Below are 144179 nucleotides of genomic sequence, written 5' to 3'. Positions count from 1 at the left end.
AAACTTCAATGCCTGGAATAGTAAGTCAATAATAGTTCAAGTTAAAAAATTCTGAATATAGTTTATGGATCATATAAATATTTGAATGTTAAATAAAATATTTTTATATAAAAATTCTAATTTTAAAACAAATTCAGATTTTTTTGCTAATTTTTATTTATATTCATTTGTTTTATTTATACAGTACAGAACCCGTTATCCGGAAATCAGAAAACCGGAAAACCAAATAACCGGAACGAAATTCGATAAATTTTCCCGCCATTTTTGGAAAAACAAATGTTTTTCTCCTCATAAGATTTCAAGATTTTTCTTTCTTTTTTGAAAGATGCTAACCTTACCATCATTTTGGAAACAATCATTAGTGTATTACTTCATCGTTTTTTCCTCTTTTCAAGATTATTTCCAAATATATTTTTTTAGTTGAATTTGACAATTAAAAAAAACGAAGTTTTGTAGCGATTCAGAAAACCGGAAAAATCAGTTATCCGGAATAGCGATGGTCCCGATCGTTCCAGATAATCGGTTCCATACTGTATATTTATTTTTAATCATGATTTTTTTTTTCATTTGTCCACACTAATTTGTACACGTGGACTAAATTTTCAATTTTGAGAATTGGTAACAATTTCTACCAACATTATATAGTACAGATAGACCCAAGAGAAAAACATAAGCAACAATCTTTCATTACAACACCACTTTTTTTAAATACAAAATAGATTAAATAAACGTAAAACAGCAGAAATCAAAAAATCAAAAAATGTATTAGCATTTCAAAAGTAATTAAAGAGTTTAAATTTAAATAATAAAAAAATCTTTTAAAACTCACAAATAAGCTGTAAAAATAATCAATTCAATGGCATAAACAAAAAAGAATCATGATAAAGGTTAAAAAAAAAAACGACAATAATTACCTGAATAAATAAGCATGATGTTATAAATGCTAAGGAGCTATATTGCCCATTAAATCTGTCATGATAAGCATAAAAGGCATAATGATACAAATAGAAGAACCTGTAAAAGTAAATAAAAACAATTAAATGTAAAATACAAATTAAGATTTTTGTTAATTAGTACTAACTAAATAAGTTTAAAAAATACAAACCTTTACAATGGTAACTTTAATGGTTTGTCTTTTTTAAACAATAATTTTTGAACATCATAAAGTTAAGTTTGGCCATGAAAGTTCAAGCAACGAAAAAAAAACTGAGTTGTTTTGAGGAGATATCAATGAATAAGATACAAAAAGTCCACCTGACCGCAATAGAGGTAAGTGTTTTCGGTGGTGAACTAATTTCAAAAATTTCTTGTGGGATTAATAGATTAGAAAATAAAGAGCAATGCAAAAAGAAAGAGAGATACCATAATGAAATATTAGAATAAAAATCTCTCTTTCTAGAGTTATCGTTACAAAAAGGATATTCCATAAAAACCACTCCAAATAGACATTTTCAGACACACTGTCAAACATGAAGTTAAAAAAAGCAAACAAAACAGGGGTCACAAATTAATACATTTTTTAAAAAAAAAGGAACAAAACAGAAACGTTATTGAAATTTAACAAAACTCGGCTAAAGAAAACGTAATTAAAAACATTAAAACCTATTTTAGTACAAGAAGAAACAGAAAATAGTTGGAAGGCTAATATTAGAAATGCCAACAAGTTTAACCAGGCAATCAAACTGGGTTTAATACACCCTCATCACAAGAAATTCGAAATATTACGATAGCGTTTTTGCTTTTTTCCCGCTTAGATATTTATTTGTGATCTCTTATGTGTATACTTTTTATATTTTCTTTGTGACAATGATTCTAAAAATATATATTTAGAGTTGTGATTACAGAACACCCTGTATATGAAAAACTAAAAGCTGTAATAAAAAAACTTATTAATATATAAAATTAAATACAACTTCCAACAAAAATAATAATAAAAAAAAAAAAGTTCTAAGAAATAACTTAAGAAATAGATGGGGTGGGAAATGAGAACACTTTTTATAATCTAGGTAGATATAAATTTGTAAATAAATAAATTAAAAAGACACAATTTTGAAATATTGCAGATTTTTTAGGGTTATTTCATGCATTAAAGGACATGCTGAAAAATCCCATTGATAAGGGATAACGAATTTTATGGAGGAATACATTTTTTAGACATTACATTTTTAATTAAAACAACAAATATTATAAGTTCAAATAAAAAAAATAAGTATAAAAATTAAGTATATAATAAACTACATAAAATCTGAAGTAAATTACTTAGAAATGTAAAATTAAAATATTCAAAACTATGGGACTTAGCAAAATATCTGAAATAAGTACTAATCACTATAAAACTGCGAATATTATCTTCTTTTTTTTATTGCAGCGTAAATAGTTAAGGATATAACAGAGCTGAAGAAGTCACATTCCCCTCTCACTCTGAAAAGTAAGCAATTTTAAAAAAATACGATAAAATTTTAAGTGAGATAATGAAATTGAAGATAATCAATCTTAAATTATCACGTTGAAAATAAATTAACTAGACAAGTAAAGAAAATCTAAAGATCACTTCCTACAATAGACAGTAATAAAAAAGAAAGGTCGACTGACATCAATTTATAAACCATTTTTCAAAAAAAATTCTCTAACACTTTTAAATTTTAAAAATTAAAAATGAGAAGAAAAACCTTATTTTTATTACCAACAAACATATTGACAGTTGATTAAATTAAAATGAATAGTAAAAAATAAATACATCCCTAAAGCAACAGTTTTATACTATCGAATAATAACAAGGCTTAGCAAAAATCGTCAATACGCATTTAAACGGCAACAACAAAAAAAAAACGTATCAAAAATTAAATTTAAATCGATACAGTGAGCGAAGTTTCATTGACAATGAATGCGACTTTAGAAAACTTCAACATCGCGAAACTCCAGACAATTGCCATATTTACATACGTCAGTACGCACTCAAATTAATCCGTACACAAAAAGAAAAAAAAAGACCACGAAAAATAACATGTCCCTGATTCAATAAACGAAATATACACTAAAAACATCTCTTTCGAAAAACATTTGAAAAGAGCTACTTAAAATTCACAAATTGTTGCCAGTTTAACAAGATTCTTAACCTTTAAAATACGCGTGCAATGCTATAGTTGTAGAAAAAAGAAAGAAACGCTATGCTTTGTAAATTCCTCAAAAGTAAAGGAATGAAAAAGAGGAAATAAAAACTTCTTCCAGCAGGACTTATTTTTCTTTGTAAGGCTATGTTTTTAGAGAGAGAAAGAGCTCCGCTTCCATCACCGCTCAGCATTTAAGAGGATTATTGGCCACTCTCAGAAAACTCTAATCGATCCAAAGACTGTAAAAGAAATAAAGAACAGGGGATTAAGGGGACCCAGAGATGGTACGCTGCAAACACACCTAAAAAGACAAGATCTACAACAGGAACAATGCCGCAAGGATTGCGAAAAGGAGGAATTAGACAATGTTTTCTAAAGAATATGAAGGGTTTTTTTCCCCGCTTCATCCTCTCTTTCAAATAGATTAAAATAGTTTTTTACCTCTAAAAAAATCTATGAAGAGATACGAAACGTACAGTTTTATTATGTGGATGATACATTTAAAATCATTAAATAGAATTATTCTTATTGGAAGCAATTAACAGAAATTTCAAAAATCGCAAGTATTTTTAAAATAAATTATTCCTAATTTATTAGATTTAGACACTTATTTATAAAATAAAATTTTCGATTTATTCAAAGCTTTTACATAGGCGTATATCCAGCTGTTTAAATTTTAAACGTAGAGTGTAAATGTTCTAAATAATGCAAATTTAAGAAACTACAACATTTTGGACCATTGTAAATTTTATATAAATATAAAAATTAGACTTCAATAAGGAATCCAATCTGATTAAAAATGATTCAAAAGGTCATAAATAGCCACTTTCAAAAACCATATGGTCGAGATCAAAGAAGAATAAAAGAATAAAAATGAAACAGAAATAGAACATAACATTAATCAATGGTTAAACAAATAAAGCTTAGCACAGGTGGCGTTAGAGGTTAAAATTCATAATAAGACTTCCGGGTGACTACTTCCGATTTATTTTTAAGACTAAGCTTAAAAAACATGCCAGCCTGTACTGATACTGTACAAAGACAGAACCGTTTCGGTATCTATAGGTTTTTTCCACTTTTAAGTACAAAACAAACATTTTCATAAATTCCAATTTAAATTTTTTGGGTAAAAAAAAAAAGTTTTGTGTAGGTAGAATAGTGTTAAACATCAAACTATCCTTATAATTTATTCGAATTTACACTCAAAATAACACTCACTGCTTGTGGTGTCATAATAAACATTACATATCTCCCAGCTTCTAAATTTCTTTTATTTCATAAATTTAATAATTCCCAACTCCTCTCTAAATAAATAATCAATTAATTTAATTCAATTTTATAAAAAGTGAATGCAAACATTTCTATTCTCCATGAGTGTAACTTTTTATTTCAACGCGAGTGTATAACTAATTATTATTCAAAATCTATTTTTAACCTTTCTTTCTTCAGCCACATTAAATAACAACATACATGATTTACTTCAATTTCCAACGAATTTTTTGGTCTTAAATCTTCAGCCAAATTATTTAAATAATAAACATGAGATATCAGGAGCCTTTACTCTTAAAACAGTGTCCTTTTTCGATAACAAGCCTGTAACAGATGTCTCCTGTACTCCAAAAGCGACCTGCCCTTATTTATATTATGCAGAATTTATGATTTTACTTGAAATGCCCCTTGGGTAACAATATTCTTTTTATTTTGCACTTCGAGGTCTACAACGATATAGATTTTTGCCATGTTTTTTATAACAAATTCTTTTCATTATTATAGTATATTCTTTTTATATTGCACTTTGAGGGCTACAACGATATAGATTTTTGCTACGTTTATTATAACAAATTCTTTTTATTATTATAGTATATTCTTTTTATTTTGCACTTTGAGGTCTACAACGATATAGATTTTTGCTATGTTTATTATAACAAATTATTTTTATTATTATAGTATATTCTTTTTATTTTGCACTTCGAGGTCTACAACGATATAGATTTTTGTTATGTTTATTATAACAAATTCTTTTTATTATTATAGTATATTCATTTTATTTTTCACTTCGAGGTCTACAACAATATAGATTTTTGCTATGTTTATTATAACAAATTCTTTTTATTATTATAGTATATTCTTTTTATTTTGCACTTCGAGGTCTACAACGATGTAGATTTTGTTATGTTTATTACAACAAATTCTTTTTATTAGTATAGTATATTCTTTTTATTTTGCACTTCGAGATCTACAACGATATAGATTTTTGTTATGTTTACTATCCTGTTTTCACTATCTACTTCAGTTAGTCAATCCACGCCAACTGCCATATTTTCCATTATACTGCCGTTGGCAATGATATGCCTCTATCATAAATATTAAAAAAAAGGTTTTAAAAAAACTTCACAACAGAAACACCCATTGAAACAAAATTGGCAATTTTCTAAAAACGGACTAAAAATCCCCAGTTTATATTCTCAGTCATTTAAATGAAAAACGATGAAATTAACTTTTGGAATCTCCGCTGAGAACGGCATAAAGTTGAATTTCAAGCATTTGAGTTTCCACGACTCCTTCAAATAGTTCGTCCATTTCGGAACCCAGAGAGTTGGGAAAGAAGAAGAAAAAATGGCAAAGTTACTGCTCACATTTATCTTTCTCAGGGAATGGGGAAAACAAACAAATGACACGGAAAGAGCCCGCCGATTAATTGCGGCCAGATGAGAAGAGGTGGAGCAAGAGGGGCGCCCAGATCGGTCATCCGAAAGAAGCAGGACATCCACTCAACTTGATTGGGGTCGGCCATTGATTTTGCTACTAGGTCTTAAGAAGGTCACAACGTCAGTCAAAGGGAGAAAGGCATCTTTTCTAAAGAACTCTTTCATTTGTTTTTGTCGGGGAATCTAGTGAAAGTAATAAATATGTAAATATGCGCAGAACGCAGCAGATAATATCGAGACTAACAAACTTTCGTAGTTCTAAGATCCACTCCCATTTGTTACAAGAAATACATGAGCCATCAATAACAGCTTATACTTCGACAGCAAAACGAACAAAAATATGGTAAAAGAAGAAAAGAAAAAAATTTTTAATTTTTACGAATCCTTCTCAAAATTTCGATTCACGAAAAGTATCTCTTTCACATTACAAAAAATTCTGAAGTTTTGAAAAAAAGCACCTAAATAATCAGATATGAAAGCCAGCTTTGCTAGAAATCAGGTACATTTGGTTAAGATACTTAAAAATGAACTTCACATAAAATCTAGTACTCAGTCAGACGTTCCCCAAATTCGCATCTTCAAAAATTCACAGAATACTGATAAGAAAACTTGGAAAGATCCTGCTTTCCCATTACAACCTTGACAATTGATATATTCGAAACCACTATCAAAAAATTATAGTAATGGGGCATTCCAAATTTCCAAATTTTGAGCTTCTAGAAATATCTTGACATTTTCTCAGGAAAAGTTCATGAATCAGACAAACATTGACGATCCAGAGAGGAACTGAATTTTTCTAAATTTCTAGGTGAAAAATGGCAGATATTCCAACAGAATGTCATAATTGTTCTGAAGCAATTAACTAGTTTTTCTTGTTAGATAGAACTAAAGTAATGTAAAAGTGGGCCTAATTGAAATTTTACGAAAATTGCACTTAAACTTTGTTATGGTTTTAGAGGCGAAGTTTCTGAAAACAGGTCAAAAACGAATAAATCTAATATTAACGTTAATTCATATTGTAAAACGAATCTAAAGTAATATTTATGAAGTAATTATATATAATAAAAATAGCACATAATATTGAAAAAAAAATTTTCGCCCGAAATAATCTTCATTTTAAAGTAATTACAAAATTGGGTCATAATTTTCATCTGATATAATAAAAAAAATAACATCACGTAACTTGAATTCAGTTTATTTTACGTCTAAACTAGAAAAATATAATTCACTTACTCACCTACCAACCTAGAAGAGTTTTTAAAGGGAAACAACTGCATTTTTCAATAGTTAATCTTTCTAAGAATATTATTTAAACATGGAATAGATTTTTGTAAAAATGTGACAGTTGCAGAATAATGTGTCTCTAGAGCGGAGCAGGACGCGCTGTGACATATGATCATATGAACTTGTGCGCTCACTCGGTTGATTAATGGATTTGCTCAATCCGATCAAAACTACATAAGTAAAATACTATTTAGTAAAATTATTTTAACTATTTTATTAAAATAATTTGTTCAATAGTTGAAATTGCAATTTATTTAGCTGTAATATTCTTTAATAAAAGTTGTGAAGGTTTAGTGACAGTTATGGAACAATTAGAAATAAATGTAGGCCCAGCAGCCAAAGATATGCTCAAAATGAAGATGACTGCAGAATTTCGGCTGATAGTCTAAAAACAAACGAGGCGTCGTATGAAGATAGATCGGCAAGAAAAAGGGCTAGACTAGCACTTAAGATGACTGAAAATTATGGAGACCTGGTATTAATGCAATATAGTTAGTAGCAAAATTTTATATATTTATATGGATTATTGATAACAAAACTTTAAGCGCAATTTACTCGAAACTAAGTTTCTCTAACTTGCTGTATCTCTAACTAGTACAATTTTCAACTGATTTAATTGAGTTGACTGATTTTGATTAATCTTTGAAAATGTAATATAATTTGTCTTGATTTTTTATGTTTTCTTTATATGTTTTTTTTTTCCAAAAATCCGCCCTTTTTATGATGAAAAGAAAATTTTGAAGATGTGTCTGAAAACTACATTCATGTAATTTAAAAAAATTAAAACAGAACCAAATTTAGATGATTTTTTTTTTCAAATTATGAGAACAGCAAGTTATGGATAATTCAAAAATTAGTTACAAATATTGTACTATAAAAACGTTAATTTTTTTAATTTTTGCATTTGTAACATGATAAATGAAGATTAAAATATAAAGAAAAAAAAAAGCGTTAAGTTAATCCCAATTATTACGAAATTCGTTAAAAAAAAAAAAATCCTTCTTTTTTTGAAGGCTTCAACTGTGTTGTCCTTTTTTAACAATTTTCACGAAGCCAACCTCTCCAATTAGGCAATTTATTTAGACACAGTCTAATAATTTTTATGACATATTTTTTATGATAAAAATATAAATATTTGTTGTTTCTGGATGGAAAAAAAAACATTTTAATCATTATTACAACGTTTTACTTAATTTGCTTTCATTACTATAAGGGTGGAATTAAGTAATCGATATTTTTACCGTTTTCCAACAAGAAAGCCAAAATTTCCACTGAAGTTCTGTGCTGGACAACAATACAAGTTTCAATTTTTTCCTGTCCACATCAATCAGAAGTTATTGCCACTTCATTACTAATTTAATTAAGACCACTTTCTGACAACTTTAGTTCACAAACATTAATTTAATCTTTGCACTGGATGATAGTTTTCTGACTACTATAAACAGAATTTATCACCCTTTTTCTGGCCTATCAAAAAGTTGTCAGTACAAGTTTCAATCGTTTTCCGGTCGCTACAAGCAACGAATTTACATCAAAATGTTGACCATTTTCAAACCTAAACAAACTAACAAACACAACAAAGACAACACATAAGGGAAGAGGTCCCTTTCGTAAGGAACTTCAATATTTTTCAAAACAGATGCACCTTACAGTTTTAGGTGGACAGATATATTAATTTGTATATTTATATTACATTAAGTATTATCTTAGTCCATTCAAAAAATATAAGTTTTAAAAAAATATTTCAACTTTCTTCTTTTTTTGTGTGTGTATTATTTTTGCATTACCGTTTGATTTAGCTATTATGTGTGTATTATAATAAGTTTTCTTTTCTTTTTTCACTCATTTGCCATTAAACTGAATATTCAGTAAGGAAAGATTTGGTACTTACCAATTTGTAGACAAAGTTACTGTTTTTAATATTTTATTGATTAAAAGAATCGACTAAGTTGCAAACTTTATTTTATACTTCGAACTGAAAAAATATATATATAGGTAACATAGCTTTTAATCTTTTTTTGTCAGTTAACTTTGAAAATGTTGGATTTCTTTAATAATTGTGATATATAGTATTTAAATTTAATTATAATATGTTTACACAATTTAGAGAAATTTAATAAATGTCTAAAACAATTTAGTGACTAGATACCCAACATATAAAAGAAGTAACAGTTAAAGAAAATAAATAATAATTTAAACAATTTGAACCTTTATTTGAGCAAAGTTACTTTGAAATTACAAGCAATGAGAAGGCTATGATTCTATAGTTATGCACATAAAAATCATACTAGCTCATGAATATTATTGATAAAAATGGATTTTTTGGAGTAGATAATTTGTATATTATCATAGACAAAACATAATATCAGGTTACCTAATTTCACAGGAGGAGGAGAGATGTTTCAAAATTAAAAGTTGACCTTATGTGTCCAACTGAATCCATTTTCAATAAAGAGCAATTTTATATATATATATTTCAAATGGCGAGGAATGCAGAGAAATACAACAAAGAAAGGACAAAAAATCCCAATGCAAGAAGAAGAAGAAACACTGTAGTTATTATCCCAGACTTGCAAGCCAATATGTTGCAATTTCAGAATCAAGTCTATGGAGTGTCTTACAGCGATGAAGCTATTTTTGATTCGTATGATCTTTTAGAGTCACTTAGATGACAATCAGGTTGTTCATAAATACCTAAATGATACAAGTGTTCTCCCAGACAGTCATGGCCTGTTAAGGAGTTGGAAAACTGCATTTTGGCAAGGTTTACATGGCATTTCTTCAACCTCTGCCTCACTCCGATTCTTACTCTTTATATCTTCATGCAGCCTAGAGAAGATCCTTATTTTCATTATGTATTTTATACAGAGTATTATTTAATGGGAGGGAAGCCCAGAGCAATTTGGATGAAGTAGTTGAGTACTCTTCCGAGCAAGGAAATCAGCTTGCTTGTTACTGTACCCAGTGGATAGGTATCCACTGGATGCTTTTTGTTCTTCTGATATAAAAGTCTGATGAGCTCTGGAGTCTTTTAGTCAAGAAAGGGTTTTTCATAGCCAATAGCTTGGATTGAAGTCTGTAAATCTGAAACTTTTGTTACTTTAATCTCAGATTGCTTTGTTGATTGTTGTTACTTATTGATCAGTTGCTTCACTGCAATATGCATGAATCTTGCCATCAAAGACTGTTTTGTGGTTCCTTACAAATGAAAAGAACAAAAAAAAATCTGCCTGAACCTTCTATCATAAGTGATTCAGAATAGAAGCCATCTGTATAAATGTGTGGCCAATGGTGTTCTGAATACTCAGTACAGATGGTTCCTAATGCAAGAGATTTCAAAATTTCTGGACATGTTTGACTCAGTATATTATCATTCTTAACAGGGTGTGTGGCCAAATATTTTTAAGCAATTTTTTTTAAAATAAAATTATAATTAGGATCTGTGGACTAATAAAAAAAAATTTCTATCATAGAAAGTTCTTCATATTTATACATATTATATAAACGAAATTCAAAAACATTATCAAAAACTTTACATGGTCAAGATAAAATAACTAGTTTCTGACAAAGAACTTGATCATAAATCGCCTAAAAACCAATTATTGTAGAAATTTAAATATATTCAATATTGCGTTGTACATTATATTTTTTAAATTAATAGTTAGTCCTGCAGTGGACTGATCGTTAAGACACGGTTCACAGTGGAACACTGTAAGTCAAGCATCAGTGAGAGGTCAGTTGCAGTCAGTGAGCGGGTAGGTGACCACTTGGATCAGTCTACGAAGGCACCAAGGGTGTGTGGTATTGGTTCTCGTTAAACTGTTCTACCGTAAAGCGCTCAACTTTGTGCGCAGGTCGTAGGGCCACCAAAGCGGGTGGGGGCAAATGGATAGTGGTTGAATGAATTGTAAAAACGGACAGTAAAAACAACGCTTTTTGTATAATTCGGGGCAAAAATCTACATGGTAATGAAAACATATCTTATTTTGGAAAAGGGAAACTTAAGCATTTTTAAAAAACACCTAAATAAAAAAGCACCTTTAAGGGCTTTTAAAAAACGAAAATCAAAAATAAGCACCGTTAAGAGCTTTTTAAAAATGCCATGCACCCTGTTTAATTCACATTATAACTCCAAATTTTCATAACAATTAGCTATTGTCCTAAAAATCTTTGCTCATAACAGTTTTTTATTCAATAATTTCATCTATACTACTATACGTCATACTTACACAAATAACTCATGCAATTTTCTAAAAATGATTTATTTGAATAGCGCAGAGTAAAAATTATCGAAATCTGTTTTAACAAGCTTCTTTACTTAGAGTAAATTTAAGAACCTTAGAGAATGGGAGCCTTTTACTGAAAATTTTGGCCATTCATCTAAGATTACTTGTACTGAAGAATAGTAAATTAAAAGTTAATGATAGTAATAAAAATAAACAGCTGAAAAAATTAGTGGTTAAAAAATAATAAAGTCAACTGTTGTTAAGCAAATAATGATGATGAGATTGTGAGAGATATCTTCATTACAAGTTTTAAAATTTTGAAGTATCTAAAAGTTACATACTATACTACTATTTACTTCAGTCAAAGTTTATTTTTAACTGCCAGTTATAAAAAAAAATTAAAACTCAGAAGTAAAGTGAATGATACCATTTTGTAAATGGACATGAGTAGAAAATATATATTTTAAAAATATCTAAGTTCGACAATACTATTTTTGAAAATAAATTTTAAATGGATCCATTATATCTTTACATATTAGCCAATATTATTCTAGTTAGTAAACATTTATTTTTAAATATCATTTTTTATATAAAGGTCTAATTCAAAGACAGAGTAAAATTACATTTCAAACATGGTGACCAGCAGAAAATATTTATCATGAGAGTCAAAACATTAAGACATTCCATGGTGCTAATTCTTTAAATATTTTTTTTAAGAATATAGTTACATACTAGGTCATTTTTTACTAAATTCAAGGCTTATTTTTGACAGCCAGTTTTAAGGAAATTTAAAACTCAGAACAAAGTGAAGGACACTATTTTAAAAATCAGTGTGAGTAGAAAATATACATTTCAAACAATTTTAGGTTTCCTAATGTAATTTTTTTTAAATAAATTAGTAAAAGATCCATTGTATCTCAACACATTAGCTAACTTTTTTTACCAAAAATAACATTCATTTTTGAGTGTCAATATTTGGAGAAATTTAGAAAGCAAAATTAAAGATGTGATTTTAACAATGCACATAAGTAGAAAATATATTTGTTGTAAAAAGTTATAAGATTTATTGCGCATTTAAAAAATAATTAAAAAATTAAGCGTCCATCATATTGCATAATAGTTCACTTTTTTACCAAAGTCTATGCTTATTTTTAACTGGCATTTTTAGAAAAATTTGCAACACAGAAGCCAAGTATCAAGTACCATTTTAAAGCTACCATTACCATTTAAGTACCATTTTAATGAATAAAAAATATCTATATCAAATAATTAAAAGTCCTGCAGCATAATTTTTAAAAATATTTTTTTTAAATAAATTTTTTTATATATCCACACATATAGAAAATTTTCATCTTAAAAAATTAAAATTTCAGCACTGCAAGTTGTTTTTAATAAATTCTTTAAGTGTTCATACATAGTATCATCAGATGAGGTTCCTGCTTACCTAATGTAACTTTACTACATATTTTTGACTGACTAAATTAAAAACAAACTTCAATTCTAAAAATAAGAAAGCAGACTAAAATTATATAATTTTAAATTTAAATCATTTGCAATTTTAATGAAATAAAGAGAGGATAAGTTGAACCTAGAAGTGTGTAAGACCAGGCTCAATTATTTTAATGCTATTAAAAATTTATCTTTCTTTTTTTTTCCATTTAATGTTACATTACTAGAACAACAAATCTAATCAAAGAATCATATGGACAGTTTAAGTTTGCCATTTTTATTTCAATAAGATGTATTTTAGTACTGCTAAATAATTTGTAGAATTCTACAACTTTACCTTTTAAAATTTGTTTTAGTTTTAATAAGAACAAAGCCATAAATTGCAATTATTTTTCAAGGTCAGATTTTTAGTTTAACAATTGCCAGCACCTATAAAAGTTTAAATGACAAGAAAAGAAAACATTGTGATCTTTTGTGAAACACCAAACATAAGGTACCTTAGTCCACTAAAAAACACTATTGGTGATCATAAAAATAATTCAGAAAAACTTATTTTCTAAGCATTATTTTAGCTATATTATACAGTTATAAACTTTTAATAATTAGCTCAATTTGTTTATATTTTTTTGGAAAAAGAAGAATCTTTTAACTATTCTTTTTAAAAAAATCAAGGTACAAAAATCTAAAATGAAGAATAACAAAATTTCAAGAAATGAAAGTTAACAAACATCTCATAAAAGTATTTAAAGAAAATTTAAATCATCCTGTCCACAAATTTATTAATTTTATTTATAAAAATTACACTTAACTAGTTCTACTCAAGTTAAATAAAAAAATTTGTCGGAAATATTGCTTTTTATCCCTAGTTAGACTGGGACAAAATTAAGAATACAGTTCTCAAGATAGATAGGCAATATTCCATGAAATGAAAGACATTTCATAGAATATCTAGCACCAACTCCAAAATTCATTTTTAAAAAAAATTTGTGTCATTAAATTTAAAAAAACAAAACAATATATTTCACGAAACATTACACTCTATTTAAGAAATTATGACATATTCAAAGATAATATAAGAACAAAATTCTTACAGACATAAGATTTTGAGATAGTATCGAAAGTTTTAATATTTATAGTGAATTAATGCAACAGTGATAAAAACATTTTTTTTAAATTCAATAAGTATTTAAAAAGCATGTATTATAATGCATGAATATTATGTATTTATAATGCATGAATATAATTCTCATTTTTTTCAGAACCCTTTTCAGGAAATATCAGGCTTTTCATTGCACGGCTAATGTTTGATATGTTCTCTGATTACTTTAATTTGATATAAATTACTTTAAACCATTACATCATTTTCATTATACAAAACTTATTAGTATAAGTATCAAAAAATTTGTTTTCAATAAAATTTAATATATAATTGTGGGCAGTAACAATGATTATCTTTCATTTACTTACAATTAAAGACTTATTACAATAAACTATTATTTTTTAAAAATGGATCACTGCTTTTAAAAACAAAAGAAATTAATGTCTCACAAAATCAGATCACATTTATACTTCAATATTATTTCTAAACATATTTTTGCTACATGATCCATCCAGCCCCATGTGAGGTACTCCAGCCTCAAGGTTTTTCTTTGTTCAAGGTTATTTTTAAAAAAATCAATGTAAAAAATTTTTTCAATTTATACTTTTTTTTAAAAAAAAAGTACAAAATTGTGATTAGTATACAATTTGTATTGCAGAGAAAAATCAAACTATATGGATAACTTTTTAATGAGATAAATAAAAACTGAAAAGTGTACCAAGTAATCCCAATTTTCCCTTATCAGTCAATAATTCATAAAAAAAAATATTTAAAAAAAACTTCCAAAACTTTACAACACTGATTTCATGAATATCTGGAATATGAGTATTTAATATTATTTTTTAGCAAATACACATTTTTGTTAGCTTTTTGCTTATGACTGTAGAGTTAATTGGGACTTTTTCAAATTCCTCTTTGAATTTAAATTAACAATAGTCTACTGTATGCGGAAGATTTGCATTTGATGCCATTTTCATACAACAAAACAAACAAGTTAAAACAAAAACTGTTAAAAGGAAAAAAATCAACATACATTGCATCAAAGACAGAAGCATGAGAATTAGCATACTCAATGGCATAGCCATGAAACAGCATTTTACAACCACAAAGGATATTTGAATTTTCATTTAATTTATTTAAAAATTTTACAGCATGCATATTGTCAATGTAGTTAATGGTCAGTAAGAATTTTTATAATTTTATTTCTGTTATTAATCAATTAATAAAACCTGACTTTTAATGTAATGGGTTTTTAATATGTAGCCATTAAAATAGAAACATAATTTTTCTCTGATTTAGTAAATATTATTCTAATTAAAACAACATGGAAACTTTATTTAAACTACAAATCCACTAATTAAGTTTTAATGATGTCCATACAAATACATTTTTAAACGAATCTCCAAATCAAATTATTATTGCAGAGATTATACAGCACACTACCATCCTAATTTTTAAAAAGGCTTTATATCGTCAACCATAGATGAATTCAGTTAAACAGAATCTATTTTATGAGATATTTTAAATATTTAATTTGAATTGTGCAAAAATATACACATGCTCTCATTTAATATGGTATTATGAATAAGCTTAGAAAATAATTCAGTTTTCTGTTTTTCAGCAATCACGCTGCTTTTCACTTTTGATTATGGAGAGATTACACTAAACCAGGGGTGGCGAACCTTTATACACCAGCGTGCCATTTTCTCTAAAAAAATTGCTTAATGAGGTCATAGACGTGCCGTCAAATAATTTTGACTTCGTGATTATTGGAAAAATAAATATACTAAATACTATCAACTCAAAACTCTTTATTTACATTGAAAAAAAATACATTTTGCAATAACTCAGTTATACCCGTAATTCAACTTTCAAGTAATATCAGTGCGACTTCTGTTGTTGCAGATTAGATGACAAATAAATTAAGTTGTAAGATGCTTGTTTAAGCAGGACTGTTAATTTTTTTTTTGCTAGTTATTTATTGTTAGCTTGTTTTTTATGGTTATTAATTGTTTTTTTTAGCATTAATTTTTAACTTTTTTATTAATAATTGTTAATTATTTTGTTTATTTTTTGTGAATTTTAATTTATTGATACATATGCTTCATAGTGTAACAACAGCTGTGATCGGTGGAGTGCCCAAAATATTGTGTCGTAAATATTGTAATTTTTTCCTGGTTTTCCTAAAATGTGGCTAACCCAGCAGAAAAAGATTTAACAAAAAAATTATCCCCCACATTACTCTAAATTAAGGACAAGAGGAATAATGCTTGAAAGGGAAATTTTTCTTTTACTTATTTATAAATTATATTTTAATTTTGTGAAACAGTTAAAGTATTAATAAGAGAGGTACAAAAAGAAAAATAACTCACCTTAACCAGTGCCTTTTAGAAACTGAAGTGCGACAACAAATAGTATCATACTGATCAGCAATCCATATAAGAATTATAATGTAAAATGCAGAATTTGCATCATTAAAATACTCGGACATTATAGCCTCCATGCCTAAAGATAAAATAATTTTCAAAGTTACATTCTATTGTCAGATTATATTCTTCAGTAGCAATATTAGCAATCAAAAATGTTTATGAATGTTTTGTCACAAAACTAATAATCTATAATAATAACATAATAATACTAAAACTAAGCAAAAAATTTAAGAAAAAAAAATTGTGAAAAATTTAGTAACAGAAAAAAAGTTAATAGAAGATTAAAGTTTCAAATAGTGATGTTATTTTTTAAAAACAGGAAATTAATATAATGATTTCATAAACAACTATTTTTAATAAGTTACTTCAAAATATTTTTAAGTTAATATTGAAGGACAATGCGATTTGGCCTTTTATGTAAACATTACTACACTCATAAATATACGATTAAAGACTCCCTTGAATTTTGTACTTAATAAACTTATAAATCAGCTGTCACAACATAGCTGCTCATTTACTAAATTAAATATAAAACAAATATAAAAAGCAACCTTTAAATAATAAATTTTAAATTGAGAATAAAAACATTGCCTAATTTTGTTGTAAGTGCATAAAAGTTCAATCAAAGACACTTGCTCTTTTTATTTTTTTTTTGGGGGGGGGAATATTGTTATTTAATAATGTGAACTTTCTAAATCATTCTTAACGATTTTGTTACAGTCTAAGAAGGTCATGAAGGTAATTTTTCGACAAATTTGGCCAGACTTCAGGATTTTTTCAAATCCTTGACAGGACACGATAGAAGTCATAAATATTGTGAGATATACACCCCAAATATTTTTGATTAGGATAACTCAGTGCTTATTATTGGACAGTCTATAATTTTGATGTCTTTAAAAGAAAAAATTCTTTTGTGGCCTTAGAATTGTGGATTCTCGCATTATCTTGTAGAAAGAAGAAACTAGTCTAAATTTTACACAAAATTAAAAAAACTCTTTAACTAGGAATTCAGAGTACGTGACAAAATTTATTTTGGTTATTAACCAACAAATAGGAGTCACATAACAATAATTTTCATAATTTCTTGTACATGTTACATAATTTGTGCATTATTTGCCATTTTTATTGTTCAATCAATTAATTGTTAACACTTAGAGGCTTTTTTAATTCCATACATTTTACACAACAGTCAGAGAGGGACCAACGTTCTTAACAAAACCTATTAGTACAGCACTTCAGGGGCAACAAGCAATACCTTTGCTCTAATTAAGATGTAATAAAAAGTAGCAGATCATTAAAAATTTTATTTTAAAACAGCATGTATCTCTAATTGGTTTAGACCTTATAGCTCTTAACTTTACAAATGAATGATACTAATACTTATTAATAACAATTTTTTAGTGCATCTCTCCCCTAAATAAGTGAAAACTAAAGATGTGATTTAAATATGGTCAATATCAATAAATAACTAAGTATTTTATAGAAAAAATAAATGAAACATCTAATTTTGTACAATACTCGTAATAGGATGAGGAAACAAAACAAATTAATTAGAACCTTCTTAGTTAAGCAAAACTGCATAGTAGGTTGATATAAACAAGCAGTTAGATGGTTTCTCTAAGGTTGATTCATGTGTCATTCTAGAAATCAATGGAGAGAGAGAGAAAAAGTTTTTTGGATAATATATTATATGGATCCAGTTTAGTACCCCATGCATACATCATGTTTTAATAATAGTGACATTGTTAATCAGAAGAATAGCAAGGGTTGGGTTGCAGGTGGTCCTGAAATTATATTAGATATGTATGTCTATTCAATTACAAATCTAGCTTTAAAATAAATAATCTTGGCCTTCTTTCATTTTTGAACATGATATAATATGCATGTAATCAAATTACTCATCATATTTTATTTTTTTTTTACTTTCAGCCTCCAACACCTTTTTATAGTGAGAAGTAAAAGATTCAAATGTTTTTTTTTTTGTTTTAAAATATACAGTTTTCAAGTACTGAGTGGCCCACTGAAAAAGTGCTGCAAGCGATTGAGTGGTTTGATTGAGCGATTGATATAAACAAACTTGTTCTTCATAACTTTTATTAAAACAATTAAAATTCTTTTTGAAGAATTTGGCTTTCATATTTTTTTTACAGTTTTTTATTGTAAGTGTAACATGAAATACAAAATGTCAACTATTTATTAACATGTTTCATGAAAATAAAAATTTCTGAAAAGGGAAGGAAAAAAAAACTCCTTTAAAAAAATTATTGTTGAATATATCTTTTAAACACTCTTCATATTTGATTACATATTCAAATTTTGATTACATTACATCAGTTTTTCTTTCAGAAGTTTAATTACTGAACAATAATGAGAAAGCAATTTCTACATTGTTTTTGCTTGTTATTTTTAAAACAAAAATAGGATTGTCAATAAAAACATTATTTCTAATTTTTTTTTTCTTTTTACTCTTAAAAACAAAAGATTATAAGGGATATAACCATTGAAATAAGTAGGTCTGTAAACTTAGTTAAACAATTGTCACTAGCATAAAACTAAACTCGTGTCGCATATTTCGTTTTTAAATATTATTATTCACTTAAGCAATAACAATACAACCAAATTATTCTTTAAATAATGTAAACAAAAAACTAAATCAGCCAGGCAAAATATTGAAAATGATCTTAATTTTTAAAACTATGACAGGCTTACTGTTTATTAAATATAAGTAATTTAATAATGAAAAGAGAAAAAATTAACCTAATTTAATCCAGATTTACTCCTTCAGATAATAAAATACATTAATTTTATTTTAAAAATAAAAGAAGCAAAATATACTAGGGCTGTAATAAATTTAGTCAAACCACATACATATACATTCAAACAAAAACTTAAAAAGGGATTGATACAAAGGAGGAGGGGGACAAATATAGCAAAGTTTAAAATATATTATAAATAATATATAATTAAAAGGCATATTTCTGATTGTATTTTCATATCTATGATATTTAATTTAAAATTTGGGTTTATATTTTTAGTGTTATGAAATGAAAAAGTAACTAAATTATGGTTACATTAAATGCAATAAATAAATTAAAATTAAGACACAAAATGTAACTTTCAGCAAAAAAAGGAAATTATTTGGCAAAGGAAAAATTATTCAAACTTCAAACAGAGCTGCTTATTAGTATTACTAGGTAACATTCTTTTCCTTTTAATTTTAGACTGTTAAATAAAAAAGGATATAAATACACGTTAATAATAATAAAAGCAGCCAATAAATCAGTAAAGTGATACTTTTAACTGGAATAATTTTAAGTACACAAAAGAACTTACCAACTAAAGCTAACACCACTGTAAATATTTGTGTGATAGGAAAATTCAGACTAGCATTTAACTCCAATGTATGAAATAGTTCAACTATAGGGAAGAAAACATTAAATTAGTGTGACGCTTTTAGTACACATTACAATAAGTAAACTTTTTTTTACTAAAGTACTGTACAATTGTAGTAATAATAAATACCAAAAAATACAGTGGAAATGTGCAAATCCAAAATGACATAGAAAACTGTCTGTTCTGATTAACAAAAATTAAGATTGCTTTAAATTAAAATAAAAAAAGGACAGGATACAGATAATAAAATATACTTAAGCATTCTTAAAAATTCCATTCGCTATGAACGAAAATCTCAACAGATGCAACTAGAGTAATCATCATGTGAATCATGTCATCTATAATCTTTTCTTGCAATGTTTTTTGAAATATGTAAGCAATTTTGAATACTTAACTTTCAAATTATACATTTAGTTAGTTTAGATACTAAAAACTAAACTCAGCAGCGCGACAGCCCATAGAGGGCCAAGGCCTACTGTGCCCATCTCAGTTTTCTTGACCTTTGGGATCTGGGATGCAGAAGCAGATGTTCCAGTTAGGTGGTCAGTCGAACGCGAAACCCCCAGTGTTTAGTTCCCAAGCATGCTTGGTACTCATTTATCGACCCACTGAAGTGATGAAAGGCTGAGTCAATATTGCCCGGCCCGAGGATCGAACCAGGGACCTGTGGCACGACAGCGTGAAGCGCTACCGCACAGCCACCGGGCGTCAGTTTAGATACTACATTATACAAAATCAAAACTATATATTATGTTTTATAGTATTTTAAAAATCTCATTTGTGTAATATACACAAATTACGAATCTTATGTACTTTTAACTCGTTTGACAAAGTATCCTTTATCAAAATCATGTTTTCACATATTTTACATTACATGATTCTTTTTTAATTCTCCAGACTTTCTGACTAATTACATGTGAATAAGTTGGTTTCTACTAATACTTTAAAGGTGTTATCATATTGAAAAGATCTGACTTCTCATTTTTTTATCCTTAAAACTATAGATTCATTCTCTAACTGTAAACTGTAGATCATTCTTTTATCAATATATATATTATCAAATTTTAAATGTAATGTACTAAGAAAGTACAAATTTTAAACTCATAGAAGTTTTGTTTTCAACATAAGTTAATATCATTTAATGTAATTATTATTATTTTTTTAGATCAGTGCTATTTTAATCGCTCCAGAAACTTTTAATTATTTATTTATTTGATAATACTAAAAAAAGCCCTTTAACTGTTGAGACTATGAGTAAAATTGTACAGAAATTTTCCCATAATGCAATATTTTCCCATCTAACAAAATGGAGAAACCAGTTTTTTGATACAGAAATTCAGAAAAATATAGAATTAATGCTCAGAAGGCTAAGTTTAGAAAGCAAAAAATTATTTTTCTCTTTTTATGAGAAATACTACTCGCTTGATCATGCTAGCAAGTACTTAATATAATTTTTTGATTCTGTACATTAACAAAAGAGCGTAAGTGATTATGTTAATTGTTTATACAAAAAATGTAAAAAAATTTAAAAAGTAAATATTTCCTACAATCATGAAATTTATGTTTTGGCACTTAAATCCATTAACAAATCAAGAAATGTTGATAAAAATTCAGAGATATAGTACCCATTTTTCGAAGCAAATAAAAATATAATAAGAAATAGAACATCTGCAATGTATCTTACCAACAAATAAAAATATTTGATGATGTGAATATCTTAACAGCATAGAAACAGCTAAAGTCTGAAAAATAAAATGTTACCTTTAAAATGGGCCTTATATTTTACACAAAATACTAAGTTAATATACCTACTAATAAGAGATAATGTTATATGTTTTAACAATATTTCTTATATTTTCACCCACAACTGATTAAAAATAAATGCAGATTATTTAAAAATAAATAAATAAATGGATAGATGGAAAAAAAATTAAGGAAATTACACAGAGTATAATAAAAATATTTTTAATTAAAAACAAATTATGTCGTAATTTTTATTAAATAGTAAACTTTTGGGGAAGCTACTTATTATACATTAATAATTGGAGAATACACATTCTTTGTAATTTATAAGAATAGACATTTCAATAAAAAACATAATAATTTCCTTTCACTTGCTTTCAATTAAATTTATGTATTGTTTATCAGCAACATGTCGCTTAAAATTTGAGTATTTTAAAATGATTGACTTTTTGTTTATGGCTCGTACTACAATTAAAAAGTATAACGTTTATTACACTTTTAAAGCATGCACTTTTTCCCTCATTTAAGATACACTAACAGAAACATCACTAGACATAGACCAGAATTATGACTTGTAACTTAATCAACAACAAGAAAAGGACGGAAGGTTTTAGGCTTAAATTTGTGATTATTATATAAAATAGAAGGACATTAATTATTCAGATATGATATATTAAGTACAGAAGTTTTTTAATTCTTCTACAATCATTGTCAAAATTTAATAACAGCAAAAATGGTAAGTAAAACAGTTATAAAAAGCAATTTAAGTCTTTAGAATTAAAATTAGAACATTTCGAAGCTGTTGAAAGCAAATTATGGCCTTTTTAGAACTATATGATGCAGTGGAGCCCTGCACTATACATCCATTTTAAAGTGTTACTAAATCATAAATATAAGACAATATTATTACAAAATTAAGAGCATTTTATGTGTTAAGAGCATATATAGATATGAGATAATAATATTACAAAATTAAAACCAACCGTTTAATTGTAGCATAAGAGCAAACAATTATATACTCAAACATACATTTAAAGATAATACAAGCAAATTCAATGTCTTTACTTGCGACAAAATTTGTATGCATTCTATATCCCAAAAAAAAGAAAGGCAGTATCTTTTTTCATAGCAAGTAACTATACTCAACAAAAACGAAACAAATAAATGCAAGAATACTACATTGGAATACTAATTGGATTACATAAAACTTGGGTCATTTTTTTTAAATTTAAAAATAGAACGAAAGAGAAATTAACTATGCAATTTCAAAATTAACACTATAAAATATTTTAATTGGTGCACTGGCATTAAACAGCAAACATCTTTTAAAAATAGTAAATGCTCACATAAAAATTATTAAAAAAAGATAATAATTTTCCAGTAACATTAAATTCATTCAATTAATTTAAATTTAAAACACAAACACACAAAATACTTACACAAACTATCATAACAACTAATGAATTTAAATATGAAGCCCAAGAAACATTATAGTCTATAAAACGATAATGGGCACCAGTAACAACATTCCTCACGTAACCTAAAAATATCAAAATAATCAATGAAAAACTTAAAACACTTCAAAATACTTTGAAAAATAGAAAACATATTTAATGTTCTGTTACTTTTCTACATAACAATTTTTTTCCCACCAAGTTATTAAGTTATACAGAAGAGTGATCATTTCTCAAGAGACCATTGTAAATGATAGATATGAGAAAACAACAGGCCAATATAACAATAACAAATGCGGTCAATATAACAAATATAAACTATCAAATAATGACTTGAAAAAAAGTATTAAAAGTAATAAAGAAGTAAACTTCAAAATTAATAAATTCAGAAAAAGTATGAAAAAGCTTCAATGAAAAAATTCTGTATTTCCTGCTAAAATATTTATGCAAAAGAAAGATGAATAAGCACCTTTATTTACGTGAAATATATAAAAATTTCAGTTTGTACACACTCTTTTTGTTAAAACCCAAAACAATAATCTTTTAATATTTGTAACAGATAGCTGTTCTTGTACTGTAAATGAGAGAGAATACAAAAAATTTCTCATTGTTCCGAAGGCTTTAAAGCCTTCTTCAAATTTTGGCACTGGCTGTGGCTCTGTTTCATCGTCTTTATTTTCATCACTTGGCACTTATTTTATTACCACCATTATCACTTATTTAGTTTTCGCAACCACTTATTTAGTTCTACAACACCATGCCATTTGTTTCAACATTTTCATAAACATATAAAGTTATGTTTTAGGTCGTTTCACCAAACTGTAAAAAAATCCTCATTTTTCTTCATCCTTAGCATCAGGAGTCACCATTTGTTTCTCACAACAAAATAACTTAATTTTTCAAATGTCGGTAAAATTTCTGTATGATTTACGCGGGAATCTTTTAGTTTCAGAAACAATCTAAACAGGTATTATTAACATTAGAATATGATTTGTAAAGGGACTGATAAAACAAGACAATGCTTTTAATATTAACTGCCTAAAATGCCAGAGCTATTCATAAATTCTTTTTGTCACAATGGTACATAGTTATTATAGCTATAATGGTTACATAGTAAAACACATTTATGATAATCATAAATGTAAACAAGTCTAATAAAATTTTCTTGGCAAATTACCAATATTTTTGACCAAATAATATTTCAAAAACTTAACTGAATGAAAATACACAATAACAATATATTTAAATATATATGCATTTTAACAATATACACATTTACATTTTAACAATACTTTAGAAAATGAGATAAATAAAATATGACATGCTTTATAGTTAGGGCCCTATAAATTATGCGAAGATGTGGAAACCCGCATAATTCACAATTATCCGCATAATTTACAATTTTCCTCGTAATCGCAGCATATCTGTATAATTTTTATTTTTCAGCAAAATGTATTCATTTACCAGATAAATTTCTCCTTAAGGGTTTTTTTTAATTGAAATATAACTTCTTTTTCAATTCCAAGAGTCTTTTTGGTCAGGTGGACGTTTGCAAGGACTTTCAGTTCATTGCAGAACATGCTCAGATATTAATGGATACTCTTCTCTTTTTCGAAACATGTGGTGTATCTATTCAAAAAGCTTACAATAAGATTTTTGATCTGCGGTCTAAACTTCAATGTAATTCTCAGGCATCATACTCACGAAAAGATTCATGCAACGTAATTCTTCAAGAAGTGTTTCACAAAACAATTGCAAAGTTGAATACTTACTACTCTCCAGAACTAGACGTATTCAAAAAACGCGGGCCCAAGTTTAGTCAACCTGCATTAAACTTCATGAAAGCTGCTCGAGTTTTTGATCCAGAACAAATAGTCAACCTCAATATTGAAGACGACGATGTATCCAAGAATATTCCAAGAATGAGTGGTCAAGATATAAAACTCGAGTATGCTGCTTACAAAGAATATGAAAAAGAATGTTCAAACCAGGACTTAATTAGATTCTGGAATTCAGAGGTAGTCTCAGAGAGATTTCCAGAACTTACAAAAAAAGCATGACAAGTGCTCTCAGTGCTTCCTAATTCAGTAGATTGTGAAAGAGCTGTATCCTGCTACAGCCAAATTTTTACAAAACAAAGACAGAGTTTGAAAGAAAACGCAGCTTCTGAGAGTTTGAAAGAAAACCAGGACTTAATTAGATTCTGGAATTCAGAGGTAGTCTCAGAGAGATTTCCAGAACTTACAAAAAAAGCACGACAAGTGCTCTCAGTGCTTCCTAATTCAGTAGATTGTGAAAGAGCTGTATCCTGCTACGGCCAAATGTTTACAAAACAAAGACAGAGTTTGAAAGAAAACGCAGCTTCTGGACTAACTTCTCTCCATTTTAATAAGCTTTAATAATTGTTCTGATGTAGAAAATGGATGTACAATACATAAGAAGGTAATTTAGTTGAAATCTCTACTGTATTCATTGAAAAAAAATTTTTTTATTAAAACAGGAAAGAAAGTTTAACTTTTTAAGAGATTTTTTTTCAGTTTCAATTGTTTTGTGGGTCATTTGCAACCTGCATGCATAATTTTTAAAAGACACCGCATCCTTGCCGCATAATTTTTAAAACTCGCCGCATCCTAGCCGCATAATTTTTAAAAAATTTTCGCATAATTTATAGGGCCCTATTTATAGTACATATAATATGATAAAATGGTAAAGAAAAATACTGATGACATAAATAATAGGATAAATTTTTGAAAACCATTACTACAACCATTAAAATTACGCTTATTCGAAGAAAAAATAAAAATTGGCATAAGTTCAACAGCAAAATAAGGTTTCAAAAATGAACACTAACTATTCCAGAAAAATAATATAAGTAAGAAACTGAAAAGTAATTTTAAAAACAGGTAAATAAATAAAGGAAAAAGAAAAGTTATAAAAATGTTTATACAAACCTTTTGCAGAATCTTTTTCAACTAAATGTCTTAGAGATCCTAATAAAAAATCGTGATAGTCTAGATACTGTAACATAAATCGGCTAAATTCATTTCCAAAACATTTGTCTTTTAAAGGATCTGAAACAAAAAGAAATTCAGTAATAAAACATTTAATTTTTTATTTCAATAAGTTTTATAAACATAACTTACTGTACATAAAAAATTTAATAACAAACTAATTTATCATTATATAATACAAAATAGTATATATTTATAATTATTAAAATTATATTATAAATATATATATATTATAAATACAAATATATATTATAAATATAAATATATATTATATTATAAACATATATTTCATCGTAAATATAAATACATATTATTTTATTATTTATTTTATAAGATGTTTAAACATAAGAATCTATAAAGTGCACAGCAATGGCTTACAAACGTGTTAGGATACCAGGAAAAACAACTTGATTAGATGCCCTTGAAATGAGGAATGTAATAAATGAAATATTCTATTCACTAAAAGAAATTGAAAAAAAAAGCTATAATTTATTTTAAAAAATTAAGCGCATATTTTATGTAGCAAAAGAAGAAATTAAGAAATTGTAAAAAGCAGAAATTAAACACAAAGATTAGTTAAAATGTATTAATGATATTATTTCTTTTATTTACCATCCAAAAATTTCATAAATTTGTTTAAAAATCATATTATATTTCCCGTAAAATATTTTCTTTCCACCAATTATTTACTTGCTAAAAAAATTTATTAAAAAAGTTTAGGCGTTCTTAGCAATAAAATATAAGGCCCAATTTTGACTAGAAGCCTGGGCACATGACTTCTTGTCCCTCCTCTCTGTACAACACCAGGGTGCATAGCCAAATCAATTCAACAAAAAATAAGTACCTTTTAAGCACTTTTCAAGCACTCAAATAATATTTTTAAGCACTTTAAAAAAATATTATTAGGTAGGGCTGGAAAGTTTTTGATAATTGATGGTTTATTCTGGTTTTAACCGTCATGTCAAAAAAAAAAACCTTTTGGCGTTTTCGTACCCTACGGACTGACGATGTGCCGAAATAGATTGGGGTTAAATTAATTGTGAAAACGTTGAATAGAACACTGTGAACAATGCCTTTCTCAATAATTTGTAGCGAAAATCAACATGGTAAACGAAAAATCTCAATTTGGAGAAGGGAAAATGAAGAACTTTTTAAAAATATCCAATGAAAAAAGCACCTTTAAAGGCTTTTAAAAAACGAAAATCGAAAATAAGCACCTTTAAGCACTTTTTAAAAACGCTACGCACCCTGAACATTGATGCACATGCTTAGTAATTTTTAAAATATCACCCTTAAGGTTAAAGTATTAAAAACTATATAGCACATAAATATTAATAAGTATACTTATTTTTCATATGAATTAAAATACATTGTACTAAAAAAATAATAAAATAACGACATTGAATAGTAGTTAAAGAAATAGCAGAAAATATGGTACAAATAAAATGTAATTTTCAAAACATAATAAAATGCTAAAGTAATAATTATGTTTGTTTACCAAAATATAATAATACAACAAACAAAAACAATGAGAAATGAACCAACTTTTGAAAATCTACAAAAACAGTGTACAAAATTAGAATAACAAATAAAAAAAAATTATAATCAGATTTTTTGAAGATCAGATCAGATTTGACAGATCTAATTTCCAATAGGATTCTATTTCGCTTTTCTATTTTTTTATAATATTTATTTAAATCACAAAACTGAAGCACCGAAAAATTGTGTATGCAAATGGCCAAAAGCAGTGTAGATGAAAAGATTGTATACAAATTGAGTTTATAATTTTTCTCTTGCATGAAACAAGATATATTGAAAAGACTGCATGCTTTATAAGTCTTAAACATCTTTCACAGATTGTATTTATTATTCATTCTAGTTAAGCAAAGGTATGTTTACACAAAAATACATCGAAAGTAAAAACAAAATTTCCATCATCTAATTTGCCGGGTAGGTCCTGCTGCATAAAAAGTTTGAAATTGTAACAATTACAAAATTGAATGAACAACACAAGTGACACGAAACCAAATGTGTGGAAAATTTTCAGTTTTGGATAGTCACTCATAAAAGAAACACATAGAAAAAAAGAAAGAGTTTTTATTTGATAAAACAATGTGTATATTTAAAAATACATAAACTCATTTTGTCAAAATGTTCATACTGTTTTTACAAATTGAGTAGAATCAGCCAAAACAATGTGGTATTGTTTTGGAAACATACATCATAGAATGAAACACAAAGAAAGTATGTGTTCAAACAATATGGACCACTTCTATTTTAGTTCGATTTGGCTTAAGCAAAAATCTTTGTAAAACAGTATGGAAATTAACAGAAAATCTATTAAAATTTATAAAACTATATTATATAATTACAACATATTTAATAAAGTTTTATAGCTAAAATGTTCAAACTGTTATTACCAATCAACAATGTGCATGTGACCAAACAATGTGCATGTTTAAAAATGCATAAATTTCTTCTAATGGATACAGTTATAAAAAATTTTAGCAATTATAACAAACATAATACTAAATGAACAACAAGGCTTCCATAAAGATCGCAATATGGAAAATGTCACTCAAAAGAATAGCATAGAATAGAAGCATGAAGTTTAGATAGAAACTAGAAGATAGAATACTTTAAATAATAGAGATCAAATTTATTTTAGGTTTGAATAGATTTAAGTGAAAGTCTGTTTAAACAAAGACTGGTTCAAAGAAACTGTGTTGTATTTAAAATTAAGTTTAATAGTAAAATTTACAACTAAAATATAATGCCTAAAAATCAGTTGAAATCAGACAAAATATGGATATTAAGAAATCCATAATCCCTTTTATTATACAAATCATTTAAATATATAATAAAGTGAATGCTGCATTTCATTATTACTCACCAAGTACAACAGTGTGAACTTCAACACCCATTTTAGTTCTCGTAGCAGGAGACAATTTCAAGAACCCGAACTCTAAGGAATACTCAAGAAGATATTTTTCTTCCACGTGATCTATGAAATGAATATCATAATAATTTTCAAATAAGTACTCAATATATTTAAAAAAAATTATATAAAAAAAACCAGACAGCATAAATGCTACACTATTATTTAGCATTATGCAATGAATTGTCTTTAGAACCCTTTATCATTGTGTAATATCGAAGTTTTCACTGCAAATACAAAAAAAATAATAATAAGATTTTGTGTATGATTCACAGAAATCTGAATAATTCTCTTTTTTTTTAAATTCTGCCTAGAAATTACAAAACATTTTTTGTAAATAATTATTAAAAAAAAGTTATATGATGTCTCACATTCCAAATTAAAAAATATTAAAGAAGAATAAGCTTTTTCAAAGAAGCAACATGAAACACGAGCAAAAATATTTCATAATCAATAAAGGCTAAATAATGACAGTAATGCAGTAACTTTTTTTCATAACTATACTATATCAGGAGATTCCAAGTTTGCACCTTCGATACATTTCAGATTTCAAAACAAAAAGTAATTACATTAGACCAATATCAAATACAATAAAATATTGAAAATAAAAAATAAAAAGAAATTATATATTTCCTTTAACTTAAAAATTTGCATGTATTGCATTGGTAATTATTAAGAGTTGCAGAGGCTTAGCAACACTAAACAATTATTTTGAGAAAATTTTTATGATCTGATGAACCCTTAACAAAACTGAAGAGGATATTTGATACTGAGCAATAAAAACTTATGCACGTTTCCAACCATGTCAGGGAACCATTTTTTCAGGGCTCTACCTAATAACACTCAAGGAAGGAATGTCATTCATTTTTAACCTCAGCATAAATAGGCAGTGTCTGACCTGGTACCATTCTCACAAAATTTCCACACCAATATAAGGATTTTCAGCCACAGCAGATTCAATATAAAAATTACTGTGCGTTTGTTTAGTCCGCTACCAGGATCAAATTTTCATGACCCCCGCTCTCTGCCAGAAGAATTAACCAACTTATAAGCATACATATTAACAGATTAACCTAATTTTAAGAAAAATAAAGTGAATAATATATTAATTTCCGTATCAAATAAGAAAATAATATTAATTTCACATAGGTTAATCATTACAGCATTACTCTTATACTGCATTACAATCATTTCTGCACCAAAAATAATGAGAAAAACAATAATATTATTTTTAATTACGTTATAAAAATCTTTTCATTTCCCTCAAAAGTGTAATAAAGAGCTTTTGATACATTGCAGTAGAAGAGAAAAAAAGTATTACACAATACACCAATACTGATTAACTGTGATAAACACTAAATATAAGTCAAATGGGATTTTTTATGAAATTGACAGATAAACAAACTACATGTAATTTTTCATTGACAAACTGCATAAACATCATTCGTAAATAATTAAGATGTATTGAAATTGAAGCAAAAACTGCCCTAAAATGTTCAAAAAGAGGATAAATAACACATATGCATACAAAAGTGCCAAGAGTGTGCTTATCACTTATTTCAATTAATCTCATTCGAGGAGAAAATAAAAATTTCCACTAACCTCTTTCTGAATAAATTTGAGACATGATTTTGTATTTCATACAGCTGTTCAAATCTTAGAATATATGTTTCCTTTTAATTTTAAAAATATTATTTTCATTACAGAACTATTAACACTTAACATACCAACACTTAATATATAGTACCTATTTCTACCATAGCAGGTCAAATGACCAGACTTTATGTTTCTTAATGAAATATGGATGTTAGGAAGGAAATAAAACAAAAAAAAAATTTATAATTAAACTAAATTGTGTATTGCCAATTTTTATGTATTACAAACACAAAGAATAAGAATTTTTAATTCATTGCTCAACGCATTTTTTTTTACATATACAGGGTGTTTCCATTGCACATTTTCCGCAAACATATTTCTGCTAATTATTATTAATTATATAATTCTTATAATTATTCTTATAATTATAAGAATATATAATAAATATAATTCTTATAATTAATATTACTTATTCTAAGAACTTGTGCTGTCTTGATTGCTTTGACATTTTTCTGGAAAAAAACTAACAATTAATTAGAAATTACGTAAAACTCATCATCATCATAGTTGGCCAGACAGCCTAATGTGAGCCAATGCCTTCCTCTGAAGATCTCTCCATGACGACTTCTGATTCACCTTTGATCTCCAATTCTTTTCATTAATTGCGAGAAAATCAGACTTCACTGAGTCAGCCCATCTCAACCGCGGCCCTCCCCGCTTTCTTGTTCCAGTGGGTCTAAAAAGCAGTATCTTTTTTATTGTATTGTCATCACTCATTTGAATCACGTGGGCCGTCCAATTCCTTATATTTATTTTAAACTATCAAAATAAATTATAAGCTACTTACCAAAACATTTAGTTTTCGTCACTTTTTCTTACACAAAAATGCGAATCTAAAATTAAGGTACTTTCTTGAAATTTGAATTCACAGTTTTTGGATTGAACTAACTACGCGACAGTCTTTGCAGAAATATGCTACTAATCGAATGCAATACGTAGAACACACATTACATCATGATTTCTGATCCGATAACCTTATAAAGCAATAAATTGTTCTCACGGTCAAATGACTAGTTGTGGTAGAAATACATATACAACAAGTATTATTCGAAACAAACAAATATGTAAAAAAAAATAGATTATTAACTGTATATAATTTTTAGAAAAAGTCATGAAGTCAAATGTGCAAAAACAATAAGATGATAAGCGCATTTTCAATGTCAAAGTTCTTAAACGGTCATTTGACCAGTTAAGGCATGTTTAGTGTTAAATACAATGCTGAGGACGAATACAAAAAATAATTTCACTACCAAAAACCTCACATTCTAAGATTTTAGTCAACTGTAAAATGTAATAAAAAAATTCACACGCCTTTCACACAATATTTATGGGAGGTAATTTGCATCTTCCCCATAGAGTTAATATTAGTAAAAAAAATAGTCAGGAGACATTCACTCCACATAGGCAATTAAATATACCTACCAATACTAGTGTAAATTTCAGATTCTGTTAAAGTTGTAGTAATAGGTGAAAGACAGTCAGGATCAAAAACACTATCTTTAAAAGGTCCTGTCCTATTAATGAATTCTGGGCTTTTCTCAGCATCCAAAATATTATCATCTGCGTCATTTTCATTGTTATTGGCAGCTTTACTTGCATATTCTGCTTGTCTTTTACTTTGTGCTAATAAAATTGCATGGCTTTGTTCTTGAATAGCTTTCCTTGCACTACTTTTAACTGGTGTCTTATTGCAATATTTAGAAACATCCACAGGAACAGATACTGGCTCCTCTAAAGAAATTTTGAGTCGTAGAACACCTTCTCTTGACCAGGTCATTGTTTCATTATCTAAGCATGTGATTGGGAGTTTCACAAAAGCAAAATGTACATAGAAGAGGATAAGCAGGGAGATAAGAGCCTAGAAAAATAAAAAGTTACATTAATCACATTTTTTTTTCAGAGATAGTTTAGCTGAATGTTAATATTTTAAAATTTTAAAATAGGTTGAATTTGTAAAAAAAAAAATTATTATTATTTTAATTATAATTAAATTGAATAATTAAAACTCAGTGAAATTTTGAGAAAGGTAAATAAAATTAAAATCATACAATTAGTTTTTAAAAAAATGAAAGCTCTGCTTAAAAATTTTTATTTTTTCTGTAATCCCTGTTTATTTAAACTGATAATGCAAAGTGATACCAAGAAAACAGAGTAATCAATAAACAGCCTATTATAAGAAAAAAATTAAGCCAATGACTCTATTTACCAATAAATCAGAGTCACCAAATTGTTTTTAAAAACTTTAGTTAAACTACCTTTCAAAAGAATTCAATTTTGTTAGATTTTTGTTTTAATTAATTAATTGAAAATCCTATTAAATAAACTTTTAAAAAATAGTAATAACAAAATAAAAAACACACACTTTCCTCTTTTTTCTCTTTCACAGATTAAAAATCTGAATTAACTCATTATGAAAGAAATTAAAACTATTATTAATACGCATAAATTTTATAAAATAATTTTATTATGAGTGAAATGACAGTCTTGTAGGTTTTTTATTCCAATCAAAGCCATTCATTCTATGAAGAAAAAAATTCAACCTTGAATTTCTGATATTACTATAAATGAAACAGAAAGTGAAAATTAAGAATATATAATCTATATAAAAAGCTATATAATCTAAATGATAAAGCGGCAATCTAATGTATGTAAAAGGCTAAATACAATCCCAGAAAAAGAATAGAATTTTTATCATTCCAGAGGCAATGGTAATAATATATACAGATGAGAGTTTCCCAAAAAAGATCCAAATTTGTTTCGTTCAAGTGGCAATCGTAATGAAATAACTGCATCAAAAAATTAAAATTTAGCTAACTCATAAAATGAGAAAAAAAACAATAGTAAAACAAATGAAGTTCAAAGAACTGATCATATAATCCTGTTTTCGGTGCTGTTTCTTCCAAGTGACAGCTTAAATGTGAGTAAAATTGTTAATTTGTTATTTCATTTAAGCAAAGAAAGAATCAAATTATGCTTTATTGAAATGTTAATTCATCCCCTGCAATATTTATTTTAAAATTATTACATTTGTTAACTGAATTTTAACAAAATAAACAAACCTAAATAAAAATTATTGACAATACCTATTTGAAATAATAAAATTTCAACAAATTCAGTATAAATTTTTAAAAAGGGAAAAAAATAATACATTCGTAAGCATAAAGCACTAATGATTGACAATTAATACCAATCATCAGTGCAAAATTGTTTATTTCCAGTTATTTATTGACAAACATAAAGGCATTTGAAAAATATTGTATTGAATTTTAAATTTTTATACTTACCTTGTTTCAATTGTAAGGGAAAATATAGGCAGTGAAACTTATATAACAAGTTAACTAAAATGTAGTTGTATAAGTACAAAATCTTTTATAAATATATTACAAATAACATCAGTGTGATGTTACTTGTAAGTGCAATGAATTTTCTTGTTTTAAATTCAATTTTTTGAAAGGAAAAATAAATAAAAATATGGTATATTTTTACATAAAATAAAAATATTGATAATACTTATTTTAACTTTTGTTTGTATTACTTCTTTTAATAACTTAGTACATATAAGTTATCAATCAGACAATGTACTATGTATTGCTTAAACAAGAATATTAGACTACTATGTTTCAGAATCTAAAAAGAGATCAACAGCAAGCAGTAGGAACTGCACTTCTAGTATACAATGAACTGCAACATTATCAAGTATTCAAACATCATTAGAGCTGTAACTTTTTTACTTAAACTTAGAAATATTGCCACTTATTTTAACTTTTGCTTGTATTACTTTTTTCAATAACTTAAGATTATATAATTTATCTCTGTGGCAGGATTTTTTCTGGCTTTCTGGGACAAACCTCCTTAGCACTTATATCTTTCTGCAAGATATTTTAATAATAATAAATTAATATTACTAATTTGTAATGACAGAAGAGCTTTGTGTTTATAAAAACACCCTCCCTGCATAGAAAAAATGGAATATAATATTTCTTTTTTAATTGTGAATGTAATAATAATAAAAGAATTAATTCTAATATTATGGGCAATACTCTCGCATTTTGAAGGTAAAAAAAAAGCACTAATTATTTCCTTATTTGCAATTCAAGTGATCATTGCAGAAATTTAAAAAAAAAATAATAATAATAATAAAAATAAATAAACAAATAAAATCCTGAAATCTGTGGCTATAACTGCCAAAAGAAAGATGAACGACAAAAGCACATGGACTTTCAAAGAAATCCAGAGAATCAGACTCTTCAAAAAGAAATTATTCATGCATCCCTAGCAGTAAAATAGGCCCTCATTTAGCCAATATTCATGAATCTCGTCTTAATAATTGCTCAAAGAACCGTTATTTTTCCGATATTGCCCCTATATACAATTTTCCAATTCACCCAATATTTCCCAGCCACTTTACAACCAATATCGATTCTATATACAATTATCAGACTCACCCAATATTTTATATCCATTATTAAGCCAATATCGGTCCTATATTGGCCAATGTTGGCCCTATATAAGCCATTCTGGGACCAATATTAAAAAATCTAGACATCCCAATATAGGTCCCTAGGCGCATGTTCTTATAGGACTCATACTGAACCAATTTTGAGCCCAACTGGGGCAAAGTAAAAATGTTGCAAGGTATGTTTCGTGAATAAATAATATCATATTAAAAATATTGGATTTTAAAAACTATGTAAAAACTAATAGCAATAACTGAAAAAAAAATGATCAAAAGAATCATTCATCAAAAAGTAAATGCTCTCATGTCCGTTTCGAATTTGAATAAGATTACCAGACTACTATGTTTCAGAAGCTAAAGAGAGAACAACAGCAGAAAAATGACTTCCAGTATACATAGAACTGAAACACTATTGAGTTTTCAAACCTCATTGAAGCTTAAACTTTTTTATTCACTGAAATTGATTTTACTAGTAACTTTTTCACATTATTATTTTTTTTCTTCTATATTCACAAAGCATTTCAACCTCAAATTTTGGAGGAAAAATTCAGAACTTATAAAACAGTAGAAAATCATCAAGAATTTAAAAGTTGCTTTAAAAGTTATGCATAGTATTAGAACATTTGGGACATTTTCAAAAAACTTACACTTTTGATGTGTCATGACTAGGACTGGGCTATAAATCGATGTATCGAGACATATCAATTTAACGCATATATCGGCAAGACGATACAGCGACTTTCATTCAAGGCGATGCATCAGAAATCTGATTTAAGCCGTCGAGTAAAGACAACGAGTGCAAAACGATATAGCAATATAAGACTCTTCTCTTACGTTCCGATGTCGACTCGCGCTGTGGAAGAAGATGGTCGTTTCGCTATTTTGAAATGGCCTTGATTGGTGAGCTGTAGAAACAGAATCAGAGTTTTGAGAACACATATCGTTATATCGCATGTTCCTTTTCGCACCTCTCAGTTTTTTTCTTCTTTCTCGCGACTTTTCTTGTAGATTATTTTCAGTAGGACTAACTTCGTGATCGCCGATTTTTTTTAATAAAACTTCATTTTATTTTTAAATGTGAAAATTATCGGCAATCTAATTTAGGCGCCCATAAAGAATTGAATTTGTTAGGTTGTTTTTTTACTTTCTTTTAATTTATTAAAAACTTTTTGTATGAAACTTCTAATAATTTAATGAATTTTTATTGCTGATTTTAAATTTATAAATCTTGTTGTTTTTATTTTTAGAAATAAAGTTAAAACAAAATTTATTTTTGTCATTTGGATTTGGGCATAAGTCAATCAATTTTGTTTATACAAAAAAATTTGAAAGGTTTGCGTATTTTATTCATTTTTTTAAATCATTTAGCACTTCGTTTTATTAGAGAGTATAATAATTTTTTTTTTAAATATTTTTTTCATATTATTTGTTAATTAGCTAAATATATAATCGAATATCACAATTTTTTTATTTTTAAGAAATTAAATCTTACTTTGTTTTTCGGTCATTATTTAATTTAATTTAATTATTTATCTGAAATGATAAGGTCCCGCAGTGAACTGATCGTTAAGACACGGTTCCCTGCAGATCACCGAAGTCAAGCATCACTGGCTGCGGGCAGTGTGCGGGTGAGGGACCATTTGGATCAGTCTGCGTAGGGACCGAGGGTGTGCGGTATTGGTCCTCGTTAAACTGTTCTACCGTAAAGTGCTCGACTTCGCATGCAGGTCGTCGAGCTACCGAAGCGGGGGTGCCATCCCATCTGCAGAGGATCAAAATTGTGATGGCATGCCTTCGGATCATCCTCAGGGATGTTTCCCAGACCGTCGCCAATAGCCCATTGTTCAGCTCTAGAGTGACGTAAATGAACTATAATAACTGAAATGATAATAATAAAAAATAGTGTTTAAAAAGCGTTTTTTTTTCTAAAATTTATTTAGCACTTTGTTTTAAACATACAAATAATTTGTAACGTTTCATTTAGAAATTGAACATTACGATCGAACTTAATAATTATTTATGCATAATAGTACAAGAAAATATTAATTTGTAAAAAATGCTTTAAAAAAAGTTTTTAACACTTTGTTTTACGCGTATTATGAATTTCTAAACAAACATTTCAATAAATATTTTAAGTAAGATTTGTACATTGTAGTCAATTTATTTAATATATTTCTTAAGCAAAACATATATATCTTCAAATTTATAAATTGATTTAAATCAATCTGAGTATGAAGTTTTGATAGAAATCTGACTTTCTGTGCTTTACAAGTAAATGAAATTCAAAAATACTATATCGCGATACATCGCGATGCAAAACTGACGATGCATCACGATATATAATTTCTAATATCGCCCAGTCCTAGTCATGACTTTAAGTAATTTTAATTTCTGAAATAGAATTCCAAATAACATTTTTAATCATTCAAATTAATTTACTATATGTCTTTAGTAATTTTAAATACATAGAATTTAATATCTTAAAATAATGCCTATGTAATACTACGTTAAAGTGCCAGATACTACTGAAAATTTGCTATGTCCCAGCCTTTTTAGCCTCTTATACAGCTGCAAATAACACATTTTCAGTCAAAGATGAGTAAACACACTATTTCAATAAATCTTTTTTTAAATAACACTGTGACGTATGTTTTTCACTAATTTTATTTTTCTGCTATTGACAAGGAATCTTTAGATATAAATAAAATATTGGTAATTCAATTGGAGCAAACACTTTCTATTGAGAAATTTTAAAACTGTTTTAGTTTTTTAACTTGAAACGACTATTGACAAATTTGACATTTTGAAAATGTATAATTATTCCATTTGAGAAAAATCCTATGTTTTTATGATGGATTAAAATTCTCTTTTATTATGTTAATGGTAACTTTATTTATTGACTTAATTTAATATTTTATTACATATTAAGTTTATTAAAAAAATATATGCAGATATCAATATTTGTATGACTAAAATTCAGTAATTTTCAACACAAGAATATTTAAAAATTTAGCTCTACTAATAGCCTACCCCTTTGTTTACTTTTTTCTATTTATTTCCAACCATTTATTAAACTTTATTTTTCTATATAATTTAACAAAAAACAATTTTAATGATTTACAATGTAAATTTGACTAACATTGACACTTGATAACATATAGTATAAGTTAATGTTTCATATTTTAATTTCATGTTCAAAATAAAAAAAAAAGTGCATTGCGGTTTTATGGACAAGAAACATTCAAAGGGTAGTTGAAATTTTTATAGGAAGTAATTCAAATATTTTTTTAAGAGAAATTTTTTAAGATGCATCTCCATTTTGAAAATGACCCATTTGCAAAAATAAATATTTTTAAAAAAATTTAAAAAGTGTTTTTTAACATAAAAACAATCAACTTTGAGCTAATTTGTATCTAAAACTTGTGAATGTTAAAAGAAAATAAACATAGTATAACATATCAAATGCATAATACTATACAGATAAATTCATACAATTGAGATATTCTAAAAATTCTAAAACAAAAACTTACAAGAGCTAAAGAAATAATTTCAATTAACTTTCTCAGAGTTTCTCCAAATGTTGATGCATATGCCACGGTCATTTTTTCAAAAAGGACTTGAAATAGTCTATCTCTTACTATCCATAAAGTATTTTGATTATTATTGTTATTATGAAATTGATCTCTGTTCAGTGGTAATGAATCCATGTCCATCAGCAATCTCTCCGCTGGATGAAGTTGGTTTGGCATATTTTAAAATATATTATCATCACATGCCTGAAATATGAAATTTAACTAATAAAGATACAAATAAAGAGATGCTTCGTGATGAATATTAAATGATAAATTTATTAATCTAAGAAATAAGATGAAATTTTTCATAAATTTGCTAACAAAAAAATAATAAGAATTTAGAGAAATGCATGAAATTTTACAAATACACAGAAATTCAACGATTTTTCTAAAATAAAATAACTAGCTACTGAAAATTTACACAAGCATTGGAGCATATTTTTTAAAATGATTAGAGGTTTAATTTTATAGTTGCTAACCATCCTTAAATTAAAAAAGAAAGGATTAAAAAAAAGATCAGAATATATGCATAGATACATAATCAACTTGATTTCAAAATAAAATATAAGTTATAAGTACCTCTGCTTGTTATCTTTAAATTCAAAAATGAATTACATTTATTATATTTCAAGATGAATATGTGGATTAGTAGAAGCAATTTTAAATCAGAAGTCAATTCACATCATTAGAGGTAGAAAGTGGAAAGTGAGTGAAGCATGATAAATAGCTCAAGGATCAAGTTCAAGGAGATTTAATAATAGCTCAAGCAATGATGAAAAAAAAAGCAGTCAACCACATCTGTGTTTATATGGAGACAAGAAAATATTTTACAGTTTGAAAAAAAAAAAAAAAAACGAAACTTCGAAGTAATGCCATAAAAAGGTTTGGAAGAATTTAATGTTCCTCTGCCTACTGCAATGGAAGCATACATTACAACAAAAATTATAAAAAACTTTAAAGCAATTGATTTTACAATCTAATATGTTATTTTGCTTATGAAACTAAGATATTTTTAATGCAGTTGATTTCTAAAATAAAACGCTGTCGAAAATACTTGTCATGATTAAATTAATTAATTTCTAATACGGTTTGTAATAACTGTAGTAAAAATTAGATACCTATCATAAACTCATAATCTCTAAAAGTGTTATTACCACAGAATTCAAAATTTTTAATTATATATTTATTTTGATGAAATGTGTAACTTCATATTTATATTGTAATATTGAATTTAATGTTTAGTAAATTTAAATAGATGCTGTATTTCAAATCATCTTAGTTAGAACTGCAATATAAAAAATAAAAAGATGGATATGGTTAAAAATCAAAATAATCGATTTTTAACCAAGGAACAATAAGGAGTCAAGATCCAAAAGAAAAGAGTTTACACTTATATCTTGACACTAAACATGAATACTTTTAACATACAACAATGAATATCTATTTGATGGCGCAAAACCTCAAAATAGGACACCAAAATTTAGAAACTTTTCTTTAAAGTAAAAAATTATTTATTATGAATCATGTCAAATATGATATTGAGGTAACAAATAAAATTTTAACATAACTTTAAAAAAATCAAAATTCTAAGCACATTGTAACAAGGTCATTTCTATTTATTGCAAAGTCTTTATTGTCATAGTAATTTTAGATGAATTGTTTGAAATAATGTGTATCAGAATAAAGATTTTTGCAAAATAACAAAAAATTAGAAATGATTATTCACATTGTAACACACATTATTAAACAATACTAAATTATATGAATTTATTCAACATAAGTGTACCTTCATTTTATTTTAAGATTTATAAATATAAAGTTTAAGCAGTGTTTTCACTACAGCGCGAGAACGCGAGAATCTCGCATATTTTTTTCTTTTCTCGCATTAAAAAATTATTACCGCGAGAAATTCGCGCATTCTATAAACCAATTTCAAAATTCGCAAATTTCTCGCATTTTGAAAAAAATTTCTCATTGCGCCATTTAGAATAAAATGCGTTTCACTTTTCTTCCTGGATCTTTCATTATTTTCAACATCTGCCCCATTATCTAGCTTCCCTATTTACCAGTATTGTTCAGAACCTTTAAGAACAACAGAATATCATCCCTCCGAACCACGGAACCTCTTTCAGAACGCATTTCTCTGCAACCACATGTTTATCGTAGGTAAGGTTTCTCCATGTAAGAAATTCAAATTTTTTGCGCATTAATGTAAGATGGACAAATACCTTGAAAAGGCAAGATCTTCTCCGAAACGGACAAATGAAAATGAAACAAATGTGGGTAGAAACGATCAGAACGAAACAAACACGCATTTGATCAACCTAATGAGAACAGCTGTTGAAAAAGTAGATGTAGAACATTTTCCATATGATGATGCAACAAAAATATTAAATGCTTTAAAAATTAGAAGATGTTAAAAACATATTATAATTAAAGAAATGATTTTTTTTCAAGTCTCTGTGTTTTTTTTTTTTGTTGTTTTTTTTAAATTTTTAGAAATCTCACTTAACTTTTTGAAATCTCACCCTGTTTTTGAGAAAGGGTGAGAAATTCTCACCCATTTTTTTCTGCGATGAAAACACTGGTTTAAGTATCATTAGATACTTCCCAAATATAACTCTTATTTATTTCATAAAATATATGTAACATACACTTTTATTAACCATAAATAACTAAGAGTAAATTATATAAAAAACTTTATGCATTTTCATTTTTTTAGAGTTCTGACTCACAAAACCATGGAATGACCACCAAGCTGATAATCGCTCTCAAGTTCATTTAGGTACACTTATTTCTATGTAATGTATTAATTTCAATTCTAAAAGTACAATAATGTTTTAAGATTTAACATCTACATATCAGTACCTGCATTTATCTGTATTAGTTAAGTGGATTCCATCCCTAATTGACATCTATGACCATGAGCAAGCGGATCGCTTAGCCAAGGAGGGTTGTAATCACAGAAGTCAACACCTTCCTCTTCGGCCCTTACCTGCTGAGAACATCAATCTAAGATCAAATCTGCAATTTCAAAGGAGTGGAAGCTCTCCCTGTCACCACTGATATGCGGGCAAGGAGCTAGGCTCTTCATTTGTTCATCTCAGTTTTCGTTTGTTTCTTGTTTCTCTCTCTCATTTTCAAGATTGGCAAATGAACACACAAAGAGCCTCATGTATTTTGAGGGCTGGAGGATTTCAGCAGTCTGGCTCTAAATGTCATGTTCAGCAGGCCTTAGCAGAACACATCATGGATTGCTTAGATCTTTCCAGGGGAGAATTATGTGCTTCTCTTCTTGTGATTCTTGATTTTCTGAAGGTCAACGGTCTAATGCAGTGTTTCCCAAAGTGTGGTACACGTACCCCCAGGAAGTTTAACGGGGGTACGTGTTCTTATACGAAATATCTTTCAACAAACAAAAATTTTATTTAAAAACAGAGCTAGCCAAGAAAATTTAGGATTACATATTTTTTTATTGGCTAAATTTTGCAGAGCTAACAGTTAATAATTAGGAGTGTCAACAGCCAGTTGTGATTTTTAACTTTCGTGCAATTTCTTTATAGTAAAAAAATACATTCATTTTTTATTAGTCGTACCAGGGTTGGCAAGTTTTTGACACGTGACAGTTTTTACCGGTAAATACCATGGTTTTTACCGTCATGTCAATTCTCTGTCAAAAACCCATAATTTTGGTAAAACTGTATTTTTTAGTTTAACTGCTTATAATTTAAAATTAATTCATTCTTGGGCAATAAAATTAGAAAAAAAGTTGTTAAAAGATATTTAAGAACAGATTCTTGCATTTTCTCAACATGATTATATCAAAACATACTATTTGAAGTAAAATATTAGGATACTAAACAAAATTTTCAACATTTCCAAGCATCATTTTGTTTGGCATATTACATAACTGAAGAATGTCAAGTCATTCTTGACTTAGAGTTTGTTAATAGTTACAAGCCTTGAAAGTTTTGTTTAGCTTATTTCTAATATTTAAGAAATGCCAAATTTTAAATTCTTCTTTTTAGTTCCTGAATTTATTAATAGTTCCAAGCTTTTTTGTTTGTTTGTTTATTTCTAACAATTAAGAAGTGCAAAATTTTGAATCCTTTGCAAATCAAGCTATAATGATAAAAGTAAGTATCACTATTTTCATTACAATATTTCTATATGAATGTATATCCTTCTATGAGAATACATGTATATAGTTGCAAAATCAATAGCAATCATTTACAACATTCATTTATAAAGGCAATTATGTGAAAATAATATATTACCTGCTATGCTATATTCCATAAATTAAAGAAAATGGTAGGTTTTTGACTGTTTTTACCACTGTCGTGTCAAAAACCAGTTTTTGACAGCAAAAACCCAACCCTGAGTGGTACACAGCGCTACGAAAAATTTAGAAAGGGTACACAAAAGTCATAAGTCTGGGAAACACTGGTCTAATGGAACTTGTCTGACTGCGTCAGATAGTTGGAGGATAAGCCACAATCACAACAGTATCTGTGATAAAATAACTACCAAATTTTTGGTCACTTTCGAGCTGAGGGGATCAAGGAATTAAAATTTAAAAAAACATCACAATAAGGAATCAACTCAAAGAGTACAACAGTACAAGTTAATTCTTTTGGTACCTTAGCATTTGTAGGTGGTGTAAACAGATACCGATACAGATACCCCTTGTGAAGTTTCTTGATGAGTTTGTATTTCAGTAAATCCATAAAACATTAGAATATTTTTAAGAAACTAAAACTTACTAAATATTCATATTTAATGAACTAATAAGGCATCAAAATTCAACAAAATTAAGACTCATTAAAGACAAAATTCAAAACATACTTTACCAAGAATACATATTATTATTGACTAAAGCATGAAAGCAAAAGATGACTTACAAAACGTTAAACCAAACGCATATAAATAGATTATGAGTTATATTAAATATATAATCTTAAATTATAAATTAATATCAATAGGTCAAAAAAATTTATACTAATAGGTCAATTGGATTAAAAATTCCAGAATATCAAAACTAACTGACCTTAAATTGATTAATCAATTAAATTAAAATTTTTACTTATAACACTAAACATTCTCTTACATAAAGATCATTTTAGAAATAAATTTTAGATGACATGAAATGTTTTGATCTTACTCTTTACATCATATTACATCCTAGGTTAGATCATCAGGTCATCAGTTGAGTAAAGTTGCCCCAAGGAATAGAAGTCACAGAAAAACACAACAAATAAACAAATGTGCAGTTCACTTCCTGATTTCAGAACTTATGCCCTCGAGAATTAACGGACTCTTCTGCTGGTCTGTTGTCAAACTTCTTTTTTAATAATTATTATTATTAAAGGACGCCTAAGGGAAATTTTGTCTTTTATTAAAGAAAACAATAGCCTTTTTTCTCTGATAAGATCTCAATAAACACTTTTCATTGAACCAAGGATTAAAAATGAGGAAAATTATTTTTTAAAAAAAATCAAGGATGGTAAAAATCAGACAAAACAAAGCTTTTATAATTCTTTGAACCATTAAGCTACTAAAATCATGTTTCAAATAAGAAATTTAATCAGAATATTTTTATTTCTTTTTTCTTTAAAGACGATTTTATTTCACGAATTTTTTATTGAAAAATAAACTGAAACGAAGTGAGTTGAAAGCTGGATTGTTGATTGTTTCTATTTTTCTGCATTCTGAGATGCACTTTTCTGAAGGAATGATTTAGTAAACTTTAATATTAAAAGGGAAATCTAATATACTATTATAATTGGTTAAAAATATGATGATTATTAAATTTTACTATATTATCGAATCTGTCATACTTTAAATTGGTGTTTATCCATAAAAAAAATTAACTAAAATGTCGTCTGCAAAAGAGGATGGCATGATAAATTTAAATAGCTTTGGAGATGTTGAGACAGCAGTTAAAACTAACATCAAAGAAGAGGAGTTAGAAATAAGTCCTGAATTATTTGCTTTAAAATGTTCTGTCTCTGTTCCCGACGATAAAAATGGGAAAGTTGAAAGTGATAAAATTGAGCTTAATAAACCGAGTGCAAAATCCGCAGAGAGTAAGAGTACATGTAATAATAGTCCTGTAAACACTGTACAACCTGAACTGAAAAACACTGCATCTGATTCACAGTCAGGGTCTTCGTCTAAACAAAATGTTAATTCTAGTTCAAAGTATGCGCATCTACCTGTGCCAAAAATCAACTGTGCTGAGAAAATTGTAAGTTAGAGTGATAACTTTACATTCATCCTTGCATTTTATTATTCTGAATTGTTATTATAAATCATGATGTTAATGTGAAACATATAAGAAAAGTAACCTAACTCTTTCCACATATTTATGCTTCAAGAATTTAATTAATATTTCAAGGGTTTAAACTCTTTTCTTCAGATAAATTCCTTGTTCTCATTTATTGCAATATTATCATATTGCTATCTGGTCATGCCAAAAACCGAACTTCTAACTTACTCAAATTTTTTTTTTAAAAAAGTGTAGAGATATACTGGGGGAGTAGCTACCAGGTATACCCTTCAAATTGGTTTTATTCCATGATTTTTTTTTTTCGCTGTTGCCAAAACTCGGCGATTATTTTAGTGCACATACTGATACGAAATTCTTCTCCATTTAAGTATTTATACATCTAACTGTAATATAAAAATTTAATAAGATTATAACATTTAGCAGTATTTTAATTGGATCAATAACTCCCATGATGTGAGTGTGATATTAAAGGAGAACTAAAATAGTTAGCTCTCATTATCATTTGAGTAATAAAAATCTTGAAAATATTCTCCTGTAAATAGTTATGGAATATTTCCATATCAGTACTTGTTTTTGCTAACTGAAATCTTCAAATGTAACAGCTCAGTTTTAGTACTTGGAATAAATTTAAAAATATGCATTTAATGACTTTTCAGGAATTCACCATATGTCTTACCCTTTAAACTTTTTTTTTTTGTTTAAGTTTCTTGCATATTAATGTCCATTTGAAATTTGTTAGTAATGCATTTTAACATAGATACTACCAATATAGAAATCTAGATAGCTTTATTGCTTTTGTCTACTGTATTATTTTTCTCTTAGAACATTTTTGTAGGGACATTTGAACTAGATCCTGATAGTACCAGTGCCATATCATGATGCTGTGAGGGTGGTTTTTCCTAAATTTTTACTTTTTCAGTTTTTAAATGCATTTATGATTATGCATTAATTTCTTCTGCACAGATATTATTGAAACTAAAATAAATTTAAGACAATTTGATTCTAATAGTTCAGAATATTAAAAAGTCTGAATATCATAAAAGAATATTTTAAATGACGCTGAAGGGAAAAGTTTTTGTTGTTAAGATGATTTTAAAGCACAGGCTTTACCAATCATGTATAAATATGCTGTTGTGTAAATAAGTTATGCCAGGCATTATCTTAAAAATAAATTGAACCCTAAATCATATTAAACTTTTATCACTCTGGATAGATTAAAAGTTATGATCTGAAATTGTACTTCAGCTTATTTTGGTAGATAAAAATTTTTCTCTCCATGACAAAACAAAAAATTTATAAATATGGCTTGTGTAAAGTTAAAAATGTGAGTAAATTAAAATTAAATAAAAGAAAAATTAATGTTTGCCATAATTGATAGTGTACTTATCTCATCTTTGAAATTATATTTAGAAATGAAAGGTTGCATAAGTCTTACATGAGCCAGTCAAATCATCAAAGAGAGTATCAAAATACATCTAAAAACTTACATACACACCTTGCAAAAATTCTTAAAAACTGTATTTCTAGAAGCCATAAGCTTCTTAAATTAAAATTAATTTTATTTTCTAATCAGCGAGTTTATTTAATACTTTTTATTTAATATCATTATTTGATAACAATTAGAATAATTTTTATTTATTATAATTTTGCATTAAAATAATGGTGAGTTTTTTCCAATGTTGTAAATTTATGTATTACAATTATTTATATATTACAATTGGGATAAAGTGGGTATATGTTTAAAAAACAAACATCTATTTTCTCCTTATAAACTGAGATAATTTGTTTAATATTTTTGGAGACTGGTATTGTGACAAACATTTTTATTTAAGTGATAAAAACTGATAAAAAATTTAGTGTTTATAGACTATTTGTTTATGATTAACTTATACAGTATGTTGGTTTAGCTGTTGAACTTTCTTTAAAAACTGGCAAAAAATATTAATTTCAATACAGCCTGTTAGAGGGACATCTAAAGTACAGAAATTTAAGAATAAATTTAAAAATTCAATTTATTATGAGTTATTTTCTAAGGTGTGTTAAAGTGGGTATACGGTTAGGCTTAATAAGTGTTTATGCTAGTTTAAAAAAATGTCTAATGCTTGATATTTTATAATGTAATAAATAAAAAATAATTTACTTCTTTGATTAATTTAACTTTTTAAAAAGAAGAATGAGGGAGGAAATAACGTATATACTATACAATTAAAAAAATTACCAAATAGCGTGATAGTACAACTTAGTGAGCATATTTAAAAATGTAGATGAGTTTTCACACAAATTTCTTTCTTCATATGATAGTTTTTTCATGGAAAACAAAACAGTTCCTTTAAAATAACTAAATTGAATGAAAATAAATAGCTTTCTAACTTTTAATGAAATTGTATAGAATTTAGCAAAATATACTGCATGTGATGTGAAACCAAACTTTAATAACCATGGATATTAGGGTGACCCGGGGTAATTCACGATCACTCTGTTTCTGGGGTAAATAATGATCACCAAAGTTTTATTCAAAAAGACAATTTATTTTTTTTAAATTTCAGACATGGACAAGAATGCTTGTACACTTTACTAAAGTATAACTACATTTACTTAATAATAGTTTTTTGTTTAATCTAACAAAATAAGTATCTTTTAAATTGCTTTCCGTATTTTCTACTTCAAAGATGGGTTTCAAAATGTGCACATTTCTGCAAAGATCCTCCTCCTTCTCTTAATAATAAATATTTTGAGTTACTTTCTTTTTCTTTGATATAAAAATAGCGTAAGCTTTTGTTTAATTGTTTCACATCTACTGTAAACCTTATAATTGATTATAGGAAACTATATCAAATGTTGCCCCCTACTGATGGGGTAATTATTAATCACTGGGATAATTCCTGATCATTGTCATTTCTTCTTATAAATAGTATAAAAAATAACTAATAAGTAGGTAATTGTTTTGTCTTAAATAACAGTTCATATTTATTAAGTGGAACAACTATAAAATTTTCAACTGTAATCACAAAATTTGTTTCTAACTGTATAGACAACTGTGTTCTGATTTGCACCATTTCTGGTTTGTCTTACCTTTCTTCTATCTTAATTTTATGTGTGTACATTGTTAGAATAATTTTTAAGTTTATAAATTAGCCTAATATAAATATGGTGAGAAATTATAAGCCTAAAAAGGATGCTAAGCTTCAAGAAAGCAAAATTAGTGAATTTCTTTTAATAAATGAAAATGAAAATTTCAGAGTGAGAGCTACTGCCAGAGCTGTTGACATACCTTACTTAACTTTACACTCTCACTTAATGAAATTAAAAAATCCAGCAAAAGTAACCCATGTGGGAACTCTTTCTTATATTCCAGCAGAACATGAGAATGAGTTGGTTGCTTGCCTAAAATGTATGGCACGATGCAAAGATTTTTAGAAAATTTAAAGTGTTAATCTTTATTCTTGCTTTTGAATAAATTGTTTTATTAGCTGCTTAAACATATCTTTTTGGTTTATTTGTTTGATCTTGATGTCTTATTTGTTAATTTCCATTGTATAATTATTTTTAAACAGCCCCTTTACTATAAAAACTGGTGATTAGTAATTACCCCAGAAGTGATCAGGAATTACCCCAGAAATGATGAAGAGAAGGGGTAATTCCTGATCACTAAAAATTTAAAACCTTTTAAATTCTAATTAGATTTTCAAACAAAAGAAGGTAAAATGGGACTCATCTCATATAGCCTCAAACTTCCAGTAAATATTAAAATTCTATCTTGAATAGTTTTTTCACAAAATAGATGTTTGCATTTTTTGATCAGGAATTATCCCAGGTCACCCTAACTCTTTAATAATCAAAAAAAAAAAAATCTGCTTTTATTTTTTAAATATAATCATGATACATTTATTTAAGAGCATTTTTATTTCTAAAACAATATTTAAATATGTTTTTTTTTTTTTTTAAATATATATTAATTTTAGAACTGACATACTTTGGCATACTGACATACATGTTCCTTTGAATGCATTACCATAGAAAAACAATGCATCAAAATTTTCAGTAAAGTTAATTTAATGATTTCATTTTAGAGCTTTCTTTTTAAAAAACAAGCTAGATTTTATTCTTACTTACTTTATCCCACCTGACACTATATTATGTAATACAATGGTTTATCAATCTATTTTTCAGTGAAACATTTTTAAATAATAATGTTAAAAACATCTTTTTATTTAAATATTTTGTAAGCTTTTTTGTTGAATTTGTATAATTATGCCTATTTGTTTATTTGAATTTTGTTTATGATTTATTTACCCCGAAAAATTTTTTAATTATTTATTCATGTTTGTTTAAAATAGGCAAATTGTTTAAGAAGATTTAATGTGTAAAGGAATTTTTATTTTACCTGAAAACTTATTATGTTTTAAGATTTTTCTTTTTTTCATTTTGTCACAAATTTTTTGGTCTGTAAAAAACTTTTTCTTTGTAGTAACACTAAATTTCTTTCAGAATGAAATCTCAAGCAAAAACTATTCTTGCAACCTTTTAAAATGATTTTTGTCAAGCGAAATGCATGAATTTATATGGCATAGTTTTCTCTTTTTGCCACTTTCACTGATGGTGAGATGAAACAAGATTTTTGAAGAAGGTCTGCAGATTCAACACTCTAGTTCTAGCCTAGTGTAGTAGACATCTTGATCTGTTATTTATGTAGTTGGTGTTATTTACCTGGGTATTATCTAACAAAATATTATCTAAACAAAAGAAACAATGAAAATTATGAAAAAATACGACAACTGAAGCTGACGTCTTCAGGGGGTACCAGCTCCGGAAGCCATAAATGCAAAACCTTTTCTATTGAGAAAGCACAGCAAATGTCTAAATTGCTCTCTCTGTACCTCAAAGGTTTTGCCAAAGTCGAGGAAGAGAATACAATACAAAACATAAAATACATAAAGCAAATACAAAAGTATAAAATCAAGACTAATACATCAGAATAAAACGCACAAAAACTTACTTGAAACATAAATCCCATAACCAAATTACACTACTGACTGCCATACAACAACTAAATTGAAATAAGTGAAAAAACAATGCCCCCAAATTTGATGCGCAGGCAGAAGAAAAAAAGAGCGAGAAAGTGGTGACATCATTAATAGAAATGCTTAACCGGGGCAACTCACTCAAAACTTGATCTTGCCCTATTAAAGGAAAATACGAAACTAATAATTCTCAATCATTTTCTTAATTTTAAAATCAATATTACAAAAATTAAAAAGAAAACAATTGTTTTCTAAACTTTCCAGAAAATTACTTGTTGCCTCTTCAAAATCGTTGAATATGACAGTTTTAAGATATATCTATCTACCTTTAGTAATTTATTAATTTTAAATTAAAAATAAAATTCTGCCTTTATTAAAGCAAAAAGCTGTTTTGGTATTTTCTCGTTTATAATGTTCGGCTGCAAATAAGAATTACAATTTAACAAAAGAAGGCCTGTTTTCTAACTGAGAATAGCTTGTTCTATCTTTTGTTTACTTGAACTATTATGCATGTGTATTGTTTGAGTGTGTGCATTGGGGTTCTCCAGTTTGTTTGCTGACTTTAGATAGCCATTTTGCTTTTTAAAAAGGTAGTCCTTCCTAATTTTTTGGGATTTCAAGGCTCAAATGGTACCAGCAGCGCATATGGTTCAATTCAATTCCAGGTACTGTCGAATAAGTACTTATATTTGTTTCATAAATTCTCACTTTTGTTATTTTCTACATTTCAGATATTTTGCCTGGATATGTCGTCTGATATGGAACAAACACCATTTAGACTTGGTGACGGGTAAGTATTAATTTACTGGTTCATTCTTTATATGAGGTCTAATGTTTATATCTTTTGTTTTATTTTAAAATCTCTCATATGTTTTAAAATAACTTTACTTTTTCAGATTCAGCATTGTCAGTCCACTAATTTCTTTCTTTTGTCCCCATATACCTGATAAGTTTTTTTTTTTTCTTCCTGCAATAAACTTTATAAATGCCATTGGGGTACCTTCTAATGAAACTAACTGGTTTTAGATAACGCTAGTTTAATTTTACGAATTTTAAGAAAGGAAATCACATTAATTTGTAGGCACACAAGCAAAACAAAAATTAATATTTGATATGCTGATATTGATTTTTACTTTTGCATCAGAATGTTTTAGCATCTAAAATATTATGATGAATTAACATTATTTTTGATTGTAAGCAATTAAATAATCATTTTATAAAGAGCAAATTGTGGTTATGAATTTACTTTATTATAAACTTTAAGTTTTGTTATCTTTTTTTATGACAGACATTTACCATGGTGGAGCATGTCATTCTACTCCACTTGTTGTAGAAGCCATAAGCAAAAGATTAATAGTATTACATTTATAATCTCGGTAATTTTAGACCCTAATGTATAGTTTTAATGTTCTTTTCATTAAAATAATGTACAAAATGGTCATTTATAAGTTTATAAGAATAAATACAAATTTTAATATTAAAATAATAATAATAAACTGCACACATTTCCTTTCTAGAGTTTTATTAATAAAGTAAATAAAGTAAAATAATACTAATAAGTATACCTAAGATTGTGTAATTTTTTTAGGTCGCAACACTCTCCTTTGAGCATGGTGAAGAGAACTATAGAATTGTTTATAGAAAATAAGCATTTTATTAGTAGAAAGCATGAATATTCATTAATGGTTTTGTATGAAAATGCAACATGGGTATGTATGTTTGACATCATTTTTATTCATTATCTTTTATATATAAATTTCACTATTATTTAATTTCTTATGTTGAGTGATAGTTCATTTTATTGGCTATACACTTAAACCAGTTTCATTTTTAATTAATTGTGTCAAATTATGAGTTATTAATATTATCTCAGCTTATGATGTGTGTTAAAAGTTGTGATTTTATATTTCTTCCTTTAATACTAAGGAAATATGCTCAAGAAATTCTATAGATCCTGTTAGTGGGGGGGGGGGTTGGCATAAGAAAACAAAATCGATAATCTTATTGGGTGGGGGGAGAATATATTGAGAAACTTTAGCTTCTGATGTGTGTTTAAAGTTGCGATTTTCTATTTCTTATATTAATACGAAGGAAATATGCTACGGGATATGAAAATGATTTTGTATTAATACTAAGGAAATATGCTTAAGAAATTCTATAGATCCTGTTAGGAGGGGAAATTGGCATAAGAAAACTAAATCTTTAATCTTGTTGGGGGGGGGCAATGAGGAAGAAAATTTTATTCACGGACAATTTTTACCCTGCTTAGGTTCCATAAAATTTACTTATTCATTATACACGTTTTTCTGCTTGTTGCTTTTCATGCTGAAAAGCTAGTCAGTAAACAAATGGGTAAAGTGATAGTTTATTAAAAGAACCATCTGCTTAATAATATGTGTGGCTTATTATTATAGGATTTATAACATAAATCTACATATCTCCATCTTATTTTACATTAAACATAAGAAGTATTTTCAAGATTTAAAATAAAGGGATTGTTAATTTATTTTCTGGAACGATCCAATGTCTTCTCTTAATTAACACCTTGGCTTTAGTTAAATTCTCAACCCCTGTTATATACTTATATTTATTTATTTTCTAATAAGATTTAAAATATAAATGCAATGTGTGTATTTTTCCCCAATTAGGTGAGAGAATTTACAAATGACCCAAAGGAGGTTATTGAGTCGTTAGAAGATTTGAGTGAAACTCAACCATGCTCAAGCTGCGGTATCCTTTTAAATAATCTTATTTTATTTTATCCAGTAGTTTTTGTGTCATTTTATAAACATTATGCTTGTAATTTCTTTAACTTGAGATTAGATTTAGCCTCTATTGTTACATTAATGTAAGTAATATTTTTCTCTTTTAATAAAATAGCTATTATGTTTATTAAGAATTACACTGTTACTAAAATTAAATATCTCTTTCATTCTAATTTAAAATATATATATACTATTAGTTATTTTGAATCCCTATTTTGTAGGGAATGGTGTGAGATTTAACAATCAAATAAGATTTTTGCACTATTTGAATTTATTAAAAATTGTCATTAACATTTGCAATTTTTTGTTTCATTTGTTGTGCATAAAATAAAAAGAAGATTGAAACCATGTAAATTTATTTTGAATTTAAGTCTTTGTTAAAAGATAGTATAGTATATTATTTAGATTATTGTTCTTCTTTTATTTTGATTACTTTATCATCACAAATTCTACTAAATTTAATATAAATTGAAAGTATAGTTGATAATTACTTTTTGCATTAGCAAAAAATTATACACTTCTTAAAGTTTTTCTTTTTTTAAGAAGTAATATCTATCTACAGGACATTTTACCTTAGCTAACTTAGTTTTACCTATACTGCAAGTTCGTTATTTTGATAATGAAATAAATAGAGCAAAAGTTGATTCAAATCTTATTGTATTAACCTAATAGACTTTTCTTTACTTGCAACAGCCTATAAATTAACTTTGTCCTTTGTAATATCAAATAAAACATATATTTAACATCAAAATTATTCTAATCAAAATAAAAATGCGAAAGATATAATACATAAGAAACTTAAATACTATACTATGCATGTTATACTTAAAGAGCTTATTATTTTCTTACGAAAAAATTTAAGTGTATCTTGATATTTTTTCTATTATATCGAAATTACTAACTGCACTTTTATATTATTACAGAACAGGGAAATATGAAATGACATTACCAAAAAAAATATCTCTACTGCCTTGTATATTTAGAGTGATTCTTATATATGGACGATCTAGTTGTATGATACATTTTTCTGATGAAGAAGTAAGCATAACTCTTGAATTTTGTGTTAAGATATTAAAAATGTTTACTCATAGCAAACCTAAGCTTAAAAATTGCTTATAGTATATGTAATGTTCCGCAACTATAGTATAGTTTACATTATTATTGTTTATAAGCATGCTAAGCAAAATTGGCTACATTATTAGCATTAATAAAATTAACTTGTTAAGCAAACATATACAAATTCTATTGATAAAAATAGTAACTATGAGGAATTTCATGAAAAGAACTTGAAAATCCTTTAAATTTGTATTATAAAATTAATTATGTGTGTTAGTGAAGGTAAGAATTAAAACCAGCTTAGCATTCTTGTTGGCCTGCGTTTCTCCAAACTTTTTTGTTGCAACCTTTGTGCACATTTTTTTCTTCTTTTTATAACTTAGTTCATATTTTTGTCTTTTTATTCATTATAGAAACAAAGTATTTAAAATTTATAGGAAATTTAAATTGCAGTTTGATACTTCATTCATAAATTCTCAATTATTATTTTTACAACTATTAATAATTCAACTTTTTTATCTTCCACTAATGCCTAGTAGCAGGTGGTAAAAAAAAATATATATATTTTTTATTCTTATTGTTTTATGTGTTGATATATATTGAAGTGGTACTTAAGTGTTTGAGTATTGGCTCTCGAATGAAACTTTTCATTCTTATAGCTTAAAACTTCTTGTTAAGATATTTTTTGTCAATTTCCATCTCAATACTAAGAACTATTGAACCATACTGTTACATTTTTATTCTTTTTATAATAATATTACTATAGAAAGTAATTTGTAATAGCTTTGGTTCTCATGCTATAGAAAGTACAGTTTGTTGTGAATCGTAATAAGTGTAAGTAGTGGATATTGGTTTAAATATTTTCGATTCTTTTGTAAAAGTGCTTACTTTAATTAAGTATATTAACCATGAATTATTAATTTTAAAAATTTGCCAATATATGCACTAGAAAACATTATTCAATAAAACCATTAAAAAGTGTAAGCAAGCTAACCGTGGTCTTGGTAATGCTTAAAGGTTAGCTTTGTTTCTCGAAATAAATAAATGTATTCTTCTTTTCTAATTACCAATGTAATTGAACAGTTTATTGTTTTTATGGAAGCCTGAGAAGTATAAAATTTTCTTTATTTATATTTGAATAGATTTGTGAATTAATTATAATAAAACTATCAGTATATTTATTTCCTAAATGCATCATGTTATTTTTTTATACAGGCTAAGGAGTTTTTGGTCAATTATCCCTTTATATATCTTGATATTATTTATATCCATGAACCTCCCACTGATGACAATAAATGTCAGGTATGTTATTGAATTCTTATATTAAAAAATTTTTATGCCTGCATTGTGTAATGAAACATTGTAACTTTTATTATTGGTTTTTAAAAAAGATTGTTGTTAAAATAGATTTTTCATCAAAAAATGTCTTCATTGCATAACTTCCCCGGGGCAGAATCACAGCGACATTGTTGCAGAATATTACAGAGTTCTTGCAGAAACAATTTTCTTTTAAGAAGTAAATAATTTTGGTTTTCTGCAGAAATGTTTTATTTTTAAAATTATAATTAAAAGATGCCTTTTTTCACACATCAGAGGGGAAAGTCACTACTACAGATTGCACGATTTTATTTATTTATTTTATAATGTGATGATTTACAAAATGCAAAAAAGGAAATATTTAGTGTGTTGTCTTGTCCAGTAAAATGTGAAAATCTTGCCCATGATATTAGAATTTAAAAAAATATTACATATTCATTTAAAACTTAAATACAATTTTATTTTATTAGAATTTTTTTTTTGTAAGCACAAAATTTTTGTTACTTTAAATTTAGTTAGTAACATGTATATTTGTTATTATCAAAAGTATCTTGCGGAAAGATATTAGTGCTAGAGAGGTTCTGCCACAGGGCATGACTTAATCTTTTTTTCTTTTTTTTTTTTTAACTTTATGTTTGTAATTTTATTATTTCATATTGTTAAGTTTATAGTAGAAGATCTATGTAATACAGTTCTATTAACCATTATACTCCATTACTTTTCTGATCTAAACAATTAAAATTGCATTGAAGAAATTTTTGAGACCAAGCAAGAACTATTAACTATTCACAGGGTGCAAAAAGAACTATGTACTAAGAAATTAAGCTAACCAAAATTGATATATTTTTTTATGATGATTCTAACATTCTAGATAATTTCATTGTTTTTATAATCTTTGAAAAAAAGATAGACTTATGTGCATGTTTTGTGTTTTAAAGTAGTTTGCATTTAAAAATTAAATAATTAAATGTTTAAGAGGAAAGCATAATGTTATGTCAAATGATCTATGTAACCAAAAATTTTATATAGTGCCAATCGTCAAGTTTCAAGATTTGTTTTATAAAGATCTTCTAATTAACTAACTTTCATTTGAAACTGTTATAGTTATAAATGGTATCAGAGTATAGCCCCAATTATTCAGACCAAGGCTGATCTAGATAATTGAACAACTTCAAAAAACAGCTATAACTATATTTTTGGGGGTATCTTTTTCCCCTGTATTTCTTTATGCTAAATTGAATAAGACAAAACCTAAATTGATCGAACAAATGGGGTTTTGTTCATACAAAGTACAAATTAAAAATAGTACTTTTTATGCAAAAAAAAAAATTTGAAACTTTAAAAATGTTAGTCATGTTGATTCATTTTTGATCACTTTAGATTAAACATAAATTTATTAGAAACTCTGCTTCTAAACTGATTTTCACTTGCCTTGATATTTAAATCAAATGTATATAAAAGTTCAAACATAAAATTGTATTTTTGTGCTCAAAGCACTTATAACTTCTTATCATTTTGCAGTTGGTTACATTTCATTTTTAAAAAACTACATTTAAAACAAATTTGTCTAAATGTCAATATTTAATTTTGTCCCCTCGTTTACACCCTTTCCTCTATGCTAAAGCCTGTCACAAGATTTTATGGGATTTTTCATGTGTATAAAATGTGTGCAATCATGTGTAAGACCTCTATAAACAAATTTCAATGGATCTTGTTTTATTTTCAGTGTCCAACTTCAAGCCCTAACTTGGCTGTACAAAATATTCATTATGTGAATTTTTTTGCTAAGCCTATATATATAAGTAATTTCTAAATTAGAGAAACAACTAATAAGGTATAACTAACTGTAATGTAATTGTAACTGTAAATGTAAATTGGAAGTATCTACTTATTTTACATTATTGAATGACGTAATTATTTGTTTTCAAGACTAAAATATGCAACTTCGGAATTGAATATATTTAATTATGCTTACTCAAGTCATTTCTATTTTATTTTAAAACTGTTGCACTTCTATTTTTTCCTATTCATCAGAAGGCACCAAAAATCAGACAAAATAAGGAGAATTATACTATCATTCTGTATGGCGACAGAATCAAACAAAATTCAGAGAATTTTATCACACTCAAACTATCATTTCTTTTTTCCAGTATGAACTGCCCCCAAAATAATGATCAACAACAACCTACCTAAAAATGAATTTGAAAAGAAAAAAGAATCCAGAATATAAGCTTAAAGAATTTGAAGCTAAAAACTTAAACTTTTTGAAACTGCTGAAAAGAATAATTTAGAAATTGGAAAAGAGATTGCAAGCCACAAACTTTGGAAAACGCTTTAAAGCACTTTGGCTAAGCAGTATTAAAAAAAAAATATTAAAAGAACAGCAAAAGGACGACTAATTGAAACAACTATTAATTCAAATGTTATCCAAAGCAGTGGCAAGAGATCTGGGTTCACCAAAACACAGGTTTTTTAAAGAAAACCTAGAAGAAATAAAAGACAGTTTTTTCAGCTTTTGCCACGTAAGTTTTTCTGGTTTTGTTGGGCAAAAATCCAATTTTGCACGAGGATAAGTGGATTTTCCAAGATAGTATGAAAAGACCTTCTATCCGAAGATAAGTGGATTTTTTCAAATGTGTACTTTTTATATACTGAAACAATATTGCTTGATTATTACCAAAGGGATTATGAAGAAGAAGAAAAAGCCAAGGGTGCCATTTTATGGTGAAGGTTATTATTTCCAGTGTGGATGGAGGTGGAGTTTTAAGGTGTGGTTGGAGTTTGCATTTGGTATAGTGGATTAGTTGAAGATATTGACAAATTGAAGATTGTGAAAACAGAAGGGTGATGAAAATAATACTTGAGCTGGATCAGAAATAATAAAAAGCTTTTATTTATTATATATTTGCAGAGCTCGAGTTACAAAATATCATTCATAAGAATTTCAGTTTAATAAGTTTTGCATAGTAATATTAAAATAGGTCAGGCCATGGGAGACAAATCCCCCACAACCTGCCTAATCAAAAGCCAAATTAAAAGTACGTGTAATTTGTTCCCGACGGACACAGAAGCATGGGTAGGAGATCCAAAATTGGCAATTTATTAAAATATAGCATAGCCAAAACAAGGCCAACCAGCATATCAATATTGGGTTTAAAATAATACCTTGGCGATCACGAGTCGCCAACAAATTTATGTGAATTATTACAACCATGCAACCGAAACATTTAGCCGTTGGAAAATTAGAATAAAAAGTTATAAATAGATTTTTGTTTTCGATTAAAGGCGACAGTGAATTAATATGTCTGCATAATAATGAAATAAAAAAGTATCCGTTACATTGATCTGGAAGAGAAGAAATAAATATTTTATGTTTGTTTTAAAAAGATTAAGTTTGTGATTTATTTTAAATGTAATTCTATTAATAAAAAATCAGCTTAAGTAATGAAAGATATTTTAAAAGATAGAAAATAAATATGTGTATGCCAATTCTGGCATCACAGGGATTAATAAATGAAATGGTTATGAGATTAACTATTTCAGTCTTTATTCTGCCTTCTAAATGTAAAATGAATTGCATAATGATGAAGTTGCTGAAATGGTTCTTTGTAATGATATTAAGTGTTACGTTATTAGTTTTAAGTTACAAATAAGGGCGTAATTTGCTTTAAATTTAAAATGGAATTCTAGAGACATTGCATACATTCATAAAATGAAATGCACAAATCTTTGTGTGGCACATGGTATGTTCATATGTATTTTTCGATTTCTGAATTCTTTATATGGCTTACAATGTACAAAAATAATTTTTTCTTTTATATTTTTTGCTTTAGAAATGTATGAAAATAGAGAAGTTTTAAATATTTGTTTTCTAAGCATTTCAAGTATAAAATTTAAGATTTTAATTAACGTATGAAATGTTCATTAAATTGAATTAATAATTATGTACGAATGAACATATCATAAACAACCAATACCTACAGTATGCATTCACATTCCATTAATAAATAATTTCATTATATGATCACTATATAATCTAATCTTTTTTTTTGTAATTAGCAAATTTTTTTTCCAAATGAAGTATTAGCAAACAAAAATAAGATTCACAAATATTGAATAAAATACTTTTTTAATTCTCACCAAAATATGACATATAAGCTTAATCTCAAATTTCATGAAGCTAAAAATTTAAAATATCGGAAAGTCTCACTGTTTAAAAATGAAATTTACATCTGAAATTATAAAATTTACATCTGAATCATGAAATTTACATCTGAAATTGAGTGGGAATTCTGTAAACTATATGCATTTGTTAAAGGGTTGGCTTTTTGCCGGCAGAAACTGGTTTTTGCCATGTCAGTGGAAGAAACTGGTTATAACCGGCAAAAATTAGCAGAAACTAAAAAAAACCTCTATATTAGTTCTAGTAATTGCTTAATGACATTTTGTTTAAGTAAACTGAAAAATGAATTAAGTAAAGAGAATCTTATGGCTGTTTATAAAAAAGAAGTGACATACAGATTTAAACAGGCAGTTACTGATTATCATTTGCTAGCTTATATGCTGCATCCAAAGTATTTGGGATTGAAATTATCATGTTCTCAAGAAGAAAGTGCTGGAAATTTACTCGCCAATATTAACCCAGATTTTGTACCTAATGTCATAGCTTTGCAAAACAAATCGGCCCCATTTCCTGAAATTTATTTTTCCAGTGAAGTTTTGACAACTACCCCAGCTACTACATGGTGGTCCAGTTTTAAAAAATATGCAATGGATGAGAGTTTCACAAATCTTGCTTGTTCCTTGATGGCAATGCCTGCTAGTTCTGCTGGACTTGAGAAAATCTTCTCAAATTTCTCGTTCATGCATAGCAAACTGAGAAATTGTTTCGGTTTAGAAACTGCATCAAAATGTGTCTTTTGTTACAGATTTCTGCAGAGTGCAAACAATGTAATATTTGAATTTGAATGGTGATAATTTTGTAAATAAATTGTACTTTGTTTAACATTTAATTGTTTTTTCCATGAATTATCCATTGTATGTCAATCTCAATACTTACTTTTATGTCATTTTCTGAATTTCTGCCACAAATGTGGCAGAAAAGGGTTTCTGCCATGCCAGTTTTAACTGGTTTCTACCAGTGGTTTTAACCACCTCGGCAGAAACTTGCCAACCTTGATTTGTTCTGGTGTTAAAAAATTTATAATACCTTCAAAGTTTCTTAACTAATATTATAACTGCCCTTACATTAATTTGAAAGGGGGGAAAAGAAGACAGACTTTCTTTAAATGTTTTTCTGTTATATATAAATTCGTCTTTATTTTATTTATTATAATTTTTTTTTAGGAAATCTTTGAAGCCTTGTGTGACTTAGATGCACAAAATAAATCTTATATTTTTGAAGTAACTCGCAATACAACTAAACTACATAACTGTATGGCAAAGTTATTAGCTCATCCTATGCAACGCTGTACCCAAAAAGATGCCTCCTATAGAATACGTTGTCCTGCTTCTAGTAGCAGAATAAATCATTTGTATAAAAATTCATTTTAAATATATTTTTCAATTTTTATGTGATAAATAAAACATTTCTTTATCTTATGTGTTTCTGTATTGTCCATCCTGTTTACCATTAAGTATGGTTTTTGAAATGTTCCCAAAGCATTACAAATAATGAAATTATCTCAATGAATAATATAACTTTACATTTATTTAATTTTGATATGTATTTTAAACTTCATATTTATTGTTTTATGAGCATATATTTCAAACATTTTTTCTTTCTTTTTTTTGACAATAGAAATTATTGGCATATACTTAAGTAACAACTGTTTGAAAATCAAAATAACTAATGAATTGGTGTGATAAATTAAAAGTGGCATGGCATTCAATCATCGTCTTTCACAAATCATTATATTTTCATAACAAGGAGAAAAAAAAACACTGTAAAATATCTCGGTGGATAGAAGTATGATTAATCAAATTTACCTAAAATACAAATTTATATATATATATATATATATATATATATATATATATATATATATATATATATATATATATATATATATATATATATATATATCCAAGATGTCTTTATTTTTATGCGTTATTAAAATTATCAAGAGTAAGTTAACAGTTTTTGTCACATAGGGTAAGCCAACCAGTGAAAGAACACTACCCTGAGAAGGAACATTTCATTTATATTGATTAAAAATAAGAATTTGAAAGTTTTTCTTTAGATTGATTGGTAACAATAGCTTACTGCCAAACAATAGGAAGTCATCTAGCAATGTTTTGGATTACCTGGTCAAACAGACTTCTCTGGAAAAATTTTTGAATTTGTTATTATCTCTGCAACACCTTGTTTCTTTGAAAAAATTATAAGGTGAGTGTTTGTATTGATATGTGTGAAGTAGAATTAATTGCATGTAATAGTTTTATTTTTCTCACTGTGAAAAAGAGAATTCAAAATATAGTTATTGAAGTTACGTTTTTTTTTCTAGGCATCATAGCATAATAAAGTACTGAGATAAGAGGGTGTTTATTCACTGGATCACCAAACGATGAAAAACCTGTGAAGGAACAAGTGTTCCTTTACTGTTTTTTTTTTTTTTTTTTTTTCTAAGTTAATGAAAATAAAAGATAAACTTTAGTTTTCTTGTACCTTTAGGGATGTTCCGCTTCAAAAGTATGTTAAAAATACGAAAAACAACTTCTAACCAGTGAGGTAACAGACATGTTCCTTTACTGGGTATAGATTTCCCAGTGAATAAACAGTATGTGTTAATATGTTGACACTTTAATTTTCAATTGATTATTACAAAAAACAGTTAACATTTTCCAAGTATTTATATGTTATAATTTCAAGAATAGGCTTGTTTTTAAATATTTGTATGGCTTATAAATTCATAAAGAGCATTAAAAAATAACCAAAATTAAGTGTTCCATTACTGGGTGTTCATTCACTGGTAAGAGCTGTTCCTTCTCTTGGTCTTCTTACTACTTATTATTTGAACCTTCAAAACTTTAAAACAGTATTATGTAAGTTCTCTACAATTTTTTTTACATAATTTGCAATTAGTAACAAATATGTTGACACTGTCATTTAACTAAAACTACGAATTTTGAAATTAATATGATTTTTTGAAAGGCAAACGAAGCTTAAGTGTTCCTTCACTGGTTAGTTTACCCTACAACAGTTTAAATTATATTTTACGTAGACTAAATCAAGTTGCACTTTAAAATAAATCATAGTTTTAAGAAAAAATTATCATTGTTACTGAAAAGGAAAAAGCTCAATTTACAAATGAGCATTCAGTGATGATGAAACAGTTATTTTCTTTTCGGGACTGCAGGGCTATTTGGAATCATTTAAATGCGTATAAGAATAATTTAAAGTGCATTTAATCTCCTTCTTAGTACTGACATATTTTTTGTGAGCTACCACAATATTCAAAAGGTTAGCTCGGAAATAGAACTCTTTATTTCAATACTTGGATTGTTTAAGTTACAATTAATTTTTTGAAAATGCCTAAAAAACTTTATCACACGCTAAAAAGAATCAAACAATCTAATAACTTTTGATTTAATAAAAAAATTTCACGTTCTAATACCCAATCCTGAGCCGCCCTGGTTCAGTGGTTACGGCATTAAACTGTCATCGTGAAGAACTAGGTTTCGATCCCTAGTGGCTGCTTGAAGCTCACTCAAAAAGCTTGTATGGGAAGTGAAAGCGACCTGTGCGCAATACTGACCACATTGTCACAATCAAGCCGTTGGTCAAGAAATTGTGGAGCCTTATCCTACATGATTCCCCGGTTCACAACAGACTGTTGCGAGAATGGTTTACTTTCAAGACTCAATCTTAATGGTAAAGTTCCTAAGCTTAAACAAATTAGAGCAGAGGATATTTTAATGGGTTTTCTGGCATAGAGATTTTTAAAAAAAATTTGGAGGTATATATGGTCGAAACACTTTTACCCAGAAACTATTTGTTAAAGTGGAAAAGCATGATCATCGAACCAGCCATTCTACGTAGTTTAAGGTTAACGGACGGCGCAAGAGGAAATCAATCCTGTATACGAAGAAATGTGAAATGACAATTTTTTGGAAAGATGTATTGGCGCAATCAAAACAATCCCGAATTTCTAAATTCGCTTATTTTGGCGTTTTCTCCAAAACGCACCTACATATTACGATGAAGAAATAACAAAATTGCCGCTTATTTAGCTACGGTGATCGTCAACTAATCGTCAAGGTCTCCCCACCATTATGGGGATACCTTGAATGATGTATGTCATGAATATTTGAATTGGCGACACGCCGTTCGAGTTTCGCAAAAAACGCAACTCAGATAAGCTTGAACGCTCGGAGCACCGCGTGTCTACCTTCAGCAAGAAAGCCAGGTGTGCTGTCCGTACAAAAATTTAACCTTTTCTAAAATTTCATTCACTGTTTTTTTTTCATTTAAATGCCAAAAAAAAGTCAATTTTCGTTATTTCTTTTTTAATGGCTGCCATTTTTTTTATCATGCTTCTTTCAGTATTTCAAGCTACTTAACCCATCAATGCGTTATCTCCACCATCATTTTTATATGCTAATCGGGATAAAAAAAATTTAAAATGTACCTGAAAAGTGACGAATTAAAATAAAGAAATCATTATATAACTTTTTCTTTCATTCCAATGAAAGAAAAATGTTAAAAACGAGGCTTAAATCGGACCTCTCGTTATAATATAGCCTAATAATATCTATATTTTATCGGGCCTCAAACAAAAATTATCTTCCTCTGACTTAAATATACCTTTTTTCACCTATTTACTTTTTGACCTTCATAATATGGTGCCGCTGTGAGGTCAACGGTATGAATGTATCCTCGGGTATCCATACAACCCCCAAAGTAGCGCACTCCAAAAATTGCTCTGCAGAACCGAGGACAATGACTGATAAACAGCCTTGTCAATGCGCACGTTCAATTTTTCCGAATCCATGTGTTGTGACCATTTGGAAAAGCTCCAGCTGCGTGAGATTTGTGATGCTTCTAAATCCATTGCGTTGCTCTGAAACCGATTGGGATGCTCACAGATTTGGGGCTCTGGAGCTTTTAAACGTGTATTTTTTTCTTTCATAGTTCGATCATCTTTTAACAACACAATTTTACCTGTTTTATATGTGTATTTATAAAAATTGATGTGAAGGTGAAATGTGTAGAAGTTTCGTGAAAGGCAACTAGTTCCTGTCTGATCTTTTTTCTTGGCACTATGCCATATTTATTTTTCTTCTCAATCAAGATTTGGGAATGGCCGGTGATCCCATTTCAGTGTGGCCACCAAAGTGCTACCACGATATCTCTTGGCACAGTGCCAACTTTATTTTCACGCGATGTAATTCTTGGAACTGTGACAAATTTATTTTCCTCTTCACTAGGACTGGGCTATAAATCGATATATCGCGACATATCGATTTAACGCCTATATCGGCAAACCGATACAGCAACTTTCATTCCAAGCGATACATCAGAAATGTGATTTAAGCCGTCGAGTGAAGAAGACGATATAACGATATAGCGATACACGCAAGGACTTTCTCTTACGTTCCGATGCCAACTCGCGCTGTGGAAGACGATATTGTTTCGTTATGTTGAGACGGCCTTGACTGATGAGCGGTAGAATCAGAATCACTTTTGAGACCTTATATCGTTATATCACATGTTCGTTTTCGCACCTTCGCGATTTGAAATCGTTTCTTGTAGATTATTTTCAATGGGATTAACTTCGTGATCGCCGTCGTAACCTTGTTCTGAACGCAATCTATTATTGAAAAGAATTTATAAAGAAAAGTTTCTTCATTAATTAGGTAAGTTTTTTATTTATTTTCTGACAAAACTTTTTTTATATTTTTAAATGTGAAAATTATCGGAAATCTAATTTAAGGCACCCATAAGGAATTAAATTACAAAGTAAATAAATTTGTTAGGTTATTTTTTTACTTTTTTTAAATTTATTAAAAACTTTTCGGATAAAACTTCTAATTATTTAATGGGCTTCTATTACTGATTTTAAATTTATAAATCTTGCGTTGTTTTTATTTTTAGAAATAAAGTTAAAACAAAACTTATTTTTTGGACATAAGTCAATAAACTTTATTTGTTCAAAAGAATTTGAAAAGTTTGCGAATTTTATTCATTTCTTTTTTTTTTTTTTTTTATCAATTACTACTTCGTTTTATTAGAGAGTAAAATCATTATTTTTTTTTAATTTTCGTTTTATATTATTAGTTAATTAGCTAAATATATTACCGAATATCACAATTCTTTTGTTTTTATTTTTAAGAATTTAATTAAGAAACTTTGCCTTACTTTGTTTTTCGTTTATAATTCGGTCATTATTTTATTTAATTTAATTATTTATATGAAATAATAATAAAAATAGTGTTTAAGAAGCATTTTTTTTCTAAAATTTATTTAGCTCTTTGTTTTAAGCATACAAATAATTTTTTAACGAACTTATTTTTTAAATTTTGTTCCTATGCTGTTAGGTAAATATATTGATAAATTTCACTTTTATTTATTTCTTTATTTTTAAACTAAGAAATCTTTTGTTATTTGCGTGATCATCTTTAGAAAATATAACAAAACTTGTGTTTACTTCTTCATTAAGAATTTGAACATTACGATCGAACTTAATAATTCTGTAATTATTTACGCATAATAGTACAAGCAAATATTGATTTGTTAAAAAAAGTTTCTTTTTTTTAAAAAAAAAAAAATATTTTTAACACTTTGTTTTAAGTGTATAATGAATTTCTTAACAAACTTTTTTTTTAATTTTTTAAATTTTCTTTCAATAATTTCAGCTAGATATCTTTATAAAATTCCCTTTTTACTTTTAAACTGAGAAATCTTTCAGAGAACGAAAATTTTAAGAAATTATTACAAATCTTATGTCTACTTTTTAGTTTAAAATTCGAACATTTTTAATTTTAAACTTCGGCTTTTAGTCAATCTAACTTTTATTTTAATTAAAATATATTTTGAAATTTTGAAATCAGCTTTTGTTTAATAACAATTTTTTTTTTCATTAAGGGTGTTTTAGGGGTGAACTTAAATTAAGACTGCTTATACCTTATAAACGATAAAGAAGTGCAAATATTTCATTCTGTATCTACACACATTTTTTCAATAAATATTTTAAGTAAGATTTGTACATCTTAGTCAATTTATTTAATATCTTTCTTTAGCAAAACATATATATTTTCAAATTTATAAATTGATTTAAATCAATATGCGTATGAAGTCTTGATAGAAATCTGACTTTCTGTGCCTTAAAGTAAATGAAATTCAAAAATACTATATCGCGATACATCGCTATATCGCGATGCAAAACTGACGATATATCACGATATATAATTTCTAATATCGCCCAGTCCTACTCTTCACCCAAGATTTGGAAATGGCCGGTCGTACCATTTCTGTGTGGTCACGCTATTTCTTGGCACAGTGCCAACTTTATTCTCAAGGGACGTCGCAGTTATTCTTAGCACTGTGTTAAATTTATCTTACTCTTCACCCAAGATAAACCATATTTTGTTACCAGGGATGGATAGCAAACATTTTATCTATCTTAACGTTGACGGCTATGTTGTAAACAGCATCTTTGAGTTCCGTGAACTTTCGTTTGCTCTTCCGGGACGATACTCGAAGCTTCGGTCAGACTTTTTCAAACTGTCAAACTTTTCCGAAAACTTTACATGATGATAAAATGGTACAGCATGTGTTTGCCGGCGTTAGGAGGATCGATGCATCAGATGATGGTGCTCTTCATCATATCAGCTCTGTATCAGCAACATAAATCCAAAAAGAGGCAATTCAAAGGATTAATAAATTCAAAGGAAATCCTCATCTGGCAAAAATATTGGAAGGATTAAAGATTCGCTGCGTGGATTTGGAAAGAATCGGCTGTCCTCGTTTTGAACTTTTGAAAGGGGACGAGACTTTGACTTGCGGAAGACAGTACAAAAACATGCTATGCTCAGAATCTATTGTGGTCAGTGGCGTAGCGAGCTTAACTCGCGCCCGGGGCACAATACCTTTTTAGCGCCCCCCCCCATTCGAATTATTAAATAAATAATGTAAAATAAATAATGTAAAATAAATAATGTAAAATAAATAAAGTCATGTAGGCTCAAGTTAGACTTTAAATTTGAGACAAAAAATGCAGTTGAGAAAACAAGACTAGATTCTGAACTGTATATGATCATCTAGAATTAGTTCAAAGGATACCTATTATTTATTTTACATATTTGAGCCGCTCAGAAGCCAATGCGGTTAAGTCCATTTTTTGATATTTTCTGATTTTTGGAAATTTTGATGAAATAAATAATAATCTTCTAAGTTATTAAAGGATTAACTCGTTGGTTAATTTTTTCTAGGTTAGACAGCCCTTTTTTTAATAGCTTCTGAATATATTGTACAATAATTTCAGAAGCCATTGTGAATAAGTCCACTTTTTATATGTATTTTTTTACATAAATTTCTTATCTTTTTCAGCTGCCAAAAGGTATAAGTCCTAAAATTTTCAAGATGCTATCATTATTTCAATAAATACTTACGTTTTTATTTAGACACCCTGTACATATCTTGTTTTTTTGCAGAGTTTACACCTCGAAAAAAGACTTTATACACTTTTCTAATTAAATTATTAAACCAAGAATTTTAAAAACTAATGTATCAGAAAACATTAATTTTCTCAATTTCTGTGTTTTGGACTTAACCGCATTGGCTTCTGAGCGACTCATTTATAAAGAAATATTTTAAAAACACGCAGTAATAAAACAATAAAAAAGTAAATATTTATTATCTCTAAAGGGATACATATATTTGATAATAATATAATTATAATACATTAATAAAACTAATTACTATTGGCGATCGAAATGGGCTGCAGGTGGCGTAGAGCAGAACTCTTTTCCTATGGCAACACTTCACATGCTTTCCCCATTAGCGTGTGGAAAGTCATAGAGGAAGGAGGTACGTTAGTTTCTCTCTTGATTTTCATATAGATTAAAATCTTTTAACTTAAAAAACTATATGGAACTGAAAACTACATTAAACATAGTTCTAAAGAAAAGTATCATGGAAATTTTAAAAAATATTTTTATTAAATAAAAAGGAAAAATATTAAGAAAAGGGAAAATATCGTAGTACATTCCTATACAACTGAAAAGAGCAGGAGAGGGAAGGGAGAAGGGCTAAAGGCATGAAACCGGTCTCTCCCCAGATGGCGTATTCGAGTGTTGCGATCGCCAATGCATAAATTTTCCTTGCTTTTGATGAAGCAAATTTATCAATAATATCATCAAAGTTGATAATTACAAATTTGTTTCTTTCCACACTTAATGTTAGGTCACTTAAACGATCTTGTTCCTTCGTAGATCGTAGATATGTCAAAATTAATTTTAATTTGTTGAATGAACGTTCGCAGCTAGCAGTTGATACTGAGATAGTCAGAAGTATTTGAAGTGCCACTCTCAGATTTGGAAAAACATCTTCTCCATACGAGATTATGAAAGTACGGAGTTTTAGGTTCAATTTCTTTTCTACTGCGGAGTAACATTTTACAGTCACATATTTCGATAAAAAAAGTTCTATTCCATTGAAATCTGTATTATAAAATTCGCCCAAATTTTTGCAATTTTTTTTCAAGGTCGTTATCAACATTATCCTCGTTTAATAAATTTTCAATGTCTAGTAGAAATACAAATTTGAAATTAAGGTCACTTAATCGTGTAGGTACATATTTCTTGTTGCAGGCGATCAAGAACGCTTTTCGTAAAGCGAGAAATTTCCCTTTCTGTGGAAAAAACAACATCTTTAGCCAATTCTCCGAGCATTTTGCGGCGTCTTCTTACACATATTGTTGCATCAATATCCCATTTTTCACAAAGAGACTTCGCTTTTTTTATTGCCTCTTCACAGAGCTTGTCTCGAATTTCGGGTATTTCAGTCGCTAATGATTCAAGATCATTGAACCCTTCTCTAAAATTCATTCTAGGATCTTGTAATCACGATCAGTCCTCCTTAAGATTTCATATTAGAAATGAACTAAAGTTATGAAACTAAAAGTTAGTATATTTTGAAACAGAATTGTAGCTTCACTTCTGGTGTCACTTGTAGTGGTAGTGTCCTCTGCTAATTTTTCAAATAGTACTATTATATTCTCTAGCCCATTGATAACGCTAACAGCTTGTATTTTGCAGTTTTTGTTAAAGCATTTTTTAATAATTCCCATTGTAACGTTGAACGTGAGAAAAACAGATGTTTGTTTTCTGTGGTCTGCAGTTTGTTAAAGAATTTTCATCGGAATTAATTATTCTATAATTGTATTTTTGATCGAGGCTGCATCTTTAGCATGTATTTCAATAACCCCCCCATCCAAAAAAAAAAGATTTTTTGAAGGAAAGTTTTTTATTGATAAAATCAACATCTACATACCTAACGACTTGGGACATTTGCTCTCGATGAGAGATATCAGGAGTTGAATAAAACTAAAGTCCATAATATTTATTTCTTTTGATATCGTTTATTAGTTGATTTCGAACTGTAGATGCCAGAAGATGAATGAATTCATTTTGGATCTGTGTTGACAAATATGAGACAGTTTTTGGAGTTTCTGTGGCATGTTAAAGATGATTTGCTAGTAGCGGATCAAACTGAGCTACAAGTTTAAGTAAAGATAATAGGTTTCCAACTTGAAGTGCTAGTTTTTTAACATGACTTCATTATTTGTTTCATTACTTACCAAGAATGCCTTGAATGCGCGAAATAACTTAACCCAAGTAGCACATAACATTAGATAATATCAGAAAAGCGGCAAAATCTAACGTTATATTACACAACTTGTAATATTAGAAAGATATAAAAGGTCGCTGTTTGCTCAGCCTTTTATAATGTTAGATTCAATGCAAACTAATATTATCTAGCGTTCGCCATAATATTCTTTTGCGTTAGTTTTGATGCTATATAATATTAGATTTTGTATTTTCTGATATTATTCTGCTTTTTATTTTTTTGGAGTAAGCAAGAGAAAATATGGATGGTAGTAGAATAATTCGACGATACAATTTTACTTAATTTTCTGTATTGTTGTGAAGCAGTAAAACATAGAACAGTAGTTTTATGTCATTCCATGCATTATTTACTTAGCAATACAGAAATACTAAATAAAATTATATTAGCGAATTCTGCTACCTTACATTTTTCTCCTCCTTACTCCAAAGTATATCTTATGTTCAGCTGATTTTTTCGAATATTTAAATTAGGAAATATTTTATTGCAACTTTTATTGATATTTTTTTCTTTTATTCATACAATGAGTTTTCTGACAAATTTTATATCATTAATAATTTTCAAGTCTTTAATTTTAAAATGTACTCTTAATTTTCTTTTTAAGAAAACTGGGTTTATTTTATTAAAATCTTAGTTTAATTAGTAAGTTTGTAATATATATATTTTTTAAATGGTTTCACAATTATCATTCATTATTTATATTCTGAAATTGTATAATAAAAACCACACTATATAATTATAAAGTTATATATTTACATTTGAACTGAGTGGAAATTTAAACTTAAAATTTTTTCCCCTTACAATTGTTCAATTTTTAAGTGGACATTTCTTGTAATAATTGGCACAATAAAGAAAAAAATTTAAAAATATTCAAATTACTTACTTCAACAAATTTACACATATTTTTTCCCCTTCTTTTTTCACTGGAATTGCTAAATGGAGAAATACTTACGTAACTTTATTCTTTTAGTATTTGAAATTTTAATTAGCAAAACACCTAAAAACAAAACTCAAACGCAAGGTAGAAATTTTTCCAGGGAATGAAACCAGGAAAGCAACTAATATCACGAAAATTGCTAATATTTTTTTTTAATAATGTTAGAATAACTTCAGGAATTTTCATCAATTCGATAATTATTTAATGGTGTTATGTTCTATTAAACTAACAATCTTTGCAAAAAATTAACATAACATTTTAATTTCAAAACTGTCAGTAAATAATCATGTTATCTAAATTAAATTTGCACAAACATATAATTGCATACAAGAATGAGACGAAAAAATAATAAATTTTTTTACATTATCTTTTAAAAGTTGCCTTTAGTATTAGTGATCAAAATCGTTTTTCTCTGATTATATAGTATGCGTTATGAAGAATTAGCCTTAAAAAAACATATATTATGCATTTAAAAAAGTTGCTTTTGCAAAGAATTTTATGTATAAAAATTTAAACAAGATTCTTTTTTAAGTTGATTTAAATTTTTTGTTTTTACAATAATGTAAATAAATGTTCTGCTAAATTTTAAATATTAAGCCTAAGAAATTTTTACTATTATCATTATTTTACAATTACATTAATTTAAATCTTTGCAAAAATCTATAAAATCATAAAAATCTATATACACTTCTTATCTCAAATTTGAACTGCAAAATTGAAGTTAATAAATACAATGCTAGTAGTATAATTGCTCATAAGTTAGAGTTAATGTTTAACAATGATGTTAAAATAAAATTGCTTCTGATATCTTCAAAATTTCTCGAATTTTCATAATACTTAAACATAACTATAATGACTAGAATAAATTACACAATGCTGTAGTTAAGAATAAAAAAATAAATCAAATCAAATCATGACAAACATTTCACTACTTAATTATTTTATTTTAAAACAAAACACAATATAAATATAACTTCACTAAACTATGAAAGCAATACATTCTTACCATCATTGTTTAATATAAGCTTATCAATATTCTTTTGTTAAAATATAAGTTAAGAACACGTATTTGTAATTAAATAAAATAAATTTTTTTTCTAAAAGCAACAGTAGGACCATGTGTTATCATTTTAATTATTATTATTTTTAAATTAAAAAAAATTTCAAAACTTTAGAGTCATTTCATACAGTTTAAAGTTTGTCTTCAATCCAATTTTTTGTTTTTGTGCTACTGAACTATATTTCAGAGCAATAAACTGAAAATCTTTGCATATCCTACAAACGAATCGCACAGGGATGCACCTTTCTTCAAACTTTCAGCTCCAGCAGATTTAAAGAGAGCCTCTAGTCGTTTTGTTTTCTGTCAGGGTCGAACCTAGTTTTCTACCAGAAATTAATTTCCATTTGCATTGTACAGCACCCAAGCTCAAAAATGAATGGCTCCTTCCTGGTAGATAAGCTTGTTTATCCAGCAGACGAAGCTAAAATTATAAGAGAAAAAAGTTAACTTTACATTGAAAACACTAAACTTAACCTCTATATTACTTTATATTGAAAACATTAAATTAGTTAAAGTAAATTTAAAACTATTAAGCATTGAATATTTCTTTAAAACTTATATCATTTTATTTGAAAATGTTTACAATTTAATGGGTAGATTTCCGTAACAATACCTGCACCAAAAAATCTCAGTATCACCAAGCAAGAATAGAAAATTATTTCACTTATAACGGCCTTCAAATAATAATTTTATTTTTTCTTAATTATTATTTTTTTTAAAAAGAAGAAATTATAGGTCAAAACGCTTAAGCTCTTTTCAATTGAAGTGAATATTCAAGTATACATACAGATACAAAAATATATCAAATTCAATACTTTTTAATTTTTTTTAAAGATTAAGTACAATGACACTTAACTGTTAAAATATTTTTGTACATTATATAAGCTCATAGAGCCAATAGGAAATGTTCACATTTTTTTTAAGAACTTCATAAATAAAAATTTTAACACCTTTTAAGCACTGTTCTTCATTTAACGTTAACATACTTTGAATAGACCATATTGTTGCTTATTTTTTAACTATTTGCTATCATTTATAAATTAATATAATTAATCATATATCAAAAACATCTGTCTAATTCATGAAATGAAAATAAAGATATTTAACTCACCATTTTATAATATATTAAACAGGAAATTCAAAAAATGTAACAACAGTGTTCAACTTGTGAATAAAATTTCAAACATTCTAAAATGCAATGGTTTTAACTAAAAAGTAATTGATTAATTAATAATTATTTAAACATGGCAAACTTGTCTACAAAAAATTTATTTTTATCTTTATCGTTGCAATGAAAAAAAATTCAAACTGCAAAACTCTTTTGTGACAAGCCAACAAAAGAAGTGGCGAAAAGTGTTAAATAAACAATTGCTAATTTTTTCCATTGCTTATTTTAAAATTTGATTAATGTAAAAGAACATCAATGTAAAAAGATACTATGAGAATATAAAATCATCAATTCATGGATGAAAAAATCATATAGAAGGAGAATTCTCCAACAATTCACATATTTCAAAGTTGTAAATATATATTAAATATAGTTCGCCCCTTCCCCCAAATATTTTGACATAGCATTCTTTAAAAGTCAGTATGCATACCTAACATTTGTCAAATATCTTTTTTCTTATAAATAGTTTAACAAATTTTTACAGCATTAGATTATTTCTAATAGGAATTTATTTAAAAAATACAATTTAATCAAAGCTCTACATTCACCATAATCACCATTTTGAATAGACCATATTATTGTTTATTTTTTAATCATTTACAAATTAATATAAATAATGATGCATCAAAAACATTCAAATAAAAATCAGTCTATATTTAAATAAAAATGTTTAATTCATTGTTGTACAATATTTCAAACATGAAATTTTAATTAAAATTTCTTGAAGATGAAGAGCTATATCTGAAATTGTAAAGGAAAATTAAATTTACAATGGAAAAACCAAATTTAAAATTCTTAAACAATGAATATTTATTTTAAACTTAAATTATGCAATTTGAAAATGTTTTTAAAAATTTTTAATATCTTTTACAATGAAATTCAATGAGTAAATTGCAGTATCAATACTTGCATCAAAAAATCTTGGTAGAGCCACACGAAAAGCAGAAAGTAACATAGTGGGAAGGAGATTAACAAAAGAGTTTAGCTCATAAACACTCTCAAGCAAACTATCATATGTTTTTTTAAAAAAAAAAAAAATTTAAACTACAAAACTCTTTAACCCCTTTTATTAGACCTGAAAATAAATACTCACTATGTGGCAAGCTATCAACAAAAAAAGTGTGAAATAAACAATTGCTTACTTTCGTCCATTGCTTATTTTAAAAATACTAGATTTTCTTGAAGATGAAAAGCTATATATACTGAAATTTAAAAAGAAAAGAAATTAGATTTTGAAATGAAAAAAAAAAAAAAAAAAAAACACATTTAAAACTATTTAACATTGAATATTTATTTGAAACTTTAATTATTTAATTTGAAAATGATTTTAAGAAATTGAAATATCCTTTACAATGAAATTAAATGATAAATTTCGGTATCGATACCAGCGTAAAAAAAATTTCGTTAGTGTCACACAAAAAATAACACAGAGGGAAGAAGATCAACTAAAAGAATTTAGCTCATAAGCACTCCCAAGTAAACTCTCAGATATTTAAAAATAAAATCAAATTGCAAAACCTTTTAACTTCTTTTATTATACCAGAAAATAACTACTCGCTATGTGGCAAATCAACAAAAAGAGTGCCGAAAAATATTAAATAAACAAATGCTTATTTTAAAATTCGTATAAGTACATCAATATAAAAAGATACAATAAGAATTCAAATTCATCAATTTATGGTTGAATAAACCATTTCGGAGAATTCTTTAACAATTCACATATTTCAAAGTTGTAATATATATATTGTCCCTCCCCCCAAATATATTTACATTACATTTAAAAGTCAGTATGCATAACACTTATTTTTTTATTGCTTAATTAAATTTTTAGTCTCAGATTATATGTAATAGAAATTTATTTAAAAACTTTATTAAACAATAATTATTTATTAGACTAATTATCATAATAATTATTTAATAAATATTTATTAAACTAAAAGAAACATTACAGAATAGGACAAACTCGAAAGGTACAACCCCAGGCATACATACTTTTGTTTAAAAAAGTTACAAGTTTAAAATCTATTTGGTGATTGCACTTGGCGGGACAGATCACGATACTGAAATATCCCCAAGAAATTTAAATAAAAATGTTTAATTCTTTGTTTTACAATATTTTAGACATGAAATTTTAATACAGTAACAATATTGTTTGTATTGAACGTTAAACATTCTAGAATGTAATGGTTTAAACTGAGCTAAAAGTAGCAGATCATTAATTTTCTAATTGTTTTAACTTGGCTAATTTGTTTACAGACAATTATTTTTATCTTTTCCACTGTTGCAGAAAAACTTTGTTACAGTCGAATTACTTAGCAAACGTTCTTTTACAAGCATATTTTGAACTAATTACATTACTTATTATTTATAGCTAAACAATAACTTAACACAGAAGTCAACTACTATGTGCGAACAATAATGATCACAATTCATAATATAAACTGACTTTATTTGATACATGATATTTAACTAAAGCAAAAACATTACTTACAATACTTCTTTAACGTTTCATGTAACTATCATTGAAATGTATAAAGTTTTCAAATAATTACTAAATTATAAATACCTTATGTAATTGAAAAGAAAGCAGCTAAGTTCTAACAATGGCGCCGTAAACAAACGAACAGAAGAAGCCAACGAGGAAGAAGGGGGACAAGATTCAACAGTTGAAAAAGTTTTTTGAGTTCAATCGTTCGCAAACTACTACTAATATTATTTTTCGCTTTCTTTGCATTGGCTAAAAATGACATTTTAAGTAATATTTAATTTATTGTTTTCTTTCATAAATAAATGTTTATTTATTAATAATATGGGATAACCTTTCGCAAAAATGTGACGCTGCACCAAAAGTAATGAAATAGATGATTATTTTGAAAGTTCGAATGTTAGATCGAATACTATTTAATAGGAATAGGATTCAAGAGCGTTGCGTTTTCTAGCAGGGCAGTATTATATTGCATCTTTCTAATATTAGATCATATCTTTTTGCTACCTGGGAAACGTTAATATTTCGAGTATTTCCCTAATTTGTTGCAGACTTCCACAACCTGTCGTAAGTATCAAAGATACGTACAGTCATGGAAAAAAGTATCCGGAAGGTAACAAATAAGGAATCATTTATTTTTTTAATATAGCTATTTCTCAGGCACACAACAAATACGGCGTTTGCGTCCTTTCCTAGAAACGGCAAAACGCTGTATTTGTAGTGTGTCTCCTTTCGATCCTTTAGTTGTTATTTTCCGGCTACTTTTTTCCGTGTACATATAAGTACATTAGAGTGTTATTGTTATAGTTTTAACAAGACAAGCGTAAGCTACATTACGTTTATGGAAATAAAAATAAATATTGTTCTGAAAGAAAGAATGTTTGTACTTTGTAAACTTCAAATATTTTTTATAACATATTGTTTCATCAGACAAATCAAGAAAGGAGATAATTTCTGTAACCACACAGCGTTGATGCCATAAGCAAGTGCTTGTCGGACACAGATCGAGTCAGCCCTGCCAATAGACAAGACGTGCCATTTCTATTATGAATATATTATTACACTTTGAATTAGACTATTAGTGTTCCTTTTTATTTATGAATTAACATTTATTATATTACACTGGCACTAAAATTAAAATATATTTTCCAGAAACCAATTATAATAAAAATTATCCAGCAATTTTTTGTTTTGCGGACCATTTGGCGCCCCTTTGTGAGTAGCGCCCGGGGCATGATGACCCCCCTTGCCCACCCCTCACTACGCCACTGATTGTGGTCGCATACAAGACTTGGCTGGAGGTACGTACTTTTGAACTAATTGTTCAATTGTCGTTAATTATTTTAAAGAAGAAAAACAATGAAGCTAATGACAATTAATATTTTAATAAATACATGATTAGTCGTATGCCACTTTTAATTAGATTAAATCTTGACACTGAATCCTACATTAGCTAAAAGTAACTCTGAGATATACAGTCAAAAAAGTCTGCGTACATTGACAAAAGTAATATCAAACTCGAATTTAAAGGGCAAAAAAAACGGTTTTTTAAAATTTTATTATTTTAAATCCTTAACGTCAGTTAGTAACTTTAAAATTATTTGACACAAATATTTTCATGCCCAATAATTTATGCACACTAATTTTTAAAAGATAATTGGACAAAAATCAAGGCCAATAAAGTTTGCGTACAAGCCAGAAGGGGCGGGGAATTTCTTATCTTAATTTTAAACTTCAAACTTGAGAATGCAAATCAAATTACACTTTCAAGATCATTGAGCTTCAAATCTATTTTCGAGTTAATGGGAAGTTGCTAGTGCTCTTTTCTTTGACGAAAATGTCACTTAATAAGGGAATTCCTTTAGCTACAATACAGTTAATTATAAAATTGAGAGATGAAGGTAAAACTCTTCGCTATACTGGTAAAATAGTTGGGAGGCCTCATTCTAGTGTGCAAAGAGTTATTCAGAACTACCTTGTGAATTAAACAAAATCCTAAACTTTCTGCTGTAAATATAACAAAAGATATTTTTTTAACAAGCAATAAAGAAATTTCCCCTGAAACTGTAAGAAAAGTACTGCGAAAGGCAAATTATCACGACGCAAATCTAGGTCTTAGCTATACATTTCTAAGACGAATCGAATGAAAAGAATTGCTTTTGCAAAAACTTAATTTGTACTCCTCGACAGATTATTGGAACAGTATAATTTGGTCAGATGAAAGTAAATTTACAATATTTAAAATCAATGGCCACCCTATTGTATGGAGAAAACCGGGAACAGAACTGAATCTGAGAAATTTAAATCCAACTGTTAAACATGAAGCTGGTGGAGTGATGGTATGGGGGTGTATGTCTTCGAATGGAGTTGGAAATTTGCATATTATTGATAAAGTCATGGACAGGTATGTTTATTTGGATATTTTGAAGAAAACTACCAGAAAGTGCTCGAAATTTAAACCTATTCTAATACCTTTATTTTCCAACAAGACAACGACCCTAAACATACTGCTAAAATCGTGAAGGAATATCTTCTCTATCACACTCCGCGACAATTACCAACTCCTCCACAGTCACCAGACCTTAACCCGATTGAACATTTGTGGGCAAAATTGGACAAACGAATTCGACAACACAATATTACTTCCCGAAATGAGTTAATATGCAAATTAAAGGAAGAATGGGCGAAATTTACGTCAGATGATACACAGAAACTAGTCCAGTCAATAATGCTTAGACGTCTGCAAGCTGTTTTAAAAAATAAAGGGTACGCAACAAAATATTAAAATAACGCTAAAAACTTTTATTTTTCATTTTTTTCTTAAGTGTACGTAAACTTTATTGGAGTGTATTGCTGTGTTTTTTTCGTAAAAATTTTTTTTTGAAAAAGTTTTTAAAATATTGCATTTTTATTTTTGCTCTTTATTGTAGCTTACGATTGTAGCTTTTACAGGAAAAAAATCAAACTGATTAAAATGCTTCTTTGATGTTTAAGTGCTTTTTTAATTTAATAATCAGTCCGTACGCAGAATTTATTGACTAACTGTATGTTAGTTGAGTGTGAAATTGTTTAATTAACAAATTCTTACTCTTAATGACATTCATGAGTATAAGCTTATCAGCATATTTTAATTTATCTTGTGCATATTATATATCTATTTTTATCACATTAAGTTAGCCTGTCCGTCATTCAGCATAAATAAACTTCAAGAGAAATAATTTTTGGGAAAAAAAACTTTAAATAATCCTTTAATATGATTCAAAGCACTTTATTTTCAAATGAATACTATTATAAATTGAACAAAAAAGCTCGAACTTAATTTAGTAAAAATATACTTCCACATTATAGTTGATTCCTCAAAGTTGCTATCAGTGCTTCAAGCTTCTTTTTAAATAAAAAAACAAACTTTAGACCACTTTAATTTTTTAGATAATAAATTAAAAATAATTGAAAATAACTATGAAAATTTTTTAAAGAAAAATGAATAAATAAGAATAAAAAATTGGAAAAACAAAATGCAGTTTTGTTACGCTTCCCTAACATAATATACTGGCTTTTGAAATTTCTAACTTTTCTATACTCCTATACTACATATAAGGTGCGCTCAGTGTATCAGCCATAATGCTTATTTTTAAAAAATGGTCATCATCAAGGGCGCCGGCAGCGGGGTGCAAGGGGGTGCACTCGCACCCCCCTGGCTTTTTTTTTTAAACAATTAAAGAGATACAGAAAATTTTTTTTAATTTTTTTTTTATTAAACATCTTTTTATGGAAAAACAAATAATTAAGTAATTATTGATACATAACAATTAAAAAATTGTTTAATCAAACAAGAATTGTAATCGTCTTGTTTGCTGTCCAAATCTGTTTATAACTTTTTCATTGAATTCTGAGTCATCTTTGATTCTTTTCTTATGCACACTGAGCATTCATAAACTTGGCAGATATCTAAGCTATATTTTTAAAGTAGGTTGAACTCCGACCCACCCCAGGGAGATAAAAGTAAAATTATTACAATAAAATTTCTCTAAAAACTAAAGTTACAGTAAAATTTCGCCAAATGACAGTGGTGGTGATCAGTTAAAAGTGGATTAACAATAACGCTTGACAATTAAAAACATGTGTTAAAGGCAATGAAACCCAATAGCGCCGGTGTAAATGTCGTAAGCTATATTTTTAAATTTCATTTAATAAAATGTAAATAATATTATATTTTCTATTAGTTATTCAGTTTAACAAAGGTGTATAACACAAACTGACTTCTCGCAACTGTAAAACTGCATCGGCACAATAAATACCAATGTTAAGCGTGCACAAACACGTTAGTATACGAAACTACTGTTTGTAGTTATTTGTGTTTCAAAGTCAGTAGCTATGCCAGCGCGATCACCTCTGGGCAAAATTTGCATGTACAAGAAATTCGTACTTTTTTTTAAATATCTTGCTAACAATGAAGAAATGTATCTTGAAAAAATGAACAGATGAAAGTATATGTAATAACAAAACAAAATGTAATAGCAGAATATAAAATTTTTTTTCGGGGGGAGGGGAGGGTAGTTTGTTAGAGGGTTGCGCCCCCTTTTATATTATTCTGCCGGCGCCCTTGGTCATCATGAAATGGCACTTCGAAGACACCCACTAGATAAAACTTTTCGTTTGTGTATGAATTCAGATTTCCTTAATCCATGCTAAATGAGTGAACGTTCATTCTCTATAAGTTGCATAGGCATAATTATTACTATCACGCTCTGTTACAGAAACTATTTAATAACTAGAAAATATGATGTTAATGTTTTCAAACTCTCAGTTCATTCCAAATTCAACACTTCAAAATATAAATCAAAGTTATATATTTCAAACTATTTCTTTAATGTAAATTCACAATGCTACGCTATAACATTTAAACTCTATGAATAACTCTTAATTATGTAAAGACTATAATTCAATACTACTAATCATTATTCAGAAAAGTAAAATTTTTAACTTATTAACTCTTTGACTAAATTTATGTTATTTTTGAAACTGGATTTTCGGTTTAGAATAAAATTGCATTTAACAGATATTTTGAAGTTAGTCAAATTTAGATGTAATCATATTATGAGAGACTTTGAATCAGTAGGTCAGTACTCAATAGATTTTAAAATTTGTTAAATATTATTGATCTTTTTTGTGAGAAATATGTATCCCGATAGCCTAAGTGTTATATGCAAGTTATTTTATGTATCTAAACAAATTGACTTAAAAACCATATTTAACACCTTCCTTCTCGCTCCCGCTAAAATGACGGGGTGAGGTTTCGCCCTCTATTTCTCGCTCCCGTGATATTTCCGGGCTGCAGTGTTCAGTAGTAACGCTCCAATAAGAATAAAACTAATTCATTTCTTTTGCCCGGAAAACATTCTATTTCTCTTTTTACACACCAGATAGTAGTATCAGGATATTTTTATGGTAATTGTAGATTGTTAGTTTACTTTAAACTAGATGCCAGCACTAATCAAATGCGTGCATTTGTGATTGGATAAGAAAAATAGGCACTTTTATGACCGTTTTCTTGAAAATTACCCGATCGTTAAGGGGTTAATAACTACTTTATGCTAATCTGCAAGAATTGAAAATTTAAAAAAATTATAAATTTCAATTTATTTCAACATTTATCTAACAATAAAAGACAGACTGCTTCTGAATCCTATTTACCTAATATAACTTTAAATTTTTTCTCAATTAGTGAAATTTTCATTACAAATATTAATACCAATGGTAATTTTAGAAATTAATTTGGTTTTCACCACTTGTCTTTTTTTAAAACAAGAAAAAAAAACATTTAGTAATAGAATTACAAGAGCTAATTTCTTAACCCAAATTTATTTAAGTAAATCCAAAGAGGAATAGCTATCAAAATATGAAAATAATTCTGTTAAAAATTTTCAAGTTTCATTTTTTAAAAATGCGCTTGAAAATGCTCATTTAATTTTTCCATGATTTTGAGTTCAGAATGTTAAAAAAAAACTTCCGAGTTGCTTTTCTTTTTAAAAAATTTTATGTTATTATTCAACATTAAGAGTTAAAATTCACCATTATAAATTCTTAAGATTATTTTTATTTTATAAATTTATAATTGGTAACTATATTATCCAAGATTTGTTTTAAGTACTCATGCTTAACAGCACTTATTTATGGAAATTAGTAGTATGCTCTTTGTAAGTGTGAATACAATACATAAATTTTGCATACATGTTATAAGGTAATTTAAAATTTGATCACAGTATTTGAAAGTTTTTGATACACATATGAAACAAGCCATCAACTAAATACAATTCATTTAATATAACCCAATAAATAGACCTATAAATCCTAATTAATAAAAACTAATTGCATATCTGCAATTATTTTTTATTAATTAGGATTTAAAAATGTAAGTAATTATTTGAATCAATTATAAGCACTCTTACCTAACAATAAAAGACAGTCTATTCAACTTCAGAAACAGGCAATAATTGTATCCTGGTCTTCAATCACTCCTGGATGTTTTAAAACAAGCCAACAAATTTCTGCTAGTGTATGGCAATTTTTAATTACACCATCACAAAAGCATAAATTACCAAGCTTGTATGCAATTTAACTTCCTAAATTCTTTGAAGTTTACATCCAAAACAGCAGTTATGTCTGCAAAAAAATAAGTTCACAAAAACAATTCACTGGCAAAAAATTTTAATAGTTAATCCAATTTCTTTTTTTTAAAAAAAGAAAAAAGCACAGAAAGTTGCTTTTAAAAATATTTCTTTATCAGTACTTGATCCTGCCAACAACGATCGCCAAAAAGCCTAAGGGTATAACTACATCTTCCAATCTAATTGTTTTGTAATATATATCAACGAAATTATCATTACATAACTGAAATTCTTTTTACTTATCAGATACTTTAACTACTTTTTTGTAACATATGCATAGATTTAGATAATTCACATAAAATATATGTTTTTTTTTTCATTAGGTGAATTCAATTAACTCAATAGGAAAAAAAAGCTCAATGCCTACATAAATATTTGATAGACAAATATACTTATAAGATCTGTTTATTTAGACATAAAACAGAGAAATTTGTCATATTTTTTAAAGTTCTTGCACATAATTTTTAAATTAATTTTATAAAACCTGATGTCAAAATAATTCATGTATTCAAGTTCAACTAAATTATTACTATAGTTATAAAAAATTTTAACACTAACTCTGCAGTCAAAATTATTTTTAAAAAAAATTTACAATCGAAAATTTTTTAACACAAAGCAAATATTTTTTGGGAGATTTCCATATCGTGATCTGTGGCAGAATGATTGCCAATTCTTGGCGACTTCTGGGCAGCGACCCACGAGAAAAAAAAACATCTTACGACAGTCAATGTTGCAGTTGAATTGCACCCCATAGTGAGTATAGGCAAAGCCTCTCTAGGAGGCTTTGTAAGTATGTACATAAGTATTATTGCTTGATCTTCAATATTACATGCAAGATTAGTAAAAACAGCATGACATATAACCTCATGTTTACATTATGTTTCAAAACAGAACTATTTGTTGTTAACATAACAGCTATTTGTCATGGAAATGTAGATAAATAAGATATTCAACAGAAATGCACTGTAAATTTTGTTTGTACTTAATATATTACAAACAATAAAATATACAATATGAAAAAAATTGTACAAATATGAATTACGGATCAAAAAAGAGAAAAATGCAATATAACGTCGAATAATCCAATATTTACGTGATGAAAAGCTAAAAAATAGATTTAATGTAATCTCAAATTATTTAACTAATCTGAATTACTATGTAATCTATTAAATATCTATCTAATAAATCATATTAGCAACTTTTATACAAAATAAACAGATGGAGTTAGCATTTTAATAACTTGAAAAAGGAATGAGCAATTTATTTAGAATAAAATCTAGTACATAACTAAGAATAATTTTTTTCGATAAGTTACTCATTGTTACAGGGAGTGATTATAATCGATACGCTGTTAATTTAAACGTTAAATTTGCTTAAAACAACTCAAAATATCTAATTAATATATTAGAAGAAACATTTATATGTATTAAATTAAGATAAAGTGAACTTACTTCTCAAAATTTTGAGAAGTAAGGCAAACCTTAAAGTTTGCTTTTCAAAGATTAATCCATTCCAAAGATTAATCGGTTAAAATGGCTACCTCTCATACTCATACTCACGTGTGGTGGTTATCTTAGTATCAGCCCCGCCGGGGGCTCTAACTAATTCATCTGATTAAATGGCTACCTTTGTTCGCTGTCTTCCTTATCGACCTTAGCCCATTGTGCAGCTCTAGTGCGACGTAAATTAACAACAACAACAATCCTTTTCGACCCTGTCCTTTGCCCAGAGAATGACGTCACAACTATTACTAGAGATAGTAGAAACAATATATCGGAGGCTTCGGTACTGCGTGCTCATATCCAGGGGTTTCTAGAATGTTCCAGAATGTTTCAATCTGCCCTATATAAACGGGAGCTCTACATCATTCTGCCTATGCGTTTGGTGGTGTTCAGACGTGGCTTTGGCTCTACTTGTGGGTTCCTTTACGGGCTCATAGTAAAAGGGTGTGAGTCTATTGCTGCTTCAAAGTGCTATTAAATGTTTTTTTTTCCTTTTAAGCTGAGAGTATAATTTCAGAATATGCAGAACTGGGATAGTTATGGAATAGTATATATTTCTGAATTTATGTAACGCGGAAACAACAATAAAGAATCATCCGAATTACTTGAAATCTTGGTAAGTATTTTGTAATTTTAAATGATAAATTTTAACTAGAATTCAGCTGTTAGATTTTTTAAGTTACATATTAAAATTCACATGGAGATCTTGCAATTTTTAGAATCTTTTTTTTTTCGTAAGCATTCTTTATTTGCGTTTTTTAGTTTATAAATAATTATTTTTATTAAACTTAACATTTTATTATGAAAATAGTTGCTAAAAAACTTTTAGCCAAATTAAATGATATAAAATTTTGTGCTTATGTATACTTTTTGCATACCTTAATGTTTGAAGTAATATGATTCATAAAACTGTGGAATGTAAAGTTTAAATAGGGCATTCCATTCATGTAATATAATTAAACGATTATTTATATTTACTAAAACGATTTCGCATGCATTAGGTTTTAACTCTAATAGGAAGCAGGGCCTGATTATCGCCTAGGCCCAATAGGCATGGGCCTCAAAAATTAGTAAAAAGTCTAATGAAAGGTGGGCTAGCTTTGTGTTGGTTTAAGTATTAAGTAAAAATCGGTGTTACAGCAGACAGTATTAAATAAAAATCAGTGACTTTTAGCAAAAATCACTGATTTCAATTGTTTGTGGCCACCAAACTATTTTTATTTTGATATAGCATTATTTTTTTGCTTTAATTTATAGATACGTAAAATTTATCTTAGAAAAATAATCTTTAATTGTCTGCTTTCAAAATTTCTTAGAATGTTTCTCTTGAATCGTGCAGTTCAATAGATTATTTTTCATTGTTAGGACTGACGGGAATGTTCATCTATCAAAAGGTACCTCAAGATGGAATTGAGTTAACATGTCTTATATACTAGTGATTTGGTATTTAATATTTGTAGTGGTAGTTACGTCACATTACTCCCCTTCCAGAATATAATCTCTGATAGAATTCGATGAACTGCTACCACTAGTTGATTCATGCTGTTTATTTATTTGTATCAATTTTGCTCATTTTATATATATATATATATATATATATATATATATATATATATATATATATATATATATATATATATATATATATATATATATATATATATATATATATATATATATTTGTTTATAGCATTTTGCTCATTTTTTTCTTCTTCAATATTGTTTATTGATCGGGAGTCTTTATTTACTTCACCGGATGTTTTTTTTTTTTTTTTTTGAGCAGTGCATTTTTTAAGCAAATTAACTGTTTAATATGGATCATCCATCAATGTTGGCATGTTTATATCACGTACGCAGGTCACCAATGAGGGGAATGTTTAACTATCGACTATGTCAACCTTCATCTATCAAAAGGTAGAATCGAGTTAACATGGCTTATATACTAATGATTTGGTATTTAATATTTGTAGTGGTAGTTACGCCACATTACTCCCCTTCCAGAATATAATCTCTGATAGAATTCGATGAACTGTTATCACTAGTTGATTCATGCTGTTTATTTATTTGTATCAATTTTGCTCATTATATATATATATATTTGTTTATAGCATTTTGCTCATTTTTTTCTTCTTCAATATTGTTTATTGATCGGGAGTCTTTATTTACTTCACCGGATGTTTTTTTTTTTTTTTGAGCAGTGCATTTTTTAAGCAAATTAACTGTTTAATATGGATCATCCATCAATGTTGGCATGTTTATATCACGTACGCAGGTCACCAATGAGGGGAATGTTTAACTATCGACTATGTCAACCTTCATCTATCAAAAGGTAGAATCGAGTTAACATGGCTTATATACTAATGATTTGGTATTTAATATTTGTAGTGGTAGTTACGCCACATTACTCCCCTTCCAGAATATAATCTCTGATAGAATTCGATGAACTGTTATCACTAGTTGATTCATGCTGTTTATTTATTTGTATCAATTTTGCTCATTATATATATATACTAGGAGGCTCCGCCCCCTGCTCGCTAACGCTCGCCAACCCCCAGGAATCACTACGCAATCCTATGTGGTTCACGCCATGAACCATAGCTCGCTGCGCTCGCTCGCCAATGAACACAATGTTCTAGCACATAGACATAGTATATTATCATCAAAAACATAGTGTTGTACTTACGTAGATGAATTCTATCAATGTTCTTATTGGCTTTTTAAAAAGTATATTAGCTACTCAGATTGCGCATGGTGAAAAAATCAAAACATTAGCTAAATGAGAAACATATTAGCAAAATAAATTATCAAATATTGCAGTTACTCACCTAAATTCAACAAAATGTGTATAATAAATTAGTTAATGCTATAAATTCTGAAAGTTTTAGAAAAAAAATTTATTATTCAAAAATATAAACTTTAAACCCTAACTTTTCCTTGTGAGATAATAACCCTCAAAAAGTCTTTCATTTTCAAGAACACAAAAATTTGTTTTATCGCCAAATGAAATATTTCTTGGTGATCAGCATTATTGAAGCATTATCTATATTAATTAACTTTTGTGATAAAGTACATAACATTTTAGAACAAAATAAGGATGTTTTACATACAATAAATTAGAATGCATTGCTGTTAGCATTACCCGAGAAATATCACGTGGAGGTCGCCATGCTGCATTTCTAATCGGGGAGTTTTGATTTTGGCAGTTCCCCTTGCCTACTGCCAATAGAAGTTTCAATTAAATTTTTTCCAAAAAACATTTTTTTCTGCAAAGCTCTAAGAAATTAACACTAAGCATTTAGAATTTCTTTGAAAACACAATTATAAATTTGGCATCTTGGAGCAATTACTGAAAGGCTTGACAGGCTAACTCTTGACAGGCCAACATAAAGTTGTCCATGACTAAAAACTTGTTTAGTCAATACTAAACTGATTTTCTCAAAAGTCTGACCTTGTGACTTATTTATAGTCATAGAGAAGGCCAGCTTAATTAATTCCTAATGGAGTTTAAATTAAATATAATCATGTTTTTAGGGCATGAATCTGAATTGAACAACCTGATAATGCTCACTTTGGTTATTGTTTCCGATTTTAAAAGCGCTATATGTTGAGCCACCTCATGTGACATTTGCCATGTGACTTTTTTGGAGCAATCATTGGTTGATTTTCTAACGTTGCCATTCGGGGAGTTGTAATGAGGCTTTTTTTTGGTGCCGTGTAAGAGAAATATATATATAGATATTTGTTTATAGCATTTTGCTCATTTTTTTCTTCAATATTGTTTATTGATCGGGAGTCTTTATTTACTTCACCGGATTTTTTTTTTTTTGAGCAGTGCATTTTTTAAGCAAATTAACTGTTTAATGTGGATCATCCATCAATGTTGGCATGTTTATATCACGTATGCAGGTCACCAATGAGGGGAATGTTTAACTATCGACTATGTCAACCTTCATCTATCAAAAGGTAGAATCGAGTTAACATGGCTTATATACTAATGATTTGGTATTTAATATTTGTAGTGGTAGTTACGCAGGGCCGTAACTACGCCGGGGCAGCCGGGGCACCGCCCCGGGGCCCCGGCGGTCAAGGGGGCCCCATATTAAGAGACAATATCATGTTTTTTCAAAATACAGTACTCTAATTATATATATGTAGGAAAGAAATCGTGTTAAGATAGAGTTGCTGAAAATTTTCTTTTTTGTAATTACGTACCTACTATAACATAAAGGAAAGGGTAAAAAACAGTAATACACCTTTTCGCGAATTATTTCCCTTTCTCAAAAGAACAAACACGCTTTTCAGAGAAGGGGAAAGGCCACAGCTGCATGTAGTTGATTGTTAACACTTTCAGTATATTGCACTTCTGGTTTAATTAGTTGTTTCCTCTACTATCTAGCGTCAGACCCAGTGGCGTGCCAACCATGGGAGGCAGAGGGCCTCTCTAAAATTTAGGTGATGAGGCAAACGATGCGTTTTGCCCCTCCTGAAATTTAGACACTCACGAAAATAAAGTAAAATCGGTAATTTAAATTTTTTTTTCAATTTTGAAGCTATTTTTGAAATAAGAAAACTTTATATTCCACTAACATTTATGTGCTTTGCCTCTTCTGATATTTAGTTATTCGCCAAGACGAAGTCCATTAAAATAGGTAATTTTAGAGAAGAAAAAAAAGATATTCTTTCTCAGCTTTGAAGTTATACATCAAGTAGGAAACTTTATTTTGTTATGGGCGATTCGCGTGTTTTTTGACTTTTGGAAAAGTAAAGTGAAAGTGGAAAAAATATTTTATTTCCAATTTTCACTCTATTTTCTTCCGAAATAGTAATGAGGGGGCAAACATAGCGTTTCGCCTCTTCTGAAATTTCAAAGTGCTAAAAAATAATAGAAATTGGTAAAAAAAATTTCATCTTTGTAACTATTTCAGAATAGAAAACTTTATTTTCTTCTGAAATAAAAGTGAGGGGGGGGGGTTTCTTCTCATCTTCTGAAATTTAGACATCAATAGAATAAAATCAAGTAAAGTAGGAAATTTTAGAAGAAAAAAATTGTTTTGTTTCATAACTTCGACGATATTTTCCAAATAGAAAACTTCATTTTCCTCTTAAATTATAGTAAGGGGATGGAAAACTTTATTCTCTTCTGATAGTAAGGGGGGCTAAAATGCGTTTTGTATCATCTGAAATTTAGACATTTAAAATAATAAAGTCTAGTAAAATTGTTTTGTTTTTTTTTAAAAAAAAAAAAAAAAACTTTGAATCTATTCTCCAAAAAGAAAATTTTATTTTACTCTTAAATTAAAGTGAGGGGGCGAAGAATATACTTCACCCCTTCTGAAATTCAGACATTCGCTGGAACAAAGTCAAGTAAAATTCATATTTAGCTCTTATTTTCGACTTTAAAGCTATTTTCCAAATCGAAAACTTTATTTTCCTCTGAAATTTAATTGAGATGGAAGATTATGTGCTCCATCTCTTCTAAAAATTTGATATTCGCTACAATAAAGTAAAATAGAATCGAGAATTTTAGAAAAAGAAACTACTTTTTTTTTCAATTTACTAGCTATTTTCCAAATTGAAGGTGAAATCCCCCCCCCCCACAAGAAAAATATTCGGTTTTGTTTCAATTTTTTTCTACATGTTACGACTTTTAATTTATTAAAAAAATTTAAAACTAAAACACGAAAAGAGAAGAAGAGCACATCATAAAAAAACATAACAAGTGTTTAGAAAACTAAAATAAGTACCACTGTTTTGCATCCTGAAAAATGCATCCTACACTGAGACTAATAGATATATTTTAAAGCATCTTTTGACTGTGGGTGGTATGAAGGTGTTAAAACCCTCATACCACCCACAGAGTTGACCCACAGTTATCTGACTCCTCAAAAAATAGCCATCTCCTTTTACACCATAGGAAAATGACCTTCTGCTTCTTTAAATTGCCTTAAACATTTTTATGACCCTGGGCTCTTTTGTGCTTTTATAAAATGTCATATATTTACAGTAGCATCTATATGTCCCTTAAGTTGTCTTAAACTAGCAATCATCTAGATGTTCCAGGAAAACAGATGTAAGCTTTTAAGGGATCCAAGGGGATGACTCTTGTTGACATTAACTTAGGTCATTTTGTCAAGAGATTTTTTCTGAGACAAGCGTAAAACGTTCCAGTTAAATTCCAGTTTTTAGCTCATTTAATTGCTTCATTTAAATTAACAATTTTTAATTCAGATATATATTTTCTGTTAGCTTTTATTTTATTCAATTTTTGAAATTAAAATTTAGCTTTAATTAAGAGTTATCGAAATTACTTGCAACTTCCTTTTTTTTTAAACATAAATCGTGATATCAACAATTCCCATTCTTAAGAAAATTTTTCTTTGGAAAACAAGAAAACCAGATGTAAATTTATTTATAAAGAGGTAAGTAAATGTTTGCATTAACTCATTTAATACATTTAAATTTTAGATTTATATACTGTTCGAATTCTTTTATAAGAATGGTAACATAAAAATTGCTTTTTTTTATGTTCGTATATAAAATTTAATTTGTATAGTAAATACTTTAATTGATAATTTTACTGTTTATTGTGAACATGGATTTTGTTCTTATTTTATATTTTTCAAATTATTAAGGACTTTAAATTTTTTAAATTGGAACTTCGAATTTTTAGGGTTTTTAACAACTTTGTTTTCATTAAAAAGTGAAATGCAATCTTTATTTTATATAAAAAAAATCATATTTAATTTAATAAAAGAACGCATTTAATTTAATAAAAAAGGTATGAACATCAACTTAGAAATCCGTAGCAATTAAAATTCATTTCCATGACAAACCATTAAAAAGAATTTTTTTTTTTAATTAGCAAACATGCTTTGACTTTTTTTCATTTTCCTTTCATTAAAAAAAACTATTACTCTTTGTCATAATTTTGTCACATATGATTACATGGCGTCATGAATACATTGGCCAAATATTCAAGAACGATTTTCTAGGTACCTGCCCATATTGGAGTAAGGTAACTTTGTTTTTGTTAATCGATGCATATAGAGAAACAATTTCTGAATATTTTTTCAATTAGTACTTTTTAAAATGTGGGTACATGTGCCGATAGAGAAAAAAAAGTCTATAATTTCCTTCAGTTTTCATAACGCGATCAAAAACCTTTAAATTTGAAATTAAAAAATAATTTTCATTTTTATAATGGTTTTGTCTTGAAAAGACCTTCCTAACGATATAGTAACCGGATTCAACAGGTTTATAAAATTCGTATTTTATGATTAGCATTATATTTAGAGGAAAAGGAGGCTACTGTGGACATGGAGGACAGGAGTAGACAACATGAATTCTCGCCCTAGTCATATTTCCTCGGTGAGATGTCGTAAATTGGTAACATTTACGTACAGTGAACCAAAAAAGTACCACCCTGAATAACTTTTGATTTAATGATCGGATCTTCACGTTCTAGGACTCCATCTTAATAATTCAAGGGTGTGACATCAAATATGCAAATTAATTAGTGCACGATATTTTATTTTAAGTTACGCAAGTTAAGTATGTTACAAAAACATACTTTCTCTGAATAAACATAACTTTTGTTCAACAGATTCGATTTTCTAACCCCCGTAATATAGGAGGAGGCTGTAATTTGGGGAATATGGTCCCAATTGTTGAGTCGGGTGAGCTATCCAAAGTTTGGACCCCCAAATGTTAATTTTATTTTTTTGTATTTCACTACAGATCGAGAGCTCTTTAAGGGAAATGAAAAAATTTTGCACACGATTATAAAATTCTGTTATCTAAAGAGAATTCCATGCAAAAAATAACTTTTAGTAAATATTTATTATTTTTTATTTAATAATAGTCTGATGTTGATCATTTATGTCGCACTAGTGCTGCACAATAGACTATAGGCGACGGTCTGGGAAAGATCCCTTGAGGTTTGATCCTTTGTAGAGGGGATGGCACCCCCGCTTCGGTAGCCCGGTGACCTGCACCCGAAGTCGAGCACTTAATCGTAGAACAGTTTAACGAGGACCAATACCGCACACCCTCGGTCCCAACGCAGACGGACCCAAGTGGTCACCCACCCGCACACTGACCGCAGCCAGTGATGCTTGACTTCAGTGATCTGCTAGGAACCGTGTCTTAACGATCAGTCCCCTTTGGGACAATAATAGTCTGAAAACTTTTGAATCGTAGAGATAGTTTTTATTTTATGTTTTTATTTATTTTTATAGATCATTTTAAAGTATCTAATTCCACATGGAAAATACGAATTTGAGCGTTTTTGGTTGAATAGTGCATTAGTTCCTGAGAAATCGAGTTTTATAAGTACGACTTTTTTTTAATTTAATTTCTCAGGATTAATCGATTTCGCTGAAATTTTGCATTTTGTCATGTTTAAAATTTACAATGTTTTGTAATCCAATTTATATGCGAACAAATAACTTGTTTTCATAAATATATTCGCTAACATAATACATAAATAGCTAAAATGACGGTTAGAGATGGAGTATTGAAAGTTTTTGAAAGGGCCCCCGCCCAAAATGTTTGCCCCACGGCCCCGATGGGTGAAGTTACGGCACTGTAGTTACGCCACATTACTCCCCTTCCAGAATATAATCTCTGATAGAATTCGATGAACTGTTATCACTAGTTGATTCATGCTGTTTATTTATTTGTATCAATTTTGCTCATTTTATATATATATATATATTTGTTTATAGCATTTTGCTCATTTTTTTTTGTTCAATATTGTTTATTGATCGGGGAGTCTTTATTTACCTCACCGGATTTTTCTTTTTTTTTGAGCAGTACATTTTTTAAGCAAATTAGCTGTTTAATGTGGATCATCCATCAATGTTGGCATGTTTATATCACGTACGCAGGTCACCAATGAGGGGAATGTTTAACTATCGACTATGTCAACCTTCATCTATCAAAAGGTACTTCAAAATAGAATCGAGTTAACATGTCTTATATACTAGTGATTTGATATTTAATGTTTATAGTGGTAGTTACGCCACAGGACTACTCTTCAGTAATTTAATTTGAAAAGATCTTGTAAGGAGCCCGGAAAATTTGGTGGGCCTGAATTTGTCTTGATCGGTCCCTGATAGGAAGATACATATTTTTTGTCCTGTTTATTTACAAAAATTTTGGATGATCCTTCTCTAAAATGAAAGTTCGAATAAAAGTAGTCATTGCAATCGCGAATTGCTATTAAACTCTAATGTGTGTAAGATCATCATCCAGAAGTTAATCCCTGAGAGACGCAGAGCCGATTGACTTGATATGTCGACATACATATCTACCGGGGACTTGGCATGGCTCCACACAGTACCGGACGAGGCTTATGTAAACTCGCTAAGGGAGATACGGATCCCTGCACTGGGTGGCTGGATATGTTACGCAACATTAGAGTTGCAATACTAATTTTGGGCAGCGAGCACCAACGTTGCTTTGCTTTCCCTTTATGTGTCTTGGAAGGGAAGTATAACTTTTGCTTCCCATTTCGGTTGCCTGCCACTCGAGGTATGACAACAGCTTTTTTTTCTTTGTGGTCGTCCTCTGTCCTGTCGCTTTCTGTTTGCTCTTTTGTTTTGAAATCAGAGTCTTGGACACTGTAAGTATACACATTTTGTGAGTCTTTTTAAAACTGTGTCGTGAAATATGATATGTTTACAATTTTTAGCCGAACAAAGTCAAAGTGTTGACACGAAATGAAAAGAGGTAACAATGTTTATTAATCATGGTAAATGAAACAAGATGTATGGTTTAAGGTATATGGTATATAAAACAGGGTGCATGGTTTAAAGAAGGTATACAAAACAAGGTGAATGGGTTTAGAATGTTGATGGTGTACGTACCCCAAAGTGAGTGCGAGCAGTGTTCAACTTAATATGAAATGTGTTTTATTTAAAAATGAAAGTTTGAAAAAAAATAAAATACAACACAAACTCTAATCTTTAGCATGACAAACTTGACAAGCAATTACAAACACTATTTAACACAAGCCTTAACAAACAGTATTCAAGAAACAAATCCCAAGTTTCAAAACATACAGCCCTCAAACATGATACAGCACAATTAGACAAAAACTAAACTTGTTTAAAAATAATAATTTTTTTAATCTTTTTTTTTAGTGCTCAAGATATTTGTCCAGAAAGTTCCAGACATCTCTAGGGCACCCACTGCGCACAACACTTTGTTATAATAAGGCTCGCTTGCAAACGACAGTGTTCTTTCCAGCGAGACTTTATGATGCTGATGGACGACGACATTCTCGACTTTGAATTGGATGAATTGCCTCAGACACCTGTAGGACCAGAGATGGAAAATCCCGACAGTCTTATTAGGCGGCCAGAAGTACCAAAAAGAACTTGGCGTCGCGTGCCGATGGTGTCGGCAAAAGATGCACGGAATCGATTAAATTTGATAAAGACTTCTCGTGTCGTGGATTCCTCTCAGACGGTGAAAAAGGATATCCCTATTAAATGTGCACCTGAAAGACAGACTGTTTCAAGTGTGTCACGAACCACCGCCAGTGTGTCACAAGCTGTTTCATCAACAAGTGTTTCAAGAGTGTCACCACCCAGTAGGGATCCAGAAACCAGACCGTTTCATTTAAAACGTGATGTACCTTATGAACGAAAGGTGCACATGCATGAGAAATGTTTGGGTGTATTGTGCATACAAGAAAATGGATACAGTTTGACTAATGGCGTCGAAACAATATCTTGGGATGGTGAAGTGAAACCCCAGCAACTGTTGAAAGATGTAATTTTTTCCAAAGTGGGATGCATGTTGACGGCCGATGAGGACACCCACAGTACTTGGAAGTCTATCGTCGCAAAGCTGGACAGGATGCACCCTATAAAACATTTAAATGTCAGGAAACTTGTTGGAAAAAATCTTTTAGGTAATTGCTTATTTTGTACAAAACAGTGCCACCGATTTAAAGTTGTGACGGGTGGCTTTTGTCAAATTTCACGTTTGCCTTTAGATATAGTTCCGCATTAATTTGTATTGTATATATGTATTGTAAATTTTAAATGAAGCGAAAATGGGGAGACCTCTTGTGAGGTTAAGTATAATTGCCCCAAGATTGGTTTGTGTTTATTCAACACTCATTGTCAAATTCCACATTACTTTGTATTGCATAAATGTATTGTAAATTTTAAATAAAGCAAAAATGGGGAGACCTCTTGTGAGGTTAAGTATAATTGCACCAAGATTGGTTTGAGTTCATTCAACACTCATTGTCAAATTTCACATGTATCTTAAGAGATAGTTCCACATTAATTTGTATTGTAAATATGTACAGTGAGGTGAGAACTGAACTGAATAAATCAATAATCAATCGACACCAACGTTGTGAGAACACGTTGTGGGTTTGAACATGTATAACTTGTCTTTCTTCTATCTAAATAAATAATTTGATAATGCACTCTTTATTTCATTTTCCATTCATTAAATAATATTGTCTGCTCTGCTGTCTTCCTGATTATGACAATGGCGACGAGGAAATTGGAATTAAGTTAATTTGCTGTAGCAGTGAATAATCAGCCAAATCCAAAATGCCGAACGTTAGTGCTGTGTTGAAAATCTCTGATCAAAAGTACAAGAAGCATCCTTCTCAAAAGAAAGGTGGAAGTTATTCTATGAAGAGAAACACTCCTCAAGTCCGAGGTTCAAAAGGAGCAAAACCCTGCAAAGCGCTGTGCAAAATCTCACCAAGGGAATTGCAATTTTGAGAATGCAAGGTTATACAAGTGTTAAGGGTCATATCAGGCCTTCGTGTAAAGTTTCCTCCACAAATTTTGTTGTAGCTAGTGAAAGTGTTGGGGACTTCAGAATTTTATCTGAACAATGTGCTTAATATTGATAATCCTTCAAAACCATACACTATTAATGTACAAATTGACTCAGGAAGTGCTTTTTCAATTATGTCTGTTACAAAATTTCAACACCTTAATTTGAATAATTTGTTAACTTTACAAATTCCAACTTTGAAATCATATACTGGAGAAATATTTAAAGATTTTGGGTAATTATGAGGTTCCTGTTACTAAATGTTATACTCTTCCACTTATAGATAACCTAGTTAATTATGAATAAAAATATGAAAAATAAAAGTTAAATTAACTAGACTACATATTTATTAATTAGAAATAAAAATAATAGAGAGAAATTACATAATTAAAACATTAGTATTGAGACCACACTAACTTCGGTAATAGGGCAAAGAAATGTACGCCGCCGTGCTGTTTTGTTCGATCGTCTCCTGGTCAAAACAACGACCGCCTCGTCAACCGTGTCTTATTGGCCGATTCTTCCTCTAAAATGACTTTTTTAATTGACACTGGTGCAGACGTTTCTGTAATTCCAAAAACCTATGCCTCTAACTCGAAATCTTTAAACAATTTAACTTTGTATGCCGCCAACGGCACAAAAATACCAACGCATGGAACTAAACGTATTATGCTTGATTTAAACCTGCGACGCCAGTTCAGTTGGTCTTTTGTTATTGCTGACGTGCGACAACCTATCATAGGAATTGATTTCTTAAAACATTTTGACTTACTTGTTGATGCTAAAAACCATAGAGTTATTGATGCAAATACTAAACTTTCGTCTAACGGTCAACTTATAAATATCAACTCCGAATCATCTAATATAGCTATTTTAGTCGGAAATACTCAATTTGATAAGATCTTAAGTCAATACCCTGAGCTAATCAACCTTTCTCGAACCGTTGAAGAGAGTTCACCTGAGAGTTCGATGCCAAAGGCGCATTCTCGCTATCGATTCTCACAACTGAAAGTTCGATGCACATTCTCGCTATCGCGATATAAAGCACTACACACTAATTGTTGTTGATTGTATTGACAAACCAACTTTGTCGGATAGAGAGTGGATTGAAAAGTTGAATATAAGGATTGATAATTTTATTAATGCTGTGTCTAATGTTAGTAATAGTAATGTTGATAATGGTAAACTTGCTTTCAGTAATTCTTCCATTATTCAATATTTAAACACTAAATTTCCAAATTGTTTTAATTTAGATGACAAATCTGGTATATTGGGAGATACAATAAACATAGCTATGAAACAGGAAACAATTCCTATATTTTGCAAGAGTAGACCAATTCCTTATGCCCTAAGAAATTTCGTTGGTAAGGAGTTGGACACTCTTATCAATAATGGTGTTTTGCATGCTGTAAGTCATTCTAAGTGGGTAACGCCTATTGTTGCTGTTCCAAAACTTAATGGAGATGGTAAAGAAGCTGTTAGAATTTGTGGAGATTTTTCGGTAACGGTAAAAAAATTTTGTGAAACGCAATTTTATCCTTTGCCTTCTCAAGAAGAAATATTAACAAGTATGGGTGATGGTAAGTTTTTCTCAAAAATTGATTTATCTAAGGCTTTTCATCAGCTTCCTATTAGCCCAGAATCTCAAGAATTATTAACATTGAATACTCTCAGAGGATTACTTAGGTACTCCAAACTTCCTTTTGGGATTAAATCAGCTTCTTTCCTTTTCCAACAAAAGATGTATGAAATCTTGAAAGATCTATCTTTTACTAATTGTTATATTGATGATTTGATTGTTAGGTCTAATACAAAAGATGAATGTGTAAATAGGACCGAAATTGTTATGGATAGGTTAAATTCTCATAATGTTAAGATTAATCTTTCTAAATGTGAATTATTTCAAGATAATATTAAAATCTAAGGTCATAAAAAAGATGTTAATGGTGTTCATCCATTAGATGACAAGTGTAATACAATTTACCAAACATCTATGCCTACAAATGTTACTGAGTTAAAAAGTTATATATTATGACTAATGACAATAATTGTCATAATCAGGAAGCCAGCAGAGCAGACAATATTATTTAATGAAAGGAAAATGAAATAAAGAGTGCATTATCAAATTAATTATTTATTTAGATAGAAGAAAGACAAATTATACATGTTCAAACCCACAACGTGTTCTCACAACGTTGGAGTCGATTGATTATTGATTTATTCAGTTCAGTTCTCACCTCACTGTATGTTGCCAGATGTATGAAAGATATATGACATATGTATTTAATATTTTAAATGAAGCAAAAATGTGGAGACCTCTTATTCGACGGCCTCGGATTTCTGACCTCCAAAATATAGGAGATAGCTACAACTAGGTCAGGAGAACGGTCTAAAGTTTGTCCCCACGTATTCGTATTGCCCCATAACATTTTTGTACACAATAATGAAATTCGTTTATCCAAAGATAATTCCAAACAAAAGAATAACTTAGTAAATATTTATTTTTTACTTTATAATTATCAAATTTTTATAAATATACTTTTAGTAAATACAATTCTTTACATTATTTTAAAGAATGCAATTTTTCGTGGCAAAAAAGGCGTATTTTTAAAATTCGTTTTCTCAGGAACTATTCGACCGATTTTGCTATGTAATATTACAATCTTTAAAAATGATGTAAAATTTTTTATCCCTTATAACGCAATTTTTCGACTATTAATAAATAAAATATTAAAAATATTTACTAAAAGAAAGTACGTTTTGTGTCTTATTTTGCGATTTATAATATCGTCTGCATTAATTAAGAAGCATATTTGTAGTCACCCTGTCAAACCAATGAGTCCTAGAACAAGAAGATCCGATCATTAGACCAAAAGTTATTAAGGGTCGTTCGTTTACTTTTGTAAACACTGTTCAACTTTTTTCTTACTTTCTATAACTTACTTAACAAAGGACTTTGTGAAACAATTTAAAGAACTTTTAATTTTCTTTAGAACTTAAATTTGAACGGAAAAAAAAGAAAAGATACTATGACGTCTTGACTGCACGGTAAAGGTCATAAAAATTATTTTACTGACTGGTAACTATTTTTTGATTCGCGATCGCAACGCTCCAGTCCGCCCTCTAGCGGGAGCCTGAAAATATCGGGCATTAGTTCCCGCATAACCATTGGCAATGACGGACATCATTTTCTTAGCAGCAAAATTTCCCTAAGGAAAAGGTAGAATTTCTTGAAAAAACTAACCAGAACTTTCCAAACATTGAAGCAGAACACGTCAAGCATTTGAAGAACAATTTCTCAATTTTTACCTTTCTATTACCAACAACATAACTTCCAATTTCATGATCACTTGCTGTTTCAGATGTGTGTATTATGGTAAAAAAAAAAAAATTCTGTCTTCAATTCATTACAAATTAAAGTGAAGTCAACATTGCTTTCGTCATTCCAATGAATAAAGTGAATTCAGAACTTACAGAACTGTAATAGTTATAAAATATTCTTCTTCTGTATAGAATAGTATATATTTCTATATTTATATAATTCGGAAAACAACAATAAAGAATCCTCTGTACTACTTGAAATAGTTTTATTTGTGCTGCAAGGATGGCACCAGACTCTGCCTGACAAGGGGCAAGTCTCCCCCGACAGGGGGGCTCAAACAAATAAATTCAAAATATTTAAATTAAAAAGAATGTTATACTTTACATTTTTTTCTCACATCATTTTTTTTCAAGTGTGTTTCTGAGAATCTAAAATCACTAATATTGATACCATAATGTGCAGATTCCTTTCAATGTGAATTTAAATCTAATTTTTTTTTTTCGGTTATCGATGTATTTTGTACTGTATGGTGCAATTTACCATACATTGTAAGCGTGAAATTTACTTCTGTAATGAAGATAAAATAGATGTAGCAGTAACCACAATTTCAAAAAATTTCTACGCTTCTTACTCTCATAACACAAAAATTATTCGTTAATAAAAATTTGAAATTTCATGCACATTTAACAAAACATTTTGATATAAAATGCTAATTTTATATGCATCGATTGACTTTTGAATCATTTAAATGTTTTGCAAAAAAAGTTTTAAGTATATTTTTTGCATCCACGTATTCTATCTAAAGATATCATGCCCCGTTTTGAACGAACTTCGAAATGATTATGCCCATAAAATTGTAGAATTTGAATTTTTTAAAATTGTTACACAGTATAATTTTACGGACAAAAAAAAAAGGCTATTTTAATCAGGGGACTCGATGTTAATATATATTGTAAATAAATACCAAGAGACTTTTAAAATTTCTCCTTGCGATTCCTTTTTCTTTTCAAAGAAGCTTTTTTAAAGTGAACATCTATGTCCGGCAAAATGCTAATTTCTCCATTTGAGAATAAGAGTAAGTCCATCGGCTTAAAATGTAAGATTCAAACAATATAGCTTAAATTTGTAATTATATTTCAATTTACAAATTTTAAATTTGCCTCCGAGAAACTAATATTAACTAACTTACATTTTTTTAAAAAAATGCCACGCATTGCTGCTGTTTGTCTGCCTATATTATCGTTTCTCTGCAAAGCTGAAAGCACACTTTCTACCAAGATTTCTGTTTCGCCCTGCAGAAGCTTTTTACATATTGAATTATTGACATACGCCCGCAATGAATAACCTTTCACACAGTTAGATTATTTTTTACTACATGTCAACGCGAAACATTCTTTCCTCTACGATTTAAATTTGCTTTTGCTTTCATAGTTACGAATTTTAAGTCACAAAAACTGGACACAAAAATTAAGAAGTTAGGGAACCAAATTTCGAAAAATAAGAGTTTTTTTATTTTTATTTCTCAGGACTTATTGATCGATTTTGCTTAAATTTTGCATTTTGACATTTAAAATTGCAAATGATGAAAAAATTGTACACCTTACATTTCTTAAGTTTCTCGACTTCCCTTAAATAAAGTAATAATAAATGTTTACTTACTTTGAAATCCCCGTGTAGTAAATGGTGACTGATGCACGTTAAATCTGTCGAGTCGCAAAGTCCTCCATGTTCCCGTAACAAATCAATACCTCTGGGGGTACTTATTCAGGAGTTTCCTTGCCTTCTGGATTGGTTCAAAATTACAAAGCTACGGAGTTGAACATTAGTAGTTGCAAACCCGAAAATTGGGTCGGTTGTTCAACGACGGATAAAATAAAATAAAATAGCAAGATATACAAATTTTTATATAATTTTATGGAAGGTAATTTTAAATTGCGAAATACAAAATTTGAATGAAATCGGCTGAATAATTCCAGATAAATAAAATTTTAAGCAAACTGACTTTTTTAAAATTTGATAACTCAGAAACTAATATATCGATTGTTCTGAAAGTTTGTATTTTGAAATTAAAAGGATGTAAAAATATGTAGAACATTTCAATATATTTTACTATTATTTAATAAACTAATAAAAAATAACAAATAATTTTTTAAAATTATTTTTGCTTAAAGATTTGTGTATAAAATATTTTTTGTAATTTTATGAAAACATTTTTTAATACACTCAAAAAGTTCTCGAGATAATGGGCTATAAACGAAGAGTGAAGTTAAAATTAAAGGACCCAAACTTTCCAACTCTCTCTTTGCCATTACTTCAGACCATATGTTCCAGATTGCGGCTGCTTCCCATTTTGAAAATTTAAAACCTAAAACTATAGACAAACATTTATGTTTTTCCAAACCAGAATGCGGTTTTCTGTTCATTTTCGTAACTTAAAATATGGTATAGACTCTTTGTACGTGAAAATATGATTAAATCAAAAGTAATCAAGGTGTTCCCTTTTTCCATTTCATGCACTGTACATAAAATAAGTCAATGAGAATCTGTTATGTTTATTAATATATATTTTAAGACATTGAATACGAACAGTTTAATTGTTTTTCTGAATCAATCAACAATCTTTTTTTTAACTACTAAGAAAATGATAAAAAAAAATAATAAATTAGAAAGATCTTGTTACTGTTTTTTTTTTCCGACTGCATATTTATTGCGTTGATTAAAGTATAAACCTTGAATCCGAATAAGCAAATGATTTTCCTCATTTAAAAAAAAACGACGAAAAAATTATTTTATTCTTATACTTTCATTTTGCTTAAAAATTTTAAAAAGCAATTATGTGATCCCATAAACCATTGATAGACACATTACATAAAAAAGAATTCGTAAAGAAGAGGACCTGCGTATCTTTCTATCCCTTAGGCTTTTGTCAGTTATTTAGGCAAAGAGGTATCCCCTTTCTCCAGAAAAAAGAATAGCAGTTTGAAAGATAAGTTTCCAAGAAAATTAAGATGTGTCTGAGGGAAAGGATTTCTAAAGGAGTACGAAAAGTCGTCAATTTCACCCATGTCTAATCGCATCCGGTCTCTATTTTAACAACGTATGGGCAAAGTTATGAGTAGTGCAGTGAAACAACAATTACCTAGAATTTACAATTTATTTTACTCATTTTTGTTGCTATTTCTTAAAAATAAATAAATAAAAACTAAAAAGTCAACTACAAAATTTTTTATTAGGCATTTGTAAATATATTTTTGACATAATTTAGAAAAAAATGTGACCAGACTATTTTCTCGACGAAACTTAAAAATTTTCCCGATGGGGGGGGGGGTGAACATGCCCCCCTACTAACGTCGCCCTTGTTGTGCTGAATATTAATAATTTTTTTTATCATTTTCTTGGTAAGTATTTTTTAGTTTTGAAAGAATAATTTAAACTAGAATTCAGCTATTCTGTTTTTAAGCTACATATTCAAATTCATATCGAGATCTTACAATTATAAAATTTTGATATGTGGTATGTTATCTAAAAGTAATGAAGGGATAATCTATGCATATATTATTTGAAAATAAAATTTTCAAACGAAGAACATTCCTTTTGGAATTCTGCGGATTTATAAAACAGGTGAGTATTATGATTTTTATAATAAAAAATTTGCTTATAAATAATTTTTTTTTTCTTATTTGATGATAGTTCTCTACAGAATGGTTTTTTACGTCTGATTAAGAACTATAAGAATAAAAAAAAAGAAAGAATATGAAAGTTTTTATTTCAATGTAAAGAATTCTTAAAATCGTTTTTATCCTAAGAATTCTTTATTTTACGTTTTTTAGTTTATAATTTTTTGATAAAAATTTTTGTCAAAATACTTTTTTTGAAAAATTAAATGGTATAACATTATGTGTTTATGTATACTTCCTGTATATTCTAATGCTTGAAGCAATATGATTCAGAAAAGTATGGAATAAAAATTCGGTACTTACGTATTAACGCCACCGCCGCTACAGATTTGGCGGATTTTAAGTGTCGTCAATCTACACTTAAAATTTTTGTGACAAATCATAAAATAAAACACTTAATTTAAAATCAAAGTAGTCAATCGGATTTCGGTGGAAAATGGGCCGATATCGAGATTAGCATAGATTCAAAACAATCATATCACCATATGAACTTTGATAAATAAGATTCTAAATCAATATAATGATAATAGATAGTTTTTTAACGATAAACTTTAGAATGAATTATTGACTGAGAAATGACGAATTTTTGTTACGAGGACGAATCTCTGTAACTATTCCGTAGAATTCTATCGTTATTAATTATCGGTTCTGACGAATATGGACGTAAAATAATTTTTCTATTTTTGAATGGGAGATTTGATCACAAACAAAACCAGATGTACAAACAATAAATTATGATATAAAAAAAAGAGAAGATTAATAATAAAAATGTTTTATCATCTTATAAATGTTTTATCATCTTTTCAGAAATAGGAAATGAACTTATGGTATCAATAGTTCATCAAAAAATTTGAAAGGTTTATACCTAAATGATGGCAATTATGTGGATAAAAACATTGATAGTATATAAAGAAATAAAAAGTATATAAAGAATATTTTCTGAGAAAAACACAATTTTTTACACAATTAATTCCATGGAAAAAATACAAATATTAATTTATTAGTATCAGTTGCAGAAATAGAGAACAATAGACCGAAACGAATTCATGGCTTCAATAATTTTTTATAAGGATCGAAAGTCGTATTCTCAAACAATACCAATGAAGTGAAAGTATACACAAAATTATACAAAAATAAAGAATATTTTTCAAGAGAGCCTCACCTAAGCCATTGTGGCCAACTCTATGGAGATTTACAATTTTCATGAACAACTTTTTGAATAAACTGTATGTTATGAAACTATATATATTTCTTTTTGTCATTGCCAATTAAAATTGTGTAATTTCGATCTCGCTTCGTGTGGAGTTAGATGGATTTAAAAAAAAAGCATATTTTTTCTAAACTTTTTTGAAGTAATAATTTTATCAAACAATTTTATTTTAAACTTTTTCAATGTAATAATCTTATGAAGCATATAAAAGAACAAAATTTTTTCACACGGTTGAAAATAGGTTTCATGAACCCTCTAGAGAAAAATGACCTCAAGGTGCTCATATAAAAACTCAACATAAATTTATACGAAATCAAAAATATTCCTTAAATAGAAGAGTATAACTCATAGCTGAATGAAAGATTTTTAAAAAATTTTTATTTCACGGATGACTAGACCGATGGGACCAATTAAACTTCTCTTGTTTTTTGTTGTAATTCAGAAAATAACTTATTGGAAATTTTAAGTATTTCTGACTTGTCATAATTTAATCCGATTTAAGTGCTACTTTAATCGTTCGGGTATTAGCTTTATAGAAACGTATACATAGAACCTTATTCCTAGTATAACAGGAGGGGCAAGAGTGGCTCGTTAGGTATTTTGGTAGGTGTCTCACAGCTCCAAGTAGGTTTAGGCATAAGGTACCTTTTGGAAAGTATTATGAGCCCCAGTTTCATTAAAAAAAAAGCAATTATAAGTATTATTTAGGGACAATATAATTATAAGTATTATTTATGGAGAAAAGTAAATTCAAGTATCTAAGAAATTAACAGATAAGTACGATTGAGAAGATGGATCGATCTAATGTTAAATATATTTATAACTCTTCTGCTGCAAACATAACTCATATTTAACTTAAAATTTTTCTCAAACTTCTAGGAAATATTCATTAAATTTGTAAGAAAAAATGCATCTGATTGTTTGTAAAAATTTCATATTCTTCAAAACAGTTTAAAAAAGTTTTTAGGATCAAATTGTAGCAAATACGCAATAAATGAATAAGAAACGTCTACAGGTAAATAAGAAATAGTGGATAGTCTTTGAAATGATTAACAGAAAATGTTACTAAATATATTGTGCTCCTTTTTGCTTCAGTTATTCTATTAGTATGAATTTTCCTGGACAAATATTTGTAAATTACACGTCCCATCACATGCTTTTCATTTTTTTGTGTTGCATTCATCTTATTAACTCTTATCTTTGACATTGAGTAACCTCAGAGTCCAGGGGAAAAAATCAAAACATTTGATAAAGATCTTTGATCTTTACAGAAAATATTATTTGAATACCTCCACTATTTTGAACTTTAATATGATTCAGAATGAAACTTTAATATGATGGTTTAGTACTCAACGCAGAAATAGTGATTTCAAGCCCAATAAAAGCAATACTAAATTATAAACAAAACTTAAACATTTTTTTATATGCAGCAAAAATGAAAACAACAAAAGGTAACCCATTTAAAGCATTTTCTGGCTCATTTTTGTGCACTTTGTTTTGGTTGACTATAATGAGCACACTTATTTAAAGAGCTAAGTACCTCAGTTTCAACAGGAAACAAGCTTGACTGTATATATAAAGGGTATAAGAATTTGTGTCAGAATAAATTAAGATTTTTTAAAAAGTTTATTCAACATGAGTATATACAAATGTATTTACAATTTATGTAAAAATATTTTCAAGAATAAGTTATGATTGGGCGTTCTAGTTTTCGCCTTGCTTTTTTCTTTTTCTTTTGAACGTTTTCCAATACTTCAGAAAACATAGATACCTCCTCCCGTGCATCAATTGCAACTTGTTGAAGATTGCTCACTACTTTTGCATATCCAATTTTATCCTGGAATAAAAAATAAAATAATTGCTCATCAGCAGTATATACAAATTTATACATATAATTACAGTAAACCTGAAACAATTTTTGGATATTAAAAATTTTCCTCACAATAGACGACTTCATTTATGGTAGTTAAAATAAAATTATCCTTTATAAACGTAAAGAAATTGGTAGCTTGCTTTATAAAGTCGCGTCACGTGACTAAAATTTGAAGATTACTTTCATTCTTTTTCTTTAGATGCCATAGTGTTTTATCCATTTCATAAATTAATTTATATTTTATATTAATTTCTAAAGAAACAACAATTTTTTGTTTCGCAAAAAAATACCACTAATGCACAGATGGTTAAAGATAAATAGAAAATACTGATAGATATTTCATAAGTAATACAGATCCACCTCAAGTTTCCTGTACAATAAATATATACATAATAAATATAGCTTTTACCTAGTGAATTAAGATAAACCACCATTAGAATAATGATATATAATAGTAATTTAAGCTAAAACAACATAAGTGTTTAAATGTGGAATCTCTCAATAAATTAGGAATTCTGATAGAATAAATTTTCAGAAAAAAATGCTGTTTTAATCCCCCCCCCTATATATTACATACAAGTGCTTTGGCTTGAGTGCTGTAATATGTAAAAAACGCCAAAGATCATAAAGGGGACTTGAAAAAAAAAATGATGCATTTCTTGAACACGTAATAGCATACCAGCTGATTTATGTAGGCAAAATTAATACCCAACTAAAAGAATATATAAAAAAAATTGCAGAACCTCCACTGAAGTTAGTATTCAAAAATGTTGTTTTAGAAGCCCCAAAGCTCAAAAATAGTGATCTAAATAGTATTCTCAGAAATTAATAACAGTAGCCTGAATAGTATGCTCTGAATTTAAAAGTAGCACAATAGGTAAAAAAAATCTAAAAAAGAGTAGAGATAATATACGGAGTGTTACTTAAAGATAACCCTAAATAAACTTTTTCAGGTTCTATATCATAAATAAAAACAAAAAGGTATTCACATAAGGGGTCGAAAATCATTATTTAACTGAGGAAAGAAACAAATCCTTACCAATTTCTGACAAATGACAGTACGGGAAGGCGAATGAAATAAATAGCTAAACTGATTTAATTGTTTGAGGAAACAAAGTGAAATTGACAAGGCAATTTTTAGAAATAGCTCTAAGTTAAAACCTTCAATTAACCCTGTTTCAATATTCTGATTTCCCTCGCTGCAATTAATTCAAAATCAATAGCGTTCTTTTTAATTGGAAATTAATTTTTGACTCATTTTTAATTTTGATAAGGATTTTAAAAACACTCATTAAGGTGGTTTTCCTGTAAAATAAGAATTCATTCTAGGCAAAGCTTTTGCAGTGTCGTCCTGTTTGAAATTTTGATTTAAAAAAATTCTGTTTCACATGCTCTTCAATCTTGATTGTGTGGCATGATGTGTATGATCAAATTAAGAATACTGGTATTTTTACACTGATTCTCTTGAAAATTAAAGTGATTTTTTAGTAATTTCCACATTACTACCTATATTTCAATATGATGCTAATGAATGCTGATATTACAAAACCCGAAATTTTAATTTGATCACAACTTACGAATTTTGAACTCTCTTACGAGATTAATTTGTAATGATTCAATAGTAAATCCACATAGTTTTCAGACTCTATTTTTCAACGGTTATTTATTGTTTTTTCAACCATTGCCTCATGGTTTTTTAAGTTTGAAATTTCATATTTTAGTAATAACTTTTTTGCAATCCTTAATGCATTGATTCCACTGTTGATCCACATTGTTTTCATAGTTCAGCCTTTTCCATGTGATTTTCCAAATTCCAATATTTTAATACCATGTTATTAAGGCGCATAAATTTCAAATTTGAGTGTTTACATTTTGACATGCTCAAATCGTGAAATTTCATCAAAGCTGTACAATATTTTCTGAAAGTTTTTCGACACTTATTATTTTTTTTTTCTCCAGACTATTTCCATGTGGTTCTTTAAACTCCAATATTTTAAATGCGATATTAGGACACTTGAATTTCAAATAAGAGCTATCACTTTCTTATGCAGTTAATTCATGACTATTCTATCCTAAATGAGCATGCTTTTTTTTCTATAATTTCTTTTGGCACTTATTTATCATTTCTTCCATGTATTACAATGTAATTACTACACGCGATTTCAAGACATCACTTATGATGCATTCATGCCTTTTTACTTTTCAGTGCATAATTTATTTTCTATTTCAGTTAACATTGATTTTTAGTTTCAGAGAAATGGCTTTCAAATTCATGTCATTTTACATTATTTTCAGCAGTTATTTTTTGGCTAGCTGCTTTTTTTTTTATGAAGTAGCAGCCATGGTCATCTTTTGATTTTCATAGAAAATAGTTACATTTTAGTCAAGAATGGAGGCCCTGGATTGGCAAATTTTTCTGGCATGCACAATCCATTGCCAAGTTACTGTAGTATGTAATAAATTTATAAAATACATTACCTTCATATGATGTACTTGACCAAAAAGCTTTTCTTTTAACTTTTCAATAACAGGCTGGAAATTTTGAGAAGTCAAAATCTGTCCAAAGTGGATTCTGTAATCATCAAAAAACAAATTTACATATTAATTAAAACTATTGTTCAACAAGAGAAACAAATGATGTTCAATTTTAATAAGATTTTGATTTTGCATTGAATTTAAATTTTTTTTCAAAACTTACTTGATGATATAAAAAATTAGAATCTAAAAAATTTTTAGATAAAGCTGAAAATTATGTATTCTACATTGTAATTATTGATCTAATGAAAAAAAAAACTACATTTTTTATGTAGTGTAGTAACGAATGCCACATTTTTTAATTCAACAAATATAGCATCCCTCAGAAGAAAAATGTAGTTCAATGGTATGCATAAGTTTCTAAGTTTTTCCAAAGAATGAAAAGTAATGGGAAGGTGGTAACAATGCATTATTGATCTAATGAAATAACAATACATTTTTTGTTTAAGTAAAGTAGTAATAGATTCCAACAAATATATAACATTCCTGTGAATAAAATATAATTTGATAGAGGGACGAAGCGATTAGTGAATCAGCCGAGTACCAAATATTCGCCAACTGAATAACATTTTTATTTTAAAAAAAATCAATTATAATCAGGGTGCGTAGCCAGATTTTTCAACAAAAAATAAGCACCTTTTAAGCACTCAAAAAATATATTTAATCACTCACTAAAAAAATATCATAATTAGGATCAGTGCTGTAGTAATAGAAATTATTTTTTTCTATCTTTTAAAGTTCTTAATTTATAAACATAAAATCAATAAAATTAAAAAACACTTTCAAAATCATGATAAAATAAATAGTTTCTGATAAATATTGCAGAGAAAATTGTGAAAATCATGCATTTTTTGTAATTTAGAAAGACAATCGACAGGGCAAAGAAAAAATCTTTTTTTAAAAGATAAAAAAGTTAGCACTTTTTACAAACCCCAAATAAAAAAAAAGCACTTCTAAATAACGTAAATCAAAAATAAGCACATTTAAGTACTTTTCAAAAATGCTACGCACCCTGATAAATACTTTTTTATGTAAAAAAGTTTAGTAAAATAATCAAAACTTAGATATATTATAAATATGGGGTAAGGAAAAAAAACAAAAATAGAAATATTTAAGATAAATAAAAAAGAATAACAGCTATTATAAAAAAAAACTGAAGTTGTAAAGTTAAAAAAAAAAAAAAAAAAGAAAATATGTGTAAAACATATTTCTAATAATGTATAGCAAACAACAGAATTTTAGAGTATTCTTAGTTAAATCTATTCAAATCATCTCACCCTCCCCCCCCAAAAAAAATCCCTGACCACAGAAAAGTGGCAGAATATGTGTTACATCCCTAATTTGATGGCATACTCAAGTTTTCACGTTCTTCAAAATGAAGAGAAATAAGGAGTTGGTAAGTATGCATCACTAAATAACTGAATTAATGCATCAATTGATCCCGGGCAAAGCATGGATGTTTTTTCATTCTTTGTACTATCTGTCCTTACTGTGGGAGCAATGTTGGCCCACCTAATATGGAGCCCCTGGAAAAGTGGCCAACAAATCTACCCTTCAGATGCCTGTATGACGTCAGTCATTCTCTAGTCAAGCACTGGAGAATATATATATATATATATCAATTGAACAATAAATTGTCTGAGCAAGTGAACTGGTGAAAGCTAAAGAATGGTTCCTGGGTATTTTTAATTTTTTTGGAGGTATATGTAAATTTTGAAAATATAGTAAAAAAAAAGGAAAATTGGTACTTACCTTACTAAAAATGACGTGCATTTTTCACAAAGTTCAGTCTCCCAACCTTTATCAGTAAATTCAGACAATATTCTCAAGAAATCTAAAACATAATTAAAGGGTAGGTACATCAAAGCACCCTCCAGTTCACTAGAAAAAAGGAAATTAAGGAATAAATAACAATATGAAAAATCACACAGTCAATGCTCGATATAACTACCCTCTTGGTTTGAGCAAAAATGATTGTCATAATGTGATGTTGTTGTATCGTGAAAGCACAGGAATACTGTTAGTATTAACTCATAGATAAAAAATACTTGGCCAACTTGAACAAAGAATTGTTTTATTTTTTTTATCATATTTTAATAGCAGAAAAAGTTGGTACTAAGGCAACTTTTTCTTTATATTAATATATCGTAAAAGTGAACTTTAAAATAATACTTCATAGGTGAAAAAAGTATTAAAAATAATAAGCTCTGCTAGGGGTGCTATTATCGATAAATAACATACATCAAGATAACTAAAAAAGTCACATGTTTCAACTTTAAAAGAAACCACACAATATGACTGACATAGCACAAGAAGAGTGAATACAATTTCTAAATACGAAAAGCATTATTGATAAATTTATTGTATTCCTTTAAAATGATAGTCATAAGCATTTTGAATGACCATAAATTATCACCTCTTAAAATAAGAATTAAGGGAATCATGTAACTCTTCCAACATTCAAAGTGTTTTACATTTATTGTGTGGTAACATTGAAGAAAATAATGGTTTTAACAATTTTGAAACTTTTTCTGAAACAAATGATTAATCACCTGAATATGCTTCTCAATGTGTGATTTTCAAATCATCTGAATATGAATTCTAATCAGAGATTTTTAAATCACGTCCTGAATATATATGTGATGCGTTTTTTTAATTGCATGAATATAAACCGCAATCCGCGATTTTAAATCAAGTGAATGTAATTTCAAATTGAACTTGAGATAGATAGGAAAAAGGGCGAAAAACAAAGTTTTTTCAGCCATTATAAAAAGCAGCACTTTCTGAGAAAATGCAGAATTTTTCTTTTATTAATTGAAGAAGAAGAAAAAAAAAAAAAAAAAAAAAAAAAAAAAAAAAAAAAAAAACAGAATTCCGCCAAAAAGCGAAAAAAACTCATCTCTGTTATAATGGAGGTCTAATTAAAGAACAATGATTGGATTGCAAATAAAATAAAATATAAAAAGAAAACAATGAATCACACTTTTGTACCTTGATTTAACTTTTACTATAACTTTTCTAATGTATTCCAGAGGTGTAGATGCACGGTAAGCTGTCAACAAAGGATGAGCAGCTGGGATGGGAAGCTAAATAAAAAGTTTAAAAAATGCATATTTTAGAAATGTACAAATATGAAAAAGAGTTTTCAATTATTATTATTGATTTAAAATTAACCTTTTTTCCAACACTTTTACATTCCAGCTCAAATTCTTCAAGTTTTAAAACTTCTGATGAATAAACTTTCAAAGCTTCAATTAACTGATCAACCTATATGTGAAAAATAACTTATTATATATAATTATTTAAAAATTCATAGATAATATATTCATGAGACGCCCGGTGGCTGAGCGGTAGCGCCTCGCGCTGTCGTGCCACAGGTCCCTGGTTCGATCCTTGGGCCGGGCAAGGTTGACTCAGCCTTTCATCCCTTCAGTGGGTCGATAAATGAGTACCAAGCATGCTTGGGAACTAAACACTGGGGGTTCCGCGTTCGGCTGACCACCTGACCGGAACATCTGCTCCTGCACCCCAGAGTCCAAGGTCAAGAAAACTGAGATGGGCACAGTAGGCCTTGGCCCTCTATGGGCTGTCGCGCCACTGAGTTTAGTTTTTAATATATTCATGATAATTATATAATCATGATAATGTAATTATTTGTCAAATCATTTAAATTTAAATAATACTACAGTTATTTCATAATACAACAGTTTGCTCAATAATAATGACTTGCCTTATTTTCTCAGTTTAGTGGTTACAATTGCTGACAGCCAAGAAAATTTAAAAAATTAGAGGAAATTTTTCAAGTAAAATTTAAGGTCAAACCCTGTGAAACAGAGGTCTAAGCTTTAATGTCTGACAACAAATGAGTTTAAATTTAATTCACAGGAAAATATTAAAAAAAAAAAGTCTAGTGAAAGGAATCAGTATCAATTTTTGCAAAAGTAACTGTAATTCTGCAACTATCTTAGGATATTATTTTTTATTACTAAAAAGAGGACCATTGTTGGACATTTCTGTAGTTAACTAAGCCAACATAACACACACAAAAAAGTTGTTGTTATATCAATAATTTCTAGATGTTTTATTTTAAAAATAAGTAAAAAATTTCAATAGGATGATAACTTGAAAATAACAGTAACAAATCATTAGTAGTACTAGAAATACTATATTTCACTGTTTGAAACATTTTTAGAAAATGTTTTGTTTTGGAATGCTTGTTGCATGTCCAATAGAACAATCAAAACGACATTATTATTTTAGTAGAAAATAGATTTAGTCAGTACTTTTAGCTTATTTGGAGAACCCTTAAAATAATTCTTCAAAGGTTTAAAATGTTTTCTCCTTTTGTTTTTTGACATTTTAACAATTGAATAGCAGTTCAAAGTAAGTAACAATCAAATTAAGTAAGTGATGGTTTCTTTCATAAATTTGTTTAAGATAATCACATGTCCTAAAATTCAATGAAAAAAAAATAAATTTCCAATTTTATTAAATAGAAATGTACTTAGAAGTGGATATTTAGCATTAATAATACCAGTACCAATGGAATTTTAAACTAGTTCTGTTCTAATTAACATAATTGTTCCTAACTTTTGAGAAGAGCACAGATACATCAAGCAATTAAATAAACGTCTTAAATTTTTACAAATATAAGTTAGGTGAATCTGTAACATATATTCAGGAAGTGGTTAAGAATTTATTGTTCGTTTTGATAAATTTTCAATTAAGATGTTTGTTGCTTAAAGGAATAGTCTATTTAAGAAAGCTAAATTCCAAAGTTTATAAATAAAAAAACCTTTTATTCTATAGCATAAAATACAGATATGCAGAAATCCAAAAGCCTGCCAACGCGAAACAATTTGATGTTCTCGAATAAAAAGATTTTCAGAGCTTTAAGTTAAAAAACATTCGATAAAACTCTTTACATGTAACTAAACATAATGAATTTATAAATTTTCTTCTTAGATACAGTTATGCATAAAATATGTTTGAAAGTGCCAGGTCGGCATTGTTTTCCTCAGTGTCTGAAAACGATTGACAATTTGAATAATGAATTTAATAGTAAACAAAATATTAAGAGGTGTAGCATTAGGTGTGCTATGCTGATCACTATTTTCTCACAGAATTTCAAAATTAGTAACAAAGTTCCTCAACAGATGGCACAGTTAACTAAAAAATAAGGTATAAAACAATAATTTCAAAGTAACCATCATATCAAATTGGCACAATCTGATTCTGGAAATAAAATTAACCGTAAATATTTCTGTTGGGATGGTCAAAAACATAACACGAAAAAGATTTCAGCTAGGAGCACCAAACCAAGAACTGAAAAAAGGCCCACCTACGGCTATCTAACTACTAAAGAAGTCAATAGCACCATCTGTTGTTCATCACTAATTTTGAGACTTGGGGTGGTTTTGAGACTAGCTTCCTGAGCAAAATGCAAATTATCCAACAAATTTAATTTTCTAAAGTAAATTTTTTTTTATTGGTTTCTCAAATTGCATTTTATAGTTGTACAGTATCTTATATTGTAAAGTATTTGTATAGTATTTTATATTTATAATTTATTTATAATTGTATATTTTTAATGGTTTCTCAAATTGTCTATCCTTTTTAGAACACCCAACACCTTCTTACTTGCATTACTCTAAGGAAAATAAATAGTTTCACATATTTAATATTTTAAGAAAATAAATGTATATAAAAGAATAAGACAATGAGCAAGAGAAATAGAAAGTTAACGGAATTCTATACTACTTATAAAAAAAATTTGAAGTTCATAAAATAAAATAAAAAACATAGTAAATAAGTTAAAACTTTTCTAAGATAATGGAAAGAAGAGTAAATAATCTAAAAATATTTATTCTTAACAAAATAAAATTATAATTTATATAAAATAAATATATAAACCAAATTAGTGTTTTGTAAATTATATTAGCAAGAAAGAACACATTCAAAATTTTTAATACATTTACAATTTCTACTTTTGCATTTATATAAAGCAAAAAAAAAAGTTACTGAAAATTACTTACTGTTTTAATAGTTTCCTCTGACTTCATTCCTGATAGTGCTACCTCTTTATTAACCTCTCCTGGAATCTGGGAAAATGAAATTTTCTTTGTTTAAAAAATATAATGAAAAAGTTATGGTTTGAATGATATACTAAATTTAAAAATATTGCAAAAAATTAATATTTTTAATATTATGTATAGTAAATAATAAATTTATTGCTTTTAAAGTTCCAATCCAATCGTTATATATAAACAATGAAAAGTAACATAAAAAATCAAATTATATTCAAACAATCCAATCGTTTCAATTTGAAATCAGAGTAAATCTTTTTAGTTTGGGCCATTATTAACAGGATTTATTGAAAAATATGCAGTTAAGTAAATGATTTTAACTCTAACTTTAAGTGATTTGACAAAGCGCATCCTTCATGCTACTGTTTGCATAAAATTAAGTTGATGCAAAATTAATAAAAATTTACAGAAAAATTTATACTAACTGGAGGTAAATCCTCAGTTGCCTCAAGATCTTCCTTTTCCTATAGCAAAAAAATAAAACACATAAGTCATTAAAACAAATAGAATTTATTTCTAAGAACATAGTTAAAACATATATTGAAGCCCACAATTCACCTCTTCTTCTTGCTCTTCTTGCAAAACCAGTGGCTCTCTTGTCTTATTCCACAATCGTAAAGATTTGTCACGAGAAGAAGTCACTACAAACGAACCATCAGGACAAACAGTTATAGCTGTCACTTCATTCTGGTGGCCCTAAAAAATTAATAATAGCACTTAAGTTTATGATTTCAAATTAAAATCAAGTATACAATATATACTATCCATTTAACAGAGGCAGTATATATTCTTCAAAATATATTGTCAAAAATCCTTAATCAAAAATTTATGTATAGTGATGCAAACTAATCATGCGAATATGAAAAAGTTGCCCTCTTCTGGTACTGTAGAAAGAAAATTTAAAATCAGACATAACCAAAATATTAAAACCTGCCATTTAAATTGCAATGCTTGGGAATCACTTGCTAAGTATTACTCTGAATTTTCAAAATTAACTAAATAGGTTTTAACCTAAAATATTTTAAAGCTAGAAAATTAGAATTAAAAATAATCTGTATTTCGCTGCATGGTTTCTTCAACTGAGGACTTATCTTAATCGTTACGTCCCTGCAGAGCCGGATAATACCTTTCGTAGGCCCTAGACACAGAGCCGGATTATACCTTTCGTGGGCCCTAGGCATAGCCGTTTTTGGGCTCTCCCCTCTTTTCAAAATATATGCTAAAATTTTCTTGCATATTTTTTTAACATTTTTATTAATATGAATTTTAATTTACAAATTTGTTTATCGAACTTTATCTGCAATACCGACATGCTGCCGATATTGCAGTTGCATACCTGCCAACATTAGAGAAATAAAATAACGGAGATTTTACTAGCGACATTTTTAGGCTACAAACAGTTATGATACTTCATTCATAAACAGGTAAATCAAAAAGAGAAATGCTAAATTGGGAATAATATAAGCATTAAAATTCAATGCAGTATAGAATAGATGTATAAATCTTAGTCTAAAGATTTTTTTTAATAATTATGTAAACTAAAAATATCAACATCTAAATAATTTTCATATTTTTAAGCAACTTTTATTTTACAAAATTTTTACACATTCATGTTGCGAACATAGGTAGCTGATTTAGCTTTGCCTAAAAATTTTTTATCAAAATCCTGTTCATAACAACAATCAGATAAATTGCTCTTCATTAACAGTAAGTTTTCTAGCTTTTCATCTGAAAGTGAAGAACGAAATTCAGTTCGAATTTTTTTCACTTTGGAAAAAATTCTTTCACACTCTGCATTACTATGCGGAATGCATAGGATCCCTAACATGGCATCTGCAGTGTTTTGAAATTGTTTGGCATGCAGTTCATTCTTTAGTTGTCCAATTGATACCCACAATGAGTCAATTCTCTCCTCTTGTTTTATACTTTCAGGAATTTCTGTAGCTTGGAGAGTAGCAAATTCTGATTGAAGTTTATCAATTTCTTCATCTACATTTTTACTTTTCAGCAAAATAGGAAATTTATTAAGAAAGTATCTAACTGAAGAAAATGAAGAATTTTCAATGTTCTCAAAATTGCATATTTCAGCATGCATTAGAACTTCATCCCTAAACGGGAACTTGTGTAACATATAATCACACATTGTGATGTAAAACTGTCGTACATATTTAAAAAAATGTGTTTTCTCTTTTACAGTTAATTCTTGTACAATATTTTTTGCTCTTTCGCCTATGAGCAAATCATCATCTGTTCGCTGGTTCTCTGAACAGTGATAAGCCACAGTTAATATATCAGTACTCTGTTTCATGATTATGGCCTTAACAAATTTGCTCAAAATCTCCTTAAAAAATTCTATTAGCATTTTCCTTAATTTGTGAATAAGGGGAGCTTGTGTCTGAAGAGCTGTATTAATTTTATCAAAGATTGGATTGATATATAAAACTAAATAACAATAAGCCTTATTCACATCAGATGAAAGAAGATAAAAAAGTCTTTCTGGCCTTGATAAAAACATTTTGTTATCATTAGTTGATATTTTGCTTCGTTTTTTTGCCCTGTCATCAAAATCATCCACACAGCTAATGTTTCGCTTTTTAGGCTCTTTGTCCTTATTTTGCAAACTTTTATCTGTATCTTTGACTTCATTTTGTTTCTTTTTTGGAATAGTATAGAATTTTAAGTTATTAGACTTAACATTCTTTTTTCCAATTTCAAATTTAAAAAACTGAAGCAGAGGAATCCACAAAGATAATAAACGTTCCAGACACTTTGTTGTGGACAGTCAGCGAGTTGTAACATGTTTTAAAATTTTCTTAATTTCACAGTTATAGTAGCTTTCAAACATTTCCAGTTTTTCTTTCCTTTTAGAGCTTTTGTCAATATAATAATAAACATCTACTAATAACTCATCAATGTTTAGAGGTAAACAAGCAGCTCCTTTCTCCACGGCTAAATTAAGCAAATGGCATAAGCATCCAATTACAATAAGCGGTTCGTTTTTGTTGCCTAAGCACAGCAGCAACTCCATTTTCTTCCCTATCATTACTCCTGCATTATCCGCCCCAAATGCAATGCAGTTTGTAAGGGGTATTCCATAGTGTTCTAATTTATTTATCATTAGATTGCCAATATTTTGGCCAGTGCTATCCCCAATAAGAGTAGGCACTGCTAATAATGCTGGCTGTATTTTGTTGCTACTTCTGTCAAAATATGTAACAACCATTGGATATAATTTACTGTCAGTGTCATTTGTACCATCCGTAGCTAAGGAAAATGATTGTTCTTTTAATGCATCTACAAGATTTTTTTTGGCTAACAGCAGCAAATTCAGAAATAATGGCGGTTGTTTTGGTATGGTTCTGAAAATAGAAATCCACTTTTGTCTAAACGAGCGGTAAAATTACGAAAGCGAACAACACAAGCGAAGTTATTGCCAGATACCTAAGTAAATAACGCGTTTGTTATTGGCGAAAAACGATTAACAGTAGCATTCTCACTGCATTCAGTTTGGCCGACGCGTCAACGCAAGAACTGTCGAACTGACTACAGCGCCATCTGTTGAGAAATAAGAGAAGTATTTTTGATATATGCGGATATTTTAGCGTCAAAATTAATTTTTTAAAAAATTTCTTCAAAAAATGCAGAGAAATTAAAGATAATACGGGTAAACGGGAGGTAGGCTTAAAATACGGGAGTCTCATTTAAAAAACAGGAGACTTGGCAGGTATGCAGTTGATATCAATAATACCATTATGATTAGTTCAATCGATAACAATGTTAAAGATAAACTTGTGAATACTTTTCTTAACGTTCACATTGCATTAAGAATATATTTGTCGATTCTTGGTTCAAATGCAGAAGGAGAAAGATCTTTCTCCAGATTAAAATTGATAAAAAATTATTTGCATTCAACAATGATCGTTTGGCATCGTTCACACTTATGTCTATTGAATCGTTTGCGTAGTTTTGGAATTCGACAGCATAATACAAGATTTCGTTGAATCCAAAAATCGCGAAAAAGTAATATATTAGATCATAAGATTCTGCAAAATAATTTATTACCGAAAAATATTAGGGGAGAGTCGGGTAGCCCCGCCCACCTAAGGAGTTTTGCTTATATTTCTGTATAATATTGAGTAATAATCAATATTTTTGTGTGTTTCTATTGTTTTACCATCTAGTTAAATAATGCAAAAAGAATAAACCAAAAAAAAAGAATAGTTAAACTTAAAAAAATAGAAATTTAAAAAAACATGTTTTTCAGCTCCTTTCAAGATGTGTCGGGTAGCCCCGCCCAGTTACGAAAATTGGGTTTTTTGGCTATTTTTTCAGGTGTAAATGAGAATGACCAATGTATCGACAATAGATAAACCTCATTTATCATTTTTATCACAAAATTATTTTATTTATTACATATTTATATACTTTTAGTGAATTCTATAATTTAATAACAACAAATGTCATACTTTTTATCATTATTAATGTATATTAATATATTATAATATTAATATATATTTATATTAAATATTTAAAGAAAATCATTTAATTTAAGTAACAATAATTAATAACAATAGTTGTTTTTCTATATAAACTTATTTGGTTGATCTCTTCTTATAAACTTAATATAAAATACTTCTTATAAAATTACAAATTCACTTTGTATTTTAATTGCATTCAAATGCTTCTGTAGATTGATTCGTTCACAAATAAGTAAGCAAATAGCTTATCATAATATTTATGATTTCTTGATATTAAATTTAATTAGGATATATCAATTACATTTTAAAAATATTTAATTTGCATTTTTAAATATATAAATTTTTGCATTTTTAAATAGATAAATTTATGTTTCATATAATATTAAAACATATTGGTAATTGATATATCCAAATTAAATTTAATATCAAGAAATCATAAATATTATGATAAGCTATTTGCTTACTTATTTATTTTCACTCATTTGTTAACGAATCAATCTACAGAAGCATTTGAATGCAATCAAAATACAAAGTGAATTTGTAATTTTATAAGAAGTATTTTATATTATGTTTATAAGAAGAGATCAACCAAATAAGTTTATATTGAAAAACAACTATTGTTATTAATTATTGTTACTTAAATTAAATTATTTTCATTAAATATTTAATATAAATATATATTAATATTATAATATATTAATATACATTAATAATGATAAAAGGTATGACATTTGTTGTTATTAAATGATAGAATTCACTAAAAGTATATAAATATGTAATAAATAAGATAATTTTGTGATAAAAATGATAAATAAGGTTTATCTATTGTCAATACATTGGTCATTCTCATTTACACCTGAAAAAATAGACAAAAAACACAATTTTTGTAACTGGGCGGGGCTACCCGAAATCCAACTTTTTTGTAAATTTGTAATTACTAGAATAATTTTTTACATACAAACTTCTTTCTTTGTGCAAATTAAACTTAAGACTACATACTTTAATGCTGCATGTATAAAAAAAATTATTTTTTTAGTATTAAAAGGAAGTTTAATCGAAACATTCAATCAATTTTTCTGAATTTCATGACTTCTGTATTCTACATATTTTCAAAACTATTGCTTACCATGTTACCAGCTGCATAAATACTTGAAACTTTGAAAATAATCTTTTTTTAATATAACAACTAATGTCCGATGGCCCATTGACTTGAAAAAATAATCTATACACATGAAATTGACTGTGGGCGGGGGTACCCGCTGGGCGGTGCTACCCGACTCTCCCCTATATTTTTATATGTATCTTCATAATTTTGTGCAAAATACACTTGTTGTTTTTAAAGCTAAATTATTTTTGTCAACAAATTTTTTTCTCCCAAGTTTTTCGCAGGCCCCTGAATTTCGTATGCCCTAGGCACGTGCCTAGTGTGCCTATAGGCTAATCCGGCCCTGCGCCCCTGCAATCTGATTTGTGAAACCTGAATAAAAATAGTGGTTTGTAGGCTTTGATTTAATGGCAAAAAAGTTGGCTCAAAATCAAAAAAGATGCTGGCAGTGGACTTAGGATGCCAACCTTCCCCCCCTCTTCTTTTACATATGGGATAATTCGGTTGCCACCTAATGAGGTGAACTGAGTTCGAATTACAGTGATGGCTGTTCACACCCGGCTTGCACAAACCATAGTGCTGACATAAAATATCCTCAGTGGTAGACGGACCATGGGTTAGAGTCCCCTTGCCGCCAGACTAATCATGGGAGGTTTTCCTCACCATGTAACACAAATTATATAAGTGCAATACAAAGTTTAAAAATAACATTATTTTACATTTGAAGTTAGTATTATCCCCTTAACATATGATCATTCATTTAAACAGAAAAGGTCAACTATTAAAATAACATTTAACTAATAAGAAACATAATTATGTTTGATGAACACCAAATATTTTCCTTTCTAGAATTAAATTAGAGTTAGAATTAAACATTTTACTCACTTTCAGGGTGATAATTTTTTGAAAATTGTCAGCATCCCACTGTTTAACAGTATTGTCTCTACTACCAGTGAAAAACAAATGTGTTTTTGGCAAGAAATTTATGCAAGTAATCCTAGAACAACAAAATATTATGAACTTTATTATAGATAATTTATCTTATAAATTTACAATAAACTAGTTATTTTAAGTTATCTAGTTATTATAAACTAGTTATTCTTAATTCAACTACATAGATGCAGAAAAAATACTCCTTGCTTATAATCATTTAAGTTCATAGTTTTTTTTTTATTAGTTTATAGCATCAGTTAACAAAACCTTCAAATAAAACTGATAATTTAAACCAGTTTCATAGAAAACAATGTCAATTTAAGAAAAACTATAAAAGCCATTAAACTAGCATTAATTTTTAGGATTAATTTTTCTCAAGACCAGTCGCCATACGTAGATAAATTATCAAAGCTTAAGAAAATATATGATAGCAAAAAGTTGAAAAAACAAGTTATCTAAATAATTTATATATATAAATATATAATATGTTATAAAATATTTAGATAATAAGTTACTGTTGTCTAAATAAATATGGTAGCTCCATAATGACTATCAATAACGTATGTCTTTTTAAAAAAATTATTGTAAATAAGTTTAAAAAAGTGTACACCTTGATAAAAAAAAATAATTGAAATAAGGGAAAAATACTAGAGCAATCTAATGAATCACTGGTGATAAAGACAGTACAGAAAATACTAGACCTGTTTGATTCTCAAAAGAAAGAAATTCTGATTTTCAGAAAAAATTCAATTTTATTGTCAGAAGAAAAAATATATCTATTAATAAATGTCCATAATGTATAGTTATAAAATACTTATAAAAATTAAGTTTAAAAAGTATACACATCAGGGACCAAAATTAAAATAAAATAAAAAAGAAAGAAATCTCATGAATTACAAGTAAAGACAGAATAGAAAACACTAAACCTGTTTCATTGTTAGAAGAAAAAATATTCTTCAAATTTTCAGAAAAAAAAAATATTAAAAAAAAATTCAGTTTGATTGTCAGAAGAAAAAATATATACTAATGAATACCCATAATGTATATTTTCAAAATTCTTGTAAAAATTAAGTGCAAAGAAGCAAACACAGTGATCAAAAATTAAAATTTAATGAATCTCTAGTAAGGAAGATGGAACAGAAAACACTAAACTTGTTTGATTGTCAAGAGAAACAGAAAGGAGTTAAAAGAAAATTATTAGAAACACCAGCAAGATTTATCAAGCATCCAAGAATCTATGATATAGTTCCCACTACCTTCCTTAGTAGTGATTTGACAGTTTTCGATATAATATTCTCTCTCGATTAAATGCAAATTTACAGTCCCTGATAAAGAAACCCTTTTTACTTTATTTTTGACAATGATTCAAATATATATTTAGGAGGGTCATGGCCGGGCACCCTGTTCATGAAAATACTTAAAATACAAACTTGTTACTGCACTAAAATGGATGAAATTAAATTTTACACTAACTGAAAAAATGTCTACAGATATATAATCTCAAAATTTTAATTAGTGATATATTATTTTAACCATTTTATGTTTTTTTAATGTATGAGTACTGTTAAAAAATCAGTCTAATTAATTAAGATTACCCTTTATCATGAGCTTTCTTTAAAAACTTATTACAACTTCCAAACTCCATACTCCAAATTCGTACATCTTTATCTTCTGAGCCTGTTGCAATTAATGTACTATCATGAGAGATGTCCATACATGTCACTGGTAAAGCATGTCCATAAAGTGAAAATGCAAGCTGTTTGGGAAGATAAGGATTTTTTAAATGAATCATACAGGAACCTTCTACTTAAAGATAAAGACCTTATTTGAATAGTAGTTCAGCTCCATATATGCATATTATATAATATATATGTAATACAAAAATTATAAATACTTTTGTTTTAATAAAAGCATTAAAACTCTTTTCATAAAATGTCTTTGGTAAAGAACAGTTGTAGAGATATTCTATTTTGGAACTTCAAGGCTGAAAACATACCAATGAATGATAATTAGATTTATATTTCAAAGGAGAAGATTAGAATCTTTCCCTCTTTTACTTCCATATTAGGAAGCATTAAATTATTATCGATGATGCGTAGAGTTACAAGGTATGTATGAATCGAGCCTTTTCACCTCCTTCTCTGTTAGTATTTAAAGCAGGAGCGATTGTTTTTGTGCGTCTTTTGCTGTACGATGTTGTCAACCTAACCTTCACAGCTACTGTCTTGATATTAGTCCACCCCTATCCAGCTGGGAGAGTGGGTGAGACTTCTGTTTACACCATACTCTAATAAATAAAGCCTGTGAAAATCTATCGGCTTATGTTTCTACTAATGTAATTTAAAAACACTACCAAAAATAATGCGGTTGTTGTCCTGCTATTAGATCTATATATATATATTTGTGTGTATAATTATGTAACTCAATCATATCTTATTTTACAGGGGAAAGGACATAAATCAGAAAAGTCAAAAGAAACAGTACATTCATAAGACTTTAAGGCTCCATAGCTTAAAATGAACAAAGATAAAAAAGACCCTCTATTCAAATAAAGCCTTCAAGTATAAAAATTGATAATTACATCAAAACAACTAACTGAAAAACAGTTCATTAATTAGTCAAAAAAAAAATGATTACTATTTGAAAAGTAGAAAAATATTATTTTATATAATAATAATATATAAAAAAAATTAAAATTTTTGTAATATGGTAACAAATTAAAACTGATAAGCGTATAAATCAGTTATTAATTATTAAATTTAAATTATGCAGAAAGAATATAAATTGAATCAGCTTATGAGTCCATAAAAATATTTAAGAACATAGCAAATAAACAATTAATAAAAAAAAAAATACCAATAAAAAATGCTTAAAAATTATTATAAAAAATCAAATCCAAAATATTTTTTTACAAAAATTCACAAGAAATATTTAATTTACAGAATAGTACATAGTGCTAAATTTCTTTCTGACAGTAGTGAAAACAAACAGGATAAATTACCAATAAAATAATGTATCAAAATAACTTATTTTAGTCTTTAAAATAAGTTGATTTTTAAATATTTTAATAATTAATCAGTAGAAATGCATCAAATACAGCTTACTTTTAATGTGTCCACAAACAATACTTGAACAGTACTATCTAATAATGCCACAGCAATTTTCTGATAATCAGGACTATAAGTAATAAGATAAATTACAATAAAAATAATACCAAATGTATTTACTACAAATCAAATTATTTATCCATTATTCATACTTTCAGTGCTAGCATATATTTAAATATATACAGGGTATCTTCTACATTTTAGATTTTCAAATTCATGATTTTCCATGACTAATTCCAAGAATTTTTCATGACTTAACGAAGTTACTATTTTCTTCAACAAAAACAACAATAGCACTATAATAACATTAATTTAAATGATACGTACAGCCAAAACTGTTATACTCTGCCTCTTCATATTTACAGATTTTAAATTTAAAAAACAGAGTAAAGAAAGAGTTGAAGAAATAAAATAGCTGAAAAAAATAAGAAAGCAAATAATATTTTTTTTCTTTCCTTTTTCCAGCAGAATTATATTTTAAAGATACTTTTCTTGTTCACCTGAAAGGAAAGAAATGCTCCTAATTTTTCTGGTCTCATTTTAGAATAAAAAAAATTCGCCAATGACTGGCTTGCTTCAGCTAGAATTTTAAATTGATAAAATAAAAAAATAATAAATAACAACAAAAATTCTGAAATCACAGAAGTTTAAAAGATAATTCGCTCTACAAATGATTCATTCAAGAAATTCATTTTTTGAAAGAACACCATAATTTTTCACGATACAGTTTAAATAAATATGACTGTGAGTGAGGATTTTATTACAAATTCAGATATTCGGAACATCATAAAATTAGGGGGAGGGGGTAAATTCCATTAAAAAAATTTCCAGGTGCGCGGATACCCTGTATATATGTATACATATACACACACACATGTAAGTAGACATCAATAACAGCCAACTTTAGAAGAAATCAGATAATTTAAGAGATAAGATTAAATATCTAATAGTACTTGTAAGACATGATTTCTAAAAGAATAGGTGAACACGTAATGTCTCAAAATTTCTTGTAACTTGAATAAAAGTAAAAATTATTTTTTAATATCATTTGCTGTGCTTCATAGAGTAAAAAGAAAACGCACAATGTTTCAGAGATGGTTTCCTAGTTTCAAATGTTTAAGAACCCTAGGTGCAATTTATTTATTTTTAGATTTACTTTTTTCCTTTTTAAAACTACTGAAAAAATTCTGATCTTGGAATAGATTTTACAAAATGTTCTATTCTGGAGAATATACCACTGATATAGTAATTATAATTACAACCAGCGTTGAACAGTCGACCCAATTTTTTGGGTTTACGATTACTAATGTTCAACTCTATAGCCTTGTAATTTTGAACCTAATCCAGAAAACAAAGGAACTCCTGGATCCTGGTATTGGGAGAAATTTGCGTTTGTAGAGGACTTTTTGATAGGACTAACCCGCATTAGCATTACACGAAGAGGAAAACCACGAGAACCTCCCACGGTTAGCCCGACCGCAAAGGGATTCTAACCCATGATCCGTCAACCACCGAGGATATTTTAAGTCAGCACTGTGGCCGGTGCAAGCCAAATTCGTATCAACCAGCCGTAGCTGGGATTCAAAACACAGTTCCCCTCATAGGAAGGCGAACGCTCTACCCCCAGAGCCATCACGGCTCAGTGGAAAAACAGGCAAAAATTTGGTCACTAAATAATACAGAACAGATATGGATAAAAAATTATTAGCCGATTACGATGGGGTGAAAAAGATCTGAAAATGAAGCTTTTTACAAAGAAACAAGACTGAACTTTAAAATATTGACACTTAAAAGTTTCCAAGACACATAATTATTTCAATTTAAAGGATGTTGTCTACTACAGGATAGAGGCATGGGATGATGCAAATTTAAACAGCATAATAAAGTTGCAGAGAAAAATTATCGATGTACAGAATATAGAATAACAGGGAGTGACTAATGAAAAAAGGAATGGGCTTGTGGACTTTATCAGAAATTACCAATATCAGAGCCAATCAATGAAGAAGGTAATTCTGACAAGGTAAACAACAAGAGATAACATATGAAGCAATCATTACCATCGAGAAATAAGAAAATAATCTAGTGATGATGTGGAAGATAGTGCAAATGAAAATAGACACATGCAAATCTTCGATAAGAATAGATTAAAAGCAATTGAAAGTGCTACTGAATATATAGAACAACAAGAAGCGATACCAGCCATCCTGTCAGCCCAAAGAAAATGGCAAAACTTTGCAGCCAGAAAAACACATAAGTAACATAAAACACATATCAATTAAGGACATTTTTAAGTAGGAATTTTGTAATAATGATATGAATTGGATCTGGAGTATATGCATAATATTTAAAATATAGCTAAACTTGATTATTTATTTCATTTATAGATTTGCGTTAATCGAGTTAGTCAAGATCTGCATTAACTCGGATAATTGGGACAATCTGTGTATATACTTATTTTTATATATGCCATAAATAGGCCTTTTACTAGCATAAATACAACAACTATAATAGCTGCAGATGACATACCTGTATCGAATACATAAAATTTCGTCTGGCATTTTTAAAGTCCTTCTCAGATTAAGAGACAATCTTTTCCTACATTAGGAATAAAGTAAATGATAAATAAAAATAAATGCATCAGCAAAATCAAAGAGGCAATCATAAAAACTTTACATACTTAACTTCAGAATATTCACTATCTGTTATAAGTTCAAAATCCCAAAACTTGACTTCTTTGTCACTACCACCACTTGTAATCCCACCCTAGGATAAATAAAAAAGCTCGGTGATACAGCCTAAATGTAAACTCAGATATTTTTAATTTTAATATAATCAAAATTCAAAAAGAAGAAAAAATTAACATTGCAAGGACACAAGAGGATGGAAGGAAACACCATCATGAAGAGCTCAGTATTTTAATTACACATTCACACACCCATTTAACAATAATGAGTAACAACATAACATTGACTAAAATACTGTTTGTCTAAGATAGGTACTCTGCCAGACATTCGTCTGGAGCTGTGGCGGTGACTATGGCAACGAGGTATGATTATTTTAAGTAGGGGTGCGGGGTCCATCTTTAGGACTGGTTTCGGCGAGAGAAAAAGAGACCTCTTCATCGAAGCTACCCTCTTCTTGTTTCCATAGCACCAGACAGCCGCAGACTTAGTGGCGGTCAGAGCACCTATCTCAGACAAACAGTAGTAAGTATTTTAAAGTTTTTCCCAAACTGATTGGGGAAAAAGGAACCAGGGTAGGTTCGGGTGGCTAATCTCACTTAGTAAGTCAGAACGAAGACTATTGTTATTGTTTATGTGGATAGAGGTATCGCCATTTGTTGCTACGAATAAACTATCAGTTACAACATTTAAAAAAATCTTATTTCTAAAATTTTAAATATAAATCTAAATAAAAACATACATTTCTCGAATTACTCACTTAAAAAGAATAGATAACAAAAGTACATAAAAAATTTGCCAAATAAATAAATTAGAAACTTTCGATTAATACCTCATCAGGAGTTAATACAGCACATTGAGCAGAGCCATCATGAGCATCTAATCTTTCCAGTAAATCGCCAGCATATATATCATATATTTCTAATTTCCCTTTCTATGAAAAAAATAATTTTTCAAATAAATAAAGCATAATTATTTTAAAATGAATATATTTCAGTAAAAATAAAAGGAATAAATTACAGCCTATTCAATTAAAACATGCAACTAAAATAAAAAATTTAAGATCTTGCAAATGAAGAAAGTTATTTGCATAAGCTGGAAGCTATATACCAACATTTACTCTACCAATAAAGTTGTAAATATATGGAGTAGCTGATAATTAATAATGATAAAACATTTATTTACATTTTCAATCTAGGTAATAAAAAAAAACTTGACAGACATACAATTTTAATTCTATTATTTATCATATAATATTTTAAAAATTTCCTCATCACTAAGTGGAACTAAGATTATTTTTTTTTACAGAATTTAAAAAAAACATTTCAATTTAATATTTGTCTTATAACAAGAATTTACTATGCTTTTTATGGAAAAATATTTATTAGAGTAATAATTATGATTTAGACTTTATAAGGAAAAACAATACTCTGACATAACTAAACAAAACTATTTAAAAGATTTCCGTATATTTTTAGTTATACAATTCAGAATATAATTGTTGATACCACAGTCCAGAGTAAGATCTACAAATCACAAAATTATAAATTAATACAAAATTTTTAAAACACTTTAAGCTTTCAGTCCAAACTTAAACAGAAACTAATACACGTTATTTAAAAATATTCAATGAAAAAAAATACAATTTAATAGGTTTATTTTGTAAAGAAATTTTTTGTATACCTTTGTACCAATTATGCAATGATTGTTTCCAGGCACAAAAACAGAGCAAAGAGCAGAGTTACAATTCAAAGTATTTGAACATGCTTGCTCTTCATTTAAACTATAAAGGAGAAAGAGAAAAATGTATGCATTACTAACTATTAAATCAAACATATATATAACTTATAACTTCTATCACAAACTGCATTAAAGAAGAATGACAATTTAATTCAGAAAGGCATTATTGATAACAGCTTTTATCATATACCTGAAATGCTTATTAAATTTTTTAAAATTATTTACCAAAATTTTTATCTTTGAATCTAATTAATTAAGGGCACCACTCAAAGGCGGGGAGTGAGGGTGAAATGACTTAAGACTATTGACTCATACATTCGACCATTAAGAATCGTTACGTTTAAAAGTATTAAGAATCATACGCTTTTAAATCAATAGTTTTTAAAAAAAAAACGTAAATAGAAATAGATTGGTAATGTTCAACACAAACCTGAAAAATTTAAAGTAAAATAAGTTACTGATTGGAACTCTCAGAGAAATAGAAAAAGATCTAAAAATACTTGGGACAGGACGAAAATAAACAAATTGAAAACAATAGGAAAGACATGGAGAGAGACAAAATATTTAGGCACAAATAGAGTAAGAGGGAAAACTATGATAGAAGCCCTTTACTTCAATTTGGAGTAAAAAGGAATATGCACATAATATTTATGTATAAGAATTTATTGCAGTAATTTTCATCAAAAAATTAAATTTTTGTCAGACAAATACTTGGCTTGAGTTGAATATATTGTGAAATTATGATTTTTTACACAAATTTTAAAATGAAGTTTTAGGTCATTTAAATTATAATATTCTTCATATTTGTGAAAATTTTCTTGAAAAGAACATGTGTTTGAAATATTTGATGAAAAGATTTTCAGTATACATAAAAATAAGTTTGAATATGGAATTTGAATTTTTATGTATCCACTATTTCTTCTTTTTGTCTTTCTCTTTCTTTCCTTCTTTTTCATCCATTCAAGTCATTACACTACTTTTTTCAGGGGCATCTAATTAAAGGTTAGCCTTAGATACACACACACTGTCGCAAACTCACCCACACCTTGGATATATCACACTTTTGCTAGCAACTGATGCCACTCTTCAAAAATCACAAAACTGTACATTTTTTACAAATTTGTTTAATGTAAGCGTCTGTAGTTAAAAATATTAATAATGCTCTTTATAATTTATTAAACTAAACTGATAAAAGTAGAATGCAAAGGATTAAAGAATCACGTTTTTTTAGTTTGTTTAAATTTTAGAATACATTGAATAGCTAAAAATTATTATTTCTTACGTTTGCCAAGAGCGAATCTGAGAAATTTATATTCTGTTTAAAAAATTACTCAAATTTAATATTTTTCAGAACATAATGCTCTTAACTAAAAATATTTTAATTATTTTAAATGCAGTCAAACATTGTAAAAAAATTATCTGGAGAACTATCTATCAATAGAAATTTTAAGATTATTAGATTGTTAATTACATTTTAAATAAAGAGATATTCATGAAAAGAGAAAACCAAAATAAAACAAGGTTACAAATAGAAATTAGTAATTTCTTTCCTCTGTATCAAATTTCATAATACAAATAATTGTTAAATAAATGCAATTCAAACAAAGAGTTAATCTGAAAACTTAACATTCTGTTAGAAGTTGTAATTGGGTAAAAATACCTTTTTTTATTATCAGAAATGAATATCCTTAATTATTTAAAAAAAAAATGTTTGATAATTATGAATGCAATCAAACATTATTAAAACCCTATATAAAGGAGAGTAATCCGTTAACAATTTTAGAAATTCTGTGATATGAATAACTAAGTGGATCAAAATCTATGGATCAAATTTTAAATAAACTCTTCAAAGAGATTAATTGAAAATTTGGAAACAATAATTTTTCATATAAGGCGCATCTAAAAAATATTGTAAATTAGTGAATGACACCTCAATGTACCCTCGCAAAAGTAGAAATAAAATATCAAGTATAATAGAGAACATACCTTAATTACTGTGTACAGTTTAAGGACACTACTCTAAATAAATGTGCTAATTTCTGCAATTTAACTTTCAAACCTTATTTTTAAATCAAATCAACAAAAATCTGACATTGCTTCATATTTTTACAGAATTAAAACTTAAATGAATACTAGAAGTTTTTGTTAAATCTTTTACAACTGTGCTAAGACGCAAAATTTTCTCTTTTAATATAACACAGAAATCTGTCTTAAGAAAAAAATAGGGGCCTAAAGAACAATCGAAAAAGAATAAGATCTAAACCATGATAACATAATAAAGGATTCTTACCTGTTCCAGACTTTTATTGATTCATCGCTTGCGGATAAAATAGTTAAACTGTCTGAACTACAGCTTAAAGCTTTTATAGCTGAACGATGTCCTGGAGTCAATATACTACGACTTAGTTCCAACTTAGAATGTTTATGTTTCAAATCAAAATTATACTGAGCTATGCTGTTGTTCTTAAATAACACAGTAATCTGAAAGAAAATATAAAAATATACAAGACCTTTTATAAAACATAAAGGAAGTTTTTAATATACGATATGATAATACATAAATGAAAATACATTGAAGGAAAAATTATAATTAACATAATACACTTTAATGATAAATTTAAAAAAAAAAAAAGGTTGATAAATAGAACAAACAACAAAAAGCTAAGTATAATTTGTTGATTATCTGGTGATGATAAATCCAGTGCAGGTTGTGCTAATTTATACTTGCTTCAATGACTCAAAATTAAAATATTTTTAATAAAAAAATTTGGTAACAGAAACCAATATGGATTTAATATTGATTTTAAGAGCCAGATAAGACTAAAAGTGCTGATGCAATGAAAAAGCAAGTAAATTGAGAATTTTCTTTAATTTGTAAGTTGTCTGAACAATATCTCTAAATAATAATATAACAAAAACAGGAATATGCAATTCATATTAGATTTTCTTCAAAAAATGAGTTGGTTAGCATTTTATACATAATTTTTTTACTTCATTTATATCGTTAATACAAAACTGTTATCTTCTATCAAATTTGAAACTAGTACCAGTCTCAAAACCTTTTCCTTTATTCAATTTATAAATGCTTCATCCATAATTAGTTTCATATTTATTGATGAACTTACAATAAAAAATTAATGCATCCAATTCAAAAAAATTAGCGGTACATTAAGAAAAATTTTAATCTTTTGAAAAATGAATAAAAATTGAATTGCACAGTCGGTTAAATGGCAAAAAACAACAACACGTTTTTATGATTTTTTTTTTCATTTTCTGCCACTCTTCTATGTTGTTTGATAATTTTGGATGGTTTAAACCAGTTATTTATGTTAAGAAGTCAGCCATACAACTTATAATCATTAGTTCAATTGTTTAAGATTAATTTAGGAAGAAAATAAAAATTGTACAATTAAAATAAAATTTAGATATGCTATTAATTTTTACTGCTTATTTACAGATGTTGTTCGTTTAAATTTTTTTTCATAAATTCAAATGAGCTGAAATAGGATATTTATATTTCAATTGATAGTAAAACGGGCAAATTCTTGTGAACATAATCAGTGCATTATTGACTTGATGCAATAATGTGTATTTATCAATTCTATAATCAATCATGTATGAAGAAACATAAAATAACAAAGTTTGAAGAAATGCTATATGATACAACTATGCTTCAGAACGTGTTGTTATAACAGAAATTACTTTTGTGAAGTTTTCTATTAAATTCAACATTTTAAAATGAGCAAAAATTCCAGTTCTTATTTGATAGTAGAAATTAAAATGGAATTTTATGAGATCTTGTTAAAGTCACACATAAGGCAACATCTGCTCAGTAACCAAGATCAATATTTTCTAAGCATGTAATTATTTAAGTTTCAGAAGTTTTAGTTTTTAGCAGAGTACTAAAGAGAAATGGCAAAAACTATTTTCCCTTATAGCCTTAGCTCAAGTTGCTATTCTCACAAAAAATATTTGGCTATATATCAGGAAGAAAGAAAAAATGAACCAATCAAATGATGTTAGGTCAGATGATTCTAAATTGTGTAGTCACATAACACTTAACATTACATTAAAAGCTCAATTTAATGAATATGGCTTATTGCTTTTATGACAGGTTTCAGAGTCACTGATAAAATGCTAATATCAAAGTTACAAAAATGTAATATTTATAATGAGTTGAAAACTGCTAGTCTTCTGTAAAATTTAAGGATAATAAATTTCCCTAATATTAAAGTAAGCAGCATTCAACGAAAAAGGACAAAATAGAATTTCTTTTTTATATATTTCTGCTATCAATATAGAAAAATGAAAAACATGTTACATTATTTCATTCTTACAACCGTAACCCTTTATGTTTTAAAAGAAAAGATGCGCAAGGCTCTTTTATCTTGTATCCTAGGAAAGGTAGAACGATTATTCAGTAATAAGTTTTCTTTATACAAATAGCTAAATAGGTTAAATCAAAACATACAGTTTATATTTATATTGAAATTAAAATTTTGTTATGAACCATATTTCTTCCACTCTATAAATACTTTATTAAGATGTATTTTGTAAGCAAACATGCATGGCAGGGAATGTAAGAAGTTTTCATGCTCTGTATAATAATGACAAGCTCTCTAAAACAGTTTCATCTGTTATTAAGAATTTTCATTATAATGGACTTATACAGAATTTATGGCAAACCTTTAATCTCCAATGGTAGAATTTATATGCGAATGGATAATCCATTAAAGCAATGTTTCCCAAAGCGTGGTACGCGAACCATCAGGGGTACAGAAACGGTTTAGCGGGGGTATGCGTTCTTATGCAAAATATCTTACGACAAACGAAAATTTCCAAAATTTATATCTAAAAACAAAGGTAGCCATGAAAATTTACAATTACGTATATTTTTTTATTGGTATTTTTTTTTTGCAGAATTAACAGTTAATAATTAGTGGTGTCAACAGCAAGTTGTGATTTTAAACTTTTGTAAAATTTTTTATATTAAAAAAATACATTCATTTTTTATTAGTGGTACACAGCGTTACGAAAAATTTAGAAAGGGTACGCAAAAGTTATAAGTTTAAGAACCACTGCATTAAAGGAAGACTACCAATTTTCAATATCATTCAACAGTGTATACATAGAAAAGGCTAACATTTAATTTTTTATTGAGAAATAGATTTTATTGAGAGATGATTCAAAATAAATTTAAGAATTAAATAAAAAGAAAAAGCTAGAAAATATAATATTCATATCCTATTATGTTATAATATGAAAAGAAGGGACACATACTTTAGCCAAATCCTGATTATTTACAGACATCGCAAATGAGTCAACTTTTCCCAAAAGTTGAAAAGAACCGAGGGAGGAAAACTCATCTTCAATTGAAATGGACACAGACAAATCACCATCATCGCCTTCATTCCTATAATGAATAAAAATCAATCAGAGAATGAAAAGAAAATTTTGAAGGAAAAAAACATTTACAAAACATAATCAGAAATGATTTTTAATCCAAATGAGATTTTTCAAAAGAGATTTTATTATGAACAACACTCAAACATTATTTTATTATTTCAAACATATATTTATTAAAAATATAAGACAAATAAAGTAGTAAACATATTATTTGAAAAATATTTATTTAGTCATTGTAAAAATAAATTTCTCTATGATACTTATCATTATATAACTATGATACTTATCATTATATAATTCTATAACTGGAATTACAACACTAAAAAAATAATTCTTCGCTTTGGCAAATATAGATATGTGTAGCCAGACATAACATTTAGCAGAAGGGAAAGATCATAAATGAATATAAACTTAACATGCCCTTAATATTTAATAATATGCTACGTTAATTTTTTATATAAAAACATTTTAGGGAATTTTGAAAAGGGTTGACAAAATTTCAAAATGTAATATAGTAGAACTCAGACTACCTTAAATAATGATTCATCGCTTTTAATTTCTTCAGCTTGGTCCGCTTTCATTTCTTAAATAAATAATGTAAAAAATTTCTAGGCTTTAGAGGGTCCTCAAATACCGTTTCCCGAATATTCCGAATCATCTTTCGCCCAACTATTAACTGATAATTTTCTCGTAGTGTCAAGAAACTACACACACATAATAGAAACCAGACAACAAACGCACACGCTGGCTGCTATAGAATTGAGGAAAATTATCCCATACTCTGAATAGGGGTCTGGGGTTATGTTTACTTTGTTTTGTGAAGGTATGCGAAGAAAAAAAAAGAGAAATGCATTTTTTCTTCCAGTACAGTAGTTTTAAATCAGTTTCTGCCCAAATGATAAAACAGATAGCATCTCGAAACAGAATGCTTAGTCTGGTACAGACTTTATGGAGAATTCACAAAGTGATAACAATCTGATGACTTGTGAATTAGAACCAATTTTAAAAGATAAAATTACAAAATCTAGCAGAGTTGAAGAAGACTGTGAATCATCAGATCCACCAATATTACTTAATAACACAGCAGTTATACTGCAGATACTGACAATTTTCTTCCAAGGACATAAGGAACAAGAAGTTGATGACTTTGAATTGTTGTAAAAATCATTGTGTACTTTAAGAAATAAAGAAAGGTGAACAAACAAAAATATCAGATAATTTATTAAAGAAATCACATTTAAGATTCAGATTGCATTCATTGATTTAACAAAATATAATTAAACTTTAGTTTTCGCAGGAATTTTCATGCCTCAAATATAGTGACATTTCATTACTTACAGCATTTTTGTCCACTCCAAACAAAATTATTAAAAATTATTGATACCATAATTTCATTATTTATTGTATGTCCGAGGAAAGAATTTTGGTATTTTTAGCAATAAAATATGACAAAGATTTTTAATTTAACTTAATTGAAACTCGCATTTCAGGGTTAAATAAATTTATCACTTTTTGCACGAGAAGCTTTCGTAAAAAAAAAAGAAGAAAAAAAAGCCCCTAGAATGTTAATTATATTTAATATCAGTTGTAAACGACTGATATAAAATATATATAAACAAAACAAAAAAGGCAAATTTTTTAATGAGCATAGATAAATTTAGATAAATACAAGAAAGAATTACTTTATTATGCTTACAGTTTAATTTCACTTAAATATTTCAAGAATGCTAACAGAATTTAAACTACATTACTGTAAAACTAAAATACACAGAGTCATAAGTAAAATAAAATTACTTTTTTCTTTTCATTTCTTTAGCTTTCCGCTTGCGGAGTTTCTTATTCATCTCAACTTGAGTAAGAATTTTGTAAAGCTGCACAATTTTTGTCGAGCCCTGAAAATTAAATTTAAAAATTAAAGAAATTGACAAGACATGCATTATACAATGAATATGTAAAAAATATCACTTGAATAATATTGAAAAATAGACAATTTATTTTGCTCAGACAGCAAAGCTAAAGATATATTTAAAATTAATCAGATCAATTCTCACTTGTAGTGAAGTTCCCTTTTTCAGTACAATCTACCTCATAAAATAAAGACCAGAAAATAAAAAAATCAAGAAAACAAATATACAAATTTAACACTTACATGAACACCTAAGAGTCTTTCGGATGGATCTAAAACTATTGATGTTGTTTTACTCTCTGAAGTTGTAATTGTACCTGCTTCTGTCACATTACAATTCTCCTGTTAAAAAATTAAATAAGAAAACAATAAAAATTGAATATATAAAAAATTAACATAATAACAGAAAAAATAAGCAATTATTTGTGTTAAGATATAGATGAAATATAAGGGTGATTCTTTGGAAACATGACAATTCGGAACAAAAAATTTATTCAAATTTAAAGTCTTCAAAATAATCTAAATTTTATTTTGTACATTTATTTAGTTACATTTATTAATATCTTACAGACAGCAGAGTAGTTTATTAACATTTGCTCAAGAAAAAAAAAAAATAGAATAGAAATTCACCAAATTTTGAATGCCAGGAAAATGACACATTAGCCTAGAAGTAAAAAAAAACAAACAGTCATTTTAAGCTAATAGTAAGTAACTCAACTTAAGCCATTGCGGTAGATGGACCATGAATTGCTTAAATTAATTCTTTTATCCACTGCAGAAAGAATCAAAAATGTTTTTATTGCTGATATATACAGAATAAAATTGTGAATAATAATCAATCATTAAATAAAAAAAATAACTGATTACATTCAAGCATATTACTATCTTACATAAACTTGGTATTAGGTTAATATTTGCTTTCTCTCTTTACATTCAACAGTTTAAAAAAATTTCTGGTAACTGCTTCAATGTCCTGGCATTCATAAGCCAGGAAAATGACAGCCAGGATAATGACAATTTGCCATTATATAGCATTTAACTTTACTTTAATTTAACATTTCGACTAAGATGTTTATATTCCGCAAAAAACAACAGGATTTCTTGAAATAACTCAGGTAAATCTATGTAGTTTATGTTAATGATTTCAAGAAAACAGGAAAATTACAACATAAAAACCTACTCACATAGAAAAATTTTTGAAATAGGTTTTGAACCAGAAAGTTGGTTCTTTATTCATGCAATAAGACATGTTAAGATAGATGGTATTCTAATCAATCTATTAACATAAGATATTGATTGCAGATGCGCTATCTATTTTGGTTATAAATCACTAAATAAAAGTAGCCAGTAAAATGACAGATTTTCTTACGGCAAACAAATTATTGACGTTAAAAAGTATTTTCAACAAAGTTTTTGTAAATAAATGCAGAGGGTACTTGTTTCAACAAAGTACCCTCTGCATGTATTCTAGAAATGCTTACAACGGTTGAGGAAAAAAAAGTAGGTATTGAAAAATTTATGGGAAGTTTTGAAGTTAGTTATTATTGGAAATGTTGTTTGTGACATACCACGAAAATGACATTTTGAAATTCAATAAAAAATTTTAAATATACAAAACAGTCATTTCAAACAAAAAACACACAAAACAGTCAAGGTCATTTTAAAATACTAACACCAATGCTATTTATAAAAATTTAAAAAAAAAGTTCTTTTAGTAGCATAGTATTAGATCTTGGAGCAAGAAACTGTAAATTGTCATATTTCGTGAGAATCACCCATAAAACAGAAAATTTTGAAATCATAGAAACACAAACATGTAACAAACACTAATCTGTTAAGAATTTCAATACATTTTAAAGGCTGAAAAATTCATATCATTAGAATAATCACATCATAAGTAAAAATAGAGGAATCTGACCAATGAACATAAAAAACAAACATAAAATAGTAGAAAAAATGAGAAGCAGAAAGTAACGAAAGTAGGAGAGAGGTCCTAAATTGAAAGACAAGTGAGTGGTAGAGTAAGAAATGAGAAAATGAGATTTCTATGTATTTGATAAACAAAAAAAAAAAAAGTTATTAAATTACAAACATTTTTTAGAATGTGGATCTTGAAATAGCTCAACAATACAAAAACAGCGTTGAGTTATTTTAACAGAGGAAAAAAAATAAAAAAAATGATTGGTTAGGGCCCTAAGAATGTTCCTAAATCCTTTGGTTTCACGATTTTGTGCATGTCATTTAAAAAATTCCTTAAGTAGATACCCAAAAGCATTATAGTTTTTCCAAAATGAAAATGCTTACTTTAACACATTATTTTATAATGCATCGGTGCAAGTAAATTTTAAGTGAATATTTTTCAAAAATTATAATAAAAAAAGATTTTTAATATATATATATATATATATATATATATATATATATATATATATATATATATATATATATATATATATTTCAGAAATTAGACAATTTAAACAAGTAAAAATTTACTTTAGACATTCTAGAATATGATGACAGTATAAATCCATAATCTAATATAGTACTACTCTGTTTGAACTATATTATTTCTATAAAACATTTTTTCTTGCCGTCCTAATAAATTTTTTCATTCAAATTTTGAAAATTATTTACTTATTTAAGGAAAAATTAACTAATAATATCAAATCAAATTTGATTAATTTTTAACAAAAATTTTTCTACAACTAACCTAAATAGCTTAGCTAAATAAAATAACAAATCTCCTTATAGTGCTTTATTTTACCTCAATAAATTAAAGACCTCAAAACAATTAAATTAAAACAATCCTTAAATTTTATTATTGAATAGGTATTCAATGAATAAATATATCTGTGAAGCAAAGTTAAGCTAACTCATAAAACTTCACTTGAGTTAAGATTTATTTAACTTCACAAAGCGGCAATAAAAAATGACTGCAAAATTAAGTGCAAGATTTTTATTTAGTAAAACTATAACTAAAATAAAAATTGCTTTAAAAATAATTAAGAAATTAAACTTTAAAAAGATGATATTTTAAATACAGTTAGCTTAATTACTAATTTACCCTAAAAATATCGAAGGTCTGAGTGCTTTGCTGTTAGGAAGCTAATTTCTTTCTGTGCAATTTAAATATTAAACATTGATGGGTGAAATATATTTTTACAGATGTCAATAATTTTTAGCATATTCAAAATTTGATGAAGTAACTTAGCATAAAAGATTAATGGAGTGTTTGTTAAACATTTTTAAAATTAATATTTACTTACAAATTCATCTTCATTAGATCCATCATTGATGCCAACTGAATCCATCCCAAGTTCGTCTATTTTCAATCGTTTTCTATCAGATATAGGATCATCTTCCTGTTCACAAATATAAATAAGACAATATTGATATAATTAAATTTTTTTTTTTTTTACTTTATAACAATTTTTAAAAAAGTGGTTCTTACATTAGTGTCTGAAGCAATATTCCAAACTTTAAGATTTATACCATTCAGTCCAACGATTAGTTTTGTTTCCTTGACTATGACACAATCCAAGATCTGCAAATCAAACAATTAAAGAATTTCACATGTTAAAAAAAAAAAAAAAAAGATATTTTGGTTGGACCGTTTAAAAAGTAAAAATATACTAAACTTAACTACAATGGAAAGTCTCATAACTGGAATCGGAAATTTTTTTTTTCTTCAGATAATAGGTCTTTATGATAAACATCAAAATATCCTTATTCAATAAAAAATAACAAATAGTAAATTTCAATCAACAACACATAAATCTACGTTGTTTGCTGGGTTGTGCAATTTTTGCTGCTTCTGTTCTGTAGTTATTAAAATAGATTTGACATAATAAAGGTGTCTACCAATCCCATGTAAATGTGATTGTTGGACAATAAAATACAACATATAGTGTCCAAAAATCAAAAAAATAAATAAATACAATTAATAGCTATCGATATGAAAATTAAAAAATATAAGAGTAAACCAAATGATATACAAAAGATATAGAAATTAAAATAATTTTTTTAAATTTTAGGATCCTTCAAAATCTGACCTATCAGAACAAAACAATTCTTCAGTTTTGGCGTGTAAATGTCCTTCTTTAAACTTATTCTTCAATTCATCATTACTTCTATTTTCACTAAAATGTATGCCGTTCAAAAATTGAAAAAAAAAATCAAGATGATAGAAAAAGAATTATCAGCGAAATAAATAAATTAAACTATTATTAAAATGAGCAAGAAAATCATACCTCATTTCGATTGCCAACAACTGTATGAAAACAATGCTTTGTATCCAAGTCCCAAAGCTTTATATAAGTGTCCAATGAACTATAAGAGGGAAAAAAAATATATATCCAATAATTATAATGTTGCAGCTCGTTAACACACAGTTAAGTTTTAATTTTTACTTTAATAAAATTGGAAAGTATGTATATTTTAACCATAGAGCACATAAACTAATAGATCTTCCTAAAGTAATAGTAAAAAACCAGAGGAAAATTAGATGAAATCCTCAAAAACAATGCTTTTCCAAAAATAGTTTTGTCATAAAAGGAAAGACAAAGTCTTTGGCCAAAGTTCACTTTCTCACAAGTTCTCATGAGTTTCAAATAAAAGATTTTTTCTCTCCATTGAAAAAAGTATTTAGGGCAGGAAACTGTTCAATGAGACAAGTTTGAGTCTATAACAACTAGTGATTGCTCAGGTGCCTGATAAATATATGTTGAGCCATACTCATACCCTGCAATGCATTGTAATCCTCCCATTGCATATTTTAAGTTCGCCAGAGCATGAACTTTTAGAATCAAGTACGATGATTTCGCCACAGGAGAAATAATTAATAAGAAAATAATAAATGTCTAAAACCAGGCTTTAAATGTGTCAAATATTTTCTGGGGGTTCTGAGTGATTCTGAATGCAATTAAAATTGATATTGTTAACTTACCTTACATTAGCATATATATAAAGGCAAATTACCCTACATAACTAATTATGAATATAAATTTCAATAGAACAAAAAATTCCAAATATACATTTATGTCATTAACAAACAGCAATATGAATTAGAATAAAAATTGCTTATGATTATTCAGAACAGTTATTTACTATGAATGAATCATTTTTCGAACACATAAAATTTTACATCTAAACATGAAAATTTTTCACACCTATTTTTAGCACAACATGAAAAGTTTGAATTTATAAAGGTTTTATTTTTAAAGGTTAGACTCTACCAAGAGATTATGTTAATCATTGCTTATTTATAATTCAATGAGTGTATTGTTTAATACATTCTAAAATTAATCTTTATAAATTTAATGACATAATGCATTTAAAAAAAAATACCTTACCTAGATATTAACACATTTTTTGGATGAAGAAATATACATTTGGTAATGGGACCTTTGTGGCCCTTCAGTCTAAATAAACCTGCTTGATCTGTGACATTCCACAACACTATTTCACAATCCTGCAATCAAATAAAATAGTTTAAAAATATCATAAATTAATAAAATTTATATTGAAAAATGGTACATAAGTAAGTATGACCCACTAAAAAATAAAACCCTTTTAGATCATAAAATAAATAAATAGAAAAAGTACTAAAAGCATAGCAAAAAAAAAAAAATTGCTTTTAGCCAGGAATAATTATTATTATTGATAGATACTGATAAGCAATCTATCTTTATCATTTTCCTTAAATTCCTTCAGTATATTTTAAAAACATGTTAATATATTTTTAAAACAATCTTAATTTATTTGCTTTCTCAGTTAAGTCAAAAAGGCAGCAGAACATCACAGAAATTTTTAATAAAATGTGGTATTTTCTTTCTCATTCTTGTTTGAATTAATTCATCAAGAAATAATCAAACAACATTTTCCCCTTCAATTTAATTCATTATTTTCAAAATAATAACTTTTAGAAAAAACTTAAAATTTCAAAAGTGAAGTAAGCCAAAATTGATTAATCTGTTTGTTATTAGTTCTAATGCTACAGAAAATTTCAAATTGTTTTTCTGTAAATAATAAATACTTAATTGCATATTTTGTATTTGTATCAGATAATTATCTTAAAGCATTTTAAGATTCATCTATTCAAGATTAATAATGCCAAATTTAGCATGAAAGCTTATTGATTAACTGAAATGATCTATATAACACAAAATTTCATATAACAAAAAGCTTCAAGTTATAAAGGTTATGCATCATACTATAAAATCATTTTGTAATCGAAGGATTTCTTTAGGTTTATTCCTTTTTATTCTACTCTGCGCAACGTAGACAAGGTCCGATACAAGAATTTCCTTTATAGTGTGGACATATTTATGAATGCTTGGGAATCTAGAGGATTGCTTTCCTATATCAAATTAAAAGAGATTTTCCACTTTTCAGTGGGGGATATTTCCGTATCTTGATTTGTCACGCCAACTATATTCGCCAAGGTGCCAAATAGATTTTAAACTTGGAATTAAAAAAAAAAAAAAGCATACAGATGTTTGTCTGGGGGTGGCTACAAGTTATACCTTCAGAGTTGGTCTGTTTCTGTGATGTTTTTTTTAGTTCCTCACAGGCCCAGAAGTTGCCAAGACTGGGCAATTATTCTACCACAGATTACAATACAGAAATCTCTTTTTGTAACACAGGCCTAAAATTTGAAAGATCTGCATCTTATTACATAAACAGTTTTTTTTCCAAGACAGTGCTTGCCCACATACGTGCAATAAATTATATGAAAAGCACAAAATCGATTTTTACTTGATATCTAAATAAAAATACATAAAAACTTCAATGATACATAGAATTTTCCAACTTCTGAACAAATTTTAGTCACATTTCACCATACTGAAAAATCATACACCTGTACCTTTACCCTTCATGAATTATCTAAAGTCTATGCATAATTAAAATTTACATAAGAAAAGAGCGCAGCTTTTGATAAATGGGTAACATATTTCTCAAGTAAAAAATGTACAAACTATGGTTAATTTACCTTGCCTCCAGACGCTAAATTGGAGCCTTTATTTTCATAAGTCAAGCAAGAAACGGCTGATTTGTGTCCAAGAAAGGAAACTTCACACCTGCCAGTTTTTAAGTCAAAAACTTTAATCTTGCCATCAGCATACCCTACTGTAATATTTCGGCAGCCATTATCAACAACAAAACAAGTTACGTTGCTCTTTTCACCAGCCAATACTTGAGACTGAAAAAAAATTATTTGGAGTGTTGCTTATTATAATTAGTGAATCATTTGTCTGATCAAATAGTCATTATTAAAATAGTTAACATAATTGTTACAAGGAAAATATTTTAATTGTGGATTTTTCTCAATAGTTCAAAATTAAATGCTTTATAATTTTAGAACATTAGTCTAAAAATGTCTCTTTAAATAAAAATATAAAGTAACTTTTTTTTTTCATTTAAAAAAAAACATTGTACATTTCATGCATGTATCTGTGCTTAAAATGTAAAACAGGCGAAATGAAAGCATTTCTTAATTTTACTTTTTCCTTTGATTGTAAATTCCAGACGTATATATTTTCACAGGCTGGAACAGCGAACAGATTATTTTTATTACTATAATTAACAGGCAATATTTTAGCAGTTGAACTAGCAACGAGTCCAAAAATGTTGCCAGGCTCAAATCGCAAGTACTGTTTAGTAGTCATAATTAATTATTGAATCGTAAATATAAAATGTTAAATTAAAACACCAATTAATACTGAACTACACGTGCATTGGCAAGCACAACAACATAATAACAAAGTTTGTTTACAAACTGTTGAGTATTGTTGCCAAAACAAGTAAAACAAAATAGACGAAACAAGTGTAAGGGTTTTATTTTCATTAACATTAAAACAAGACATCTGTAATTTTCGCATTCGCGTCACACCGCATATGGATGGTGTTTTCTACACTAGGGAGCGCTGCAAGATCTATACCACCTACACTTCCGGGATACTGTTTCCGGTGTATTTTAAAGCCAGTTGTTTCACAACGTGATCAATGTAAGCATGCGGTTTGGGAGGTAATGAAAACGTGAAATCTATATCAGAAAAAGAGTTATTATGAAACAAATATTACTTTGTGTTACGGATATACAATTTTCAAAGCTAACGTGTGCCTAAACAGTGATTTACAATACCACATGCAATAACTGATAAAGGTGTCGCTATATAATAAGAAAAGAAATGGATAAACAGTACGCTTATATCATTTTATTAATGTTAAAATTATAAAGGGTATATAATTTTAACATTAATTATTAAATAGTAGTGATAAGTAGTGGTAACATGTGGTTTGACAAATAATAAATATGTAAACCTAATATTTAAAAAAAAGTTATAAAACACTTCTTACCTTGTCAATAATATATGCTAACTTACAAATTTAAGCCTGAATCATAATGTATAAACTTAATCTTGCTCCTCAAACAATATGCTAACACTAACGTAAGATGGTGCACAGCTTGCAACAAGAGCAAACAGTAATAAACTATTGGAAAGAGGCCAAATAAGGACTACCAAAAAAGCGAGTTATTCAAAATCTAGCAATCATGTCACCTTTTTCAATGTATCTATAAATAACTAAAACAAATTTTCACTTCAAACTCACTAGAATTACTTAATAACATTAATATCTAATGAAATACTGCAGATTTGAG

General features: G+C 28.0%; 3 protein-coding genes and 1 long non-coding RNA gene across 6 annotated transcripts in view; 1 reads left to right on the top strand and 3 right to left on the bottom strand.

Annotated features, from left to right (window-relative positions):
* The window catches only part of LOC107439743 (membralin), a 48541-nt gene extending 4541 nt beyond the window's left edge, over positions 1–44000 (bottom strand). Inside the window, exons 1-10 of one of the 3 annotated variants that reach the window (XM_016052428.4) lie at positions 43690–44000; positions 38487–38732; positions 31923–32358; positions 28800–28910; positions 25847–25966; positions 22881–22981; positions 21383–21440; positions 19639–19722; positions 16249–16381; positions 915–1014 (exon numbers count right to left, since the gene is read on the bottom strand). In XM_016052428.4, coding sequence (XP_015907914.3) covers positions 915–1014; positions 16249–16381; positions 19639–19722; positions 21383–21440; positions 22881–22981; positions 25847–25966; positions 28800–28910; positions 31923–32358; positions 38487–38705 — 1362 coding nt within the window. In that variant the 5' untranslated portion in view covers positions 38706–38732; positions 43690–44000. Of the gene's footprint in view, positions 1–914; positions 1015–16248; positions 16382–19638; positions 19723–21382; positions 21441–22880; positions 22982–25846; positions 25967–28799; positions 28911–31922; positions 32359–38486; positions 38733–43575 lie in introns of all 3 variants that reach the window. The other 2 variants (XM_043044322.3, XM_043044324.3) reach the window with 2 other exon arrangements.
* Positions 44001–44183: 183 nt separating this feature from the next.
* LOC107439745 (BRISC and BRCA1-A complex member 1) lies at positions 44184–60577 on the top strand. The gene is made up of 8 exons (XM_043044321.3): positions 44184–44775; positions 50570–50628; positions 51427–51547; positions 52487–52568; positions 52662–52686; positions 53527–53641; positions 54875–54961; positions 60323–60577. The coding sequence occupies exons 1-8, from the start codon at positions 44404–44406 to the stop codon at positions 60527–60529; spliced, it is 1068 nt and encodes a 355-aa protein (XP_042900255.2). The 5' UTR covers positions 44184–44403; the 3' UTR covers positions 60530–60577.
* An 11107-nt stretch (positions 60578–71684) lies between these two features.
* On the bottom strand, positions 71685–75856 carry LOC147813836 (uncharacterized). Its single transcript, XR_015432574.1, has 3 exons — positions 75556–75856; positions 74132–74191; positions 71685–72242 (listed from the first exon to the last, which is right to left on the bottom strand). It is a non-coding gene; the product is annotated as an uncharacterized LOC147813836 (long non-coding RNA).
* Positions 75857–105274: 29418 nt separating this feature from the next.
* On the bottom strand, positions 105275–143367 carry LOC107439747 (WD repeat-containing protein 3). Its single transcript, XM_043044320.3, has 25 exons — positions 143020–143367; positions 142509–142718; positions 140869–140987; positions 139768–139846; positions 138969–139061; positions 138784–138879; positions 135761–135859; positions 135406–135503; positions 133486–133618; positions 130496–130686; positions 128149–128248; positions 127298–127399; positions 126462–126547; positions 126311–126379; positions 123782–123854; positions 122273–122433; positions 120630–120741; positions 114720–114857; positions 114587–114625; positions 114111–114176; positions 111250–111342; positions 111067–111161; positions 109828–109956; positions 108019–108112; positions 105275–105504 (listed from the first exon to the last, which is right to left on the bottom strand). The coding sequence occupies exons 1-25, from the start codon at positions 143182–143184 to the stop codon at positions 105346–105348; spliced, it is 2799 nt and encodes a 932-aa protein (XP_042900254.2). The 5' UTR covers positions 143185–143367; the 3' UTR covers positions 105275–105345.
* Between the last annotated feature and the right edge of the window lie 812 nt (positions 143368–144179).

This window comes from Parasteatoda tepidariorum, chromosome 3 (genome assembly GCF_982258835.1).
Source record: "Parasteatoda tepidariorum strain Cologne lab strain chromosome 3, Ptep-v5.0, whole genome shotgun sequence".
In the NCBI taxonomy this organism is placed as follows: Eukaryota; Metazoa; Arthropoda; class Arachnida; order Araneae; family Theridiidae; genus Parasteatoda; species Parasteatoda tepidariorum.
This window is presented reverse-complemented; position numbering and strand designations above follow the sequence as displayed.

Excerpts from the sequence above, each read along its gene's own strand:
- LOC107439745 (XM_043044321.3), top strand. The coding sequence starts at position 44,404 with ATGTCGTCTGCAAAAGAGGATGGCATGATAAATTTAAATAGCTTTGGA. Across the intron at positions 52,687-53,526 it reads GCCTCTATTGTTACATTAAT|AACAGGGAAATATGAAATGA; the intron begins GTAAGTAATATT and ends ATATTATTACAG. Across the intron at positions 53,642-54,874 it reads TACATTTTTCTGATGAAGAA|GCTAAGGAGTTTTTGGTCAA; the intron begins GTAAGCATAACT and ends TTTTTTATACAG.
- LOC107439747 (XM_043044320.3), bottom strand. The coding sequence starts at position 143,184 with ATGACTACTAAACAGTACTTGCGATTTGAGCCTGGCAACATTTTTGGA. Across the intron at positions 114,858-120,629 it reads AAAAAATTATCACCCTGAAA|GGCCACCAGAATGAAGTGAC; the intron begins GTGAGTAAAATG and ends TTAATTTTTTAG. Across the intron at positions 114,626-114,719 it reads AAGAAGAGCAAGAAGAAGAG|GAAAAGGAAGATCTTGAGGC; the intron begins GTGAATTGTGGG and ends TTTTTGCTATAG.